Source organism: Episyrphus balteatus, chromosome 3 (assembly GCF_945859705.1).
Source record: "Episyrphus balteatus chromosome 3, idEpiBalt1.1, whole genome shotgun sequence".
In the NCBI taxonomy this organism is placed as follows: Eukaryota; Metazoa; Arthropoda; class Insecta; order Diptera; family Syrphidae; genus Episyrphus; species Episyrphus balteatus.
Genome location: NC_079136.1, coordinates 92,773,839 through 92,878,385, shown reverse-complemented (window position 1 = coordinate 92,878,385; position 104,547 = coordinate 92,773,839). Strand labels below are relative to the sequence as shown.

At 31.7% G+C, this 104,547-nt stretch overlaps 4 protein-coding genes, 1 long non-coding RNA gene and 1 pseudogene across 8 annotated transcripts; 3 read left to right on the top strand and 3 right to left on the bottom strand.

The window, feature by feature from the left end:
- Positions 1–5,425: 5,425 nt before the first annotated feature.
- Positions 5,426–20,658, top strand: LOC129916873 (pre-mRNA 3' end processing protein WDR33). The gene is made up of 8 exons (XM_055997068.1): positions 5,426–5,933; positions 6,004–6,273; positions 10,458–10,609; positions 15,091–15,188; positions 18,133–18,259; positions 18,328–18,561; positions 18,624–18,835; positions 18,899–20,658. The coding sequence occupies exons 1-8, from the start codon at positions 5,598–5,600 to the stop codon at positions 19,978–19,980; spliced, it is 2,511 nt and encodes an 836-aa protein (XP_055853043.1). The 5' UTR covers positions 5,426–5,597; the 3' UTR covers positions 19,981–20,658.
- Positions 20,659–24,680: 4,022 nt separating this feature from the next.
- On the bottom strand, positions 24,681–25,939 carry LOC129916878 (SAP domain-containing ribonucleoprotein). The gene is made up of 2 exons (XM_055997072.1): positions 25,769–25,939; positions 24,681–25,706 (listed from the first exon to the last, which is right to left on the bottom strand). The coding sequence occupies exons 1-2, from the start codon at positions 25,796–25,798 to the stop codon at positions 24,903–24,905; spliced, it is 834 nt and encodes a 277-aa protein (XP_055853047.1). The 5' UTR covers positions 25,799–25,939; the 3' UTR covers positions 24,681–24,902.
- A 4,089-nt stretch (positions 25,940–30,028) lies between these two features.
- Positions 30,029–31,638, top strand: LOC129916877 (cytoplasmic dynein 1 intermediate chain-like; annotated as a pseudogene).
- Positions 31,639–32,011: 373 nt separating this feature from the next.
- Positions 32,012–33,470, bottom strand: LOC129916879 (uncharacterized). The gene is made up of 4 exons (XR_008772559.1): positions 33,207–33,470; positions 33,055–33,125; positions 32,453–33,002; positions 32,012–32,368 (listed from the first exon to the last, which is right to left on the bottom strand). It is a non-coding gene; the product is annotated as an uncharacterized LOC129916879 (long non-coding RNA).
- A 3,871-nt stretch (positions 33,471–37,341) lies between these two features.
- On the top strand, positions 37,342–48,913 carry LOC129916872 (A-kinase anchor protein 17A-like). Of its 2 annotated transcripts, XM_055997067.1 has the most exons (7): positions 37,342–37,603; positions 37,771–37,956; positions 44,942–45,402; positions 45,468–45,725; positions 46,994–47,201; positions 47,272–47,918; positions 47,984–48,913. In XM_055997067.1, the coding sequence occupies exons 2-7, from the start codon at positions 37,876–37,878 to the stop codon at positions 48,744–48,746; spliced, it is 2,418 nt and encodes an 805-aa protein (XP_055853042.1). In that variant the 5' UTR covers positions 37,342–37,603; positions 37,771–37,875; the 3' UTR covers positions 48,747–48,913. The 2 variants fall into 2 exon arrangements, with proteins under 2 accessions (XP_055853042.1, XP_055853041.1); XM_055997066.1 differs by lacking the exon at positions 37,342–37,603 and having other exon boundaries at positions 37,628–37,956.
- An 11,792-nt stretch (positions 48,914–60,705) lies between these two features.
- LOC129916874 (neprilysin-2) lies at positions 60,706–98,993 on the bottom strand. Of its 3 annotated transcripts, none has more exons than XM_055997069.1 (12): positions 98,739–98,993; positions 98,301–98,396; positions 68,256–68,389; positions 67,826–68,188; positions 67,527–67,741; positions 67,290–67,466; positions 66,850–67,226; positions 64,440–64,499; positions 63,613–64,022; positions 61,326–61,576; positions 61,084–61,270; positions 60,706–61,020 (listed from the first exon to the last, which is right to left on the bottom strand). In XM_055997069.1, exons 2-12 carry the CDS (start codon positions 98,327–98,329, stop codon positions 60,869–60,871), a joined length of 2,355 nt encoding a protein of 784 aa, XP_055853044.1. In that variant the 5' UTR covers positions 98,330–98,396; positions 98,739–98,993; the 3' UTR covers positions 60,706–60,868. The 3 variants fall into 3 exon arrangements, with proteins under 3 accessions (XP_055853044.1, XP_055853045.1, XP_055853046.1); XM_055997070.1 differs by lacking the exon at positions 98,739–98,993 and adding an exon at positions 98,604–98,727; XM_055997071.1 differs by lacking the exon at positions 64,440–64,499.
- Between the last annotated feature and the right edge of the window lie 5,554 nt (positions 98,994–104,547).

The following is a 104,547-nucleotide window of genomic DNA, read 5'->3' as shown; positions in this document are numbered from 1 at the left end:
TTGAATTTAATATAGCCACGGAATTCGTTAGAACATCATTGTTAAGATAATTTTATTGTGAATAAGACTGTTAAAATGAGTAAAAATGGAGCTATTAAATATAAATGGTACCAACTTCTTTTCCAAGATGGCGGCTGCTTTCGACAAAAAATTGACTTTTATGATAAGGACATTCACCCAAATACATTCCACGAAAAAAAATTTAGTCCTGCGAAAAATGCGATTTGATTTACTAATTTGCATGGGCTATAATATCATTCTAGAACGTTGTGTTGAGATCAAATAATAATAATAATAATAACATTCTACATTATTCAAACAAATTAAGATAAAGATTTTGTCGATTTGTAATTGTACATATTTTTGGAAGAGGTGGACATTTATGAAAAGTGACATTCGATATATTGATATATAAAGGCCTTATATTAGATATATAAAGAATACATATTTTCTTTTGACTAAACTGAAAGTAACACCCACTTAACGTTTTAAAATGAATGTTATATAACTTAGCCCTGTACATTTTTTTTATTTTCAATCACTCAAATAAATTGATCCGCCTGTTCACAGATTATAGATCAATAAACGTGAAAAAACTTAATATCAAGAAACAGTTTCTGCATATCAACTTTTCTTTTTAAAAATTTTAAAAGTGAATTATGTATTTGTGGCCCTTTTCCTTAAAGTCCCGGGAGGCCCTTTGACCCCCAGTCTGCCCCTGTTTTTGTACCAGCATAACTTCAACATAGGAGAACTGGGCTCTTTTTTTAACAGTAATGTTTTTGTTGTGATTTCACTCCTTTTTGCAAGGTATTGCTGTAGAACTTAAAATCTCTATAATTGATGAACACTCAGAAAAAATGGGCGGTTACCACGCCCCTTGTCTAAAATTCTCAAATTTGAAATTTTTTCTTTTGTTTAAACTACTACTAGGTCTACCATTCTACCAAATTTTAAGGTTCTACGACAGTTAAAAATGCTCTATAATATTTGATGAAAATTCAGCAGAAATGGGCAGTTGCCACGCCCCTTATCCAAAATTCTCAAATTTAAAATTTTTTCCTTAGTATAACTTACTAGCTTTACCATTCTACCAAGTTTCAAGATTCTACGATAATCAGAAGTGCTCTAAAAAATTTGATAAAATTTAGTGAAAATGGGCGGTTACCACGCCCCCTGGCTAAAATTCTCAAATTTAAAATTTTTCCCTTTGTATAAACTACCAGCTCTATCAATCTACCAAGTTTCAAGATTCTACAATAGTTAGAAGTGCTCTAAAATATTTGATGACAATTCAGTGAAAATGGGCGGTTACCACGCCCCCTGAATTGAAAATCTCAAATTTTCGATTTTTTCCTTTGTATGCACCTCAACCCTCATCACTGTGCCAAATTACAAGTCTCAACGATATCGGGAAGTTCTCCATAATTTTGATGATCTGTCAGTGAGTGAATCAGTCAGTCAGTCAGTTACGGTTTTTGAGATTTTCGAAGCCCTATATCTCAGAAACTATTCACCCTAGGTAGCTGAGCTTGTAAGGAGTTTGTTTTCGACTAGTTCAACAAATGGAGCGAGTTTGAAATTTCTGACATATTTGGTATCGAAGTTGGAGGGGTGTCGAAACTGGCCTGAGTTGTTTCCTGTAAATAAGGGTGTAGTGCCAAAGTTGCTAGAGAACTTGGCTGGGCACTACCGTGCCCCTTGATTTTAATTGAAAAAGAACACATTTTTTTATTTTCTTCACATGGCCCGGCCAGGAATCGATTCCACTTACCTCTGCATACCAAGCCAGCAACTTACCAGTAGACCATGCCCGAATATTAAAGATGAGTGGAAAAAAGGGAGCTAATTGAAACCCCACATAAAAATGCAATTTTTAGAACGGTTCAAACAGGTCTTATAAATGTCTTCTTTAACTGATATTTACAAGGCTTCTCCTTTTTTTCCAAAATGGATGACTTGCGTAAGTAAGCCTTAAACTAAAAGTATACAAACTATAGCTTGTCGAATCGAACAAAATGGACCTTATAGCCTAGTACGTAGATCGGGAAAAATTTTGTTTCTCATACAAATTATTTCTCGGGACAAATTTTGTCTTGAATATTTTTCCAAGCAGTACGCAGTTCACGCGCAAAATTTAAATATTTGGAGCTGCTTTGAAGAAAAAGTCTCCACTTAATTTTGCGCGGACAAATAACGTTCGAAGCATAATTCTGCCGGCAAAAATTGTGACAAGGAAAAAAATAAAGCAAAATTGAAAAAAATCGAACAAAATTAAGGTGGACTCTTTAATAAAATAGTTCAAAAGTGAAGACGAAGCAAATACAACAAGGAATTAAATCAAAAACAAAAAAAATAAATTTAATTTGAAAGAAAAAAAATTGATAGAAATTACTTAGTGTAAACTGCCCTATTGTTGCAACTCCCTATGTGATTGGCACCTTGATTTTAAAAACCATTTACAGCTACTATTTTTATTTTTTTGTTAAAAAATTCACTCTTCTCGCCTTTTTTGGCATATTCTCACCAAACGAGATATTCCTTGATAATTACAAAAAAAGTATTAATAATAGTTTTAAGCTATACGGAAAAAACTGCGAACTAAGTGCCGGGCTACACGGTGATTTTTCAATCGCCTAACCAGTCAGTTTGTAGGCAAGAGGGGTAAGGAATTTCCTCTTTTTGACGTTTGTTCCTAGAAAATGTGAATTGGAACGTGATTGGGCACAACATTGTGTAGCCAGGCCCTAAAGTTGGTGCGACATTCGCTTAAGGTGCCAATGATTTTGCAGTTTATCCTAGGTAATATCTCCAACTTTAAAATTTTGCGCAGGATTAAAAAATTTTTGTAGAGATTAAAATTGTAGAGATAAAATTTGTTTTTTCCCGATCTGTGTACTAGGCTTGTGCAAGTAAAATTGTTACGGGACGTTCGGAACACGTGCGGGACAGGTTCGAGACACGTTCGGGATATATGCTAGACAAATTCGGAACACGTTCGGGGCACATTCGGGACACGTTCGGGACACTTGCGGGACACGTTCGGGCAAATTCGGGACACATTCGGGATATATTTGGGACACGTTCGGGACATATTCAGGACACGTTCGGAACATGTTCTGGACAAGTTTGAATACATACGTTCGGGACACGTTTGAATTGAATTCAATTAAATCAAATGGCGTAGATTTTAGATTTAAGCAGTTTAAATCAGCTGTTTAAATAAGAAAATAAAATAAAATATTTTAAATTCTTAAAATTGAATTTTTTGTAATTCAGAGAATTTTTCTTTATCTCTAAAGGTTTAACTACATTCACCACTTTTTCAAAAAGTACAAAAGTGAAAATATTTTTTTTTCTCGCTAGCGCAATTTTTTGTAAAAAAGAGTTTACAAATTGTTTTTTAGACGACAAAATAAGCTTTCTGCATCATTTGTTTTAATTTTCTAGCCAAAAAAAAAACAAACAAAAATGTGTTTGAAAATTTTCACTTTTGTACTTTTTCACTTTTTGAGCCAATGTAGTTAAGGCTTAACAAAAAAAAAAGTGCAAACCAAGCAAAGGCTCAGGCATAATTTGAAAAAATATAACAAAAAAAATTTTCATACAAACTTGACGGCGCTAAAGAAAAGTTGTCTTCAAAAATGCATTCATCATCCTCAAGCGAAAGTGGCATATAATATAAAATGTTTGAACATAATTTTCCCAGCAAACCCTTCAAGCTAGAAAACGGTCTTAAGATTTTATTGCTCCATTTTGAGCGACTCTTTTTAAACATAATGAGTGCAAAAGAGAAAAAAGATGAAAGAAAAAATTATCCGACCGGAGAGTCGTGGGTCGTGAGTCCAAGACCAGAGATACCCAAAGGAGATGGGAAACTTTCGTACGTTTTACCCCCCAAAAACCCATTTGTTTATTTCGTATTGTTGTTATTTCTTTTGTATTCGTGAATAAATGTGAAAAACACACACAGTGTAGCCACGGTGTTTTCACGCATACTTAGCCAAAAATGTACGACTTTTTACGCACACTTAGCCAAAAGCATTCGTTTTTTTCACGCATACTTAGCCAAAAGTGTACGACACAGCTTGTAGGAAAACCAGTATGACGTCAGAAGTTTCCCATCTCCTTCTGTGTATCTCTATCCGAGACTCTTTTTTGACGTTTCTTTTTCCACTTTTTCTTTTTTTAACATTCCTTTTCATTTCTTTTTGCTTCTTGGTGCAATACAACAACAACAAATTTTAAATCAAAAGAGAAATGTCAAATTTGAGTCCTTGACTCAAGACCCTACTAACAATTTTGCTTCTATAATGCTTTACAGAAGCAACAATTGCATCTGTAAAGCTTTATAGAACCAAAATTGTTTGTCGGGGAGGCATCGGCGCATAGTACGCGCCTCACAGAATGATTACACTGGTCAACAAGGTTTTTGTTACAGACACCAAGATATACTTTTCGAATCCGAAGTCAGAACAATTCTACCACATCACGTTTTTGAGATAATCCCGTTAGAAAATCGAAAATGCCGCTTTTTTACCAGTTTTCGAGATTATTTCTTAGCTTTTGGTTATTTGTTTTAAATAAATTTGTAACGGTTTCTAATAGAACTATATCTTGTCTTGCTAAATCCGTTTGAATCTTTTAAAAATCTTTTATCTTCTTTGAGAAATCTGAAATTGAAATCAACGTGTTTGGTATATTTCATATTTATTTGCTTTTAATAGTAAATCTCGAAATGTTCTTTGCCAATCGCCTTTAAATTTTGACACAACCGTTACAAATTTATTTAAAACAAATAACCAAAAGCTAAGAAATAATCTCGAAAACTGGTAAAAAGCGGCATTTTCGATTTTTTAACGGGATTATCTCAAAAACGTGATGTGATAGAATTTTTTTGAGATTGGATTTGAGCTCAGCACACCAAAATCCTATAAAAAAGTATACCTTGGTTTCTGTAACAAAAAAAAGTTTAATTTTGTTGACCAGTGTTATCAAAAGAAAATTCGAAAAAAGAGTCAAGCCTCTTGAGGCTTTGTGTAATAGCTGACTACGTATCAAATAAAATAGCTGCGTTCCTTTGGAAATATTTATCTACTTTTTAGTACTTAAAACTACTTTGATCTACTTTGCTATACTGAAAAAGTAGTTCAAAGCAGCTTTAAGTACTAAAAAGTAGATAAATATTTCCAAAGGAACGCAGCTAATATCTAAGCTTCCTAGAAAATCACAATCAAATATCAATTTGAGCTCATACCGAATGGGATTTTTCGCCTTGAATTGGATGCACACTAACCCTTAAGAAAATACCCACTCTTATATTTTGCTCATCTATCCTACATGTTACATTAAAATATGCGAATTTTTCTTTCTCATATACTTGTCTCTTTCTGTAACTTCATCAGACAAGGAAAGATATAATACTTTCACCTTAAAAAAAAATTGAAGAAAACGCGATTAGTTTCACGTCGGAAGAAAAAGAAAATTAAAATTTTTTATCTCTTTTAGGATTTTAGAAAATTCTTTAAACATTTAAATATATAAAATAGATCCATGTGTTTATAAGTTCATATAGAATATATATCAATATAAAAATAATGGATTTCTCACAACCTCCTCCTGATATAATGTCACAGCCACCGCCGTCCATGATGCAGATGCCACCTCCGCCAGTTGTAATGAATTATAATAATTCTGGACAAAATAATGGCCCTGGTGGTGGCGGTGGTGGAGGCGGCGGAGGTGGTTATCGTACACATTACTTCCAACATCACTCGGGACCTGGAAAACCAGGTCATCCGTATTTTAAACCATTTGGAAATTTCAATCGTGGCTTTGGCATGACCCAAGATGATTTTGATGGCAAGCGGTTAAGAAAAAGTGTAATGCGCAAAACTGTCGACTACAATGCGTCCATTGTAAAAGCTCTTGAGGTGAGAAAATACTTTTTTTTTTAAACAAATTAGAGAAAACAATATTAAATAATAAATTATAATAAAATAGGCAAGAACGTGGCAACGAGACGATCGTGACCGTCCTTCGCTTCAGCCAGAAAATATATACATACCCGAATTATTGCCGCCACCTAGTTATTTAGATAACCCTACAAATTCGGTAACAACAAGATTTGTTAAGACTGCCACCAACAAAATGCGTTGCCCTATATTCACATTGGCATGGACTCCGGAAGGTCGTCGATTGGTTACCGGTGCAAGTTCGGGAGAATTTACCCTTTGGAATGGTCTTACATTTAATTTTGAAACAATTCTTCAGGTAAGTAAAAAATAAGTAGAATTTACATAGATTTGATTTACTCCTTAAAGAGAGTTTTTAGCAGGTTTAAAAAAAATTGACATGTTGGTGCCTAAAACACTCAAATATCTTATATTCCATAAAGTTTGATAGGTAAAGATACAAAAATCTATTTTATTTTTCGAAATATTCGGCATGCCAAGATCTTCAAATCGAGGGTTTTGCTCATTTATTCATGAAAAAATGGTTATAAATGCATAATTTTCTGTTCCGTGACTTAAAACATACTAACACACTGAGAGTTATTGCCACTAAGGTTATAAATCTGCCTTGTTGGTACAAGGTATAATTACTTCTTCTTTGTATTTCTACTTGATAGGTACTTGACCAAAATCGAGAATTTAGAGCAAAATGTATTGTCGACTACATCTCGCGTTAGACAATTCCATTCCTGCTGATTATTATTGAATTTTGTTTTATGAGGCTCTTTTGGTCTTTTTATCTTTTGAATGCGAATTAATAAAAGACTTTATTCCACTCTTTAATCAAGTATGTACCTGAATTTAAGCTGTGAATATTAACGTTGTGAAATTTCAAGTCGCTACCTGAAGCGCAAGATGGTGTTGATAACAGTTCAATGTTTAGGTTTTGTACATAATATTGATTTTTTTTTTTTTGAAAAGCAAATATTTTATTTCAATTTTGATTGTCTTTGCAAGACATATAAATCAATTTTTCAATTTCGATCAGACCCTCTCTCTATATGACGTAGGAGGCTGACTAAGATGTGGCCCGACCACTTTTTAAAAATTTTATTTTTCCCATACAAGCGTGGACCACTTTACCATACATCCTAAGACTCGCATGTTTCTGCATCACCGGGGCTACCAGAACATGCCTTACACAAGCAATGAAGGTTATTCTAGATCTAACTCCACTCAACATATTATTTATAGAAAGCGCTGCTAAAGGAGCTATCATGAGATTGCCCAGGAAGGGCTGGAAAATGCATAGGAAATAGAGACTTCCTCTAAAGATCCTCTGAGGAACACTTCCTTGACTTTCCAAGAGATGCCATGGTCACAAACTTCTTGTACCAAACTCTCCGCACCATTGGATCAATCCCTAAATGAATCGTTTATTTCAGAAACAGCATAAGTCCATTTTTCCCAAAATTTTTTTTTTTGGAAATTTCTCATTTATGTATAGTTATTCATCTTCTGGAAAAAAATTAAGTATGTCAGACCCCCCAAAATACGAAAACTGAAAGGAAAGGGTTCAAAATATATGGAAAAATTTCACCCGGTGACAACATTTTTGACTATTAAATAAATGACTTTTTACCAGTTTTAAATTATTTTGGCAGCAATCTTGACGCGCATGCCCTTTTGTTATACATCTATAGAAAGGTTAGGAATTACTCTATCTATATCTAATAAATTCATTAAAATTGAGTTATAGCCAGATTTCCTCGCGGTGGCAGCGTGTTTTACTCTTGAATATATGACATTTTACCAGTTTTTAATTATTTTGGCAGCCATCATGACACGCAAGCTTTAAAATAATACATCAATGAAGAGGTAAAGATTTAATCTATCTACTTCTATTTTATTCATTAAAATCAGAATCAGGGTTCAAAAGCTATGTCTAGATGAAAACAAAAGTTTTACCAACAAAAATTCGTTTATTTCAGAAACGACATAAGTCCAGCGACTTTAAAGGCTTAAAAACCCCCTAAGACTTGAAAAAAAGTTTATATTATTAAGGTTTTTAAATGCGTCTTCAGCTAGATTATAAATCGACATACTCTAAATTTGAAGTGTTGTGGAGTTTTACATAAAAAACAGTTTTTTGTTGCTCCTGAAAAGTTAGTGCTCATGGACTTATGCTGTTTCTGAAATAAACGATTCAAATGTTATTGAGGCTGAAGTCAATGCCATTGTAAATTGTGGAGAATTAAATCACCGAAACAAAAACATTGCCATTATGTCTGATAGTTAATGCCAAGCTGCCCTAAAAGCACTTAAATTCTACGAAATCAACTCCATGCTAGTATTATAGTGTATACGAAAACTTAACGAAGTTGACAAAATAAACAAAATCACTCTCCACTGGGTACCTGGGCATGTTTCGGGGGAATAAGGAGACGGACTCTTTTGCAATTTTCCCTTTAATGGGAACCGAACCGTATTGCGGAATAGAAGAAAATGTTATTAAAAATAAAATTAAAAATCCGAAAGGATTTTCAAATGTTAAGGGACTCTTGATAGACACCCGCACCAGCCCCACAATCCATTTTGGAGCCATTAGTAAAAATGTAGGTATCGAAGTCTCTCGTCAAAATGCCCTCTTCTCAGTCTCTACTAAACGGGAAGCTAGAAAAATATCTGGATTTATCTAGTTTCTAGTGACAAAAAAAATTTCGTCACTAAACTTTTTAAAATTCGATAAAGTCACTAATACGCCAATTCTCCCCCACAGTCACAACAATACTTCGTTAAGTTGTTGTGAGTTGTAATCTGCTCCATAGGAGATCACAACTTTTTGAATTTTTGTGACTGTCATAAGTTGTGACTGTGAGGGAGAATAGGGGTGTAAAACGCAAGATATGTACTTCCTTATTTTAATTAAATGTTCAGCCAAATATCTTGACTTATCTAGTTTCTAGTGACACAAAAAATTTGAAAATTCAAAAAAGTCACTAAATGTTTATCCGAATATAGGAGAAAAATGTTTGTTTAAATTTTTTTTTAGAATTTATGTGTTTTGTCGAAAATAATTTATAGCGCTAACTCTCGCCAATAACCAGTGTACTGCTGCTGGTCATACAAAAATGACAAATTCTTCACTAAACTTTTAAAAATTCATTTAGAAAAAAATTCTACCTAGATTTTAATGTTTATGAGGAAAAAGAACCTTTCAATGTCAAATGTGTCCCTAAAGTTTTCAGTAAGATTTTGCAATAACAAAGTTCGCGTTTCGTTGTTGGATTTTGAAATATGGTTTTTCCTAAGACTCGGCAATTTGACAGTCGAACAAGTCCTAAACAAACATTCAATGAAGAGATATAATAATGATAATAAATTCGGATCGAGGTTTAGCCTTCGGAAATAAATACTGCCCAAAAATCAAACTGAAAAAAATGTTATGGCACTTGAAAAATGATCTTTTTGTTAAAAAACGGTGTATTACAAAAAAAAAAAATTAAAATTAACTACAGTTTATGTTTTATCAAAAGTAAAAACCAAAAATCTCACATGGGAAACACAAAAAGAAAATCAAAAAAATTATATATAAAAGTAAAACTTTTACATATAATTTTAATTTGTTCTTAGGCCGTGTGTGAATTGCGTTAAACAGTTAACACCGTGTAAAATTTTTGACACTATTGAGGTTAATAAAAAAAATTTCAGCTGTATGGATTATTGTTTAAAATTTTTTCTGCCATGATACTCCTTTTTAATAAAAAAAAAAAAAACAAAACCATCTGCAAAAAAAATTTTAAAGGTTGATTTGTTTGAGCAAACATAGCTGTTAATTTGGGTTTGTTTTTTCCTTCACTTTAATGTGGAATTCTTCTGTAGCTTTCTACCTTATGATTTTAGATCACTCATATTCACATAATCAGATTTCTAGCCATAAAGGTTTATATTAAGGAATCTAAGTCATGATTTGATATTTAATAAAAAACTTTGCATAATTTGTTCAAATTAAACGTCGATTTTTTAATCAAATTACCCAAATGACCATTATATGAAAAATTTATCACATACAATTAAAGCATTATTTATTTTTTTTTAAATTTTGTTCAACATTATTATTTCTTTTTTATTTGTTTTTGTGTTGAAGTTATTAATTGTTTATTTATCACTTTATTTATTTTGCTTCTTCTTAGTTTTTTTTTATGCGTTTTAATTAAAAACTGAACTAAGAAGAAGCAAAAAAAATCACTGAATTAAAGAAGAAATGAAAAGAAGATAACTTTGTGAAAATTTTACACAAAATCAGTGTCAAAATAATATGTTTATCTTTCCTGATGAATGAACAGAAACTTTTTTGATTCTTAATTATCTTATCTTTTAGGAAAAAATGGAAATAGAAATCTTTTTCATTTTATATGTATTAACCCAAACATTTTACAAGAATTTAAATCTCAAAATTATAAACTCTTTAATTGAAATAAAAAATCTTTCTATTAAAATTAGGCGCATGATGTCCCTGTTCGAACAATGGTATGGTCACATAACGATAATTGGATGGTTACAGGAGACAATGCTGGATACGTCAAATACTGGCAGTCGAACATGAACAATGTAAAAATGTTCCAGGCTCACAAGGAAGCAATAAGGGGAATAAGGTACAGCAAAAGAAAAAGTATATTTTTGTCCAAAACAATAAAGTTTCACAAAAAAAGTATTTTTAGCAACAATAAAATTGTCTCCCGATTAGTTAAAAAAAAAAAGCCAAAACAAAATAAAGTTTGAGTAGGAATGAAATAAAATAAACGCACTTCTCAGGGTATATAATATTATGTTAAGAGCAAATAAAATAAAGTAGGATTTATTTAAGAGTATATTTTCTCTGTGATATATAAAAAAAAACTTAAAGACTGATTTTATAAAAATTAAAAAAAATAAAGATTTATTTCCACACTACTCCATTTAGTGTGTATTTCAAAAAAATATACGTTTTAACCCACATCACACTTTTTGTTATAAAATAAAAAAAATTTTCAATGATTTTGTTTATTCAAAGAAAAATCCAAATAAAAATGCAGTTTTTTGCTTAAAATCCAAACTGTTTGTTTTCAATACTTCAATCAACCAACTTGGATTATCCGCAAGGTGAAGAGCACAGAAACATCCAGATCATGAAAATAAAAAATAATTATTAATAACAAAGTGGATTTTTGGTTTTTTCTTAAACAATTTCCAGCTAATTATTGCTGCTTCATTGACTAATCAAAATATATTATGAAATTATTATTTTTTTTTATATAAAATGCATTCAGGTGTTTTCAAAAAATAAAAATATAACAATTTGAAAAAAAAGCATCTAATAAAATAAATACTTTTAATCACACTCAGGGTATATTTTTCAGCTGACGATTGCCTTGGTATAAATTCCAAACATGGAGCATGATGAAAATATTTTAAAACCAAAATAAGAATAAATCATTCCTATACAAACTTGAATTTATTTTAAACAAAGAATTAAGTATTGTTGAAATTTCAGAATTCCAAATTACATTTTAAATAATAATAAAAAAAACATTTAAAAACAATCTCAACTTTAATTAGGATATTGATGATCATGAAAGAATTTTAAAAAAGTTTTTGTTTTACCATAATATCCGCCTGCGCGTCCATCTTTACCCTAAAGCTTAATTCGAGTTCTAGTTGCTCCCATATTAATGTTTTATTTTTGTTTTTAAAATCCAAAAACGGTACAATGCTTTTCTAAAAGACATCATAATTTTGTTTTTTTTTTTTTTTGAGAAAATCCTCGTCAACATTTAATCTTTTTGAATGATCTTTTGATCTTTTTTAAAACATCTCAATATAAAATGGACGTCCAAATGGAATTCATAGATTAATTTTTATAAAATTATTCACAAGAATAGAAAATGTTTAAAAAAATTGTATTATAAATTTAAAGGCAACTTAAAATTGTTGAGATCGATTAATTTGTTAATGAGAAAATCAATAATAAGAATATGGAATTTACCAGGACAAAAATTTAAAAATTAATGATTTTTCAAAAAAGTGTTTGCAAAAAGGTCTCTTTGTAATGGTTATATAATTTTATAGAATTGTGAATACAATATTTGACGTCTTAGGAAAATTCTACTTTAATTTTATATTAATATTCCCTATAAGATATTGAGACCGAAAAAAGTTATAACGGTTTGAAAAAGTAGTTATTAAATTCGCACCTGTGTGTCTTTCACGTCACAAAAAGGGGTGTACCTTCAGAGATTCAATAATGTTTTTCTTAGTGCAATATTTCACCTTTTTGAGAAATTTAACTTTGCATAAAAATCAACAAGCCTATCGGTATCGGTGTTATCTCGGCCATGGAGAAGAACGTATATCAAATTTTTTTGAGGAAGTCTATTTTTGAAAATTGTTTTATCCTCTATAAATCTCAACGAATATTCCAAATATTTCTGTAAAAACATACAATTAAAATTTGTGGGTGCAATTATAAAATTTCTTAATTTTCCCAAATTATATACCCATTTCAAGAGCTTACAAAATCTAGTAGCGTTCTTCTGTCACTAACGCAACGATAATAATATTTATTTATTTTTTTTGGTGTAAAACTTGCGGTTTTTATATTAGCCTGGTACCTTGAAGGTACATATTTTCAATAGAACGCACTTTCAACGAAATCTATGCAATTCCCTTCTTCTCGGGCTTGATCATCTACTCATGAGTAGTTTTCCAACTTCAATGAAACGCGGCTATTACGGCCTAACGAAATTTTCAAAAAAAAATTGGAGTTTAACTTTTAACTGATGTAAAATTAATTTTACAAAAAAGCTCCAACGATCATGTACAGAGTTTAAGATAAAATTATCTTCTGACTAAACAGTTCAAACGTCATTGTATGCCATCGATTTGTTTATTGATTTCTTACTTTTTTTTTATTCAAACGTAATAAAGTCTTACTGCAAATTAAAAACAGACTTTTCGAAAACTCAAGTTTTGGATTTTTAAAAAACGTTTTATTTGTATTTTCAAAAATAAGTTTTTTTTTTCGAAAAAATATTTATAAAAAGTTTTTTGTTTTTAGTTTTAATTGGCTAACAAAAGTGTAATATAAGTGTAATATAAGTAATATTTTTGGACCTTAAATTCATTTAAGAGTTTTTCATTATTAATTTTGAATTTACTTAAGGCCCAATCTATTCACTCTCCATTATATCAAAGTCTCCACTAAAAATCTGTCGAATCGCATACAAAATCTAAAATTTCCCTTTTTAAATGGCGACTTTAAATTTAATGGAGTGTGAATGAATTGAGCCTAAGGCCCAATTTATTCACTCTCCATTATTTTTAAAGGCTCCATTAAAAATTATAAAACTGTCAAATCGCATACAAATTTTAAAATTTCCCTTTTTTAATGGCGACTTTAAATTTAATGGAGTGTGAATAAATTGGACCTAAGAGGTTTAAAAAATATGAGCAACTTGAACTCATAAAAACTTATTATTAAAAGGAGAAAAATGCCATCAGATTCTTCATGGAACTTTTTTTTAAATTATCTTGTGTATATAAATAAAGCCAACAAAATTCACTATACAAGAAAAAAATGGTTCTAAACGTTTGACGGGTTCCAAACCAAGGATAAGTAAATCTTTAAAAAAATCTAGATATGAGTCATTATATTTGAAAGGCATAAGTCACATATTGGATTCTTTTCAAAAAATATATATCAATTTATTTAATCAATAACAACAATTAACCGGATCTATTTTTGTTGAAATATGATAAATGCATTAACTAACACATCTATAGGCTGCAACATTTTGTTTATTAAAGATATACCTTTTAATTGCCGTTAATTTAAACAACAACTTTATGCTTTTTTACATAAATTTATATCACCTTCAAATATACGGACTCATATGCAAAATTGATTTGATATTTAAAAATAAAAATAAATGGAAAATCACATTTTAAAAATAATAAAACAACTATAGAAGAAAATGGGAAAAAACGTTTCGGGTTTTATTTTTCGAAAACTGATTATTTTTTTTTATTTTAGATTTTTAGAGATTTTTATTTTAGATTCTTAAAAATGGCACTCCAACTTTAATTTTTGTTAACGAACCTAACGAATTTGAATTTTGTTTTTAAAACACAAAAATGTTATATACCTACTAATAAGTCATAAATGGCTTAATTTTTATGGAAAATAAAATTTTCAATTGATCTATTCATTGCTAAAATTATGTTTGTTTATTTTTGTTTTCCTCATGGAAATTTTCGTGCCAGCTGATTACACATTTTAAAACAATTGAAACAATCGTTCCTCTGAAAAGTTTAGATTTTTCCCATTCCTGCAAACGAAAAATGTTTTCGTGTGTATTTCAATCAGAAAAATTAAGAGGGTAGTTAAATTGTATTGTTTTTCAACTAATCGCAAAAATATTCAATTTAATACTGTTTCTTTTTTTTTCCTCATCCATTTTCTGATGGCTATAATTTTCGTTTTGGGAAAGAAATCAATTTTTATCTATGAATGAAATAAAAAAGAACTACACTCAAACGATTATAGACAACAATTTGCTCTCGTTACTGTTTCATCAGCCAAAAAAATGGTAGATCTGGAAAAAAAAACATTTTTCTTAATTTAAATATGTTAATTTTTTTTTACCAAAACTAACGGTACCTGTTACATAGAGGAAATAAAAAAGTTATTTTTTTTCAAAAACGGCTCTAATGATTTTTATTATCTAGCGATTTTCAAAACTTTTTTTCTAAAAATTCTTTTTTATACTTGGTTTTGTGTAAAAGATTATTTCAAACGGTGTTTAATTAATTATAAAAACTGATTTTAACATTTGGTTGAGTGCTATCGATCTACGAATGTGCGTCTAGAAGCAAACAACGAATTTTACTTAAAGATAGTATTAGTGTAGATAGTTTTATAATATTAAAGTATGATAGTTTTCTTATTGAACAAAAAAATGTGTTACGTTTTGGACAAACTTCATAAAGAAGTATTTTATGAGTATATTTTAATTTTTAAGAAAGGTTATTTTAGTATTTTTAAATAAATTACGTTTGTTTATTTCTTTTTTTTTCATTCTGTGAATGCATTTAACAGCTTTAGCCCAACGGATAGTAAATTTGTAAGTTGCAGCGACGATGGAACTTTAAGAGTGTGGGATTTTTACCGATGCCAAGAAGAGCGAGTGTTGAGAGGTAAGTTTATAAAAAAAATGTCTCAAAGCTTGTTGATAGACCTTCTACACGTGAATTTTTTCGTCATAAGTTGGCCGGATTCAACTCAGACCCCCTGAACCTAAGTTCTGAACTTTTAAAGACTCTGATTAGTAAGAACCAAATTTCAGTTAATTTTGTATGACATCTGACAATAAAAAACTTTATAAGCGCTTTCATTCAAACTTTGAAGTAAAAGTTTAAGGTGTCTACCATCAGAATAAATTGAACTTATTTTCAAATTCTTGTCATAACTTTTATTTTTTTGATATATGTATATGTATGTATAATATTGAATTGAGAAAGATAACAATCTTAAGGCTTAACTACATTGGCTCAAAAAGTACAAAAGTGAAAATTTTCAAACGCATTTTTGTACAGTTTTTCGGCCTGAAAAATTAAAACAAATAATGCAGAAAGCTTATTTTTGGTCTAATAAACAATTTGTATACTCTTTTTCACAAAACAATTGCGCTAGCCAGAAAAAAAATATTTTCACTTTTGTACTTTTTCAAAAAGTTATGTATGTAGTTAAGGCTTTACATGGCATTTTTTTAAGACCAAAACTAACGGTTCCTGTCACATAGCAAAAATAAACGTCTAAAACGATTTTCATTCAAATTTTTGTGTGTAATTAATTAAGCAATTGAGATGGAACTTATGTGATTGTAAACCGTTATTAACGGTACTTATACCTACCATATAGAAGCTTTATTTAATTTTTAAATTTCTCGTAAACGACTTAGAAGCCTTATTTTTTTTTTATTAAAAAATAAGTTTTTTGAAAACGACTTAGGTCCAATTTATCCACTACCCATTATGTTTTAACACCCGACTAAAAATTAGAAAACTGTCAAATCGCATACAAATCTTAAAATTTCCCGGTGGCGAATTCAAATTTAGTGGAGGGTGAATAACTTAGGCCAAAGGATTTTATTTTTGAATTTTCGTTACTAAGTGTTGACGTACCAACAGTTTTTTTTTTCAAAAAAAAAAAATACTGTAATACATTGGGCAGGTTCAGAAACGTTAGGGACTAAATATTTAGGTAATTTCTCGGTCTCTGATTGGTCAACTGTAAAAAAAAATCCTTCCAATTTAGGTAATTATATTGGAAAGCTAACTGGAAAGTTAGGCAAGAAATTTTTCCCTAAACATTTTGGAAAGTTTTTTGTGTCAACATGACAGCTGATTGTTTTTAATTATAGAATTTCGTTAGCAGAATTAAATTTATTTGTGTTCAGAAAATGACGTTACCTAAATATCTAGTCCCCACTATTTCCTGAAATTTATGTAAATTTAGTAAATTATTGACACATAAAAACAAAACCATAAATATGTAGTTGATTTTATAATCAGAGTCGTCACGTTATGAGAAGATCTTCAAATGTTTTTTTATTTTTGCCCTTTTAAAGTCTAGATACCTAGTACGTAGATCGAGATGCATTTTAGCTCCCATACAAATTATCGAAAAAAATTAGAGCTAAAATTATCGATTACTTTGTATGGGAATTTTATATCGGGTAAAATTTAGCTCGATCTGCGTACCAGGCTTAAGGGGGGAAATCCCTCTGGAATTTTTTATTTTTGAGTAACTTTTTTTTTGTCTAATAAATTCATTTATCAACCGAAGAAACTATTTTCAGTGGTCTTAGCCTTAAATGAAGCCTCAAAAGACCCTAGATAGTCCCGAATCCTATGCGCTCTGAACCTACCACAGTACGAAAACGTAAACTTTAAACGCATTTTTCTCGAAACGCTTTTTTTTCCGCGCCGTGCAACGTAACTCAAAAACTAATGAAGCTATCGACTTGAAATAAAAGGCAAATTACTCTTTAAATAATTAGCCACAGCATGAACCTAAAAGTTTATAAAATAATTACAATAAACATTTTTTTTAACAATTTCTTAATAAAAAAGCATTGTGTTTTTTTCGTTTTTTTGGTCTCTTTTTTTTATTTTAGATTTGTTTTTACTAAATGTAGGTTCATGCAATGCGTATAAATATATTTTATTGGAAAAAAATTTCTTTTTTGATCATAAATAGTTTTCTGAACCAGGGCATTGCACGGCGCAAACGCGAGGCGTCAACTTCAAAGAGCTGTAGAGCCGCCATTTTGTTTTTTTTTTACTTCAAAAAAATTGTATCAATACTTCATAATGTCAATAATATCATATACTTTTCCAAATTTCAACAACTGCTTTCGGTTTTCCAAAAAAAATTATTGAAAAAGCTGTCTTCCAGAGGGATTTCCCCCCTTAACAGCGTATTCAAATTTATCACTTCACAGCAGATCAAGAATCGACCCTCTGGTTGTCAGATCCAATGATCTTTGTGGGAAATGGATACTGCCAAACCGATTTATTTTAATTCGTAACTGTGTATGAAAAGTAATTTTTTATTGATCCTACAATATAAAGAAAAATTGTTCAGGATTGCTTCACAATATTGCGAGACAACCAGAGCGTTGCGAGAGTCTAGTTAACGACCAGACAAAACAAAATCGACGAGACGAACATTTGTTTTTATTAAACAGGGGTCGAATTACAGCATACGATTACGATCATTCGCTAACGTTTTTAATATTTGTGTCTCTATTTAATAAGTAGAAAAGATAGGGACACATAGCAACCATACGATAACGAACGTATGCCGTAATTCGACCCCTGGCCTTGTAATTTGAATACAATTCGCCGTTAATGAGAGTGATTTTCTTAATTTCATTGAAATACGGTCAGTTGTTTTTTAGTTATAAAAATACTCTCAAATCCACGTCCTCTCTTAAAAACACTTTCTATTTTCATTTCTTCATACACTAATAAATTCAAAATGTTATTTGAAACCTGTAAATCCATTCAGTCTAAAAAAAATGCCAACATGGCGCCCAAATTTAAACTAATTATTTTTGTTATGTTTTAATTTAAGGTCATGGTGCGGATGTAAAATGTGTTCACTGGCATCCTCAAAAAGCACTTATTGTATCTGGAAGTAAAGACAATCAACAGCCAATTAAATTATGGGATCCAAAAAGTGGTCAAGCTTTGGCTACATTGTAAGTTCTTTTTTTCTTTAACCATTAAACTTTTAAGACTTCATTTTTGTTTTTTTTTTTTTTTGAAGGCATGCTCACAAATCTACGGTCATGGATCTTAAATGGAATAACAACGGAAATTGGTTGGTAACTGCATCTCGAGATCATCTCCTCAAACTTTTCGACATTCGAAATCTACGCGAAGAAGTTCAAGTGTTTCGTGGTCATAAGAAAGAAGCTAGTTCTGTGTCTTGGCATCCAGTACATGAAGGACTCTTTAGTTCAGGGGGTTCAGACGGTTCAGTCTTATTTTGGAACGTTGGGTATGTGACCAATAAAAAATTAAATTTTTAAACAAAAGCCATTAATTTGTTTATGAATTTAGAACCGACAAAGAAATCGGCGGCATCGATACAGCTCACGATAGTATAGTTTGGACTCTGGCGTGGCATCCACTTGGTCATATATTGTGCTCCGGCTCGAACGATCATACAATTAAATTTTGGACAAGAAATCGCCCTGGAGATCTCATGAGAGACAAGTACAATTTGAATACACTTCCAGCTAGTTTGTCCACTCTGGATGAATGTGAATATGGTAAGTGCACACATTTTCCATTATCTCTTCTTCAAATTATTTAATTTCATTAATACTTTTTAGATGATGCCGTCATTCCTGGTATGGGCCCCGAAGACAAAGTAGAATTTACAGAAAGTCTGACTGCCGACAAAGGCTTTATACCCGGACTTGATTTAGACCCTAACAAAAACCTTGACAAAGACCGAGAGAAAAAAGTTCCTTACAGCAAACCGATTCCAAGAAATTTCCAAGCTCACTGGAACGATAGTCGAAGAAACGAGGAAGGTGAAGAAAACAATTTACGAGATTCCAAAGAAATTATTATGTTGGCCGAAGGTATGCCAGATAATGTGGATCCAAGTACAATAGTGGGTATATCAGTATATGGCAGAATAATTCGGGTAACTCCCGACAGTAAATTAGCTGCTATTATCCGAAACGGTCCCGATGCGCTGAATCGATACATCAGCTCAGGTGAAATCGAAGAATTAAGTGACGTTGTGCCCGTTGAAAACAGAAGAAGTAAATCACCACATCGTGACCGCAGCAAATCACCACCGGTTAAAAAGTCTCGATTCGAGCCAATAAATCACAATGCCAAAGTGATATATGCAGGTGATATTGACTGGCGTCGAAATTCAAGCAATCCATTCAACTCTGTGAAAGTGAAAACTAACGACGAACCTGATGTCCTTCCAAATGGTGATGTAGATTTAAGACGTATCAAGACCGAAGACGGCACTAGTCGTCCCAGCCCATGGGCCACAGGACCCTTGGCAAACAACGATTCAAATCGGGCAAGTCCTTGGGCAACACCGCAACAAAATGGCTTCAACAACAATAATAATAACAATTCATCGAATGCTCAGTTCAATACAAATGCATTCAATACCAACGCAAGTTCCAATCCAAACAATCCATTCGGTGCACCAAACCATAATAATAATAGTTTCAGAGAAGATAGAGATTACGATAACAATTCGGACAGTGGTCGAAACGACAACTCGAACAACCACAGATTCAAGGAAGAATTTGACGAAGGTAACAGCAACAATGGCGGTAGTGGTGGCGGAGGCGTGGGCAAAGGCGGTGGTAATAGACGCAATCGTGATCGGGGGCGAAACGATAGACGTCATAACAAAAACCGAAACCGAAGATATTGAATATCATCAGGAGGTGACTCCATCCATTCTGCATGAAGAGATAATTAATAAGGAAAACCAACAAACAAACTGGAATGATTTTAATCATGTTATGTTATTAAGTAATTTTAAGTAATTTTAGTTAAAAATATGATAAAGAGGATAAACAACCCACAACGAAAAGAGAATTATCATCATCTAGTATCGTTTTGGATTGATTATGCTTTTAACAAACAAAAAAATATTATTGAACTGTAACCGCGTTTAGTAATTTCTCTTACTTGTTAGAATCTTAATGAATATGAAAGAAAAAAAAAATGAAAAAGAAAATAACAAAATCAAACCTTCGATATATTTAGAAGAAAAAAACAAATCCAACGATTAAGCTATAGTTTACAAAAAAAAAGAACAACATTGTAGTTTCAGAATGATTGCGAAATAAATTTTTCAGCTAAGGATTTCCGGCAATGGAGACGACAGAGACCAGCTTTACAAAAAAGGTAATAACTTATGAGAAAGCAAAAATAATTGAAAGCGTAACGGTACGCTAAAAAATCTTTGTTAAAGTTTTTCAAAAAAATGAATTCTTAGGATACACAGAATTCCAAGTGATGTGAGATTTTTAAGTGCTTTTTATCAATTTATGTTTTAACATTAGGTAAGTACATGTTCTATGTGTCAATTAAGATAAGCAAAAATAAGAAACGAAAGGACTGATTTAATAAAAAAAAAAACATAAAATTACCAAAACAAATATTTTTGTTATTAATCAAAGTATTAATATTATCAAATAGAAAATCGAAAAATATGTATCTGCGAAAAAATAACTTAAGAGTGAAAGCAAAGAGTAAGTATTACCCACTGATCTCTGCAGAACTGTGATTCTCCGGATAGGGCAATCTTTACACAAAAATACGAATCCAACTAATGAAATGTAATCAATTTTAATATTAACATTATGCGAGGCACTTATTTGAATGTGAAATAAGTCCTATTTTGCAAATTCTTAAAAAGATGTCAATTCATTGAAATCAAACAAACGGATTTTTTGGTTCAAATTTAAAAATGAATAATCAAAACGTCTATTGGGTAAAATATTTTGTTTAATTATGATATACCTACCGTTAAACCATGGTTAATTTAATATTTCGGTCTTATCACGAACTCCATTCATATCGGAAATTCGTTAGGAGTCCCGAAAAAAAAACAATCAGATTCCGTGCGTAGTGAAAAATTTAATGCAAATTGTATTCATTACGAACGGATTTTTTGATTTTTTTTTTTACGGATTTGTAGAAAGTATCCAATACTAATGGAATTCGTTTATTACTTTTTTGCATGGACTTATTCCACTTTCAAATATAACTTTCCACTTTCTCGCACTTCGGTCGTCGGAACTAAACCGCCATTTGGCCTCTATTCTCCCAATGGTCATAGCTTAAGAGGCGCATGATCCTACTCACCAAAAGCAAACCTTTTGACTTATGAGCAATCATGAATGATCTCATCCTCTCTTAAGTTATCGCTTGCTAAAAAAACGAAAGCTTAAGGCCGGTATTCTTCAAGCTTTCATATGGAGTGACCAAAACCACCCATAAGTTGTATGAATAGTGTGTTGAATATTCTTATGAGCGCTTGAAGCCTTATCGTCAGTTAAATTTTCTAATAGGTACCCCTATTTTAAGTTTCAAGTGAACATGATTCCAGCGGGAGAAATTTAATTTTAAATTACTGTCAAACAAAAATACACCGGTCGAAAAAATTTCCCCGTGAAAATTAAAATAGGACTGATGGTAAAAAAGGAGCCAAGTTTTCCTATTTTGGTCTCGCATAAAAAGAACAAATTCCAAGGTTTTGATTGTTTTGTTTATTTTTTTTTTTTTTTTTTTTCATTTAATGACTATTTTAAAGAATAAGAATTATGAACTTTATTTGAGCCGTCTGCTAAATCACTTATCTTATCACGAATTCCATTCGTATCGGAACTTTGCTAAAATTCCCGAAAAAACAATCACGGAATCCGTTCGTAATGGAAAATTTAATACAAACCGTCAATACAATCGGATTTTGTGAATGTTTTTTTCGGGGATCGTAGAAAAAAGAACAAGAGCATAAACTATACTGAAGCGATTCTCTTCAAAACTTTGTAGTTATGAGAGTTGTAAGTTTTCCTAGAGGCAAAATTGAAATTTTATTTTTAAGATCCAGATATAACCAAAATAAAAAAAAAGACTTCTCGAAAATGACTGACGATTATGATTAAAGTTGTGTGTGTAATATGGCAAATAAGTTCGTACTTACAAAGTAAAAAAAAATATTTTTTGACCCCGTCAATAACGGGTCAAAAAACGGGTACCTGTTATTTTTTCGTGTGGAAAAAAATTCGAGGTTTTAGTCAAAACCAACATTACGATTAGGGGGAAGAAGAGATAAAAAAGTGGTTTTCGTCATGCCGTGCGTCGGTCTGTGCGTATGTACATCGAGCTATGGCCTTAACGGATTTAACGATTTGCTTGAAAATTGGTACAGATGATTTTTGCGTAATAGTTTTTTTTAATTTTTTTAATATTTCCTTTTAAACGCATATCTCCTATATAGAGTTTTTCGAGGCATAGCAATTTTCTTGCAAACGACTCTAACGATTTCGATTAAATTTGGAAAACGGAAATATGGCGTTGCCGTTTTTTGCAGAAATTGACATATTTTTTAGGTTCATACCTACATATATATCATCAAAGCATAAGCCATTTTCATTCCAAATTTACAGACAGGTATTTCTTATCATTTGGAAGTGTAAAATGTAAAAAAAAAAATTTTAAAAAAGTTTTTGAAAAATTTATTTTTTTTTTAACTTTCGATTCGTTTTACTTTTTTTTCTCAAACTTGAGAAAATCTTTAACTTCCGATAGATATTTAAGATAAAGATACTTTGGATTAATCGTTAACAATTTAAACGGAAATACTCATTCTAAAGCGTTTTAGTAATCGTAAAATGAAAAAGAAGTAAAATTTTCAAAGATCCATTTTTGGATTAATGAAACATCTAATTTTTGAAAACGGTTTGATGAATTTCTTGGAACTTTTTTTTTTATGTTGAATACTATTTTCTTAAAAATGAAGGTACATGGTACAGTGGCGACAAAATAAATAGCACATGTACCCTAAAATTTCTAAAATTAAAATTTTTCGCACTTTTTTAACTTAAAAGAACTGTTTTATTAATGAGGAAGTAAGAGCACAGATATATTTGATTTATTAAAAAAGAAATTAAGTACATTGAATTCTTAAACAAAAAATTACAACAAAATCATTAATACAGCTCAAGTTTTTTTGGGACAAAATAAATAGCACACTTCCTAAAAACAAAAACAAATTAACAAAAATTTTTACACAGTTAAAAGAAAATAACTAGTATTTGGTTGGGTAACCCTTATTATTTATCACAGCATAAAACCAGCGGTTAATAGACGTAACAAGACTACGAAATCGCTCAAAAGGTACTGAATACCAAGCTCGTCGAAATTCCTGCCAAAGTTTGTCCAAATTTGAGGTATCAGACCTGTTAATCGCTTTTCCCACGTCACTCTACAAGTCCTCAATAGGATTCAGATCTGGGGACTGACTTGGTAATTCCATAACACCAATTTTTTGGGCGGATAGAAATTGTTTCACAGACTTAGTCTTATGTTTTGGATCGTTATCCTGTAGAAATGTCCACTTTAAAGGCATTTCCTTCTCAGTAAAAGGTAGAAGAGTGTCCCTTAGGATTTCCTTGTACTTAAGGTGGTCCATAATACCCTCTATCCGATGAAATCTCTCCGCACCATACCAAGAAAAACATCCCCAAACAAGAATACTAGCCCCATCATCCTTAACAGTCTATATTTTATACTGCGGGTCACATTTCAACTGCCACACGAGGGGAATTTCCGTATTGGGCATTTGGAAATGCCCCCTATGGGGCATAATGATAATAAAAAAAAAAAAATAAACAAAACAAAACTTTCATCAGACGTTCGCATTTGATGTTTCACAAATACAAAGAAACCCAAACTTCAGAATAAAAAAAAGTATCCAACTCTGATCGTTTGTCATTCCGGATCGGACAGTCCCGGACGCTTCTAAGAATTCCCAAACGAAAACGCTATAAGATTGGATGCAGTTGCTGTATTGAAGAGGGGTTTATCCTGAGTATACATTTCAGTTTGCGTATTGTTTGGTGTTGTGGGGCGCCCGCCATTTCGAAAAACGCATTAGTTTCAATATCTCGAGAACGACTGGTACACAGAAAATTTGGAAGGATTTTTTTAGACCGAAAATATAATTATCTATCTTTCTTTAGTATATCATTTTTCTCTAGGAAGTACAAGTAAAAGAAATTATATCGACGTTGGTTGTAGATCGAATACCTAGTAATCCAGAAAAGTACATTTTTCAGGAGAGAGGCAAAGAACCAAGTTTGAAATGAATAAGAGCCAATTATAAAAATGATCTGCTGGTCTTGATTACGCGAAGCTGTGAAAATATGAATTTTAAACTAAATGCCGTTAAAAGCTATATTAAATCTATATCGAGTTAAGGCAAACAGGGTCCTTTTCATTAGATCCGTAATTGTTTCTACAAAGTTCATTCAAAATCGACTTTTTCTGTTTTTATAGATATTCAACCTACAGCGATGATATTGCAAAAGAAAACAGACCATTAAAAAATTAAAAACAAACTTTAAAGTTTAAGTAAGCAATTGTCATTTTGTTTAATTTGTTGTTGTTAAATACAGATTCATCTGGCTAGTGCCTTCTTATACAAAAATTTTTAGTAAATGTTACTATATTGAAAGAAATCGATTAACATTTTTTTTTTATAATAAACCGAGGTGATAAAGAAGAGAAAAAAAACGTTTTCTTTTTTTTTAATGATGGAAATAAGAGTAAAAGCAATTGAATTCAATTGGCCACCGTTTTAAACCTCTCCAATCGTTGTCGCGCCTTCTCCGCATACAAATCTTTTCCATCAGCATTTGCTTTCTTGTCACTGTCGCCGGACACATCACCAAATCGTTGTTTTCGTTTCTCCAATTTCTCGTTTGCTGTGATTACTGCAATAGCAGGCGCAACCACACATCCAAATCGTTCGGCTCGCTTCTTAAGTGTCTCAATCTGTTTCGGATCGACATCTTTGCCAGCTACTGTCATCGCCGCAGTGCCAACCGCACTCGAGTTTGTATTCAAACTACTCAGTTTGTTCTCTTCAATGCCAAATTTCTTAGCACGCATTTGTAAACGTTCCTCTAGCGTTAGAGCAGAGACTTTGACAATTTTTGGCTTTGAATCGATTTTTGCTATTTTGGTATCGCTTCCATTTTCATCGTTTATTGCAGTATCAACTTTAGCCGCTGGAACTACTGGCGAATCTAAAGTTAAGGGTGTAATTGAACTCTTACGTTTGAGGACAATTTTTTTGGCCTGTGCCGGCGGTGGCACTTCGAGTGGTTTATCTGTGGAAGAGAAGGAAAGGGCAACCTCACTGGAAGGTGATTTGAGTAGCTCGTTTTCGTCGGGTGGCAGTATTAGGGCCTTCTCTTCTTCGTCAGTGAGAACATCTTCGAGAAGATCTTCGCCGGAGATTGCGGTATCTTCGAGCGACAGATCACCGTCAATCAAGGCATTTTGAAGGCGCTCTTGAAGTTCCGTCTTGTTGCCAGTAGTTTGTAAACCACGAAGTTTGAGTTCACGCTTTAGATCGGCAACCTATGGAAATAGTTTTTGGGTTTCAACTTTGTCATTTAAAGAATAGAAAAGGAATAGAATACCTTCATTTTGCTAATATCATTTTCCGGCATTATTGTAATTGTTTTGGAGAGTACTTTTGGATAGTAAAAAATTAAATTAATTTGGTGAAAAAAATAAAACAAAATTTCTTTATTGCTTTTTTTCCGAAATTGTTCTTCTTTCAAGGGCCCAAAAAATAAACTTCCTATAATTTTAACATGACATTTACATGAGCAAACTATTTGACGTGCGTTGCCAAAATTGTTAAGAAAACTTATTTTATAGGAAATGTGTTCAGTTGGTGCTTTGTTTTTTTTTTTTTTTTACAATGCACCATGAGGCTCTCAAACTTTTAAATAAGGGCATAGTTCTATAGCCTAGTACGCTAGTAGGTGTGTTTTTTATTACCACCGGTCTTAACTGGACAAAAAAAAACGCCTCGGGGCTTAACCTGAAATCTTGGCAGCACTGTATATTAAATGTTCCGAAAACAGTAGACACAACAAAAATTTAGAGTTGTCATATTTTTCGCTTTCGTCATTTTCTTGTATTTTTCATGTATGTTTTACATAGAGATACAAAAATGTATGCTAGCAAAACTATTTTAATACATTTTGTCCTTCCAAACGTGAGTTTTCACGTTTTTAAACAAATTCTAAACAATTTATGAAAAAATTAGTTTGGTAGCACAGATTTAAAACTCTTCAAAAAGTTAAGCCCAGAGAAATCTCCGGGCTAAACAACTAAGCTCAAGGGGCTAAGGTGTTATTGTATTTGACATGTAAATTGCTTAGCCCAGACTGCGTTTTTTTTTTGTCCAGTTAAAGGCTTGGCCACACCGGAGGGTACGCGGTAGAGGTACAGGTAACGGTACGGGTATTTGTATGGAAAAAATTCCAAACTGACACATCAACGTTCGGGTGTGGAATTTTTTTAATACAAATATCGTTGCCGCTACCCGTACCGCTACCGCGTACCCTCCGGTGTGGCCAAGCCTTAAGACCGGTTGTAATAAAAAAACACACCTAGTGATGCGAAACGAAAAAAATTTGAAGTCTCCAAAGTCAGCAGCGGACATGGTAACGAAAAAATACCATCAAGTATTATAGCAAGGTGAAACTAATAAACATACAAATCACAAAATTCAAGAAAAAACATCTGAAAATAAGTTTTAAAGCAAAAATAAAACAAAATTAATTTCGTTCAAGATTTCGTAAGCGAAATTTTGTATGGAAAATTTCGTTTCGCTTCAGCAGCGTACTAGGATTATCTGTATTAAATAAAATGATATAATAATTTTAAAAAAATTATCTGACAGCGTTCTTGGGTGAAAAATATTTCACACATGAATATCGATTTTCCGGTGTGGATTTTTTTCATACAAAAACGTTGTTGGTGGCGTTTTTTGTCGTCTCTTCGTCGTTGGTCTAGCTAAAAATATGTCCTAGAGCTGTGTCAATCGTGATTGATTCGGTCTTTTTGGCCCGTTCACCGAAAATTCTGAGTGATTGCAATCACTATAAACAAAATCAATCAATCCTTATATCAACCTCGTTCATAAATAAGAAAGTACGAAGTAGAAAAGTGCGTTTCGTTCATCCAAATCGTTTACAATCAAAAACCACGAAGTGGAAAAGAACGTTTCGTTCATCCAAATCGTTCACAATCAAAAACCACGAAGTGGAAAAGAACGTTTCGTTTATCCAAATCGTTTACAATCAAAAACCACGAAGTGGAAAAGAACGTTTTGTTCATCCAAATCGTTCACAATCAAAAATCATCTAAAAAATCTCTCAGAACTCGGATTTCTTTCATTCCATTCATTCTCAATCATCATTTCGATTCCATGCATACAACTGATACAAGTTTATATAAGCAGGTTCAGAGTTTGAATTGAATCGGATTCGATTGGGAATTTCTATCGAATATCTGACCTTGACTTCTTTTTATTTTTGATGTATCTATTTCGACGTTTTGAACTTGGCGGAGACATAATGCCTTAAGCCTGGTACGCTGCTCGCGCTAAATTTTAGCTTCCATACAAATTATCGAAAATTTTTATCTGAGCTAAAATGGATCCCATACAAATTATCGATAACTTGTATGGGAATTTTATCTCGGCTAAAATTTAGCGCGAGCAGCGTACCAGGCTTTACTGATAATCAAAGTTACCATTAAAATTTTCCAAAAATATATTTTCAAAAAAAAAGCGGAGATAATTAAATTTTTAAAAAACTCTCATAGAAAATATAAACGAAAAATTGTTTTATATGGTTGCATTGAAATGTTAATATGTAAGGTTATATGCGATTTCTTGTTTCTTCTCTCATTTTTCAGAACGAAATGAGTGAAAAAGAAATGGTTTCGAATAAATGAACGAAAGAACGATTGATAGAAAAGACCGAATCTTTGGTGAAATCAATCTTTGAACGATTCGATCTTTTGAAATGAACGATTTGCCCAGCTCTAATATGTCCCCTCAAAATTATCGTAAGCGCCAATCTAAATTATGAATAAATTATGGACAACATATAAATGTAATTTTCCAAAACTATGAAAAAGAAAGATATAGTTATTTGTCTTAATCCTATCAATAAATTGTTTAAGAAAACATTCACATCTACATCGTCTGCAATAAGTCTACAGCCTAGTACGCAGCTGAAGCAAAACGAAATTTTATATACAAAAATAGCATAACGAAATCTTGAACGAAAAATTACATTTTTGCTTTTCGATTTTCAGTACGCAGCTCTAGCGAAAACTTGGAGAGTTTTCACTCGTTTGTCACTTACATTTTATTGTCTTGTGCATTTTTCTTGATACCAAGAGCAGTCTTGACGGTTTTTTCACTTTTAATTCATTTTATTTGGGAGAGATACACTATCTCCAAAAAAAATCTCATGGCGAGTTGTACAAACGTGGTTCAGCCTCGGGTCAGGAATTTAACTCGCCGATTTCGGCGGATTAGCTGCGAGTCAACTTCGGTTCAAGCATGAATGTGGTTATTTTTACATATATGAACCTTGAACCAATGCTAAACTTCAGCCTTCCTACGGATTTCACAAGATAAAAGTTGCTGATCCACGGATTAAATATTTGTACAACATGCCCGACTAACAATTTTGCTTCTGTAAAGCTTTATACATGCTTCTTTTGCTTCTATAAAGCTTTATAGAAGCAAAATTGTTAGTTGGGTGGCCCAATCGGATAAAATCTCCAGAAAGTATTTGACACCACTGATAAAATCTCCATGGGGAAAGGCACCCAATATACAAATACACAACTTGCGCATCTGAAATTTTAGGATTTTCTCTTGGAGATTTTTTTTACGTCTGCATACAGACGTGTTACTTGGGCCCCCCCAAGTAACAATTTTACTTGCATAAGGTCCATTTTGTTCGATTCGACAAGCTATAGTTTGTATACGTTTAGTTTAAGGCTTACTTACCCAAGTCATCCATTTTGGAAAGAAAGGAGGTCTCTTTAAGGCTATCTTGAAGTGTTAAGAAGAAGCCTTGTAAAAATCAGTTAAAGAAGACCTTTATAAGACCTGTTTAACCGTTCTAAAGAAACCTTGTATTTTCAAGTGACAGAAGGCCTCTATAAGACCTGTTCCAAGAGGTTCTTGTAAGTATGTCAGCTATTACATGAAGCCTCAAGAGGCGCGCCTCTTTTCAAAACTAATGAGTGCAAAAGAGATAGAAGATCAAACAAAAAATTATCCGACCGGAGAGTCGTGGGCCAAAATTCTGAGACTCTTTTTTGACGTTTCTTTTTCCACTCTTTCTTTTTTCAACATTCTCTTTCATTCTTTTTGCTTCTTGGTGGAATACAACAACAACAATACTTAAATCAAAAGAGAAATGTCAAATTTGAGTCTTTGACTCAAGAGGCATCGTGTAATAGTATACGCGCCTCACAGAATGATTATCAAAAGAAAATTCGAAAAAAGAGTCAAGCTTCTTGAGGCTTCATGTAATAGCTGACTATGCAATGTTTTTATCCTGCAGATATGCAATGTTTGTAACGCATTAGAAAAAAACATTGCACTTCAATGTGAGATTTCAATTAGCTCCCAATTTTCCACTCATCTTTAATATTCGAGCATGGTCTACTGGTAAGATGCTGGCTTGGTATGCAGAGGTCCCGACTAACAAATTTGCTCCTATAAAGCGTTACAGGTGTTAATTTAGCTCCTGTAAAGCTTTATAGAAGGGATAATAGGTGTGTTTTTTTGTTTATCTATATAGATTTTGTGCAAAAAAACGACATCGAGATTTTTGGAATCCGTGTTAAAGTTTGGCAGCACTGAACATTAACTTTGACAACTGTCTGTCAAAAAGTTTGCTTTTGCTTTTTTATTTAAAAAATTAAAATTTAATAAAACAAAGCTCTAAACAAAATGAGAGAAAAAAAACAAACAAAAAAAATCGTAGAATTGTTCCTGTTTTACCTATGCTTACTTATGATGCCCAAGGAGATGACGAACAGAGATCGCTGCCACACATCGACAATGGTTTCCATTCCAAACTACCACCAGGAATTCTACCACATGGTTTGCCCACTATGAAGGAAGTTGCATCAGCCATAACACCACTTGAATACAAAAAAGAACCTGAAGAGAAAAATAAAGTAAGTGAATTTTTTCTCTCCTCTCTTTACATTAATTTAACATTTGTGCTTTCACTTAAGGAACTATCGGAAGAACAAAAACAGATGATCATCTTGTCGGCGGACTTTCAAAGGTTTGTTTTACCCGCTGGACGTGTCATCGAAAGGGCTCTATCTGAGAATGTCGACATCTACACCGAATACATTGGAGGTGGTGATAGGAGTCAAACGATGAGAGGACACATGCTAGGTTGTCATTGAATCGAGATTTCCACGAAGACCGATGGTCTAAGAATCGATGCATCACTTCAATGGATTGGTCAACACATTTTCCTGAACTGGTTGTTGTTTTATATCACAATAATGAGGTTTGCATTTGTATTTTTTTCTACGATTCTATCTAAAACCCACTAACTTTTTTAAGGAGAGTCACAATGAACCAGATGGTGTTGTAATGGTCTGGAACACAAAATATAAAAAACAAACACCCGAAGATATATTCCATTGTCAAAGTGCCGTTATGTCAACATGCTTTGCTAAATTCAATCAAAACCTTATACTCGGTGGAACGTATTCCGGTCATATTGTATTATGGAATAATCGAGTGGAAAAGCGCACACCCATCCAGAGGACCAGAGGACACCTCTAACAGCAACTGCACATACGCATCCAGTGTATTGTTTGCAAATGGTTGGCACACAGAATGCAGACAATGTGTTATCGATCTCAGCCGATGGCAAGCTTTGCTCATGGAGTTTGGATATGTTGTCGATGCCGCAAGATACACTGGAATTGCAGCCACGGCAATCGAACCCAATTGCTATCAGTTGCATGTCCTTTCCATCGAATGAGATTAACAATCTGGTTATGGGTAGTGAAGATGGCAATGTTTATTATGGTAAAAGTTTGTTGTGATTTTCCATTTGCTTATAAATAAATTGTTGTTTCTACTCAAGCTTATCGACATGGAATACGTTCGGGTGTGTCTGAAGTCTATGAGAAACATTTGGGTCCAGTGACGGGAATATCAACTCATCCAAATCAATCTACAACAGATTTTGATGATTTGTTTCTTACATCGTTCATTGATTGGACAATTAAGTTATGGAGTCTTAAGGTGAAATTTAATATCTACTATAACGACCAATATGTATTACATTTTTTGTATTTACTTGTAGGACACTAAACCATTATATTCATTTGAAGAAAATTCAAATTATGTTATGGTCTCCAATTCATCCCGCCTTGTTCGCTTCTGTCGACGGCAGTGGTCGCCTTGAATTATGGAATACCGAAGTGCCCTCGGCATCGGTGATTTTTTTTTTTTTTTTTTTTTTTTGTGTATGTATGATAATGAAAATTAGTAAAAGAGTATTTACTGAGTAGGTACCTACTTATGAAAAAAAAAAAAAAACATGAAACAAAAATGTTAAATGTTAAATAAATATATAGGTAAATTTAGTCAAAAGCTGAGTAATTCTTTCTTTGAGTATGTTATTTATTTCTAAAAACTAATACAAAGTTATGTGTTGAATTTTTTATGGAAACATTTTGTAAGTCTGATGTTGCAGTTCCGAGATTATGCAGTGAGGCGCGCACAAATTTGTTCAATTAATTTTCATATCGGATTGGAAACTTGTCAGATAAATCTTAATGAGAAAAAGCAAAACGGATTACGTTTTAATTTTGCAATTTGCAATTTAATAATTAAATAACTTATTTCTAAGATACATTTAAAATTTTGATGGCACAAAGGGGGTCTGACGTTAAATAATAATGACAAAGTTATAAAATATAAACAAATATAATACATGGATAAACTTAGTTTAAAAAGTCTGCTGTACTCGAGTTGTTCAGACCCGGATGTCCAGTTGTAGGGTTGGTTAAGTTGGGTTGGGAATCCATGTGTTTTGCCTTAATTCCTCCCTCTGCATAACTGTTTAGGAGGGGAAAGCAATTGCGAAGAAGATTCATGCAGATTTTCTCAGGATCTCGATGGGGGCTTTAGACCCATTTGTAGAAGACATGTCCTACAGAAACAAAACGAAATCAATGCAGGCAGAGTACATAAGGAATATATCGAACCAAAAAAGGAGAATCAATAAAAATATTACCTGCAACCAATTGGGGAGCTAAATGATGCTCTGAAACAATTACCACTTTCACATGCCATTTGTTTCCACACTTCACTTATCATGCACATGTCGTCCAAGTTTGAACGCAGTGAAGCGATCTCTTATAAAATGGTTTTTCATCAACGGGAGCTGAAGGATTTTTGGGTGTTGAATGAGCTGCATAATGCAATGTTAGGATTGTCTTGCTTGTTGCTGTCTGCTGTTTGGGATGAAAAGTGTTTCCTGGGGGAATATTTTTCGGGAGGTATGTTTGTATTTGCTTTTCTTCGCAGCGCACATACATGACGTGTATCATTTTAAAAATGTAAGAGACTGTTTTTGTGGTGGGCATTCTAATGAGGCAATTTATTAACAACAAGAGCTTTGTTATCATTTATTCATGTTGATCGTCTAAGAATAGACGTTTTCGCAAACGAGCGGGCATTCCAAGAACATTTTACATTACATTTTGACTGTGAGGGTTGAAGGTACCGACACGATTAAGACCCAAGCGCACAGTACACAGAATTCTTCTTTTGTGAAATAATTCCTAGAAAAAAAAGATAAATACGCTAGCTCATTGTAAGAATAAATTGATTTACTTTCCATCTCCTTTTCCGGTTTTTCTCTTTAATTTTGGGGAAGATATCGCACTCATGCAAACACGTGAATCCTAAAATTATTTAATTAAAAAAAAAAACCAAAGTTTATCGCACAATTTTCATCTTTTTCCAAAAAATATGCTTATACTTACATTGATTTGTGTTGTTTGTTATTCCTAATTGAATTCAATTTTAAATATTAAATTTTTTTTTGTCATATATCTGTCAACTGCAGCTGTCGTTTATTGGAATCTGACATTTAATAAGTGTAATGTACCTTGGCAGTACTGTTTTCTATCGAGAGAAAGTAAAATCTGGATAATTATCTGGATTTTTCAAAAATCTATACAGATAAAGTTTTTGTTGTAATTAACACGTAAATTGTTTTCATTTCAAAAATCTCGATGTCGTTTTTTTGCACAAAATCTATATAGATAAACAAAAAAAACACACCTAATGTTTGTTGGGGTACGTGTGATCGATTCCTGGCCGGGCCATGTGATGAAAATAAAAAAATGTGTTCTTTTTCAATTAAAATAACATTCTCATCATTTTAGAACAACAGAAAAAGCAAAAGGAAAAGAAACAAAATAGGAAAAAATTAAAATAAATAAAATAATATGCAGAAAATACAAAACAGAAAAAATTAAAGAAAATAAAAAAAATGAAATAAAATTCAATAAATTCTCTTTTTTTATGCATAAATTAAACATTTTCTACAACACCTTAAACCACTTCTATAAGGCCTTATTATAACATCCTAAGCAATTAATCAGGTTTGTGCATTAGACAAACCCTCTGCAGGAAGACCTCCGTAAGGCCATTTTAAGCTGTTTGTCACAAGCTATTAGCTTGTGGATTACCTGTGAAGGAAAGTCCTATGCAATTTCGGTAAAGTGTGCCAAAATGATTTGCATAAGACCTGTCCTTTTTGTTATGAAAGCCAAAAAATAGCTTGCGTTGACCCTTATGAAAGCTAAATTGTTACTTGGGGGATAGATACAATACGTACAATCCGTACGTATGAAGGAGAGGTATTGATGAAGACGAACATGTTCGTCTTCGCCATAATCTTCCTATAATCTGCATTTGTGAAGATGTCTGCATTTTCATCTACTCTCTCTATCCAACATCTGTGGTTCTTAAATACTGTGTCTCCTTTCAATGCAGATCTGAAAATGCAGACGTATGTAAATCCAGCATTAAGACCTAAAAAGTGAAAAAGTGGGAAATTTACAAAAGTAAAAATTTTTTATTTCTTTCTAGCGCTATTTGTTTCTGGAAAAAACTACAAAAATTGTTTTTGAAACCAAAAAATAAGCTTTCTGCATCATTATTTTTAATTTTGTGGTCGGAAAAAACTGTCAAAAAATGAGTTTGAAAATTTTCACTTTTTGACTTTTTGCAAAAAGTGGCCGTTGTAGTTATACCTTTTAAGATTCACAGATGTTGGAAATAAGATTATTATCGAGAAAGTCGATGAAAATGCAGAGATCTTCACAAATGCAGAATATAGGAAGATTAACATGTTCGTCTGCATCACCCAAGTAACAATTTAGCTTTCATAAGAGTCAATGCAAGCTATTTTTTGACTTGTTTAAGAAGAAGGACAAGTCTTATGCAAATCATTTTGGCGCACATTACCGAATTTCCCCAAGACCTTCCTCCACAGGCAATCCACAAGCTAATAGCTTGTGACGAACAGCGTAAAACGACCTTATGCAGGCCTTTTTACAAAACAATGAAACATTTTAGGGAAACTATAGCTTCGCTAAGGAAACTATCATTTGCATTGGGTGTTATAATAAGGCCTTATGGAGGTTGTTATAAGATGTTGAATTTATGAATAAAAAAAAAAGATTTTATTGATTTTTTTTTTCTTTTAATTTTTTTCTATTTTGTTTTTTCTTCTTTTTTGGCCATGTCAATGCTTTTCCTGTCGTTCTGAAATGGGAAGAATTTTATTTTAATTGAAAAAGAACACATTTTTGTTTAATTTCACATATGGCCCCGCCAGGAATCGATCCCACGTACCTCTGCATACCAAGCCAGCACCTTACCAGTAGACCATACTCGAATATTAAAGATGAGTGGCAAAAAGGGAGCTAATTGAAACCTCACATAAAAATGCAATGTTTTTTTCTAAAGTGTTACAAACATTGCATATCTGCAGGATAAAAGCTTTGCATACTTATTGGTGAAAAACAGAGAGATGAAAACATTGCATACTTACAAAAACCTTTTGGAACAGGTCTTATGAAAGCCTTCTGCCACTTAAAAATAGAAGGCTTCTTTAAAACGGTTCAAACAGGTCTTATGAAGGTCTTCTTTAACTTATATTTACAAGGCTTCTTCTAAACACTTCCAGATAGCCTTAAGGAGACCTCCTTTGTTTCCAAAATGGATGATGTGCGTAAGTAAGCCTTAAACTAAACTTATACAAACTATAGCTTGCCGAATCGAAGAAAATGGACCTTATGCAAGTAAAATTGTTACTTGGGCATACCTCTCATTGACGCCCAAGTAACAATTTTACTTGCATAAGGTCCATTTTCTTCGATTCGGCAAGCTATAGTTTGTATAAGTTTAGTTTAAGGCTTACTTACGCACATCATCCATTTTGGAAACAAAGGAGGTCTCCTTAAGGCTATCTGGAAGTGTTTAGAAGAAGCCTTGTAAATATAAGTTAAAGAAGACCTTCATAAGACCTGTTTGAACCGTTTTAAAGAAGCCTTCTATTTTTAAGTGGCAGAAGGCTTTCATAAGACCTGTTCCAAAAGGTTTTTGTAAGTATGCAATGTTTTCATCTCTCTGTTTTTCACCAATAAGTATGCAAAGCTTTTATCCTGCAGATATGCAATGTTTGTAACACTTTAGAAAAAAACATTGCATTTTTATGTGAGGTTTCAATTAGCTCCCTTTTTGCCACTCATCTTTAATATTCGAGTATGGTCTACTGGTAAGGTGCTGGCTTGGTATGCAGAGGTACGTGGGATCGATTCCTGGCGGGGCCATATGTGAAATTAAACAAAAATGTGTTCTTTTTCAATTAAAATAAAATTCTTCCCATTTCAGAACGACAGGAAAAGCATTGACATGGCCAAAAAAGAAGAAAAAACAAAATAGAAAAAAATTAAAAGAAAAAAAAAATCAATAAAATCTTTTTTTTTTATTCATAAATTCAACATCTTATAACAACCTCCATAAGGCCTTATTATAACACCCAATGCAAATGATAGTTTCCTTAGCGAAGCTATAGTTTCCCTAAAATGTTTCATTGTTTTGTAAAAAGGCCTGCATAAGGTCGTTTTACGCTGTTCGTCACAAGCTATTAGCTTGTGGATTGCCTGTGGAGGAAGGTCTTGGGGAAATTCGGTAATGTGCGCCAAAATGATTTGCATAAGACTTGTCCTTCTTCTTAAACAAGTCAAAAAATAGCTTGCATTGACTCTTATGAAAGCTAAATTGTTACTTGGGCGTACGGATTTCAGGTATAGATCTATCCCCCTTTACTTTTCTGCATGCAGATCTATGTACATAAATCCCACAGTACACATAATAAGGTAATATATTCCGAAAAATGTCAAAATTTGTTTGTCAAAAAATGGGCACCAATCTGTCAGGCCGGCCTTTAATTTTTATATTTCAATCGCAGTAAACAGGAAATTTGTTTTTGTTTTAATTTATAAAATGTCATTTGAAAAAATTATAAATAGAAAAATAACAAATTTTCTGCGTGTTTCGTCTCCGAAAATAGTAAATAACTGTTAAAAAATTAGCTGTGTGCGTGGTTTTTCGGTTTTTGTGCGTTTTTCGTCGGTAAAGCCTGGTACGCAGCTCGCGCTAAATTTTAGCTCCCATACAAATTATCGAAAATTTTTAGCCGAGATAAAATGGATCCCATACAAGTTATCGATAACTTGTATGGGAATTTTATCTCAGCTAAAATTTAGCGCGAGCAGCGTACCAGGCTTAATTTAAACAATTAAGAATTACGGTAGTTGACATTGGTCGCCAAATTGTCATGTTTTGACAATTTGGCGACCAATGTCAGTTCGGAATATATTACCTTTTTATGTGTACTGTGCATAAATCCAACTATAGATTTTATATACAAAGCTTGCGTTGAACGCCTAAAATATTATGTTTCCCACTTAAAACTGTTTGAGAGGCTCTGTGTTTTATAGGAAATCTGCTCCCACTACTCTTCAAAACTGACGGCCATCAACGCACTTAACTGACAGCAAATTCAACGCTACCCATCGCAAACCTCATACAAATTTGGTAGTCCATTTTGAAGTTTTGTAGATTTTCATTTTTCCGAAAATCGAACGAAATATAGAACTTTTCCACTTTTAATCATCATTATCTTCGTGTTTATTTTTCAAATTGAAAACTAAAAAACATTAATCCATTTTTCAAGTGCAAACAAAAAGTCTTATGTATTTTTTCTTAGGACAATAGATTTTTCTTTCAGTGCTGAAAAAGAAAAGAAAGGAATCGCGAAAGTTTTGCATCGCTAAGGGCGGACGTAGTGTGGTTACGATTTGTGTGTCTATTGGTTTTTTTTTTTTTGTTAAAAAATTCTCACAACAAAAATTTTCTTAATGTACATTTATATATATATTGATTTATATATATATTTGTATGATAAATAATAATTAAATAAACGTTTCTTGTATTTATTGCAATATCGTGACCATGATCAATCTGCAGACTATTACAAATGTTACCGATTGTGTTCCGCTCTATCTGCCGCACAGTTTGTATCTCAAGCCGGTGGCCAAGTTGAGCTTGTCGGTGGCTCTGCCACCGAATAAAATGGGCAAGTCTATATCTAATTTTGATATAATGGACAAATTAACGAAAGCCTTGGCACCAGATAAATTTCTTATTCTGAAGGTAAGTTGCAATTATTTTATCTATGTATAATAACTTTTAATCAAAAGTTAAATAATCGTTGTTTGTAATTCCCTTAGAATAAGAAGTACAGGAATAAGTGTATATTACACCTACAATGTTTGGTAGTGCGGCGGCAATAAACCATTATATTTTGAATAACCATTGCACAGTTCTGCAAACGTTGTCTAAACGTACTGCCTACATTAAGCATTTGCAATTGCACCATGATCATTGGCCAAACATACAATTTGGAGCGAAATAATATGTTGCAATTTCAAAAATACTTTCACACTTTTCATGTTTGTAATAATTTATTTTAATATTTAAGGGAATTTAACAAAATAAATGTAGACAAAAAGTAGAAAATAATAAAAAGGCCATTGAAAAAGTTTAAAACCAAACGTGTTGAAACTAAGTAAGAAGCCAACAAGCAACAGAAATTATATTTTTTTATAAAGAAACTAGCTGACCCGACGGACTTCGTTACGCCGCTTCTGCTATTTATTTTCAATTTTATAGTCTGTCAATCTTTTCCAAAAAAAAGTCGGGTCACAAATTCAAATATTGGTTTTTATAAGTAAAAGAATGTGTTTCTTGAGTTGTATTGATCGGCGCAATGTCAAGATTGATGTCTTCAGGCTTAAAGGAAATGACTGAGCATCAGTTCCTAGAATATGAAATAGTATGAATTTAGCTTATTCATATGAGTTGGAAAACTACATTTTTTTAACCCCTTGAAAACAATATAAAGCCGCATTTTAAAGCTGCCAGACATTTAAATTCATTATTATAACGCATAAAGCTATAAAACTGCATAAAACTCCTCTCCTAAAATTTGCTGTCAACTTCTAAAAATGTGGAGGTTCTAAATTCGATTGTATTTCTTTTTTATGTTTTTTACCTCAGAACTTTCGACTGAGCGAACTGATTTTGATAGTTCTTTTTTTAATTCAAAGCTTCCAGTGCAGTCCCATTTCAATTAATTACATTACTGGTTAATATTTGTATTTATATCTTGAAAATGTTATTTCCACAAATAATAAAACTTTTCAATAGAACTGATGAAACGCGCAGTCAAAATTAGTTTTTTTTTTCTGTGGCCACAACCAATAACCATTTAGGTCGAAAAAGAAAACAAAAATTAAGTTTTATTATAATGCTCTGCATTTTTACTTGCGATATAGGTACTATAGGGCAAGTTTAGGATTCGTAAAAAAAATCGAACTCGAGATAACAATTTTACATGACATTACGATGATGGAGAATGCCAAAAAAGTGGGTCCGGCAATTCTGTCTGTCTGTCTGTCTGTCTCTATCTGGAGCTGCAGCCTAAACGAGTGAAGTGATTTTCTTCAAACTTGGTAGTTAGCAGTTTTTGCTGATTCCCTAGAGGGGAAATGGAATTTTTTTTTTATGACCAAAACTAACGGTACCTGCCATATAACGGAAATAGAAAAGTTAATTTTTTTCAAAAACGGCTCTAACGATTTTGATTAAAATTTTTGTGTGTAGTACAACACATAAGAGCCAACTTTTTAAATAAAAAAAATATTTTTTGTACCGTTATTAACGGTACCTGTCATAGAACGGTTTTTTTCGTTTCTGAATATCTCGTACAACATTAACCCGATTCAAATGAAAATTTTTATACAAAAGTGTGTAAGTAAAGATAATATTAAAATTTTAGAAAATTTTCAAAAAACGCATTTTTGGTTTTTTAAAAAATATTTCAAAATTTTTTTTTGAAAAATCAATTTTTTGAAAACGGATTAATGAAAAATTTTGAAATTTAGTTTTAATGTGTAAATTAATTATTTCTTCAAAATGGCATCCCAACTTTTTTTTTGAAAAATGTTAAAAAATTTTTATATATAAAAAACTATTTTTTTAAAAAACGGCTCCTACAATTTTCGAAAAATTTTTTCTAAAAATACCTTTTTATACAAGAAATAAAATGGCATATTTGTTTTTTTTTTAAGATAATTTAAAACGGAGTTTAATCTTATATATAAAAATGAGTTCGTTAAGTGTGTGTGGCCGATAAACTCGGGTTTGGCTGGTCCGATTTTGGTAATTTTTTTTTTGTTTGAAAGGTATTAATATGTAGATGGTTTGTATCAAAAAAAATAATACCTTTTCTTCCATCTTTACATTGCTGTTAATTTGTACGAGTGAAGAAATACTCTCGATTTCTTAAAATTCTAACTTAGCTTAATTTGTTAATAAATTAATTAAGACAAGCTTCAAAATAATTATTAATTATTATCGTTTAAATCCTGACTTTAGCATTATTGTTAAGATAACATTACTCAGGATCAGCAATACACACATTCTGATCCTCGGTCTTATTTTTACAAAAAATATTGGAACAATGTTCGTGTTTAAATAAAAAAGTATAGTGGAAATGGGGTTCAAGACCGCCTATGGGGTCTGCCAGACGTCCCGATTAACAAAATGTCCCGATATTGTCCCGACTTTCTGTTTTTTAATCTGTCTTTGTTTGAAATCGTTCGGCAAGAAAAAAATGTGACTGCGTAATGAATCACTATTGATGTGCAGCAATTTCAATTGATTTCGAACAATCATATTCATCAAACATTTTGATCTTTTTTTTAAACCGTTAAAACAGAAATACAATGTTGAAATGTCAATGAAAAGTAAGTTTTTGAAACCTCAGATATAACACATTCATAATGGCTTTACCCTTGAAATTGATGAAAATGATTTTTGTTCTCTCTCGAAAACATTTAGCTGAGGTGACATTTTCTTCCTAAAAACATTTGCTACGTGTTGTTTCCCTTTTGGTGAAAATATATTACCACTTTTATTATTACACGTGTATAAATGAACAGTAAAACTACCGGCCCAAATTTACAAACATGTTTTTGAGATATTTTGTGGCGTCTTGATGTTTGTAAGCACTATAACTTTCGTTAGAGTTCAGACAATTGAAATCTGGTAAATGCCAAAAGCTTAGAATTTCCAAAATGAAAAACTTCCAGCTTTAGATAAAAAGCTGTTAGCCTTAATTTATTCACACTCCATTATATTTTAAGTCCGCATTCAAAAGTCCCTGTCAAAACAGGGAATTTTTACCATCCGAAAAAATGTAGGAAATAAGTTTGTTTGGTGTCCCGATTTGTCCCGACTTTTAAAACCTGTTGTCCCGACATTAATATTATTTTATCTGGCGGCCCTAGGGCAAGACCATTTTTGTACTACGTTGTATGAAAAAAAGTAAAATTGGCAACACTTGCAATATAAAATACGTGCCTTTTAGTATAATCGAACACGTCTGTAAGTTTTACCAAGCTCAGTTGAGGCGCCGAAGAATTATGGTAAATTTTGTGATTTTTCATCAAATTGTTCATGTGTCATGTCAGTTGTATTTTTAACAGTGAAAAAATAAAATTTTTAACTTTTTCTTAAATAGTAAAAACGATAACGAATGATCGTAATCGTATGCTGTAATTCGACCCCAGTACATCAGATATGATATGACTGGGGCAAGACTGCCCATGAGCGCAATTGTTAACATATTTTCACACAGGTTAAATTTTTTTTATAAATGAATCATTATTTTCAAAACATAATAAGTCCATGATTTAAAATTTTGCAGGAGAAGAAAAAAACGTTCTATTTTCTTTTGATGTGTGTAGCAAAATTTATAAAAAATATATTTTGTAGAACTTTTGCCTAGGTACAAAATACCGTTTCGTTTTTAATTTTTGGAACGATAGTTCAAAAGATAAAAAAAAAAAAAAAACGCTTTTGGACTTATCATACTTTGAAAATATACGGATATGAAATTTCTTTTAAAATGGGTACACAATTTTGCTTTCATCTCCAGTCTATCACAAAATAGTATTTGAGATTAAAAAATAATGTATAATGTTCGGAGTGCTTCTTTAACTTTAAAGAAGCTTTAAACTTAAGATTTTCAGCCAGTAGCTTAATATAGCATTTACACATAAAAAGCTGTTGTTTATTTTCAAAAGATGATAAGTCCGGGACTTATCCTGTTTTTGATACTAAAAAAATATTTCGCTTAGCTGTAAGATCGGATATAGATGGAGTAGATACTACATTATTTTGAAGATAGACGTAGTTATCCCTAGAGTAACAATTTAGTAAAAAAAAAACGAATTTTGAAAAAAAGTGGACTTATCATGTTTTGAAAATAAATGATTCAAATGCACTCAGCGAAGCGGGTGGGGTTAGCTAGTTAATTATAAAAACAGATTTAATTTTTTTATACTACTTATGAAATTTCTTCAAAATATCAAATTTTTAATTTCTTGAATAAAAAGCTTTAACATTATAGTTACTTTAAGCATAAGAGCAAGTACGTGCGACCCCAGTCGTGCAATTTATTTAATTTGCCTAAAAAACAAGTCAATCTTTTCTTAACTCGATGTAGAAAGTTTTAATCTATCGTTTTTTTTTTTTAGTTAAAAAATTAAAACTTTGAATTGGAAAGCATCATAAGACCACTGAAAATTTGTTGTCTTAACTCACTTAAGCGGTTATTGGTTGTGGCCACAGTTTTTTCGTTTAAGCTTTCGTCTCATAGATGGTATAGGTGGCTTGGGGTGTTTCCTTAAACGTCTGTCTAACTTAGGCCTGCGTTAAACGTGTTCATAAAGTCAGATCTGCGCTTGTACTAACTCAGCCCAACTGCAGTAGCTGCTGTTCAAAAACGTCATTTTATCGTCAACATCGAGCAGATTGCTCTTTAACTACATCTTAAACAATTTTTTTTTAAAGATTTTGGCTTCGTTTGGTTTTTTATTTGAGCCAAGTAGCAAAAACCGGGTGCGCTACTCGTGTAGTTTTATGAAAATAAATCTTGGTAGATTCTCAAACTTAGCCGATATACACAAAAAATTCATAAAAAAATCGTTCAAAAAAAATTTAGTGGTATGCAAAAAGATGTTGGCCGATTCTTAAACTTACCCGATACACCTACAAAATTTCACAAAAATCGTTCCAAAAATATATACAATTTTTTTTGGCTGGACCACCCTAACCAATTTATGATATGAAAATTGCTGAATGCTCGATTCTCAGACTTCCCGACATACACAAAAAATTTCGTAAGATCGTGCCAAGAAGATATAAAAAAAAAATTGGCTGAACCACCCTTACAATTTAGAGGCATAAGGAATAGATAGATAGTTGGCCGATTCTCAGACCTATTTGATAAGCACACAAAGTTTCAAAGTTTCCAGCCGTTTCGAAGGAGTTTGGTAACAAACACTGCGGCACCAAAGAAAATCAAAAAAATCCGTCGGATATACCTATCTTAAAAAGAATGAAATCCATTGCTTTTATTCAAGTACCAACCGCTAGACTACCGATTTTGAGGTCCTTACTAACACCGAGCCCTATCTAACATTGGGTAACAATTTCACCGTACTAGAGCTTAGTACTTTTATGAAGAAGTCACTTGCTACCGTTAAAGCCGGACTCGTCATAAGTATCAATTTCTCATGTTGTCTGTTTATTAAACTAGAACTGAACAGTAGAACCAATGTCTTGCTCGAAAAAGATCACTTTAAATTATTTCACATATTTGCACTAGCACTGAGGTGCGTTCTTTTTCTAACAATAGTCAACTTTCGTTGTTATGTCAAAAAATATTGTTGATGTGTCATTGTTAGAAATTGTTGGGTTTTTTACAAATCATTTAGGAACGATTTATTGTTAGATATTGTTAAACTGTCAAACACCAATAAAAATTGTTTTGAAAATATTTTTATTCGCATAATTATAACAAAAATAATGTTTTTTTAGTCAAAATAAATTCTCTTGCATCATAAAATTGCAAAACTTTGTTTTTATTTTCATTTTATTCCGCTTATTTCCAAAAGAAAAAAATCCTTGAGTTGGTTTTGTAAACAAAACATCCACTTTGACACATCAACAATCTCATGAGTGGTCAACTCATATCATAGAGGTGAGTTGGAAATAGTTACGATTTGTAACTATTTGACACTTCAAAACGAGTTTAGGAACGATGTTCATCTGTCAAATAGTTACAAATCGTAACTATTTTGTAGTTTAGGAACGACAAAAGTTTACGATAGTTAACAATAGTTTACTATTGTTAAAAAAAGAACGCACCTCTGGCTCAAAATATTATTTGCTTTATTCAACTACATATTAGAAATGCTACAGACTTTTTAAAAAAATTAAAAATCCCTCACAAATCTAAAAACATAAATTATTTCAAATAAACCGAATGAAAACTGTTTTAGTTTGAGGAGAAAAGACAAAACTGCAAACATTTAATAAAATATACATATTTAAATTCTGATACTCCACTTTAATGTGTACTGACTACTGACTTAATGAAACACCTCATTGATATCGTCAGCTCTTGTAAAGAAATTATTTTCGTTTGAAGTTAAACACATTTGAGCCTGTATTATGCCTCAGACTTAAAGGAAGCCAAATTCGACACCACAGAAATATAAATACCAGCACCGGCCTTGGCACTTGCACTTGTACTTAAAATTTTTAAGTACAAGGTATTTCTACCTAAGTTATACTTAAGTTCCAAAATACTTAAGTACTGTGCTACAACATTTTTTGTATAAACAAACAGAAAAATAGCACCACAAAAGTAATTTTATTCTCCTGTAATCCATTCTATACTTGTGAGAATTAAAAAACAAAACAAAAAACACGTGGAATAATACTTCTAGCTCGAAACTCGAAAGGATGCCTCGCCATATATTCTAATTTTGAAAAAAAGTTGACATCCCATTCTTAAGTTCTTCATTAAAATAATTATAAATATCATCAATAACGGTTCAAAAATATTTTTAAAAGTAAAGCACCGTACACTTCAGAACGACCAAAAAATGAGCGAATAAACAAACAAATGAAATTTTATGCATCTATAAAGCAAGCTTTTTTTTAACAAATAGTGGATTATATAGTACTATAAGCTAAATTAATTATATATTTTCTTCTTTAGGTGACAAAAAGCACCCTCGAAGTAATAAGACTGGAAGCCGAATTAGAAGAACCTAGTCGGTTGCCAAATGCCTTGGCTCGTCTAGATGGGATGTCCTTTAAAGTATCCGGTTTTAGTGAACCATTTAGAGTGCGTACAAAAGAATCAAAAGATGATTTTCCCAATCGACACGATTGGGATATATTCTTTCGTGATGCTCATTACATGGATGAAATGAAAGCTGGCGAACGACCCGACACAATTCACTTTGCAAATTTACCAATTCGTTGGTTTTGTCCACGTCATAGTGAAAATGATGAAAATGTCAAGCCTAGCGAAAGCATATTCAAAAGAATATTTGAAAAGTTTGGTGTTGTTCGGGCAGTTGATATTCCAGTATGTGATGTTTTTCGACAAAAGATGAGCTCGGATGTCAATGGAATTCAGGTGCATAATTTTGAACAGGATCTTCTTTTTGAAGGGTAAGTTGTTAATAATAAATTTAAGTTGAAAATTTTTTAATTAAATGTACATTCCTATTTTCTAGATATGTTCAATTTGAAGAGTACATTGGATTTGTACGTGCAATGGACGAATTTAGAGGAATGAAGCTTGTGCGCAAGTTTGTTGATAAAACTCAAGCCATCAATTTAATTGTTAATTTCGATAAAAAGAAACATTTAAGCGAAGCTAGTATATTACGCCGTGAAAGGATGAGAAAAAGTTTACTAGCTAAAGTTAAATCAAGGGAAGAAGAAGAGGAAAATAAGAGGAAGAAAGAACAGGAAAAAATCGAGCGGGAAAGGTTTGATAAAATTACATTTGTTTTATTTTTTCTTAACAGCTCTATGTTTGTTAGTTTAATTGATATTCAGGAAAACTTTCAGATAATTTGTTTACTTGGATCTTAGGTTTAAAACGAGTTTCATGACGGTACATTTCGTTTTCCTATTACACAGGTCTACAAGGTTTTGGGTGCCGAGAATAAGATATACTTTTCTATAGGTTTTCGGTGTGCTGAATTCGAATCTGAAGTCAGAAATATCCTATCAGCTCCTGTTTTTGATATATTACCGTTGGAAGATGTAAAAAAAACTACTTTTGAGGTTATGCTTTTATGTGGAGATTTTTTTTTATATAAATTATAACGGTTTCTATAAGAACTATTTTCCTTTTTTCAAGACCTTTTTAAATCTTTTCGATATCTTATTTATTGTTACTTCATTTTAAGATATCTCGGGCATTAAAAAAGATATTGCAAACATTTTAACAGATCTTGAAAAAAGGAAAATAGTTCTTATAGAATAATTTATGATTTATTTTTAAAATAATTTCTTAAAATTTAGGCATAACTTCAAAAGTGGTAAGTAAACGAGTCCGCGCCAAAAAAATTAAATTTTGTAGACCATTGTTATAGAAAGCAATAATACATTTTTATCGACAGAATATTTCCACGCTGATTTCGTTCCTCAATAATATTTTGTCCTTCTTTTACTTGCAACGCATAAACCATCGCTTATTTAAGCTCTAAGTGCTATATTTTCAGTGCTGGATTAACTCAGAGTTTGATTATATTATTCTCCAAATATATTTAACCCCAGTTTATTCAGAAAAGAATTTTTCCAGCCGAGGATGCACGCAGAAAATCCTAACAAACGGAGAAAAAATATCTACTCAGTCGATAAGTTTGGGTTTAATTTTTTTAATTTCGCTCTGAAAAACAGAGAATTTCGGATTTTGTTTCCGATTATTGAACAAAAATTACGAAAATAGTTTAAAAAACTATTTCTCTTTTGTAGAAGTATCGTTGTCTCATTTAATTTTTTTAAACTATTCCAATTTCTTGTTGATATAAACTTCTATTTCATCTGATAAATGCGCTTTCTGTAAGGAGAAACCATTTATCAAATTTCTCCTCACAGAAAGTAACGTAAATAAATTTAAAAAACTCAATCAATAGATTCATATCTATTTTGTAAGATGATCAACTTAAAAAAAAATATATATAAATTATAAAAAAAATCAAACCCACAAAAAAAATGCATTTGAAGAGAAAGCGGAAACAAATTTCAGAAAATTGGCAGAAGAAATAAAACTCAAAGAGCTAGAACGCCAACGCGAACGAGAAGAGCAACGCAAACAGAAGCACTTGAAAAAACTCGAAGAAAAGGGTCAAATAGAGTTATCCCGCAAAATTCGTCTTGAAGAGAAGAAATTACTTATTGTAAGGCGTAAATTGGAAAGCATTCGGGTGCTTGAAGCTCTTTTTGAAAGATTGAAGGTAAGCTTTAATAAATTGATTCAAAAAGAATTCAGAATGATAATTTTTATATTTGTTTATTGATTTTTAGTTGAAAAATATTCAAGAAAAAGGAAAGTCAGTATCACATTCAAGTGTTGATTTACGTCAACGCTTGGTCGATAAATACAAGTCAGCAACTGAAAAACTCTTAGAAGAACAGAAGAGAAAAGTTGAATCGGAAAAAATCCAAACGGGATTGTTGGGACTTTTGAAAGGTCGTAAGGGTGATAAAGCAGAAAATGGTTCAGGTGCCAATGGGAATTCGAAAGAAGATGGTAAAAAACGACGAAAATCAGAGCGAGCTTCTTCGGAATCATCATCATCTTCTTCAGAGGATGAAAATAAGAAAAAGCAAATTACAAATCCATTTAAAGATGCCTATACTCCTGAGGCGGCAGCTGAATTAATGAAGATGAGCATGCTCTCATATGGTATGTTTCCAGGAATGCCAGTATATCGTCCTTCTTTTCCACCGGCTCACGGAATGCGTGGATATATGCCTCGAGCTGAACTAATGAAAATGAATATGCTCTCGGGTGGTATGTTTCCAGGAATGCCTATGTATCGTCCTTCTTACCCAACGCCTCATGGGATGCGTGGATATATGCCTCGAGGTAGAGGTGGTGGTATGAGAGGTCGAAGGGGTGGCTACAATTACCATGGATCGTCTAGATCTTATTCAAGGTCTCGATCAAGGTAGGAATTACTATAATAAGTAATATGCATATGAGTTTGTGTTAACTTCTTTAAATTGTTTTTAGAAAACGAACAAGATCCCGATCGAGAAGCCGATCTCGATCACATTCAAGATCAAGGACAAGATCTCGCCATCGTCGTTATTCTCGCTCCAGACGATCGAGACATCGTTCAGATAGTCGATCTCGATCTCGTTCACGTTCTAGATCCAGATCTCGGTCACGATCTCGAAGTCATCGCAGTCGTACCAGGGAACGCTCAAATACACGTTCATTATCAAAAACCAAGGAGCATCGTTCTCGCAACAAATCAAGATCTCCCCCAAACTCTAAATCATACTCGCATCGATCGAGATCAGTATCAAAAGAGAAATCAAGTCGTAATCGTTCTCATTCAAATTCGAGGAATCATCGTTCACGATCCAGAAGTCGATCGAAATCTAATGCACGTTCAAAACGTTCAAGAACACTGTCGAAGACAAAAGAAACAACTTCCAGCCATCAAAGATCCCAATCAAAAACGAAAACAGACCCACAACGAACAAGTTCCAGGGATCGAGCCCATTCAAAACCCAGATCTGAATCAAAATCTAAAAAGAGATCAGGATCTAAATCAAAGAAGAAATCCAAGAAAAGGTCACATCATGATGAACATAAATCAAAGTCATCAAAAGCAAAATCTAGATCACGTTCTTCGTCGAAACATAAATCAGATTCTAAAAAGAGTCCAAAAGAACTTGTATCAACTCGCAGATCGCATTCGCCAACATCTTGGTCTAAGTCCCCTTCAGAACCGAGACGATCTTGGTCAGCAGGAGAAGAACCATAAATTCATCATTAAAAAAAATATCCCTCAAAAATGAATATGAAAAAAAAAACATCCCGATTAAAAATTACATTTAATAATAGTTTTAATAAAATTAAAAACAGTGTTTGTAACATGTTTAAACAAAACTATTCAAATTTGTTTGCTGTTTAAATAAAAAAATATTTACATCCATCAGCTATAAAACAAGGTTATTTGTATTAAAATTGTTTTAACAGGATTTCCCTTAAAAACTGGAAAATGAAATATTTGTACAGTAAAATGACTAAAAACGAAAACTATTAAACCAATGTTCTGAACCCTGAAATGTGTGTGTATTAAAAAAAAGTTTTCTTCTATTTTTTTTAAATCAACAGCTTTTAGAAGAATGAAATGCTGAGCCAACATTCAAATATGCCACACATTTAAATTTTCCGTCTTTTATAAAAAAAAAATCATAAAAATCGGGACTGTTTGTGAAAACTTCCAGTTCCGTAGATAGTCGGTTGTATATGTCTTCTTAGATTATTGGAAGTAAAAAAAGTTTAGACCGTAGTTTTCGGGGTTGAAAGTCCCCCATTCAACGATCTCATCAGCATCTTTTCCATTTTTAAAGAAGATTTATTTCCCCGCCACTACTAAAGGCAGTCACGGTGGTCTTGAAAACGCGACAGGTTTTATAAAAATGGATCCCAAAAGTAATGATGCAGATTTGTTCGAAATGATCTCAGGATTCCAAATTTGTAAGTTTCAAAATCGTACCTGATCCCTTTTTTGAGTTACATACATTTTTGACTTGCAAAGGAAAAAAAAATTAAACAAAAAACAAAAGCACATTATAATGTCCTATACCTTTTTGGAAAGCTTAAATATACTCCTTGAATTTGATGTTTATTTGAAGTTGATTGAGTAAATAGTTTTTGAGAAATTTAATTTCAAAGTCAAAATTAAAAAAAATAATAATAATTTTTGTATTTATGTTAATTTTTTTTAACCTTTGAATTACAAGGTACAAGTTTTTTTCAAAATTGAATGTTCTATTTAGTTTTTAGTCAAATCCTTAAAAATAGATGCAAGAAACTATTCTAGTTTTTCAAAAATGGAAAGAAAAGATAAACACTTTTATATTTGTTTTATTTGTTCCTAAGGAAAAATTTGTATAATGGTTATTTAATCAACAGATTTGTAAGTTCGAATCACACTTAGTGTGACTCAGAATCAACCCCAAGAACGAAGTGGTATTTTGGCTTCTTTTTTGAGATTTTTTTTTCATTTTTGGTGTTTTTTTTTATGTTTTTTTGCCATTTGCAGAGTTTTGTATTTTTTTTTAATTTTTATACATTTTAAAGTTATTTTTATTACGTTCTGAATATTTCAGAACTATTTTTGAAATGTAAGAGTTATAATGTTACGTACATATAACAGAAAAATATCCCATATTACATAGATTTTAGGACAGCTAAGGTCCTCAGGGACCACAAAACCTCTTCTCGATGTTTATCGTGAGAGCCATTTTTCATGAATCCACGTTGACTTTTCGCGTTAATTTAAAAAAAAAAAAGAAGACGTCCTGATCAGCAGCGTGTTACAGTGACCTTTTTTTCATTTAATTTGAGGCTAATTTTTGTTTATTTGAAAAAAAAAAATTTAAAAAAAGCTAAAAAAAAATGGAGAAAAGATACATTTTTCTTAAATCTCAAAAACTAGGATACTTTTAAACATGCGGTTTTTTGTTTTTGACTTAAAATCAATGATAGCATTGATTTGTATAAAAAAATTGTACCCTTTATTAAAAACAATAGAATAAAATAAACTAAAAGAAAAAAAAATTATTTTTTTCTAAAATAATAACTTTAAAATTAAATTTCTCAAAAACTATTAACTCAATAAACTTCAAATAAACATCAAATTCAAGGAGTACATTTAGGTCCATTTTCTTCACTCGGAGTTGAACATAACTTGAGAATTTTTAATATAAAAATTCTAAAGTTTTGTTCAACTCCGAGTGAAGAAAATGGACCTTAAGCTTTCCAAAAAGATATAGGACATTATAATGTGCTTTTGTTTTTTTCTTAATTTTTTTTTCCATCGCAAGTCAAATGTATATATATTATATATGTATAATGCCTGTAACTCAAAAAAGGGATCAGGTACGATTTTGAAACTTAGAAATCCTGAGATCATTTCGAACAAATCTGCATCATTACTTTTGGGATCCATTTTTATAAAACCTGCCGCGTTTTTAAGACCACCGTGCAGTGTCAACAATTTGTTATGCTTATTTTTCAAATATCTCATTTTGAGCTGCTTCTCAAGTTCAATCAGTGATTTCCATAAAAGGGACGGAAGGAGCTCAAAGATTGGACCAAATATCTCGAAAACCTGTGGGTTTCATGGTACATATCTCCCCTTTTCTGCTTTAAGAACTCAATTTATTGATATAATATTTTGAAAAGCTATGGGCACGTTCAAGAAACATTAGGGACTAATAGGTTGAATTCATAAAAGCTTCACTGCATTTGCATCACATCACAACTTTTTGTATGGAAAAATATCCTACCTTACTTTACCTTAAAAATATTTTTGATGCAAAAGCATGATTCGTTTAAGAATTCAGCCATAGATTTCTCTTTAGTACCTAAGCGAAAGATCTTCACCATACAAACTTTGGTTATTGCTTTAATCGTTTTAATCAAAAGTAAGTCATTTTTCTAATCAAGTGAATTATTATTTAAAAAAAAATTACTTATACGCCATAGTGACTATTTGAAATAATTACCTAATATATGGCCTATTAAACCATAGAAAATTTAAGGGGGGAAATCCCTCTGGACGACACCTTTTTCAATATTTTTTTATGAAAAACTGAAAGCACTTTAATCATATACCATAAGTACAGTTACCTATAAGAATAGTTTAGGTAGAGAAATAAGAAACCTATAAATAGCGACGCTGGGTCACATCCATCCCTTGCAACCATTACCATATTTACTCAGCGATTGTGTTGTTGACATACATCTGTGAGCTATATGGTAGTAATAAAGGGATGTATCGTATCTTGCGTCGTTATCTGTATGTACATTAATGTTAGTTTAGAATCCTAAGAAAACTAGTGATAAGATAATTTAAGTAGATGTTAATGTATTTGTAAAATAGAGATAAGATATAGTTATAGAGTAGAGTAGATTTAATTTGAATAAAACAGAATACTTTGTGCTACCAAAAGAAGCGGTTGTTTTTTTTATTTTACTGGCGATATGTTCATGGTGACCCCAAGTTTTTTTTTTTTTAAAAGAACACGTATTTTTATTTTTGGTTCCTTTGCTTGAACTTTGATAAAAAATTATAAATCAGTTCAATTGTTAATTATCGGTTGCTTTTTTACAATAGTGTTAATATTAAACTCCGTTGTGAAATTTGAAAATTCTGCATTTTTACGTGCCAATTGCTTTCTTAGTAAATTCCTTTTCAAGTGCAAGAAAAAAGAAACAATGGAGGATCTAGTCAAGGAGCAAATGACATGCGGCCAGGACATTGTTGCCTTATACAACCACATGGTGGCAGCCTCCTTTGATGAAAAGAAGGAATCACTTATGAAGTGGAAGCAGAAATTGGAACAGCTGGATGAGCTGTTCCAAATCAATGACCTGGACCTACAAGAATATGCAGAATCATCCAAAAAGCATGATTATTTCAAAGGTAACTATGCCGGAAAGGTAAAAAATCACATTTTGTCAGGTAAATCATTACTCGAAAAGTTCTTTAAAGTAATAGGCGAGTCAGCACTGACCCCTCAACAAAACCAAGTTAAAACAGTTATTGATACTGAATTAACAAAAAGGTTTAAGTTCGCACTTCGCGAATTCGAGGACGCCTTTGAAGAATATACAACAGGTATTGAAACCGCTGGATCTTTAAGGCGAATAAAAGATCGCTGCCAAAGAACCTGCGAAGATTATTTCTTGCAGTTTGGCGACGATGAGCTCACTGGGTCTTTTTATTCGCTTAAAGATAAAATGAAAGAACTATTAAGTGGCACATTAAAGGAGAAGGCTTCTTCAGAAAGTCTTCCTTTTAGTATTCCCAACATTGAACTACCCAAATTCTCTGGTGATTACACCAAGTGGAATACGTTCAAGGAACTATTCCTTGAATTAATTAATTCCAAAAATATTTCAAAAACACAAAAAATGGTTGTTTTGAAATCCCTTGTAATAGGTGATGCTGCAGTTTCGATTGCAAATCTGCCTCCATCAGATGCAAACTACGATATTGCTTGGTCAATTCTCAATGAAAAGTACACAAACAAAAGAGCAATAACCACCATTTATTTTAAAAATCTTGTTGATGCTCCGCATGTAGATTATACAGTGGAGAGTGTGAAACATTTCAAAGACAACATCAACGAAAGCTTGCAAGCACTTAGGGCTACAAAATTGTCAACTGAGGAATTGCTGCAAGCGTTGATTAGTTTTTTGTTGGTACGGAAAATGAAAGATGACTTAAGGATGAAGTTTGAAGCTTCATTAAAAAGTTCTAAAGACCTACCACAAGTAGATTCTTTACTTTTATTTTTAGAACAGCAGTTCTATGTCTTGGAGGCTTTTCAAGGACCATTAAGTAATGGTCAATATTTAGAAAAGTCTATTAGAAAGAATTCCGATTCCACAAAACCCAAATGTGTCATGGGATGCAAAACAGCACATTTTACACATCAATGTAATATATTCAAGTATTTGAATATGGAAAAAAAGTGGCAAAAGGTTCATATGAATAAGTTATGTGTCAACTGCCTTAAGGCTGGCCATTCAAACAAAACATGCACTGAAGATTACTGCAGAATTTGCAATCGTAACCACAATACACTGCTTCACAAGGAAACCGAGCTTAGTGAAGCAAAGAGTGTAGTGGCAAACAATGCACGCCTTGAACAAAGAGAAAAAGAGATACTTCTTTCAACTGCAAGGATACAAGTTTCAGACGGCCAAGGAAACTGGATTAATTGTCGAGCACTGCTTGACAACGGTTCTCAGGTTTGTTTCATTACAAAATCCTTGCAGAAAAAATTAAATATTAAAAGTGTTCCGGCAAATGCTACCATCGAAGGTATTGCCAAAAATATTTCAAACATAAAGGAAAGACTAAACGTCTGCATAAAATCTAAACTGTCAGATTATAAAACTAACTTAGATGTTTTAGTAGTTCCACAAATCATTTCAGATTTACCCACAAAGAAAGTAGTTGCTGAAAATTTACCCGAATATATAAAACTAGCTGATCCTAGTTATTTTATTCCAAGTGGGATTGATATGCTTATCAGCGCTGAGATATTCTATGAGATCTTACTTCCAGAAAGTCTACGTCTTAACAATAATAAAATGATGCTGCAAAATACAGCACTTGGCTGGATTGTAAGTGGTCCAGCTCTAATAGAAAACCCTATTTTATTCTGTAAGGTAGCTTCCTATATAGAAAACAGTTTAGACCAGAAAGTCCAAAAATTTTGGGAAATGCAAGAAATAATCAATGAGTATATTAGATTCACCAAAGAAGAAATTCAGTGTGAAGAGATTTTCGAAAAAAGTATTTGCAGAAAAGAAGATGGGAAATTTATGGTTCAGCTTCCATTTAAAGTTGATAAAGCAAATTTGGGAAACTCAGAGCTCATTGCTAAACGAAGATTTCTTGCAATCGAACGGAAGCTAAAGAAAAATGCAGAGATAAGCATCCAATACCATGCCTTCTTACGAGAATACTTGGAACTTGGACACATGGAGTTAGTAAATAATGTTGAAGGCGAGAGGTATTACCTTCCTCACCACTATGTTTTGAAACCTGAAAGTACTTCAACCAAGCTAAGAGTAGTTTTTGATGCTTCATGTAAAACACACTCTAATACATCGTTGAATGATTTGCTTTACACTGGGCCTAGATTACAAGACAACCTCTTTGATATTTTATTAAGGTTTAGAAAACATAAATATGTTATTTCGGGTGATATAGAAAAAATGTTTAGACAGATATGGGTCAAAGAAAATGATTGTAACTACCAGATGATATTCTGGCGTTGGAATCCATCAGAGCCCATACAAACATATCGACTAAAAACTGTAACATACGGTACAAATTGTGCTCCATATCTCGCAACTAAATGTTTGCAAATGACAGCCAGGTCTGCTACACCCAAATATCCAAAAGCTGCTGCGATAATATCATCTGATTTTTATATGGATGATTTATTGACCGGAAGCGATTCCTTGGATGAGTTAAAATCACTGCAATATCAGGTATATAGTATTTTGAAAACGCATGGATTCTATTTAAGAAAATGGAGCGCTAACCATACAGATTTGCTTAAGTCATTCCCGGAAGAAGATCTTCAGATTTCGGTTGACCTAAACAAAGGTAGTTTGGACAATGTTAAAGCACTTGGTATGTTTTGGAGTCCATCAACAGACGAAATTTTTATTAGGTCCAACTTGAATACAACTTACAAAATATCGAAGCGAAATATTTTGTCAGATATCGCTAAGCTTTTCGATCCCCTTGGATTATTAGCTCCTGTAACAGTAAAAGCCAAGATTTTGTTGCAAGATCTATGGAAATTGAAGATTGATTGGGATTCATCAGTGCCAGATGAAATTGCAATACCATGGAAGCGTTTCAGATATGAAATGAATGAGTTAAATAAAATAAAAATTCCTAGACACATGTTGTTAGAGCATTCAAAGGTTATTGAACTGTATGGGTTTTGTGATGCATCAATTAAAGCTTACGGTGCCGCAATTTACATAAAATCCATTGATAAAATAGGAAATGTAGTTGTTAAATTAGTAGCTTCGAAATCTAGAGTAGCTCCAGTAAAAATTCTAACGATTCCTCGCTTAGAACTTTGTGCTGCTGTACTACTGATAGACTTAATGAAGGTTGTTATCGACTGTTTAAAAATAAATATTAATAATATTTTCTATTTTTCAGATTCAAATATAGTCCTCAGCTGGCTGAAATTGGATCCTGCTACGCTCCAAGTATTTGTTGCGAACCGTATCAATTATGTACAAACCAACTGCAACTTAAGGAATTGGAGATATGTTCCCACGTCAGTCAATCCGGCTGACATAGTTTCAAGAGGAATTTATCCCTCTGAAATTGTAAACAACACTGTGTGGTTTGAGGGCCCTCTTTTTATAAAAAATTACACTGCGGGAACGGAAGATACCGAAACACATCTTGCAATAGAAAATCTTCCAGAGATTAAAAAACTTCAAATAGTCTCACTTGTTACAATTTTTAATCCAATCTGCGAAACCATTAATCATAAAAATAATTTTAACTTTCTTCAAAATGTTGTAGCTTATATACTAAAATATATCCACTTAAAGATTAAAAAAGAAAGAAAGGTATGGGTCTACTATCAGAAAGAAGCCCTAATATTACTTGCGAAAGTCATTCAAAGAAGACACTTCCCAGAGGAAATAAAGTTGTTGAAATCTAAGTCTATTGTTAACTCATCTTCTAAACTTAAAACTCTTTCACCTTTTATAGACCACAAGGGGCTAATTAGAGTAGGAGGACGACTACAAAATTCAAATTTAGCCTTTGATGCGAAACATCCGATTGTGCTTCCTTATGCAGACGATTGGGTTCTTATGTTAATAAATCAGCTGCATACAAAACATTTACATATTGGACCACAGGGTCTACTTGCCATTATAAGGCAACAATTCTGGCCTTTGCAAGGCAAAAAACTCTGTCAGAAAGTAGTGCATAAATGTTATAGATGTTTCAGAGCAAATCCACGGGAAATACATCAATTTATGGGGAATCTTCCAGAAGACAGAGTCGTAAGAACCAGACCTTTTCTTAATGTTGGAATCGATTTTCTTGGTCCTTTATCAATTCACCATAAAATCCGTGGCAAAAGAATCGATAAAGCTTACGTCTGCGTTTTTATTTGCTTTGCAACTAAGGCAGTTCACTTAGAAGTTGCTTCAGACTTGACAGCAGCATCATTTATTGGTGCTCTGAAAAGATTTGTAGGACGTCGAAGTTGCCCATTGAGAATTTACTCTGATAATGGTACAAACTTTGTTGGTGCAGCTAACAGCTTAAATGAACTTAACGTTCTGCTAATGGATGATAATGTTTCGCTTAAAGAATTCTGCGCAACACGGGAGATCGAATGGGTGAATATTCCTGCCAGATCTCCGCATGTGGGAGGCTTGTGGGAAGCGTGTGTTAAATCGGTCAAAAAGCATTTCTATCGTAGTACAGAAGGTATTATGACATTTGAAGAATTATCCACTCTTATGTCGCAAATCGAAGCTGTCTTGAATTCAAGGCCCCTTACTCCCTTATCAGATGATCCAAATGATATGCAAGTCCTTACCCCTGGTCATTTCTTAATAGGAGAACCCCTTATATCGTTTAGAGACTCTGATGAAAATAACTCTTATAAAGGTATTCGAGAGCATTGGAAGGCAGTGTGCTCCAACACCCAAGAATTTTGGAATAGGTGGTCGCTTGAATATCTTTCAGAGTTGCAAAAGAGATATAAATGGCAAAATCCTTCTAATAATATTCAAGAGGGAACCTTAGTTCTCCTGAAAGAAGACAACGTTCCGCCAATGTGTTGGAGAAGGGGGAGGGTAGAAAAGACATCTCTTGGAGAAGATGGTCTTTGTCGCATAGTTGATATAAGGACAAGCAATGGAGTTTCGAAAAGATCGATACACAGGGTTTGTCCTTTTCCTAAAGAAATGTTTCAAGGTAACAATTCTATAGAAAATGTAAACTTTAATGAAAAATTAAAAAACAAAAATGTTGAAAAAAATAAATGTAAAACAAAAGACATGAATATTACAAATTTTAAGTCAGACGAAAAACATGTTAATGAGTCAAATAGTAACAAAAAATGTAAAAAAATAAAAAATAAAAATTGTCTATTAGCTATATTAAGCTTATTATTAGTTTTACCACAAGTTTGGACTTTCGAAATAACAACCTTAGCAGATCGATCAGGAATATTCTTTGAAAATCAAGGAGTTGCTAAGCTACAAAAGTCTACATGGTCACTAGTAGCCTTCATCAATCTCACCACATACATAAAGCGGTATGATGACGTCAGCAAAACTATTTTACAAATACGATGGCTATGTGCAGAAAGGGAATTTAACCAAACAAGCGGGTACCACAACATACAGGAACAGTTGAGACATAAAATGATTTCCATAACTGAAAACAATAAAATTATCGTTGGAAATCACTTTACAAGACGCAAAAGAGCACCTTTAAGTTTCATTGGAGCTATCCAACATGCGCTATTTGGAGTAATGGATGAAGAACATGCTCAAATATTAGAAGAAAAGGTAAAGACGACAAGCAAAAATGATGCATATTACTTGGAACTTCTTAAGAACATGTCCTCAATTCAAGATGTCACTTACAACGTTTTAAAGAAACAACATGACCATTCAAAGGAACAATTTGAAAAAATACAATTTAACTTTGAAGCTGTAATGAAGAAGATGAAGCAAGGCGAGAATCTACAACAACTAAGTTTCGGGTTTCTGTATGCATTCCTTATCATGGATGAGTTTGAACATTTCCAAGATGAAATAAAGCAAGGAATGTTGAAGGCATATGGCAATGGTGCTCAACAACATATCATCACAAGTGCTCAACTTCAAGAACATCTGAGTCAAATCAAACATCAGCTTCCATATGATTTAAAATTACCCGCAGAAGAGGTCAGCGAGATATTCAATGTCTTGGAAACGTCCGCACAGAAAACTCGAGAATACATCCTGTTCGAAATAAAAATCCCACTAGTACATCGTGAGGCCTTCACAATATTTGAAGTACACCCTTATCCAACATTACATGGTTCACGGTTTATCAGCATCGAAACAAGCTCCAAACATTTACTTCTAGGCGAATCTAGAAAAAGGTACTACAACCTTAGAGATGTTGACTTCCTGAAATGTAATCGAATAAAATCCGTCGATACAGTTTGGATATGTCCCCAGAGTCAACCAATCTTTAATATTGGGAAGCAAGCGCCTTGTGAAGTGGAGCTACTTTTAAGGAAAACAGTAATACCTGGAACCTGTATTATCAAAATCCAACGACCGTCATCTACATGGATTCAATTGAGCATGGGTAATTCGTGGCTCTATTCAGTACCAGCCGAAGAGTCAATAGAAATTGAATGTCAGAACTTCCGAAAAACACAGTTGATTAAAAATCAAGGAATTATTCAGCTGGATTCTGGTTGCCATATATATACTCCGGATGTCACGCTTGTGGCGTTTACTAAAATCCGACAGAATGTGACCTATGAAATCCCTGCAGTCAACATAACCTTCCAACTTCCTACATTAAGTTCAAGGATTTTAAAAGACGTATCAACTACGATTGCTGTTGGGAATATTCCCAGAATGCAACCACAGTTTTTCGGTTTCCCTGTTGATGTGGATTTAGATATTCACCATGTAACGCATTACGGAATGAGCATAGTGACATGGATCGTACTCATGATTGTCATCATCATAATCATAAAACTACTTCATCAATTCTGCCAACTCCCAACAAGATTTCTTCCTGCCAGCATCACGCTTCCTTAAATTGACACTTGTACCATGATGTCAATGGGGGGAGTATGTTTAATCATATACCATAAGTACAGTTACCTATAAGAATAGTTTAGGTAGAGAAATAAGAAACCTATAAATAGCGACGCTGGGTCACATCCATCCCTTGCAACCATTACCATATTTACTCAGCGATTGTGTTGTTGACATACATCTGTGAGCTATATGGTAGTAATAAAGGGATGTATCGTATCTTGCGTCGTTATCTGTATGTACATTAATGTTAGTTTAGAATCCTAAGAAAACTAGTGATAAGATAATTTAAGTAGATGTTAATGTATTTGTAAAATAGAGATAAGATATAGTTATAGAGTAGAGTAGATTTAATTTGAATAAAACAGAATACTTTGTGCTACCAAAAGAAGCGGTTGTTTTTTTTATTTTACTGGCGATTTGTTCACACTTATTGAAATTTGGAAAAAGACAAGATATTACTGACATTATTAAGGGGTAATAACACCTTGTAAACCACGAAATCAAGCGTTATTTTCATCAGCGTATAAAACAAAGAAGAAATATTATTTTCTTTTGGTGTTTGTTTAGTTTAATTAAGTATATCAATAGGTAACAGAATAGGCTAATGTTAAATTTTTTAATGATGTGAAATTTTTTAAATGGCGGTGTAGTTCAGGATGATAGTAAAATTCTGTGCTCCCATCGGGCGACCAACTAACTCCTACAGTTTTTAACCGATCGGGCTGAAATTTTGTGCGGAGCTTAAAAATACTATTCTCTAGTGAAGTACGTAGGATTTTTTTGAAATATTAAAATTTAACGATTTTATGGTCTTTTTTTAACGAATTTTGTTTTTGGAATGAAATAATTTTTTCAAACTAATGCCATTTCTTTAAAAATTAATATTTCAAAAAAATCCTACGTACTTCACTAGAGAATAGTATTTTTATGCTCCGCACAAAATTTCAGCCCAATCGGTTAAAAACTGTAGGAGTTAGTTGGTCGCCCGATGGGAGCACAGAATTTTACTATCATCCTGAACTACACCGCCATTTAAAAAATTTCACATCATTAAAAAATTTAACATTAGTTACCCTGGAGATATGCAGCAGATATTGTAATATTCTGATTATGTTTTAATCCATATTTATGCATACATAAAATGTAAATGTTTGTTTGTACTCTTATAACAAACGAACGGGAATTCCAATTGACTTTATTCTTTTTACATTGTCTTTGTGTTTGTTAAGAGAAGGTTTATACAAAAAAAAAAATACATTAAAAAAAAACGCTCTGCGAATCTGGCGAGGGTTTCTCTAATCTCTAGTCTCTAGTGTATGCTTAAAATTACAGAAAATAGTTTATCAATAAAAAAATTTTATTTTTATCTATATTTTTCATTTATTTGTGTCTATTATGAATAATTAATTTATTTACAAAATAATTTAATTGGAAAACGAAAACTAAATTAAAAAAAATTATAAACCTATAAACTTCCATTTTATATTGAAAACGAATAGAATACATAAAATAAGTAGTCTACCAGACTTCACATTTCTTCACAGGATTCATTGGTGAGCCTTCAGGGCATTGGAAATCTTTGGCGAAATCTTGCATGTTGCTTATTGGACCAAGAACTCGGAATTCAGATGGTGAATGAACACCAGTTGTGATGCGCATTTTCAAAGATTCTAAATAAAATTTAGATCAATTATAAATATCATTTTAGAATTTTTTAATTTTATCAAATTTACCTTTTCTTTGTATGGAACACCAGGTTTGTGCAGCTGATACCCAAAACATTTGTTCAGGTCTAAAATCAAGTCCAGGTAGCTTAGGCTCAGGACCATTCTTCTGTGCCCATTTCCTGTAGGCAAGGTATGATTCTTTAATTCCACCATTATCGGCTATGTTTTCTCCCTGTGTGTTGATTCCATTCAACTAAAATAATAAAGGATTAATTTATGTGACTTGAATATGATTTCTATATTCTTACACTTAATCCTGTTGATTTATCTGTGTAGTTTCCATATTGTTCAATGATGCATCTGGCTTTAGATAAATATGCTTCTTTTGTATTTTCCTGCCACCAATCAACCAAATTTCCATTAACATCGAATTGCCTTCCTTGATCATCAAAACCATGAGTTATTTCATGGCCAATAACATAACCAATTGCACCATAGTTCATGTATTTAGGACGTTGAGCATGGAAAAATTGTCCTTGCAAAATACCAGCGGGGAATTCTATAAGAGGTATGGCAAATTGTAAAAAGAAACCCAAAGTTATTGAGAATTGTTTGAAAAAAAAATGATTTTTAATCGAAAAATGTGTTTTTTGAAAATTTGCTATGTCTTATCAATTCCGTTTGGTAAATTAACTCGTGGAAGATCATTATTTATCAATTATTTTGAAACTTTTTTAGTATCTTATTCTTTTTTTACTTGAGTGTAACGCAGCAGAAAGGAAGATAATTTATTTAACAGTTTATATGTACCTACATATGTGTGTACGAATGTATGTAGCCTCATAACTTCTAAAATATTTATCATAATTTGAAAAAAGACGTTTTCCTGGGAGCTTCTTGCTGGTTATGTGCTATATCCTATATTAGGTTATCTTATATGACATTCGCTAGAAGTACTAGCAAAGTATAAAGCGGCTATGCAAATACGTATCTTATTAAAAATTCTACCTCTAGAGAGTTCCATATTAGAAAACCTTTCACCGGTATAACCAGCGGACAATCAAGACGCTACCAACGATACCTCATTTGTCAAATCGTGATAAGTAGTTTTGAAGTTATGGGGGAATATACATACAAACCGGTAGTCAGTAGTCAAGTAAAAAATTCTAAAGATACAGAAAAAGTTTTGATTTTTGTTTTTAATTAAAATTAGTAGGTAAATATTCATGAGAAAATATAGTCCAAACCAGATAGACATAAAAAAGTTCAAACCCAAAAATTATACGCATAGAGCTAAAAATTGTTACAGAGCATTGAAACGTCGATTAAAGTAAAATGTTAAAAGTCACCAATGTGTGCATAAAAAGCTATTCAAGGTAAAATGTCGAAAATGTAGGTTTTTCATTTATAACTTTGAAACGGAAGAAGCGATAAAAAAAAGTATATGAAGGACTTGTAGGTTCTGTAATAAAAAAAAAACAAATGTTATGGCACTTTTTTTTTTCTATGCGCAATCGTTTAGAAGATATCGTGATTTTAAATTATGTCAAATGTTGAAAATAACGGTATTTTGCATATTACTCTTAAACCGTGAGTCCTATTGAAAAGTTTTATTTGAAAAACTTGTATATAAAAACTTGTTTTTTTTTTTTAATATTTTATTTGTTAAAAATTCAAAAGTTGCGAATTTTGGTACTTAACTTGTTAAATATGAATTTTTTGAAATATATTTTTTACTCACTCCATAGACTAAATAGTAAATAGCTTAACCCCCTGAATACAATTGTGTAGCTGTGGCTGTAGCTTGTAGCGCAAGTTGAAGAATTCTCAACTTTTTGCTCAGCTGCCGCCAACTTTTGTAGGGTTTTCCGTCAGTAAAATTTTAACAGTACTGCAAGCTACAGCCACAGCTACACCATTGTATTCAGCCAGTAAATTATGCTGTAGTCACACTTCTTATCGTTTGAAATTTAGTGCGTTTAAAAAAGTGGTGGGTATATATCGAAAATATCGGCTTTTTACTATTTTCGTCAAATGGTTGATGTTATCGAAAAAAAATCTAAGAATGAAAAGATTATGCGGTCTTCTATTTAATTTAATAATTCAGTTTTAATTTTTCAGAGGAATTATTAAAAAAACTATTTTTTTTTTATTTGGACAAAAGTCAAAAATAACAGTTTTTCGTACTTTATTTTTTTAAAACGCGGTTTTTGAGAAATAATTGAAATTAATTTTATAGCCCATGATGTTTTCCATAAAAAGATGTGCTTTTTCGTAGCTGCCATTGTTTAGAACTAAGAAGACGTTTCAATGATCTGTACCAATTTTCAGTTTTATGTCTATTTTGACCGGACTAATACATAAACATCACAAACAAGCCATAAAGTAAAAATTCATGAGCAAGCTTGAGCGTTAAGAAATTGTGATAAATAGATTATTGACCATTTAGTACAGCAATTACTTTAATTAACTTGTTGTGTTAATTAAAGTTATAAAGTGTAAATTAAGTTTATAGTTTGTAAGTAATAAAAATAACTGCTTTGTAATAACTTATAAAGGTATGTAGATAATTTAAACTTATAACCGGAAACTTACGTATACTATTTTCCAGTGACGAGTAAAAAGCATTAACAATAGCTGGCCTGGCATGACGTATCCAATCAGTCTTGTTCACAGGCAAACGTAATTTATTAAATGACTTGTCTGTTCCAAAAACGTTCATTCTAAGGAACGATTCAAAGTATTTGTCCGAATCAATTTCCAAACTATCATAGTATTCACTTAGTTTACTATCATCAGTTATTTCATCAGGATATCCAATGTGAGTTGTCATGGAATTTAATTTTTCTAAAGCTGATTTTCTAGTTTGCTCGTCCATCCAGTCAACTTGGGTAAGAATTCCAGAAAATACAGATCTAATGCTATCAACCATTTCCATGGCAATATGTTTAGCATCTTCTTTAAAGTGTTTCCGTACATAAAGTGAACCAATTGATATGGCCAAACTGAAAAATATTGAATAAAAAATGCAATATGTTAGTTAGTATAATTTGGTTTTGGAATAAACACTTTTACAAAAGACAAAATTTGTTAAAACTCTAGAACATACATAAATTAATGTTTGATTTCCGTTATTTAACACAAACACATTACAGGCAGCTAGCTTGATGTTTTTTTTTTTTGAAAAGTTTTGAAACTTTCAAAGCATTCAGTAATGTATCATAATGGAATTTATGGGTACCTAGTTAAAGAAATTAATATAATCAACTATATCAACCCAAACCGAGGTATACAAATGTTTCAAAGATGATGCAACAAATATGGCGTAACACTTAAATGTAGATACATAAATGTAGGTATGTTTCTTGTGCAATTCATGAAGAATTTAGGTACGTTTTTTTTATTTGGGAAATTGCTCATACCCAGTGGAGTCGCCTTCTTCACTTTCTCCTCCATCATCTTTATCATTTACCCATTCGTAGCTGTAAAGAGTATTAAAGAGTTAAAATCGAGGAACAAAAGGATTTCATAATGGGTAATTCCACATGATGTTATATTCAAATATAAAACTGTTGATCTAACTGGCGATCAAACATATGCGAGATATTAATGGGAGTAATTTATGAGTTGCGTGAGTTAGACCAATAGTCAAAAAAAAAATTAAATCACTGAATAAATACACACCTATACAGTCTGGCGACTATGATCATCTTGAATTAATGACTTTGAAAAAAGAGTTGATTTGATAAAAAAAATTCAAGTAGGTACTGTGGCATATTATATCCTACTTTTATCTTTTTCTTGATTTCTGACTTTCTCATAAGCCACTAAAACGATTTCATACAAAAATTTTGTACAAATGCGTTTTAGTGGCCCTAAATTAAAAGTTGACAAAAAAATTTTAACAAGTCAATTTTAAAAAATACAAATGTATTTAAATTTTTTTACTTAAAATTTTGGCTGAATATGTTAAAAAATTAATTTCATCAAAATGGCATACCTACCGCAATTTTATTTTTTGAAGAATTTTCGAAAATATTTATATAAAAAAATTTATTTTTTCAAACGTCTCCAACTATTTAAAAAATCTTAAAACTTTCTGTTAAAACAGAAACAAAATGACATACTTCATTTAGAGATTAAAACCATTTAAAAAGTATTTTTTTGTATTTTTAAAAATTAACTTTTAATAATTTTTTACATTTATTATAAAATTATTGATAAAGTTAAACTAAAATTATTATTCTTTTATGAAGTTTATAAAAGTTTTATCTTTTTAAGCAATTTTACATAAGAGCAAGTGCAGAGAAAAATAACAACGCACCCTGAAGTCATAAACTTTATTCTAGGGACATAGACTAGTTACTTAGTTGTTAAAAAACAGCAGAGTTAGAGCTTGCAAGTCTTGTTGTTTCATGGAAAATTTCCCAGGTAATGTGACATAGTTTTTCTATTTTAGCTCATAGAAAAAAAAATATTTCCATCTTTACAAGGCGCAAATATGGTTTTATGTAAACCAAAAAACGCCTGCGCTTAACCTGCTGCAGGAAAAACAAGTTTTACAAATGAAATCAATAGCCTGTTTCCACTAGAGTCCAAAAAAGATAAACTTTTAAAATTTGAACTTCGAACTGACCTAATTTTCAAAATTATCTCATTTGGGTTCTATTGAAACCAGACTGTAACAGTCAAAAGGCGAATTGGCAAAATTAACTGGGGGTTGTTTCTCGTCGAAATATACAGTCCGTAACACTTGAGTATAGTCCTACCGATAATTCACTCATAAACCGTCAGTTCTGTCATAAACCGAATTTTTACCTAATAACCCTAACGTTTCTGAACCTGACCTTTAAAAAGATTGTGGCGTCATTTTTGCATTATAGAGTCAATGCGTTGTCCGATTTCGTTGACCGTGTAATCATAGTTATACAACATTCAACGCCAAAATTTCTCCTGTCAAAATAGCGGCTAAGCGCCTGCTGCTTAGCAACTAAAATTTTAAATTTCTTTCTGTTTTGTCTATTTCACTGATGATTTCTACTGATGGTTATGAATGGGCCCTTAATTAGAAAACAACTTATTTTTTTCACAAAATCACTAAGTTCGAACCAACTTATCCTTTTCTGTTTGGAAAACTGTTTTTGTAGCTACAGGCGAAGGACGGTTGCAAAAAAAAAATCGACTAGCCTATCTAAGTTTTTGACTTGTGCCCCTGTTCTGGAACATTTAACATTGGCGATAACATTTTTGAATTTTATCTCATTAAAATGAAAGAAATTTTGTTCTAAATCATACTTTCTTAACTTATGGATTTAAGAGACATTGAAAAATGGTTATCGCCAGTGATAAAGTTACAGAAGAGGGGCACAGGTTACAGATCACTTGTTGAAGGCAAAGTTGCAATTTTCATACTTCTTGGTATGATTATTTTCAAACAACTTATTATTAATTCACGTTGGAGAGGTTTAACAACCGATAAAACCAGTAGCGCTCCAAAACAATAAGTCCATCATGTCAAATTAATACAAAATAAATGTGGCCTGGTGAGCCTCTTTTTTCCCCACAAAATGAAATGGCCATCACTTATTATTTAACAAACAAGATAAAAAAATTACTGCGTTACCAAAATTGATGAAGTATAATGCTGCGAATCTAACAAATATTTTTGTTATTAAAAATCAAATCTCTTGATTGCGGATCCACCCAAAGAAAAAATAAATATTAATTATAATTTAGAAGACCCATAATCCCTTGATCCCTTAATCCGTTGATTCCTTTCGATTCATGCATGTAATTCTTATTGGAAAATATTTATTTTTTCAAGCAACTTGCCTTCCACTAGTGATATCAACACATTCCTTCCAGCGAGCTTCTTGTTCTTGTCGTCCAGATAATGCAGTTGCATACTCCAATTGACGTTTTCTGAATTCCTCTGACAAAAATGAAATCGAAAAGGCATGTATTCTCCACATCATATAATTGGCAATGATACGTTTTGGAGTTTTGGCCAAAAGTGGGCCGAGAGCTTCGAAGAAACTTGGTACCGAAACATTGATTGGCTCATCATCGTCAATACTGAGTTGAGCTGGAAGCAAAACATTAATATATTCCTTCCAACTAATATAAGGATAGCTTTCTTGGAGTTGTGCTACAGTTCTTAAATTGTACAGAGCTGATGAATTTCGACGTTTTTCATTTGGCCAGGAAATCTATGATAGAAAAAAGTGATATTTAACCTATTCATACAATTTTTTATTAGGTTCCTAATTTACATTTGCCAAATCCATTTCAAATTGAAGAGATTCTCCAAGTTCTTTCAATGCAACATCTCTATTAGCACCAAAGATCACAGCTATGTCGACCATATAATCATAGTAAGCCAATACAAGAGTATCATTTAAGCCTTTCACCAGATATTCTCGGCTTAAACCAATTGCCGATTGATCAATCTATAAAAATAAGTTCTATGGTCAGTAAAACAAAAAGTATAACTTGACAGCATTTCTTACATCAATCATACGCTTTGTAGAATTTTTAAGATCAACACCAATGCTAAAGTCTAAAATGTAATCCATACTGAAGCCAAGATTTCGGAATTTTTGAACTGTATCTTGCCAAGTCCATGAGTCATCAGAATTCCATGAATCACCCTTAATAACTGGCCATCCGCCTAAGCTTTCAGCAATATTGGCAATCGGACTCGAACCCAGATCCTCGATTAGAGCTTAATTTCAAAAAAAAAAAAAAAATACACAAATAATTTAAATATACATCACTTGCTTGTAAAGTTTTAATTTAAGATTCTTACATTTGTTCATACAAGCCTTATACAACTTATTTGGCAGTTGGAAATGATTTGGAGCACTTTCGTCACGTTCTTCTTCAATCAATAATTTAAGTTGTTCCTGCAATTTGTCATTTATGTCGGAAAAGCTGCTAACCGATACCTTATCTTCGGGAATAGTTTTAGTGCGTATAAAGTTGCCACATGCAAATTGATAGAAATCATCACATGGTTCTACAGTTGGATCCATAGAGCTCAATATATTTGAAGCTGTATGAATACATTCGGGCAATACGCAAGTATCATCAACCTTAGAAGGAGATCCTTCAGGTTTAGCCCCTGATGGTTTATCAGGAACTTGCAGCGCTTCAGGTGGGTTAGTAGAATCTATGGATTTACAAAAAAAAAATATGTTTAGGAATGGCATTCTCTATTTTGCATTCTTAGTTCTTACCTTTGTTCATTTGATTGGACAAAATCACCGAAACTAATCCTATAATTAGTCCAATGATAGTGACTAATGCAAAGGCGCATAGCAAAGTCAGGCATCTTTCGAGAGTCGAACGCCGCTTCCACCAGTTGGGATTTCTGTAAAATGAAAGGAAAAAGGATTAAAGTACACGTTTTTGGTTTTAAGTCATGTAGAATAAATGCTAACAAAATAACTTCAGTTATTTAAATAGTAAAAATGTTTAAATTTAAATTGTTATCCAATTAAGAATGGTTTTAATACTTCAATTTAGAGTATTCAGTAGATAACTGATCTGTTGTAGTAAATCTGTTGAAATTCTCTTTGATTAAGTTTTCAAAGATTAATAAATGTTATATTTAAATTTTGCGAAATTAGAATTTTTGAAACCTCAAGAAATTAAATTTTACAGCTTCATTCGGTCAAGTTTAAATATTAAATATCGGAAAAATCATAAAAAGGATTATATTTTTTTAAAAGGGTGTCGTATCTGGATGCCTTTGGTGTTATTTATTTCAGCATTCAAAAATTCCATATGAGGAAATTGTGGGTTTTGGGGGGACTTTGAACATGCATTAAAAAGAAAAATTAATGAATTCATTTTCTGGCCGTTTCGACTAGATTTCTTATCTTTCCTAGACTATTATATTTTGTATTATTTTTGAGACAGTATGGCGGGCCACGATCCGCCAATAAATAACAAAATGGCGAACAATTAAATAACGTCGTGGCTTATTTTGACCTACTTATGACAACGTATGAAAACATATGAGTTACAACAATAGAGTTAAATTAGAAGAACTGTAATAAGGTTGCTTGGTGAGTTCTTTGAACTTTAACTACCTAACACAGCCTTCGCTGTATTACGTTAATTTGGGGAGCGTATGGGAATCCCGCTTTTTAAAATCCCGTTTTTCGAAAATCCCGAAAAAAAAGTTTCAAAATCCCGTCTACTAAAATAGCGATTTTTTAAATCCCGTCTTCTGAAATCCCGCTTATTTAAAATCCCGATCAATTCTAATCCCGCATTTTAAAATCTCGTCAAATCCTGTTTTTTTACAGAATACATGCTTAATGCATAGATAAAAAAATCATGAGAAATAGACAAAAAATTAGTAAAACTGATTTTTTGCGTCGTGAAGCCCATAGAATACGTACCAGAACCTACAACATTTTATGAACACGGTATTTCTTTTATAAAAACATAAAATGATTAAAACCTTAAATTGAGTTCACAAGAGTAAAAGATATTTCATTTAATTAAATATTAAAACTGTTGAAATGCATGCAAATATAAGTTAAAATATAATTAAATGAAATTTCTTTTGATTGTGTAGTGCAGGCATGTCAAACTCAATGGTAACGAAGGGCCAAAACAGCGAGATCAAAATTTTGATGGGCCGCAGAAAAAAGTAGAACCAAAATTTGTATGAAATTTTTTATTAAAAAAAAAACAGGAAAAATGATTACATTAATGTATTTCATTTACCATGTTTTTTCTAAGACCAAGGTTAGTTAGGCTGGATCTTATAGGTAACTCATTCGGCTTAATGACTTAAATAACAACTCGCATCGACAGGTACATTTAACAGGAAAAAAGCGAAGAAAACCAAGAGAACTTGTCTTTCAAAGACATAAATCTGCAAGCCTTTTTCATATTCAGTATGAAAATTTATATTTTCTTGTGGATTATTTTTGATACGACCGATAAGGATAGATACAGATATAAGTACTTTAATCATGCAAATTATAATTCATGCAAATATAAATGAGAACACTTAACACGTCTTCGTTTTATGATAGCTTTATTTCGAGTGTCTTATATTTCTTGAACATAAAAACGACTAGCATAAGTACATAATTATATAAAAAGCTTTGGAGACTTTTCGATAGTGCAATTAAAGTAAATAAATCATTCGATTGACCCGTAAGAGAGAAATCTCAAGCACAGAATAACTGAATATTACTTAAGTCTTAATATAGAGGGTGTTTCAGCTTATTCGCATTGAAAGTAATCTCTTACAGCTCGGCCGTCCTTAATACAAAATCGACCTCGATTTAAGTAATAACATAATTTTCTTTTTTTTTCTATTTTTTTTTTGTAACAATAAATTTAGGACAATATTTTTATGTTTGAAATTTAAAAAGCGAAACTTAATACATATGTATAATATGCACTTTAAATGACATGTTTCATATGAAAACATTAACTTAAAATTTATTTCAAAAATTAAAACATTTAAATAACTATCGATTGATAGTTTTAATAAATATCGAACTAGGATTTTCAAAGAATTTTTAAGATAGTATATATCGGAATAAAAATTAAAAATTAAATCAAACTGAAACATAGGGTTTCATGTTTTCAGGGCATGCAACGCCTTCGTAATGAACTCGTGAAATTTGTAGATTTTCTAAATCTCTAATCAAATATCGATCATTCTCTAATTTTTTAACTACTTCAAAGGGACCTCTGAACTTTGCGAGAAGTTTTTTGTTTATTCCTGGAGTAGTTACCACGTTCTTAACCATCACAAAATCACCAACATTGTAAGAATGTGGTCTTTTATGATGCTTGTCGAAATAAATTTTATTGGATTCTTGACTTTGAATAATATTTTTACTTGCCTGTTGCCTATATGATTGTAAGTCTCTTGGTTCATTGTCCAAAATTTCTTGATCCAGATATTCTTTTATGTTATCGCTAACGATTCCCTTTTGCCCAACACCGAACAGTAGAACGCTTGGACTAAAACCAGTGCTTTTACTGATTGTATTATTGAGGGCGAATTCAACCTTGGCAAGATACTTTGTCCACTCGCCTGGATCGACCTCGCTTTCCTTGGATAGCATTGGAGTGAGGCATCTGTTTATGCGTTCCACCTGCCCATTCGATTGGGGTGAATTCGTAGCTACCTTAATGTGTTGAACGCAGTTTTCTTGACAAAAAGAGGAAAACTCCTCCGAAGTAAAACAACTACCTCTATCCGATATTAAACGATTTGGTCTACTGTAAGTGGCAAAGTAATTTTCTAAGCACTGTACTACCTCTTTCGCACTTGTACTCTTGACCGCGTAAAGCTTTGTGAATTTTGAAAAACCGTCCACAACAAGCAAAATATGTTTTTTTAAATTTCTTGTAGAAGATGGTAATGGACCAAAATGGTCAATGTGAATAGTGTCAAATGGCTTTTCACCTTTGGGGATATTATGCAAAGTTGCTTCCTTTTTTCCGTATGATGGGGAAAAGTGTAAACATTTCAGGCAATCTTTTATATATTCTTTAATTTTAGTTTTCATATCGGGAAACCAATACGTCGCCCTTAGAACATTATAGCATTTTTCAACGCCAACATGACACAATGCTTCGTGATGGGTTCGTATAACCCTTTCCTGCATTCCAGATGGAACGTAAAAGTAAACTTTTTTATCAATTTTGCGATAAACTAATCCGTTTAATAATTCATAAGCAGAACTTTCTTTCTTTTCCAACATTTCCACAATTTTCCTAATTTCGGGATCTTTTTGTTGGGCAGCCGCGAGAACATGTTCAAACGAATCTGTTTCGACAATCAAAACATTGTGGCAGCGACTTAAGGCATCAACATGTCTCATTCGTTGGCCGTCCCTATGCTCGATTGTATAATCGAATTCCTGAAGTTCTAGAGCCCATCTAGAAATACGTGGATTTAACAATTTTTTATTTAAGGTCAAGGTTAAACTTCTACAATCGGTGATAATTTTAAAGCTAATGCCAATTAGGTATATTTTAAACCTTCTAAGCGCGGACACAATAGCCAATGTCTCTAATTCATAAGAGTGATATTTCGCTTCTTGTGGTGACGTTCGTTTCGAATAAAAGAAAATAGGATGGAAATGTTTGTCATTTTGCCGCTGCATCAATACTGCACCAAACCCTAAGCTACTTGCATCACAGTGCAATTCAGTTGTAGCATTAGGATTAAAGATGCTTAGAATCGGAGCGCTTAATAATTTTTCCTTCAACGACTCAAAAGTTTTTATTTCTTGATCTCCAAACTGAAACTTAGAATCTTTTTTGAGCAGGTCATAAAGTGGTTTCGCTTCGATTGAAAAATGTTTAATAAATTTTCGAAAATAAGACGCTAGACCCAAGAATGAATGGAGATTCTTAACGTTTGTCGGAATTGGAAATTCGGCTACTGCTTTTAACCCATTTTTATTCGGTCCTATGCCATCACAAGATATTTCATACCCCAAGTATGTTATTTTTTCAAACATGAAAAGGCACTTATCAAATCGTAATTTTAAATTGTTTTTCTTGACTAAATTCATTACTTCTTTTAATATACTAAAATGTTCTTCTTTAGATTCGGTGGCTATTAGCAAGTCGTCGATGTAAACAAGTAATTTACCTGCTTTAATAACATCTTTAAAAATTGAATTCACATATCGTTGGAAAACAGATGGGGCATTTTTGAGCCCAAAGGGCATGCGTAAGTATTCAAACTGCCCTAAAGGTGTTATGAAAGAGGTGAACTTCACTGAATCATCAGCCATCTTGACGTGATGAAATCCACTTTTTAAGTCTAGCAATGTAAAATACTTTTTACCCCGTAGTCTGTCCAAGTGATCTTCGATCAAAGGGATGGGAAAATTGTCTTTGACTGTCAATTTGTTCAATTGACGATAGTCTATGCACAGACGTAGCTCTCCGGATTTTTTCTTTGTTAATACGATCGGTGAGGCATAAGGAGAATCGCTCTCTCGAATTATATTTTGCTTCAATAAATCTTCAAGAATATTTTGGAGTTCAATTTTGTGTGCGTAAGGCAATCGTCGAGGCACGCAATTAAAAATACTATTCTGGTTGGTTAAAACAATTTTCATTTCAAAATTATTACTAAACTCACAATTTGTAGGAATATTTTGCTCAACTAAACTTCTCACAATTTTCTGATCTTTGAGTTCTAAATGATCATTAATTTTTAAACAAGTTAACTCATCATTATCTCCCGACATATCGATATTTAAAATTTCTTTGAAAAATCCCTTACAAAAGTCGTCTCCAATTTCGTTATTTTCGTTAGAATTTTCTTTTGAATTTTGACATAAATTTTCACATAAATTTTCACATAAATTTTCACATAAATTTTGGCATACATTTTCACATGAATTTCCCTTAGAATTCTCGTCAAAATCATTATTTTTCAAATCTTTTACGTTAAGGTATTTGTTTGCTTGCAAATCGACATTATCATCTTGTAAAACAAACCTAATATTAGTTTTTTGTAAAAAATCTCTACCTAGTACAATTGCATTTCGCATAGTCTCATTCTTAACAACCAAAAGACATAACTTAACATAATTATTTTTCACATTGACATAACATGATACACTTCCTAATATAATAAGTCTTGAATTATTGATACCTGCGTAATTGTGATACTCCGGTCTGACCATCGCCATCAGAAAAGGTGGAATGTAGCGCTGCTGCACAAAGCTGATTGGACTCCCGGTGTCGATGAGTGTCATGGCGTATATCGTCATTTGCACAGGAACAGGATCATCTTTTTGAAAACTATACTCGAGGACATCTTGGAAGTTTTCCATAAAGGAGCACGAAATAGCCTGTTTCTGTGCTTGCGTTGCAGGTTCTTGAACTACCAGAACGGCGGATGATGGTTGTGGACAATCTTTGATTGCATGTCCCAATTTTCCACAGCGAAAACATGAACCCCTTTCCCTTCGAGGTTTTGGGCAATTGGTGGAAATATGCCCTGTTTCATTGCAGTTAAAGCACTTTGGAATGCTTTGCGGATTTGGAACGTGTCTGGATTGCATGGTAGGTTTTTTAACTGCTTGCGTAGATGTCGGAGGATCAATTAGCTTCATATTTTCGTATTTTCTTAATAAAATCTTAAGATCGACGATGTTGTTGGCAGTTAAGAGAATTTGTTTGTTAAGGAATGAATCGGGAATTCCCTTAATAATGTAACTTATTACCTCTGGCTCTTCGATCTCGGCCTGTGATGCGATCTCTTGCATGGCTAACAAGTATTGTAAAAACGTTTCGTCTTTGTGCTTTTTACGCGTTCGCAAAATGTTGTGGATGTCTGAAGCAGTAGCATTATTGTGAAATTCAGATAGTAAGGCATCTTTTAATTCGCTCCAACAACGGCATGAAGTCGATCGCAAAAGCAATTTCGCCGTTCCCTTCAATAATCGTCTGGCACAAATAAAACTTTCTGATTCATTTAGTTTGTACAGAAGCCTTGCATCTTCAAAGCAACTAATCCACTTCTTAACGGGATAATTGTCGTCCCCTGAGAACGTTGGTGTCGTGTCCTCAACATCACGGAATGTATACATTGGCGATCGCACATCACTTTTTGAACTGCCTAGTTCGGCCAATCTCTTCTCTAAAGAAGCAATCTCCTCTTTCTTTCTGACAATTTCACGTAAGTTTTCTAATCTCTGTGAAAGAGCTCTCTCATCTTCTAAATGGTCAGAAGCATCACCATCGTTTCCAACGTCATCTTCGTCATCTTCCTCATCGATATCAACATTAGAGAACAGCTCCTCCAATCGATTATCATCGAGGAGAGCTATTCCCTCTTCTAAACGTAGCTTCAATGCGGGTTTTAGTCCCAACGTGGATAAATTTAGCTCTTCAAGCTTAGCTTTAAGCTCTGGGACTGTCGCACTTTCGACAAATCTTCCCGCACGTGTTCTCGCATTCATAATTAATTTAATTTACTTTACTCAAAACTTTGGAATTAAATTAAATAATCTTTTTTCATAAACTTTTAATAAAATGTCTAAACATGCACAATAAAATCAAGTGGGCTTTTTTTCTCACTTCTGATTAGCTATAAGTACTTTAATCATGCAAATTATAATTCATGCAAATATAAATGAGAACACTTAACACGTCTTCGTTTTATGATAGCTTTATTTCGAGTGTCTTATATTTCTTGAACATAAAAACGACTAGCATAAGTACATAATTATATAAAAAGCTTTGGAGACTTTTCGATAGTGCAATTAAAGTAAATAAATCATTCGATTGACCCGTAAGAGAGAAATCTCAAGCACAGAATAACTGAATATTACTTAAGTCTTAATATAGAGGGTGTTTCAGCTTATTCGCATTGAAAGTAATCTCTTACACAGATTAACTTAAAAAAAGTAAAAGAATAATTCATAAATTTCCATAAATAATAACGTGTAAAAGGGATTAAGCTCTTAAAGACATTTTCGTTTTGATTCTACGATTTCGGAATATGCTTGAGGCTAAAAGATTCTATATTTGTGCATAATGGGGTTCTTGCCATAAAATTAAGAATGTCACGTTATTCTTCTATACAAAAATAAAGTATTGGACCAATCTGGAAACTCTCTGGTCATGAAATCCATAGAAAACGTCTTTTAGGGCTGTACGTTATTTTTTATCAAAATTTAAAATTAAATGAGACAAAAAAAATTTTGGATATCTGAACAAAAAACTTTAAAAATTGAGCAACATGAAACAAAAAATTGCAATTTTTTCGCTTAGGCCTAATAATATGGCAAAGTACTGTAAATAATAAACTTAAACTCGAAATTATTAAAAATCTGGACTGGGCCGCAGAGTTAAGCGTTGTGGGCCTCATGCGGCCCGCGGGCCGCAAGTTTGACATGCCTGGTGTAGTGTGTACTTAATTTAAGGTGTTGTGATCATTTTATGTTATTATAATCTATGGGATTATAACGATTTGAATCGATTTTTTTAAAATAAAACAACTTGTTTTGATTGCAAAATCGGGATAGTAAAAAACGGGATTATAAAAATCGGGATTATAAGAAACAAGATTACAAAAACCGGGATTGTAAAAAATCGGGATTATAAAAAGCGGGATTTAAAAAAACGGGAATATAAAAAGCGCGATATCGAATCCAACCCGTTAATTTGTCAACAATTCGTTAGAGGGGCTAGTTTGAACATCAGCAGCTGTAAAACGCCGCATCTGATTAATAAAATGTTGTCATAGTTAGACCCCAAGTAGAGCTTGTATCAACAAAGTTTCCAGAGTCGAAGGAACAATCCTTCCGGTATACTATTATATCGATTTTTCTGCATCAAAATGGTATATATATCTTCTATCTTCATGACCTTATTTCATATTACATATTTTAAATCCATCTCTCAAACAATAGAACACAAACGAATCAGTTGGTACTGTCATATGTTCAAAGGAAAGATCCTGAGAAGGAGAACCCCGCCAAGGAGGCAATATCTATTTCTATATCTTGTAACATTCGTAACTACAAAATTTTTGGCAAAAGAAAATTCAGTTGGCCTCAGAAATGTGAAACCCACAAGCGGATAATTAGTGTGAAGCAGACACGTGGGAGATTTTAGATCCTCTCGACACATCGAGATCCGAGTAGAAAGAAAAGTAAATTGGGGCAAAATTTATAAATTTAAATTTATCCCGGCTGACGGGATTAGGGGTAATTTTTTATGGAGACAACTGGCTGGTAGAACCCAGTGCAATTAATTGCGAGCAGCAAGTTTAACAAAAAAAAAAAAAATTTTTCATACTCAGTAATTTTAAATTAAGTTCATTGATTGTAGCTAATCTGAAAGGACCCATGTCACAGTTATATAGTTAAATTAATTTTTTTTTATAAATAAAAAAAATAATTTGGCTTTCTTATCGAAAATCTGTTACCAAGTAGATCGAAATTGTCTTTAAATTAAATTGTCTCCTAATGAGAATGGAATGTGTTCGCATTGTTTTCTTCCCAGAAAAAAAAAAAAGAAATCTTTTAAGCAATACAATGTTTAATATTGAAATTTTTTTAAACGAGATCTTAATTGATAAATGATTTATCATTTTAATTAAATGCACAATGGGAAATTAGACTAATTCATTTTAATTTTTCTTCTTTGATGATAAAGCGAAAAATTACCTATTCATACATTTTTTACATACATATGTATCACATCAGATTGAAAATTTAAAGTATATTGAACAACAAAAAAATTAGCAATAAAGAACAAATAATGAACAATCACAAGAACTTTGTTGCCGATTTAACAATTTTTAATTGTTGTTTGTGAATTATCTACATAAGGCCTAGCAGGCGGCACGGTCTTTGACTGAAAAGTAGTGGTTGAACTATGATTAAATGAATCCGCTTTTAATGATCTAAAAAAAACTTAACCTTTGTATTTAGTAATATGGTATATTTGAATTAGAAATTGACATCACAAATAAATATAATTTATCAATGGACTTATTGACTTCCAATTTGAGTTCATATAGATTCTTTATAGAGACGCAATTTTTTGATATTTTTTCAATGAAAATTTTTGTGATCAAGCTTAAATACCTGGCTAGCAACATATAACAAATTAACAAATTAATTTTATCTCAATGATAAATAATTTTCATAACGATTTTATTTACATTCATTCTAAAAAAAATTAAAATTGCCGGTATTGAAAATTTATTGTTGTTTTAAGCCACATGGGGATTAATTTTTGCATTTTTTTCAGTCTAATTTTAATTAAAAAAAAAGTAAATAAATTACTCTACTAAACAATAATTGACACTTATGAAAAGGTTTATTAGAGATAATTAAGCGTCCAGAAATATATTCTTATCACATGCAAAAGTTTTTTTTAGAACTGATATTTGAATTCTCTTGAAATGTATCTATTTAAAAACGATTGAAAAAAGAACACAATTGCAGTTAATTTTGTATTGTTAATTTTGTATTTAATTGACTAAAAGTTATAAGCTATGAAAGGGGGAATTACATTTTGCGGGCCATATTAAGAAATACTGCTCTAAAAAAACCGAACATAATTAGAATCAAAGTAGTTTAAAAAAAGTAAGTATACGCCCGAGTGACCGTTTAATAATGTATATTAGAACGGACTCAATGAAAAACTTTTTGCGTTCAACAAATTACATAACTTTTTTTCATTTACATATAAACATAAAATGAGAGTGTCCAATAAAACCATGTGGCTTTAAAGGGCATCAATTGTAGCCAAATATTAACATTTTTTCTCAAAAGACCAACGAATCTTCATTTCAAGTTATAAAGCTTTCAGGCAGAACTAATTTCAAAAATCAGCTATAGTCCAGTAATTTTAGGTTTTATCTGCAGAAAAATGCATAAGGCAATACTTGTAGATAATTTTATGACAAACAGATTTTCTATAGATCCCTATTGACCTCCGAACAACAGGTCACGAGATATATGCAAAAAACTGATTTTCGTGACCTTTTGACCTCTATAACTTCTAACGCGGACGCGATATCAATGTCGATTTTTCACATCTTCATAAGAACGCCGTAGATTGGGGTAAAAAAAGCCTAAAATTACTGGGCTACTATTTTTCTTTATTGATGACTTTTTTGGCTTTTTAAAATAAAATAAATAAGGGCCATTTGTACTTTGAATTAGCTAACTTTTACTAAGTTAAATACTTAAGCACTAACAAAAATACTAGCATTTGAACACATATTTTGCTATAAGCACATTACCACAACACATAAGCTATACACGAAATGGGTCAATTTTAACTACTCACTGGTGCGAATAACAACTATTGTTCTGGTTATCATGTCACTCATTTTTTTCTAACCGGTTCCACCCCCATTTTAATAATTTCCGATTAAAAAAAAACAATTTTATATAGGTATTAAATGACTTACTAATTGTCCAAAACAAATATTTAATTTTCCATCAATCAATATTTAAACGCACGAGCGACTTTGTGTGAAAGCATTTGTTTAATGTCAATATCTAAACCTACGGCAAATATTTGAATGTGTCACAAACTTAACATCTAATCATATTACAGCCATATACGTATGTATGTACGTAAAAATAAATCTCAAAACGATCACTATACAACCAACAACAACTAAATAAAAAATAAATAAAAAAAAAACATAACTAAAAATATCGCGCATACGCCCGAGTGTACTACCTTAAATGCTTTTTGCAGGAAATTTGAAAATGTATTAAAAAATATTCTTAACACGTAGAACGTATGGTAGAAGACTGTCTTCAATTAATGGATAAAAAAAACTAAATTTCAGGTTATCCATGAAATCTTATATTTTAATAATTAGAATAATTAACATAACTTTAAAGTTACGAATAAGAACTTTCTCCCATTAGAAATCTAGCAAACGGATGCAATTTTGCTTAATTTAATTTTAATTTAATATTTGACTTTGTTTCTGAAACTAGTTCAATCAACGCAAAACAAAATACAGAAATTAGAAATTGAGTTTGAATGTAAATTCTTATAAACTAGAAAATACATTATTTTTAGAAAAATGAAGTAGGTAATGAAATTTATTTTATACAAATAATAGCGTTCTACCGCTTACTCATGGACAAATTTTTCGATCTGATTTTGCACTACTATAAAGGAGAAAAGATTTAATAACGTAAGGTTTCAAAAATAAAATGAATACAAAATTAATTAAATTTATTGGAATTATATCTCCTATCCTCTGAACTTACGTTCGGACACGGCAGGCCCCAGTCAATCCTTGTAAATTATTTAGAAGCAAACGGGAATATTTGAGAGTTATCACGTTTCTTTCAAAGCAACAAATTTGGCTTTACATGAAAAGCAAAGGAAGTAGTTAAATCTCTGTTCTTCCTCTTTTGTTAAGCCTGTACCTATATTATATTTAGCTAAAGCACTTACATACTGTGACTTCATTGTGTTTCGTTATCAAAGCTAATCATCATTTATTTCCAAATCGCTTTTTTTATAAATTACCTATCTTTGTTCAATTTGCAGCAAGTGTTGACTATAAAGCACATGAATCCTAAATAAATTTAATTGCAACTGATTTATTTTATTGTATATGTATAAAATTGTGTGCAACGTTTACGTTTTGACAGGTAAATTTATGTAAATATTTATTGTTAAATCTTTTTTTATTTATCTTGTTTTATTTTATCACTTTTTGTTGTTACTCAAAGCTGTTGTCAAACTTAACAACCCATAATCTTATTCGAACCTGTATTTTGTTGGATTGCAATAGTCGACAAAGTAGCTAAATTCAATTAAATTAACAAATCACACTTCAAAGGAAGTGTTATGCCATATTTTGCTCCCAAGTAGGTCTTAGGAGCTATATAACGTTGCTGCCAGACACACCGCTATGCTTTTATATTATATACCTTTCTTTGGCCTAAATTGTACAATTTGTACTAAAGGTAATGTTACATGATTACCGACACTCTTTATAAAAAGTTTGTTGACCTATAAGAGTAAAAACATAAACAGCAGCTCAAGAACAGGTTTGGTTAACGATCATTGGGTTTTATAAAAGGTAGAAGTGGTTTAAGGCGTCCAAAAAGAGTACATAATGTTTATAATATAAACAATCGTGCGCCAAAAGTGAGTTGAGTTTGATCAAATCATGCAATAAGAAACATTTTTTTTTTTTTGTTAACCGTTAAATTCTCATTTTATTTTATAATTTTCAATAGTAGGTAACCATCGCATGCTGTAGCTATTCAACGCTATTTATTCATTGTTATGCAAAATTTAGCCATAAAAGCGATCTTCTTAATGACTGTGCCTACTATATAGCAAGGGTATTTCCTGGTCATACAGGTGCACACATTGCACAATTGCACCATATGACATGCCAATATTAGTCCGTTACACTCTTTTTCCGGCAGTAGGAAGTTCCAGAATTGAAAACAAAACAAAAACGAAAATATAAATAAAAATTAAGTAAATAGCATTTCTGGCTCAAATATCACGTGTAAAGAATTAAAATGCAATTTGTTGCATTTGTGTTTTTTTGAGTTACTACAAAAAAAATTTTAAACAGACATTCAGATGTCATTTTGCTTTGTTTGTTTGTACGCTCATATCATTTTAACTATAAATCATTAGTTGATTGATTGTTCGAAGGAACGTCTCCAAATTAATTTAACACTATCACGTAGGTAGGTATACTAAAGAAGCCATATATCATGATCTTGGAATTGTTTTAACCGGGTTGGCTGAATGCCAAAGACAATATTATCAGTCGCGTATTGAGTTAATAACCTCATAACCACGGTCATTACACTAAATTTAAGTTAATAAAATTGTAAGATATTTTTGTATCTGATCATCTTATACTTTTTGATTGTTTGCATACATTTGAAGCAGATATACCAAAGGTACCTCTGGATTGATGTATTTATTTAAAAGATTTGGACTAAATTTAGCTGGAAAAGAGATATGTAGTAATTTTTTTGTTGAAAATAATTGTTTCCCTATTTTTAAAATTTACAATTAAATGATAAATGGTTATTTAAGAGACTTAAGGGTCAGTGTTGATCACCTTAATTTCAAAGTTCAAAAGAGTCAAACTCCTAGCTTTGAAACGTCGTCGTAGAGTATACCTAAGTATCTATTACCAGCTTAATTCGGTAGTAGTTTGGCTTAATTTTCTTTCGTCATTGAAATCGTGTACACACTCTGCATGACGCAAGGTAATTAACACTGCAATTTAATGCACGTAACACAGGAATCGGTATACCAGATGTGAGTGAAAGTATTTTTTCAAGAACTGGAATGGTTAATTCAGCTCTGACCGGAATTTAATTTATTCATTTTGACCAACAAGTAAAAGTATGTACAAAAATACATCCCAGAAACCAGAAAATATCGTTAATTTTATAGATGTTAGAAAAGGATGAAACTTTTGGGTTATCATAACTTTTCCAATGCAAACTTCCTTCTTTGAAAGTGGTGAACTAATGATGTTCAATGGAACGCACTTTCAACGAAATCAATTCAATTCCCTTCTACTAGATACGAGCATGAGTAGATTTAATTGTACCAGATCATCTACACATGTGTATAATAGCCCGCGTACCATTTTAGGTGGTAGTTTACTCATGAGTAGATCTAGTACATTTACTACTTGAACTACCCATGCTCTCCTTCCCAAGTAGATACGAATTGTATTGATTTCGTTGAAAGTTCGTTCCATTGAAAATCGCTAGTAAACTACTTGTAGTGCTTTGCCACCTCCCAAAGGAACAGGGCTAATAACACTAGTCTGCAAGGAAATCTTCCTTTTAATGAAACTATACTTTTAAAAAAGATTTTTGTGTGCTGATTCCGAATCCGAAGTTAAAATTAGCCAAGCACGTCACGTTTTTAGGATATTTTCGTTAGAAAATCTCGAAAACACATTTTTTTACTGTTTTCGAAGCAATATTTTCGCGTAATATAAACTTTTTCATATAAACTAGTCACGGTTTATAAAAGAACTTATTTTTTTCTTTCAAATTCAGTTTCAATCTCCTCAATATCTCTTTTTTTTATTCGAGATATCTAAATTTATGTAAGTTAAGTAGGTTTTGCATAAGGAAACTTATCATTAAAAATTCATATTTCTTTGTCCTAAATACAAAACTATTCTTTTCTAATAGATTTTAATATGCTGATTTTGAATCCGAATTCAAAAATTCGATCAGCTCCTGTTTTTGAAATATAGTAGTTTTTTTTGAGATTTTTTAACCTAAAACTTGATTTTGCGATTCTCTAACGCGTATATCACAAAATCCTGACGTGCTAGATTCTTTTTGACTTCGGACTCAGCAGATCAAAAACCATAAGAAAAACTAGGAGAGACAAATTTTAAGATTTAGAAGGCAGTGTGTCGAATGGTTTATCACATATAAGATTTTTCTAAATTAAAAAATATTATATAAAATTACAAAACACGTATAAATTGTTTTAATGTGTTTTATTACAGTTTTCTTTACATATTTGACTTTTTATGTATAACGGGCGATGAGATTTTACATTTTCCTAAATTAAAATGTTTTTGTTTATGTGGGATTTACTAAAAATTGCAGGATTGCAATATTTTTGCTGTTTTTGTCAATTAGTATCTTAAAAGTGTGTAAACTTTAATTAATAAATACAAATTTGGTGTGATATGATAAGATAAGTCCTCCAAATTTGAGCTCAATACGAATATTAGTTTTATTTTTGTACTAGATCAAACGAATCTAAAAGGGTTATTTTCCACAAACTACTTATATTTTTCAAAAATCATTTTAAAAAAATGGTAGGTACGTGCTAGAATTTTTCTGAAATTAGATTTAGATTCAGGAAAGTCAAATCTTTCATAATTTCAAAAACTTATTTTCGTTTTTGACACGTTATTGATTCGTTAATTTGCCGCTCGTGCATTGATGCTGTGTCAGATGTTTCATCAAATTTCAATAAGTTTTTGCAGATCTAAGCAAGTGCGGATTTAATTTATTAAAACCTGACTTTTTGACATATGGTAACCTTGAATCCTGCTAGGATATGAAGCTGAAACCTTAACAGATTTTGTTTATTTCGGCTGGATGTTTGAACTCAACTAAAATTAGCGTTGAACTTGATGGGGGAAGATTGATGTATGGCAGAATCTAGTTCAATAAGGATGTTTAAACACACTAAAAATCGATTTATTATTATATTTTACATAATTATAATACCAATATAGTAAATTATACCTAAAAAGTAAAAAACCATCTTCATTTTCTCTTGAGTCCAATAATTCATATAACAGCCAATATTAAACCTTTTAACAAATTTCAATATTAAATAAAAATGCATTGATTTTTAGTGATTCTTTTAGCATAAAATCTCTCCAAACTGTTGAATTATTCATCAACCCAGAGTGAGACAATCACATATTGAAAAATAAAATAAAACTAAACACCCCTATCTATATGTTCCAGTTCATGGTGTGTGCTTCATTTAGAATTCATTGAAGGCACACTTTAGGAGATAAATCCTAAGCTAATTATAATAATTTATTTGTCCACCCAGTAAGTAAAGAGTGCGGCTTGTGAGTGGTGATGCTTGTAAGGTGACCATTCTTTTTTTTTTTAAATAAAATAAAAGGTAAATTTTGTCAACAAAACTTTACACACCAAAATTGAAGCTAAATCGTTAGGGCAGTTGTGGGAAAACTTCAATTTTTCTTAATAGGTATATTACAGGCCTACGGACAATTTTGCTTCTATAAAGCTTTACAGAAGCTGCATAAGCATCTATAAGGGTTTATACAAGCAAAATTGTTTGTCGAGAAAAACATTTTTGTTCTAAACCCTATACATACATTTATACATAATTCAAAAAGGTCGAAAAGACGTGTTTCAATGAAAAGAGAAATAATAAAAATAAAGACTAAAAAAAATTATTAGCAGAAAGTAGAGCAAACAAAGGGTTTCCGCAGATGGTCACCATGAATTCTACATCTTTATATTTATGTGGTATCATAGCCAAGGAATTAAGTGGATAATTTATACAGAAAACCTTTTGCTTTTTATGTTTGTGATGTGTCAAATCAAATTCTTTTTAAGAAAAGAACAACAGATGTTTAAAAACATGACAACAATGGAAAATACTGAGGAAATAAGATACATAACCTATACCAAATGTTAAATCCCTTTTCTAATTCGAAACTTTCCAAATAGAATATTTATGCTACAAGTTTAAATTTTAAACCATATCGCATCGTGTTTCGTGTTTTTTTCCGTTATCAAGCATTATACCTTGTCTCAAACCAACACCACCCATATCACGGCACCGATTGAGTGCCAACCGAATTCGAATTTGAGTTCACGCAAATTAGCATAACAGGGAGAAAGTTGATAATAAATTATCATACATGAATGCGTCTTAGACTTGATTTCATATACACTATTGAATGAAATGGAAAAGAAATAAATGAATTGAAACAGCAAAAACATCGCAAAAAAAAAAACACCAATGATATTAAATTAAAGCGGTTTAGATAAGACACAAGAAAAAACAAAAAAAAGCAACCGAATCGTTGTTAAATAAAAGTGAAAGGTAACATAAACTAGACACAGAAGTCATTTAGCCAACCATCATTAGTGTAAAGCTATGTTCCTGTCTGGGCTTTTACTTTATTTCATTATGGGCTTTCCTCTATCAACTCAGTTAGCTTAAACCAGTTAAAAATCTATCAGCTGATATGCCTTCATACACATCATTATGTATAGGTTCATCATAATTCATAAGTTTCATATAAATAATCCCCCTGCAGGCTAACTGATGAACTAAATTGTGTGACCATGGTCAATGGATCGTAGAGTTGTTATTATTACATAAACTCTGACATGTGCCATCATCGGCACTATTGTGACAGTTAGCGGAAATAATATCAACAATTAAATCGAAAAGCCGCTGTTCGTTGAGCATATTCGTCTGAACATGGCAATAAAATTATCACACACACACTTACACATATTTCAAATAAGAGTGGATATAGAATAATATGCGTGTTCCGTTGAGTCAACATTTAATTACCTTGTCGCTGAAAAAAACAAAACACGAAACTAATTTTCGGCTTCAATAGTTTGTGGTTTTGTATATGTATAATTTTTAAGACGCTGTTTTTTGTTTTATTTTTTCATTTTACGAATCAAAATTATGATGGATTAAAGTCCAGCCAAAAGGTGGCAGCTGGTGGTCTATAGCAAAGTAAAAAAACAAACAGTGCCGCACATTATATTAGTATTTGCTAACATTATTGTTATTGCGTCACGCAACAGCAAAAAGTTCAAAAATAAGTTTTTTTCTTTGACCAAAGACTTCGGTTTGGAAACAGCAACTTATTTTGATTGAATATTTCTTTAAAAAAGAAAACTACTTTTGAGTTGTAGACTATAACAATGGTTGTTTATTATTTTTAACAACAGTAACATAGGTAATGTGCGATCATTTGGTGGAGCGGAAAGTTTCATTTTTATTGGAGAAACAATCGATTGAAGGTCGCCAGTACAAACAGCTTACACTTAGGTCTGCAATCAAAACGTAATATAAATAATGATTACTTAAGGACAAAAAAGTGAAATTACTTATAGGTACAAACATAACCTAAGTAATTATAATACACATTGGTCACTAAAATCAAATAGTAGCAAATTTGCTGTTCGCGTGATTTATTTACACAAGAAAGGTCTCTGATGTAATTTTGGTTTATGTTCAAACAAATATTAAGGACTTTCATTCAAAAATACATTCATTGTAAATTATGCCAAATGAGTTTTACTTTGTCACTTATAAAAAACAATTTGATAACAAAATGTCAAATGTGAAGTTTGCTGAAAATTTGTTTTAACGAACTTGACCAGTGGAGCTATTATTCATAGTCCACAATTTTGGAGCCTCCTTTTTATTCAGTCAAAATTTGTTCTGTTCTTGTGAGGCAATATTTTTCCTTTTCTATTCTATCTACATATATTTTGTGAAAGGTATCATATCATTTTAAATGATCCAGATTTGGCATATCTACATAAGTCTGAATGAATACATCCATTTGCCTTCTCTAAATGGGTACAATGTTTCTGTGTACTCTATTCGTTGTTGTCATACCAAAGAGAGTGCAATAAAAATGAGACCCACAAATCCAGACTCTATTTGTTGGGCCAAAAACACTTTAAAACAGTGTTAATCTTGGTGGTTTGAGTCTAAGAGCAGATTTTGTACATTTCTATACTATTTATTACAAAGGAATTGGTTTATTATTTCCTTAAAACACTTGGAATTTGATTTGAAGAAGTGCAGTAGATTTGATTAAGTGGTAGTAGATTTATTTTTAGCCAGAAATCCAATATTAGCAATAATAATTAAATAAACAAAATATACCTAGTTTATGTGTTTAAAAAAAAAAAATTTACATGAAAAATGAAATGGCCTCTAAAATGTTGAAATGGCCCCGAAAGTGGAACCTCATATTTATTTTCCAGGAACAACGCTGCCCACCCCTGAAGAAACAAACACTGTACAACATTCGTTGAATATCTACTACTTTTGACTCTCCTGAATGTGAGTGCAAGTCACCGAGTACAGTGAGTGCAGCGAATGAAAGGTATTTATTAGTCAGCGTTAGTCAGCATTGATTTTAGCCGTGTTTTATTGGTAACTCAGTACTTAGTTCAGTAAAATTTTGCACAGGAAACAATAGCAAATGATTGCTAAGGATAAAAAAAAGTTTTTTTATTTGCTGTTTACAGAGAAATTTTTTTTCTAAACTTATACATTTTTGACCCTTCAACAATAAAGGCCTGTTTGCACTAGAGCCCTAATAAGATGATTTCGCAAATTATCTCTTCGAGTGGTGAAATTAAGTGTTTTTAGATGAAATTTATTTTAAATCCTTATGATGTACGATATATGGGTTATGGTTACCTACAATTTTGTATGGTAAATCATGTGATTTGGAAAAGATTCAACGTTAATCAATTTAAACTAGATTTAATTGCCGGTGGAATCATTTAAAACAAACTCGTTTGGAAGTAAAAATCCACATGTAACTTTCAGATGACCATTGCATACACAAAAAACCACTTTCTGGTTTGTTATTTAACCTACTGGTGAGGAAATATCTTTGAAAATTTAGGAAGTATAACGGTCGTAGTTCTCGTCACATATATGGATGAGGAAGACATGTTGATTCAACCAGATGGTCCAGCATCTCACCCAGCACGATGCACGAGATACGATCCGTTTTGGATTAGTTAGGAGAAACTTTCCTTGTCGAGTAATTTTGATTTTTATTACCGTTAAGTTGTTTTTTTGTGAGGATATATTATAGATCACATAATATGCACTGAACCCATGGGCGATTTATCGAATATTATTAATTTCTTGTATGACAAATTGTACGGCATGCGAGGATTTCAATGCAAGGGATATATTTGACGTTATAAAATCGTGGTCATTAAAGTAAATAGTAAGCAAACTGTTAAAACTTGTATGGTAAATCTTAACTACAAAATGAATATCTTAACCTCGAAAATTTAAGTGGTAGTGCTTTTAATCTAAAAATGGTAATTGGAAAAATTTCGTATAAAGGTAATTTAAACCTTAATAAGCAGGTGAAAGTATTTTTTTTAAAATATTCAATTTACATAAATTGACATCCGACAAAATGAATAGAACATTGCATTTTATCTCTATCAAAAAATTTAATATTGGATATTGGTTTAATTCTACTTTCAATCAAAATACGAAACATGGGCTATTGATTAACTTTTGTTGGAATGGTGATATTTTGAAATAAGTAGAACTTTCTATCAGGTTTTGTTAGGAAGTCTTTACAGAACTCCTAATTAGGCTTTCAAATACTGTTTCTACATACTACATTATTATACATGAGTTTCTTATCACATATTTAACATGGGTTAATATTTTATTCATTTGTCACATTGAATTCCTTAAGGAAGATATTAATTCAAATTCTACAGCTTAATTTACTATTATTGTCACCTTACACAATAAACTATTTAAATTCGAAGTTAAATTTGTTTACTATCGCAAATAATACATTATGCGTTTTTCTGTTCTGTGTCTGTAAATTAGCTTGATTACATTTTAATTGGAATTAATTAAAATTCTTCTTCTACCTGAAAGAGATAAATGTTTTATCATTTGTCAATAAATGTTTTACAATTAACGTTTTTAAACTAATTTTACAAACGCGTAAACAGCAATAAAAACTATAAATATAGGTTATCTGTGTTGTTTGCAAACAGTTGTTTTTGTACTGAAGATTAATTTTTTTATTCTATGACTGCATTATAAAAGTTAATGCATATTGCATATACTTGATCTTACCATAAAATAATCGAGTATCAAGCAATTTTTGTACTACGACGCCGTTCCATATAGGAACCAAATCAGGTCAATTTCGACCCTTCTACCAAATTCGGGCTTTATGGTCATTCTCGAAACTGTAAAATTGCAAACGACCAAAATCCATGTTCTGGGCTTTGGTTGTTAAAAAAAAAAGATACAGTAAAATTTGGTGGTTGGAAAAAAAAAACTGTCGGGGCTAAGAAATTAAAAACTAATTAAAATCAAACACAATAACAACTAAGCTCGTTGGGATAGTTGTTAGGCCATGAAAAGTATCATCTCATGGTTGAACTCTTTAAGCGGCTTAAGACCAAAAGAAATTTTTGTTAGTTTCGATAAACCAGAATTTCGAGGTTTCGTTTATAAAATGTTAAACATAGATTCGCTTATTTTAAACCCAATTCTTAGAACTTATAGTCCCCAATTCATATTAAGTCCAGTTTTGTGGTAGATTCTTTAGTAATTAACAATATTTGTTTTGAAAATTAACAGAGCTATATTTATCTGAAATTGGTCCAAGTAAAATGACATTTTGCATTTATTTTTTTATTTTTTCATAAAAAAAAATTAACTCAATTAATTATAATCAAGATATTTTCTCCATATATTGAATAAATACCTATTCATCCAATAGCATTAACAATTATTATTGTTTATTTTTTCATTTAATGAAACAAACATGATGTCAAACAATGTGATAGTGCCACCTTATTGCATGTCTACCTAATCTTAATTATAATTAGTAAAATTAGATTAATAATATTTTTTTTTTTTATCTAAATCATATCATATGACAGCTCATGAAACTGAGTGAATGTTGCAAAAATGCAACGGAAACAATTTTGTTAAAAAATAGGTACTCTATTAAATTATTTTAATCTGTCATTTACATCGTAAGTGTTTTCAATTATTTTAATTCGCACAACTTTATTTGTTGGCAAATAAATAATTGAATAGACAACAATGCAATATAATAATTTATTTTTTATTTCGTTTTGTAAATAATTACAAAATTAATAAAAAAAAAAGAATTATTAAGTTAGTATGAGAATATTGAATAATTTTAATGAGGTGCTGTGGTATAGTAAATGATTGTTGTTACAAAATATGTGAATTAAGAAGCTTAGATAATGATGTTTGAAATGTTTTTTTTAAATATTGCTAGTCTGATTGGAAGTTTGGCAGCAATTTGAATGAGTTTGCAAAACAGATATTGGTATTTTTCTATAGGTTTTGCAAATCTTTAGTCACACTGCAATAACAATGCACGTGGTAATAATTATTTTGGGTGAAGAAACCATAAACAGACATTCATCGACTGCCATTACAGTCCTTTTAGTCATTAAGTTGATTTATGGGACCTCACACTTTAAAGCTTAGTTTTAATTTACCTAAAGTTCTTACTTACATGGTTTAAAAAACAAAATTCAATTTAAATGATGCCATTTTGAAGCCACCATTAAGGCAATAGTTCAAGATAAAGCAGTGTAAAAAGTTTCATTAATTTTCATGAAGAATTTCAAATGATTTTTGACACCGAAATTTATATAAAGCACCACTGTGCTGCGGCGGTGTGTGGCGCCAATCTCTTCATTCAAATCATTGTCCCCTTTGCTTGCTTACCTTTGATGAGCACATGATATGTGTTTTTTTTTTAAGCAAATTTTTAAATATTGAAGCTCATTTGCATACTACACATGTAAATAAAACAAAATTAAAAAATTGAATTGTATTTATGAGGTCAAGGTTCTTTCAGCAAAAAAAAACCACAGTTGAACGCGATCTTTTGACGTAAAATTCAACTCAAAAACCCGCCATCAACTTAAGGTGACCTAAATCGACCTTTTTTGTTGATTTTTATATTTTATAAAATTAATAAAACTGATAACAAAAAAGAATATACATACCTAACTTAAATGAATATTAATACAAATTATTTTCTGTTTTCATCTGTAAGTTTTGTCAATAGACAAACTGTTATTTATTTATAACAAAACATTAAATTATAGAGGGAAACCCCTTGATGACAGATTATAAAAATATACAAAATTAGCACACTCGTTAAGTGACTTAAAAAAAAAGCAGTCCAAAGCAAGTTCCCCAGTCCGTAACAACTTTTAAATGTTTGCACATTGACAAGCGATGGGAATTTGAGTAAATCGCTTACTGTATCAATACAATTTACAATTTTCAGCTTAAACAACATAGATTGATAGCATTTCATCAAATTAGGCTATTAATATAACCAAATAAAGACAAACAGGTAGGGTATAGTTTACTTGAGATTTTGAGAAGCATCAAGCTGTTCAACATTTTCTTTTGATTGCTGAACATGATTGTTATGTGCTTCTTTAGATTAGCCAGTTAAAGTTAAGTATTGGAAATTGAGAAGAAAGCAAGCCTTCTTGACAACACAAAATATATGTACATATAAATCACATCTAGCAAACTACATAAAGCAAGTAAAGTGGTACATTTTTTTCAATCAATTTTTTTTTCCACCAGGCTTTAGTTACCTAAACATTATCTAGTCTTAGTTGATTGCGTTCTGAAACTGAACCCTAATTGCCTAAGCATCACCTCAGTACTCGGAAAAATTAAAGCAATAGACAAAATTGACCTCATATGGTACCATTACTTCTTAAAATTCTTCTGGTGGCGCCCAGTTGAAGTCCAGAGATAAATAAAAAATGCTATACTTGCAATTGACTCGGAATAATTCATTACAGCACTGCCATTTTATGTACTCATTCTATTCTTAGAATTTTTTTTAACTGATGTTTTTATTGTTTCATTCGTGATAAGTATGATAATTGGTTTTGAATTGAAATTTTAATGTTAAAACAATGAGTCAAGCTACATTACATTAACTAATACTAAAGTGAAAATTATTAGCTTGTCAAATACTTATACTTAAGTCGACTGTACCTACTTGACATTAGAATTATGTTTAGCACGTCTATGAATTAAAATGTAAACCGTTGAAGCGCCTCCAATAATCGTGTCTAACCAATGAACGTTTGCATTAAGCATACTAATTTATTAAATTAAATTCAAAAAGGGCATCCTAGAAACAAAAAAATTTGAGATGACTTCACTGTTTTCGAGAAAGGTTACTCAACAGAATTTACATAATTTTTAAAGGAAATTATTCTGATTGAATAATAAAGTAGTTAGTAACACTTTCTGAAATGCCTCATATCTTAAAATATAAGTTTCGACTCAAAGCTGAACTGATTCTATGAACTGATTACATAAATAAAAATTTGACTTTGAATGAAATGTTAGAATCAAATATAGGTACGTAATGAGGACAAATAATTCAAATACTAATGCCTGTTTCACAATATTGTTTTCACCTTGTTCCTGAACTGCGAATTTTGGCAATTTTAAACGTCATATTCATACAATTCAAATAACAATTCCATAAATATAGGTACATACACACAAGTGTGTAGCTTTTGATAAAAATAAACCTCTATACTGAGTAAACACAAGTCTGCATAGAGAAAAAAACCAATCGGTACTGAGTACATAAAAGTCTAGTTCCAGTTCATAAGAATCTATTCTCAGTACATAAATCTGAGTACTCTGTTCATAAATTAATGTCAGTACTCAGCACCTACCCATCTATACTCAGAATCTACATAATACTTAATGCATGTACCAAAGCACATGCAAATCTAACTGAGCAAAAATCTGTAATCAATACAATTTTTTAATCAGTACATAAAAGACTACACCGAGTACAAACAAGCTTGTAGTTAGTACATAAAAGTCCTTACTGTGGACTTGAAATTCTGTAACGAGTACATCAATTAAGAGCTCATTTTATAAGCACACATAACTTTGAACTCTGTATCATGCATCCATCAAATAAAATCATTAAAACACGTTGTGAAGAGTACAGCACTCACTACCTTTGTACTGTAAAATCTATTCGTGCAAAAGGTTCAATTTTGTTTTCTTTTTTGGTGTACACTGTACATATTTATGGGTTGAATTCATAAAACGTGAATGATTATATTATAATGTCCGAGAAAACAGTACATAGATATCAAAAAATAATTGTATAGGTACACTTATTTATAGTCAGTACACTTTTCAATTGTAAATCATTACAAACAGTAGCAATTTACCCTTTTCACTGAAATTCGAATATTTAACAAAAAATTAAATTTTCACTGAAATCCCAGTATTTAACAAAAAACTATATTACTTGGGTTGAAGATTGGATTATCTCGGTAGTCCAGTGTGTTTATGTACATTTGTTACTCAGAAATTTGTACCTACCATCCTGAAATTTTATTTTCTCAAACAATAGACAAATGGTTGATAACCAAAACTCGTGCTTGCAAAGTTCAGAAGATAGCCAAAGATGTTTTAAATATAAAATAAATTTATTTGAATAACTTTAATCTTATAGTCTTATTATCTATGTATTTACATGATGATACAACTTACAACATAGGTACCTATATGTATATGGTTTTTAATAATTTGGAAATTATTTTTTTTATAAATTTTAAAATTGTAAATTTAAAAATAAGTAAAAAAAAAAAACAAGATTAAAGTTATTCAAATAAATTAATTGTATTTTATAATAATTTCTTTCGTAATTTTGCCCAAATGATGGCAATTATGAAGAAAATGTTTAGCTTGAACGTTTGATACATAATTTTTTGATAATTTGGTAAATAAAATGTCCTAAATTTTTAAAACTGCTTAAAACAATAATAATTTTCAAATTTGTTGATATGCAGGAGTTCTGCAAAAAAGTAAGATCCCATTACTTTTCATTCTTTGCCTTCTAAAAAAAAAACGCCATGCAAGTTACATTTAAAAAACCCTAAGTTATACCGGCACATACATACAAAGTTAAATTAATATTATAATTAGTTCGAAATGTTTTTAACCCTTTCCAAACTTAACCTTTTAATGAAATAATAAAAACATAAAACCAGACCTATCGCTTGGGATGTATTTTTTTTTGTTTGTTTTTTTTTTTCATTAAATATCAACATACTCTTAGGTCAGAGGACAGACTATTAAGAGTCGTACATTTGTACTATCTTATTCAAAAACATATACAAATACATATACAAATCTAATGATGATGATGACGATGTTGATGACAGTTGACCAAGTATAAGCAAGCAGTGATTGCGTTGCGGGAATCTTGAAAATTAATTTTAATTACTCTCAGACCATCCAAATTAGTTGCTGCCTTATTTAAACACTAATCATCAACAGCAACAAAATTAATATCAATAAAGTATTCATTGCACTTGCAAAACATTGCGGCCTAGAAATTGTAAATAGTAATTTCGGATCACGTATAGTAGTGGAAGTGTTCCATCATGCTTCCGATGGCGATGAAATAAACATAAACAATCATAATATTTTCATTTGTTGTAATAATAATATTTTGCTAATATCCTTGAGTATTTTTTTTTTTTGACACAATGCCAATATTGGTCAAGTGGCTGGCTATAAGGCGGACGGAGGGGGTGGGAAGCGGAACGCCTTTAAATAAAGGAGGACGAAGTTGACACATAAGTGGTGAATGTAGCTTTTTAGTCTTTGTTTTGTCTGCTTAAACAATTTATTTAATTGTATCTTTTTACGCTTTGTATCATGTGTCAAAGGCTTTGTTGTTGTTTTTTTTTTTATTTTTATTTTTTAAATGCCTGTATGAGTGATGTAGAATGTGACAGTTGTTTTTGTTATGAGAACACGAACATTACCTATTGTCCAGATAATGCAAGCTTTTCTATAATGAAAAAATAACTGTCTCATGTATTGTCCCTCTCTTCTGTGTATTGCATACTTGAAGTTAAAGGGTTTGTTTTGTCTGGTAGATGTTGAAAAAACCTTTACACCCATAAACGAAAGTGAAAATACTGTTGGGGACAAAACTATAAGGGAGGAATTTAAAGTAAGTACTTGTACCTGTACTTAACCTCAATTCTTCAAGTTTAAAATATGCAACCCTATATGAATATCCTTCAAGGATGCTATAGCTCAGAGTAGGAAACTTTGATAATATTTTATGGTGATGACTTTAGTATTTAAAGTCTTTTTCGTTTTAAATTTGGAAATGTGTTACAAAAATTGGTGCAACAGGCTTTAAACATTTTTTTAGGGAACAAAGATTTTTTTAACTTTTACTCGCAAGATTTTGTTTTTTTTTTTTTTTGATAAATAGTTATGACTCTAAAAATATAGTTGCCACTGTTTTATCACCAAGATTCTTTCAAAACATATGTACATATTGTTTGAAGAAGGCTGCATGAATACTGTCGTGACTAGGTGATATCATGGTATAAAGATTTTCTTGTCAGCAATATATTTTTTCTTCAATTATTAAGTATGCACCTGGCAATGAAGAATGCTAATGAAAAATTAAGTTGATTACGCAGAAATATTAAAAATGTTGGGTGTTAAAATAAAAAATTTCAATACATTCACCGATGACGTATGGGGTATGACAAATAAAATGAATAAAATTTTGGAAGTTGACCATTGCAGAAGAACTAGTTTTATGGATTTTTTAATACATTTTTGTGACGCAGGAGTATGAATTTAAGCGGAAATATAAACTGGTACGAGTTTGAATTAAATTAATTTAACATATTGGAAAGCCCCAATATATTTTACTACCTACATATATCCATATCGCTATGTTTGTTATTTAATAATTCTTGAAGGGAACATATATTATCAAGAGGTATAATATTGGTATACCTACCTTAGTAACTATAATTTGAAACTAAATTTTAGCACGAATTCAATTCATATTTTATAAATTAAGCATTCGTCTTTGTTTTCTATATATCATAAGTTAATTTATCAAGCTATTGACCGTGAAATATTATAGGCAATTAACAACATTAATTTTGTAGTTTCTTGAAAGCTTATAATCAAAAAATGAAATAATGCAACTGTTTCAGTTGTAAGCAACTTTAAATATGTACATTTGCTTCCCTATGCGTGCTATGATAGAACCTAAAAAAGGTGTAATCTACTGGGTTCTCTTTTATTGCTTTTAATGTTTTTAGTTGAAATCGATAATCATATTTTGCCGAGACCTTAATAAAATATTGTTTTTAAAAATTAAAAAAACAGTGATTAAGAAACGCCATCACCTTTTTAGTATCTTAAAGATTTCGTTGGTATTGTTGTACTTATATGAGTAGAATACTTTTTCCTTGCTCCTAAGAATATAAAGAAAAAAAAAATAGCCAGATTTTGAGAAGTCAGTTCTTACTTGTTTGGACTTTGCTGACCTATATATTTTTCGAAGTCACTTTAAGAAGTATGTAATAAATAAAATCCTTTATATTTTCCTGAAATTCGATGCCCATAAAAATTTTTTATTATATAGGTACTTTACAAACCTTGCATTTTAATCACATCTTCAAAAACCCAACCTAAGGAACTTGTCACCCTTGTTTCAAGCAGTTACTGCAGAGCATCAAACACTTGACATAAAATGCTCAAAATTTGGATTTGAAATACATTAAATTACAAAAATGAGAAGGGGAATACGCATATTTGTATTTTTAAACCTTTACTTCCAGGAACAATAAATTGCAAAAAAAAGTCCTGTTCATAATAATTTTTTGTGATATCGATTAGATTGTAAACTGTTTATTTATTTTATTTCAAATAGCGCAAAATACTTAATAAAGCCCAATTAGTTGAAATACTCGGTACAGCCAGCGGTACTTCAAAACACTAAATTCAGAGGGTCACTGGGGCGTATGTGGAACATTTTTTTTAAATTTTTTTTTCTTAGAAATATTCTTCTTTTGCTTTTCAAATATGGACTATTAACAAGATGTAGTGATCAGTCGAAATATGAAGTCTTAATTTCACGTTTCAGTAAAATAAATACGAAAAATGTCAGCGAATTGGTTGTCTATTTTCACTTGTTCAGTTCATATATCCGGCGGATTTATTTTGTAAAATGCTTTAACTTTTAAAATGATTTAATTTTTAAGAACTCTTAAGGCTTGGCCACACCGAAGGGTACATGCGGTAGCGCGTAATTTTATGAAAAATATTTCACACCTAAACGTTGTTGTTCCAGTTTGGAATTTTTTTCATAGAATTACTCGTACCGCTACCGCATGTACCCTCCAGTGTGGCCAAGCCTTTAAATCGTTAATTTTGAAAATTTTTAGACCTATTTTCGAGAAAATATAAAAAGAATCCATTTACATTCAAATTTTCAAGTAAAAAAAAAATATATATTTCTATGGGAATTAATGTTAAAAGCGGGTTTCTCAAATATCCATTCTACCAAAATATTGTTTTTTTTTTTCTAAAAACGAGGATATGATTTTTTTTTATTGAATTGATGGTTTTTGGTGGTTTAGAAAACAAACGATGGTGTTTCATAGATGGTACACCGTTATTTTTAACCAAAAAACATCGCTCTCCGAAAAACGATCTTAAGATTAAAGTTAACCCAGTCGTTTAGCCTGTTTTATTTTATTTTTATTTAGATCAACAGAATTGTAGGATCTATTTTTGTTCGCAATCTCTGCCATCGTATTGCTATGTTTGATTGTAATCTCATATTAGACTGTTTTCGAATGTATAATTTATTAATTAACATATATATTGCCTATACCACAAGTAACATTTTTTTTTTTGTAGCTATTATTTAAGATGTTTGAAATCATAGCCAATATTCTAAGAAACAAAAACATCTTTGAATTCAGAAAACCAAAGGCAAGTATAATTTTTGAATCGGCAACTTTTTTTTTAAGTTAAACCAATGAATGAAATTTTCGAATAAAAAGACCGCCAAAATAGTTTAGACACGAGCGGCATTTAATTATAAATTATGTATGTATTTGCTTGTGTTTTTTTTTTTGTAACTGCTCAATTAACTTAAAATAATAGAAAAGTAAAAGTAAAAAAAGTCAACAATATACGACGACCTTAATCTAAATTAATCAAATCGTCTCTTGTATTTTATAAACAAGGTTTTAATAGCAGAAAATCTCAATTAAATTCTTTTATTTAATTTTTTTGTTTATTTGATTGGCTTCCAATTAGTATGTATTTTCAATGAAATTAACAAACAAAATTTCGGCAAGTAAAATGCAATTATATAATTTAAGTGCATAAATAATTTTATTTAACAATTATCAGTTCATGGTAGTTCCATTTTAGGTGAAAAGTTGCTCAGAAACACGTACAAGAAAAAAAGTACAATCATCTTGGACGACAATAGTATTTAAATTATATAGGATAAAACAAAAAATTATTGTTTACACATAGCATTTAATTTTTAAAGTACAAAATTTATTGACACTTACGTTATTACCGTCTGCATACCGCTTGTCATGCTACGAATACAACCTCAGAGATCTCTCGATATAATTGTTGTTGATTTATTCAAAAGATTTGTTGACCTACGATTTAAAACAACGATTATTATTCACAAAACAAACACAATTAATGGGTATTTTCTTTGTTGAAAAGCTGTTACTCTGTTTAACAAAAATAAACAAAACACTGAACGGATTTTTTTTTTTATATTTTGAATTCAATAAGAAGGAAAATATTTACAAAGAATCACGAAACAAGAAATCACTTGTTAAACAAAAAACAGGACCAACCTGTCGGATTATTATTATTTTTTTTTTAAACTTTTAAAAGGAAACAGGAAATCAAAAAAAAAAATAGACTCCTTTAGTTTCCGTGTCCGATTTATTAATATTGTCAGTATTATAATATAGGAACAGAGCTTATACCAGTAGCGAACGGTGTCGTTGCACGAATGAGACTTTCTTGACGCGCTTTCTAAAAACTATGCGTCCGTCTTTTGAATTGAATATGAAGAAGAGTTGAAGAAGGTCTGTATGTTGTTTGTTTCTTCGTCGAAGGTGTAAAGAGCTTGCGCTAGACTAAGTATAAGTATAGTTAAGCTTGAAGTAAGAATATAGGCAGAGACAGCACAATCCAATGTCGACGGTTGATACCGACGAACTGAAGTTCGAAATAACGCTGTCCAATGATTTTATATGGCTAAAATTGAGGTTTTTTTTTTTTTGCTGTTTGTCAACTAGGTATGCTGTGCTGTGTGTAATGCCTGGATGGAGAAGGTTTTTTGGAAACTGAAACAGAAAAAAAATTTGTATCCATTACACACATGAACATCAAAATTTATAATACAGATGGGTAGAGTTGTAAATTATAGATTTTTATAATTTTACCAGTTCCTATTTATTTTGTAAAAACAAACTGACCGGCGAACTTTGTACCATCTCAGTTTGTAACTTATTAGCTGAATTTCAATTAAGATGAAATGAATACTCAAAATTAACTAACTTCAATGAGTGCCTGTTTCTTTTAAGTAAGCTCTACTGTAAACTTGTATTAGTTGTTCTTTTCATGTTTTAAATGAGAATTAAATTCAAATTAAATTACATGAGAGAAAATCAGATGTTCTGAAACTAGCCCTAAATGTACAAAAATAAAAAAAAAATGATTTAATTAGATAAAAACTATAGTTATTTAACTCACGAGGCGGCAAAACATTTGTTAAATTGTAGTAAAATAAAATTAATGAGCCTCGAAACCGGCACCTGAATGTTGAATGAATCAGCAAAAAAACACTTTTGGGTCATCTCCGAAGTTCAAGTCCAATGAATCAAAATATTTAAATAAAAGTTTTTTTAAGAAAACCAAGTCGAATATGAAGAAGATTTAACTTCGATATCCTTAAAAAAAAATAATTTTTTTCAAGTGGGTCTTCTATATTCCCAAAAAAATAAAATGCACGACTAGGTCGCACGTACTTGCTCTTGTAGTTCAAAGTATCTTTATCTTAAATACACTGCGCGTCACTTGAATAGAAACAACATTTTTTCTTAAGAAAATAGCGATTGGCGCTTTGGTGAGGTAACTTAGTAGATTTTTGGTTTTGCATTTTCAAAGAGGAACTTTTAACAAACAATGTTGTAAAAACAAAAAACCCAAAACAGAAACCGTATGGCTACAAGTTGCGATTTTTCGCATTACTTCACAAAAAACAATGTTTTTTTTGCGTCACTTGAATAGAAACAAACTCTTAAATGAGATAAAAATGATGAAAAATCATGGACAACACTAATTTTAGTAAAGCAATATTAAACTTTGACATTATTTGCACAATATAACCAATTTTGGGCTACGAGCTACCAATAGGCACCACATAAAATGCATAAATAGAAGCTAACATTGGAAATGCACTTGCACTATTCAAAATCGCGAAAGACATTGAAAAATTTGCCAAATTTGGATGAGAATATTTTTAAAATATCGTAAACTAGTGATTAAATAAAAAAATAAGACAGGTGAGACCCAAATCAAGAGCAGAAAAAAAAATAATTTAACAACTAGCTGCAATTTCCTTCACTTTGCCGCTAAAAGCGGTCAAAAACGTGGTGTTAGTGCGATGATAATGTGTTGGTTTGTTCCATCATGGAAGTTATAAAAGGTGCACAACATTAAAAAAGCCTCAAAATGCAAAATAACAACATTTTAAGTTCTACTAAGATAACAAAAAAGTTAACTATTTTATCGTTGCATTCGAACTGAAAAGAAGTGAGGTAAAGAGTGTTTTTTCAAAGGAAAACATACCAACTCAGATGGACCACTTTAATATTAGTCCTATTTCATTGGAAAGAATAACTTTTATCGCATCGCCACCAAAGGGCACTAAAATGTGTTACCTATAGTAATACGCTTTGTTTTTATGATGTGCAATAGCAAAATTGAAGCTTTACGCTTCGAAAAAAGATGCAAACTTTTACAAAGAAATAATGGTAGAAGCTCTTGGGAAGTTTAAGAACGTGGAAAAACAACCGTCTTAGAGATTGCACAAGGATAGTTCCAGAAAAAACAACGCAATAGAAACAAAACAGATGCATTCCGGATGAAAACGAAAGTTTATTTCACTTATTCAATCCTTAAATTGTAGAAAATGTCATTTTCTTAATTTGTAAGAAGTTACCAAACACTTTTATCACTTTCTCCAATTAGGTCCATGATTGTGTACAGTACAAGTGCATTTTCAATGTTAAATTCTATTTATGCATTTTCTGTGGTGTCTAATGGTAGCTCGTAGCCCACCATTGGATATAATGTGCAAATAATATCAAAGTTTAATACTGCTTTACTAAAATTAGTGTTGTCCATGATTTTTCATCATTTTTATCTTATTTAAGAGCTTGTTTCTATTCAAGTGACGCAAAAAAAAACACTGTTTTTGTGAAGTAATGCGAAAAATCGCAACTTGTAGCCATACGGTTTCTGTTTTGGGTTTTTTGTTTTTACAACATTGTTTGTTAAAAGTTCCTCTTTGAAAATGCAAAACCAAAAATCTACTAAGTTACCTCACCAAAGCGCCAATCGCTATTTTCTTAAGAAAAAATGTTGTTTCTATTCAAGTGACGAGCAGTGTATCTATTGGAAATTTGAAATTTTGTTTAGTGTGCAGAAAAAAAAATAAAAAAAAATCGAAAGTTAAAAAAATTTAATTTTTTAAATTTTTTTTCAAAATCTTTTTTTTAAACTTTTTTTTTACATTTTACACTTTTTGAATAAAATTGATTTATGCTTTAATGAAATCTATGAACTTAAAAAATATGTCAATTTTTGAAAAACGGCAACGCCATATTTCCGTTCTCCGAATTTTTTGAGAAAAACTAAAAACGCAAGTTTTGTTAGAATCAATAAGAGTATTATGTACACCAAATTTAATCAAAATCGTTAGAGCCGTTTTCGAGAAAATTGCAATACCTCGAAAACGTTATATGGGAGGTTTGCTTTAAAAAAAGAGATATTGAAAAAATAAAAAAAAACGGATTAGGGAATCACGTGAAAATCACCAAAATCACCAGCCCTAGCTCGATGTACAGATGGACGCACAGACGCACAAACGCACAGACCGACGGACGGCATGACGAAAACCACTTTTTTCATCTTCTCCATCATCGTAATGTTGGTTTTGATTAAAACCTCGAATTTTTTTTTCTACACTAAACCAATACTTACCCTATAGAGCAAGTAAAAAGGTCAAGATAGTTGTTCCGATATTGCACGGTCAAACGAGTTCTCAGATGAGACAAAAATTAACTTACAGCCCTATTCTGCTGTTCACGTAAATCTCAGATCCGATTCACACATTCGATTCACTTTAACTCTACCTTGCCATTCTTCTATTTGACGTCCACGTGAACGTCAACTTAAAAAAAAAGGCGACGAAGTAAATTGAAAGTCAAAAAATTTTTTTTTTGTTTGTGTTTATTTGTATATAAAAAATAAAAACAACTGATTACATGTAAGGAAATAATTAAAAATTTATGAAAAGTGGCATTTTGCTTAATTTTAACGATGGTGAATTAATTTTTACAACCAAAAGTGACTGATCCGCAACATTTTTTATGCGGATTCCAAATGTATGGAGCAAGTTCATTCACGTGAATAGTTAATTGAATTTTTCACATAAATTTTGAGGTTATGTGAAAAATTGTCCATAAGAAAGTTGTAGATCTTTTCATTACGTACAACTTTGCCATACGACTTTTTTCCATAGAACTTGTAGTTTTACCGGAAATCGAGATATACTATTTTGTACCATTAAAAACTCAATCCACCCGAACTCAGCTCGCCCGTAATTTATTTGCCGCAGGGACATAAGTCCCCGGGACACAAGTCCCGAATTTTTTTTTCGGGACTAATGTCCCACTTTACTGGGTCATAAGTCCCGAATCCAATTCGGGAATTATGTCCCACCCTACTGAGACAGAAGTCCTGAATTTTTTAGTCGAAAATGGGACATAAGTCCCGAATAAAGTAAAAACAATTTCATATACATATTTTTACTATAAATGTTCAGTTCATATAGGTACTAAGTAATCAATAAGATTATTTTTTGGTGCCATGAAATACGCCCAAGTGAAATAAGGAAGTCTTTCGAGAATTGGCATAATTTTAATTTTCAAAAGAGAAATAAAGCCATTTTTCAACATTTGACTTTATTTCTCTTTCACGTCAAATTGTTTTCAGAAAAAAATAAAAAAAAAGGTGCCTCGTTTCGGTTTATTAAAGCAAAATAATACCATTACGATTTTTATATCATTCCAACTTTTCAAAGAATAAGTTTTATATAAAATTTGTCTTGTTTCAGTTTGCCAAGGAAAAAAAATTCGCGCGAATTTTTATTTCCACACCTCAAAATGGATTCTCCCGTTGGCAAAATTTTTTTTCCGCTTCGCGTTTGAGTGGTGCAAATTAAAGAGATTCGAATCTGAGAAATTTTTTTCTACTTCACCCTGGTAATAACTCATATCGATTATCACAAATTTCAATTATTAAACTTTCACTTTATAAATTTGTTTATATTTTGTCACGATGCAATTTCGTCTAACCAATAAATTTGCAAACTTTGCTTTTGTTTTCCAACAGCTTGTAACCGTACCTTACATCGGAGTTGGTACTGCGAAAAAAAATCTTGAGAACATATCGGTTCTATTATTTCGTCAGCTGTAGTCTCTAATAGTCTCTATCTCTATAGATATATTTATGCAAAAAAAAATACGTGGGACATTTTTTCGGGACTAATGTCTCAGTAAGGTGGGACATAATTCCCGAATTGGATTCAGGACTTATGACCCAGTAAAGTGGGACATTAGTCCCGAAAAAAAAATTCGAGACCTATGTCCCGGGGACTTATGTCCCTGCGCCAATTTATTTTTCCTTTCATTTTTAACATATTCACCTCCTTTTCCAATGGGTTTCATTCTACTATGATTTTTTTGGTTTCAAAAATTATCGACAACGAGGAGTTCCGGAAACCTATGTGCGGATAATTATGGACATGTATGATGGAGCAGTTACTAAAGTAAGATGTGCAGCTGGAGTCCCGAAGATGTACACCAGGGAAGCGTCTTGAGTCCTCTGCTCTTTATTACCGTTCTTGATTACCTGCTCGAAGGCAAAGTGACGGACCCAAAAGTGCATCAGTTATTCTTTGCTGACGATGGAGCCATCATAAGTGAAGACCCGATATCCCTGCAACGAGCACTTGATGTATGGGTGGATGTTCTAGAAGGTAGTGGGTACCGCATATGCGCGAAAAAGACAGAATACCTATGCTGCCCATTTTCTGATCCACACAGGCCTATTCCTGACATTTATTTGAATGGTGTAGTGCTTCCCAAGTGTGAAAAGTTTAAATATCTGGGGTCTATGATAAATAACGAAGGTACTTGTGATGACGATATCAATCATCGCGTAAGCGTAGGGTGGATGAAGTGGCGGGAAAATTCTGCTATCTTCTGTGATCGAAAAATGCCCCCTAAGCTGAAAGGAAGGCTCTACACCGCAGTTGTGCGTCCAGCACTCACATACGGTTCACAATGTTGGACAATGTACAAAAAGTATGAGAGTAAGTTAACGGCAGCTGAGATGAAGATGCTTCGCATGACAGCAGGAGTAACAAAGCTTGATAGAATTAGAAGTAGAAAGATCCGAGGAAGCCTTCATGTTAAAAATACCATCTCCCAAAAAATTGAA

Excerpts from the sequence above, each read along its gene's own strand:
- LOC129916873 (XM_055997068.1), top strand. The coding sequence starts at position 5,598 with ATGGATTTCTCACAACCTCCTCCTGATATAATGTCACAGCCACCGCCG. Across the intron at positions 10,610-15,090 it reads GAAGCAATAAGGGGAATAAG|CTTTAGCCCAACGGATAGTA; the intron begins GTACAGCAAAAG and ends TGCATTTAACAG. Across the intron at positions 18,562-18,623 it reads GTCTTATTTTGGAACGTTGG|AACCGACAAAGAAATCGGCG; the intron begins GTATGTGACCAA and ends TTATGAATTTAG.
- LOC129916878 (XM_055997072.1), bottom strand. The coding sequence starts at position 25,798 with ATGCCGGAAAATGATATTAGCAAAATGAAG. Across the intron at positions 25,707-25,768 it reads ATGATATTAGCAAAATGAAG|GTTGCCGATCTAAAGCGTGA; the intron begins GTATTCTATTCC and ends CTATTTCCATAG.
- LOC129916872 (XM_055997066.1), top strand. The coding sequence starts at position 37,756 with ATGATCAATCTGCAGACTATTACAAATGTTACCGATTGTGTTCCGCTC. Across the intron at positions 45,403-45,467 it reads CAGGATCTTCTTTTTGAAGG|ATATGTTCAATTTGAAGAGT; the intron begins GTAAGTTGTTAA and ends CCTATTTTCTAG. Across the intron at positions 45,726-46,993 it reads GAAAAAATCGAGCGGGAAAG|AAAATTGGCAGAAGAAATAA; the intron begins GTTTGATAAAAT and ends AACAAATTTCAG.
- LOC129916874 (XM_055997069.1), bottom strand. The coding sequence starts at position 98,329 with ATGACAAGCGGTATGCAGACGGTAATAAC. Across the intron at positions 67,742-67,825 it reads TAAGGCTTGTATGAACAAAT|CTCTAATCGAGGATCTGGGT; the intron begins GTAAGAATCTTA and ends TTTGAAATTAAG. Across the intron at positions 67,227-67,289 it reads TTGAAATGGATTTGGCAAAT|ATTTCCTGGCCAAATGAAAA; the intron begins GTAAATTAGGAA and ends TTTCTATCATAG.